Genomic DNA, 116,117 nt, shown 5'->3' with positions numbered 1-116,117 from the left:
TCCATACTCTCCTTGGTAGCATGCTTGTAATAAGATTTTCTTTTCTGTGATGTGGACATGTATCCAATGGGAATGGGAGTGATGTAATTAAGTTCATTTCACAGAGGCCACTGAAAAGCACAAGATGGCAGTGACCAAAGGCTCTTGTCTCAGAAGAGGAGGTGAGGTGAAGAAGTGACTATATGTGAATGGTGATTAATGGGAAAGGGCACAGAAATCTTTGCACAATAACTTTCGTAATCCCCCAAAAGCTTAATCTCTGATTCCTCTTTGCTTGTGTCTCAAGAGTATGGAGATGATTGCAGCAGCTTACTGCAGCCAGCTGTTCCAACTGTCAGGGTGAAGCAGCACACGCAGTGCTTAATTTGTGCAGGGGATGAGCCCCGACTCCTCTAGGTTTAGTAGTTCAGAGCCCCAGCACCTCTTGGCTTGCTGCATCAGTTATCAATGTAAAAAAAATTGCTTGAGCCCCAGCACCTAATTGCTTGATCCCTGACCTCTTTCGTTGCACTGAGCACATGAGACTGTTAATATTCATGCTATTAAGGGATTTTCCAAAGTCTGGAGAAATAAGGAAACAGCTAAGAAATGTTTTCATTGTGCTTAACACTATACAAAAGAGGTTAATTGTGAGTAAGCTAACATATTAATCACTGAAAGCAAAACAAAGCATAGCACTTCACTTTGCAAAGCTCATACTATCTCCAGGGAAGTCAGGAATATTATTTATAGCTGGATCCAGTTGTATAAATTGCTTGGAGCTAGACAGAAAAAATACAATCTTTAGCTGGAATCATAGTATAGGAGGGCTCTTAAGGTATCACGTCCCCCCTTTCAGTGATTAAAGAGAACCCAGATTCACAGGGCCAAATTCTGTCCTATTTATACCCTGGCCATAGGTCTAACTCTAATCTCATTTATGTAAATCAGGAGTGACTCCACTGAAGTCAATAGATATACACTGAGGTCAGAATCAGATCCATCAACTTTAGTTACAGGGCCAGTTCCTCAGCAGCTGTAAATCAGTTTAACTCCACTGACATACAGAGAACTGCGCTGATTTCCACCAGCTGAGGATCTGACCTTCCCAGGCTGGATTATACATTAGTTTCCTTTGTCTTCCCTCTCTCCAGGAAGATACAAACATTCCCCATCTTTGTTTGTCCCTTGGGCCAAATCCTGGGTCCAGCCATGGCCTGAGGAAATGGACTGTGTCCTACAGGACTCAGCAGGGCTCTGTGGATGGAATCTTCTCCACAGGCTACTAAGAGCCCTCTAGCTCCTGGGCTTTCACCTCCATGGAGGAGAATGGCTGGTGAAGCCCACTGCTGAGGTGCAGGGAGAGCCATGGAGCACATCACGCAGGGGCTACAGACCACTGGCCTCACTCCCTGTCCCTGGCAAAACAGAGCCACATTGATCCATGCTGGTCAGGGCCCTGCACTGCCAGGGCTGGAGGGCATGGGTAGGATTAGCCCCATTCCACTTCCAATATGGTTTACTTTACTGCCTTTACCTGTGCCGAAACCCAAATGCTGAGCAACCCAGAGGCCACACTGGCAGCTTGCCAGGAAGGACAGGCATGCATGTCATTTGCATGTAATAGAGCAGATTGAAACCATCTTCCTGTCTTAGCCTCAGCCCTGGGAGATGAAAGGTCTCATCAGCATGCAGCATTCCTGGCCTGGACATGCCGATCCAGATGGAGCACTGTATGCTGTGACCCTGTAGGGCTGGGTTTTCAAAAGCGTTCACTGTTGGCTTAACTCCACTCCCATTGGAGTCAGTGGTAAAACTCCCATTGACGTCAATGGAGCAGGGTTAGGTCAACACTACAGGAGCTGGGTTAGGCTGAGTGCCTTGGAAAATCCCACCTAAGAGTATGTCTACACTGCAATAATAGACCTATGGCACAGACGCAGCTGGCTTGGGTCAGCTGACTTGGGTTCGGGCTGCCGGGCTATAAAATCGCAGTGTAGAGGTTCAGGCTCAGGCTGGAGCCTGGGCTCTTACTCTGAGACCCTCCCACCACACGGGGTGTCAGAGCCTGTGCTCCAGCCCCAGTCTGAACATCTATACTGCACATTTTCGCACCCCAGCCTGAGCCCCGTGAGCACAAGCCAGCTGTCCCAGGCTCTGAGGCTTGGTGCCGCAGATCTTTTATTGCAATGTAGATGTACCCTTGATCTCCGTTGGCTGCAGCTCTACTTGAAGAAGGAATGTGGTGGTATTATGGAGCTCCATGAGCCACCCCAAAGTAAGCAAGGTTTCCTTGCCTATTCCTGCATCCACTGAAAGCAATGGGAACTTGGCCATTTACGTCAGCGGGTACATGACAGGGCCCTTTGTAGCAGCAGGCCAAGTCCTAATGTGTTGCTTCTTTGAAGTATCCACCATCCATGGCTGTCAGGGTTTGTAGGACCAAGGCCAGAAATTGGTTAATCCTGGGGCTGGCATTTTTCCCTGTATAAAGGAACTTTAGTGACCTGAGTACTAACACAGCCCTCTGTTATGTGTACATACTCTATGATGTGTGCACACTGGAAATGTGTGTGTATGATATAACTAGGGTGGAATGTAAGTCTCTGGGTTAGAACTGATAGAAAAAAGAACAGGAGGACTTGTGGCACCTTAGAGACTAACAAATTTATTTGAGCATAAGCTTTTGTGGGCTACAGCCCACTTCATCAGATGCATAGAATGGAACATATAGTAAGAAGATATATATACATACAGAGAACATGAAAAGGTGGAAGTTGCCATACCAACTCTAAGAGGCTAATTAATTAAGATGAGCTATTATCAGCAGGGGAGAAAAAAACTTTTGTAGTGATAATCAAGATGGCCCATTTCAGACAGTTGACAAGAAGGTGTGAGGATACTTAACCTGGGGAAATAGATTCAATTTGTGTAATGACCCAAAAAGAAAAGGAGTACTTGTGGCATCTTAGAGACTAACAAATTTATTTGAGCATAAGCTTTTGTGAGCTACAACTCACTTGCATCCGATGAAGTGAGCTGTAGCTCACGAAAGCTTATGCTCATATAAATTTGTTAGTCTCTAAGGTGCCACAAGTACTCCTTTTCTTTTTGCGAATACAGACTAACACGGCTGCTACTCTGAAACCTGTAATGACCCAGCCACTCCCAGTCTCTATTCAAACCCAAGTTAATGGTATCTAGTTTGCAAATTAATTCCAGTTCAGCAGTTACACAATTACACTTGTTAGTGAGGGGGAAGGGACCCCGTGTAAAACTATTTTCTTCCTCTTAACAAAAAAAGACAATGGAATTCAAGATGATGGTGCAACATCAAGGGTGAGCATTTAAACAGCTGGAAGACAGAGAATCCAAAATTATAGTTCCCACAGCAACTGTAACTCAGCTAAATTGCAGCTTGAGGCATATATTTAACAGCATTTGTGCTGAATATGCACAAGGTAAGGGGGTGATGAACTACGTTTGCTCTGGGGACTATAACTTTAATTTTCTGGCTTTGTGCATTTAATTGCATTAACACAGATGTGTGTGTGTGTGTGTGTATTGCCATATTAAATGTGGAGTGGAGAGCAAATGCAGCCACAAACACACCCATCTCACTAGCAACAGCACAGTGATCCTCAGATGACAGCAGTTTAACAGCTCTGTCACTGAATATGAAAAGCCATCCATCTGATAGTGATGGATTTACAGTGGTTGCTGGGGAAAAAACAGAAGCAGAAATCTGTGCTCTCCATCAGCCAGACATGCAGAAGTAGGAAGAAAAGGGTCCATGAAGGAGGCTGGATGAAATGTGATGCTGCTACTCCTGGCAGAGTAAAATAAAATTCATGTATTCCCAATTTTGTGAATGGTGTGGCCAGTGAGCAAGCCAACCCCATTTAGGGACCAGCTCGCAATATCACAACGAGAAGAAAAGTGTAGAGCCCTGCCCAGTGACCACCAGCAATTAGTGCATGTGTTCAAAATAAATGATTGGGAAGAAGACAGGCATTTACTGCTAAGATCAGGAAGGAAAACATCCTTACTCGGCCCAAAGGGCTCTTGTTTTGATTCACAGAGGCAACTGTGTGTGTGATAGTCCAGGATTTTGTACACGATCCCGGGCACAGGCTGCTCCCCTGCAAGTGTGATTGTTAAAGGGCATTTAAAGGTTATCAGTTCCTTCACTAATGCAAGGAATCAACGGCAGGGAGAGGAGAGGACAATGGGATAGGCTGGGTACAGATGGGATTTCTGGCAGACACAGGCTCCAGGTGCACCCAGGCCTTTTGTGGAGTTTTATTTTTAAATGACCCTGCAGCAGCCAAAGAAATGTGCATATTTATCATAATTGAGAGCTCATGTCTATTGGCTCTTTCCACGAAATGGGCAGGCGTGACAAACACTTACTTTTTTCTTCTAGTAAATAGGATCATAGAGTGAGGCAGACTGTGGGCTAGTGCACTCAGCAGGGGGCTGAGAGTCAGGAGTCCTAGGGTGTATTCTGCCACTGACTTGCTGTATGTCCTTAGGCAAGTTTCTCCATCTGTAAAATGGGGTTCATTTTGGCTACCCCGCTGGGTAAAGTGGATGCATCAGCTATTAAACCAGTCTTATGAAGTAAGGGTGGCAGTGCCGTACCAGGCCATCCTTGCTTCTGCACTGCTGCTGGTGGTGGCTCTGCCTTCAGAGCCGGGCTCCCGGCCAGCAGCCACCACACTCCAGCCACCCAGCTCTGAAGGCAGCACCACTACCAGCAGCAGCGCAGAAATAAGGGTAGCAGTACCACAACCCCTGCCTACAATAACCTTGCATCCTCCACCCCCCCCCCCAATTTCTTTTTGGGTCAGGACCCCCTACAATTACAACAGCATGAATTTTCAGATTTAAATAGCTGATATCATGATATTTATTATTTTAAAAATCCTATGATCGTGAAATTGACCAAAATGGACTGTGAATTTGGTAGGACCCTACCTATGATCATAGCCAAAAGAGCTATGATTTTTCTTAGATAGTGGGGTGTATTACTTGCCTGTCTGAGTATCTATATTTGTAGCAAACCCTTATTACACTGAAGAATTTTTGAAAGATTTTTCCCCTCCTCCATATCCCTCTGGTCTTATTGGATAGAATGATTTTGGTCCCAGAGAGCTTTGAAGGACTGTGGAATGGTGGGTGGGGAAGAAGAGACAGTCCATGGTGGTGTTTCTATAGTCAGTGCCAGAAGACCTGCCTAGGCACGTGGGTGTGTGTCATAAAAATAAAGGGAAGGGTAACCACCTTTCTGTATACAGTGCTATAAAATTCCACCTGGCCAGAGGCAAAACCCTTTCACCTGTAAAGGGTTAAGAAGCTAAAATAACCTCGCTGCACCTGACCAAAATGACCAATGAGGAGACAAGATACTTTAAAATTGGGAGGGGGGGAACAAAGGGTTTGTCTGTTTATGTGATGCTTTTGCCGGGAACAGATCAGGAATGCAGTCTCAGAATTTTGTTAGTTAGTAAGTAATCTAGCTAGAAATGCGTTAGATTTCCTTTTGTTTAATGGCTGGTAAAATAAGCTGTGCTGGATGGAATGTATATTCCTGTTTTTGTGTCTTTTTTGTAACTTAAGGTTTTGCCTAGAGGGATTCTCTGTGTTTTGAATCTGATTACCCTGTAAGGTATTTACCATCCTGATTTTACAGAGGTGATTCTTTTACCTTTTCTTTAATTAAAATTCTTCTTTTAAGAACCTGATTGATTTTTCATTGTTCTTAAGATCCAAGGGTTTGGGTCTGTGTTCACCTGTACAAATTGGTGAGGATTTTTATCAAGCCTTCCCCAGGAAAGGGGGTATAGGGCTTGGGGGGATATTTTGGAGGAAGACTTCTCCATGTGGGCTCTTTCCCTGTTCTTTGTTTAACACGCTTGGTTGTGGCAGCATACGGTTCAAGGACAAGGCAAAGTTTGTACCTTGGGGAAGTTTTTAGTCTCAGCTGGTAAAAATAAGCTTAGGGGGGTCTTTCATGTGGGTCCCCACATCAGTACCCTAGAGTTCAGAGTGGGGCAGGAACCTTGACAGGGTGGCAGAGAGAAGCCCACAGCTACCCCATGGACTTGCCCAACTATTCATCCTGTTCAATTTCCCTCACATAGAGGACAAATGATACTTATGCTGATCCTTGTGCTTGGCAAGGAAGAGGCTCTGGCTTAGAAAAGCCCATTGCTGAAATTAGATGAGGTGGACTGGGAGGGAATTCTTTGATACCATTACACAGTATATATTAAATAACAGGCAAGTTTGTATCAGAGTTAGAAGAAGAGCCTGTCCCTTGGGACTCAGAGAAGGGTGCATGAGTTAACTAAAAATAGGGTTACCATACATCCAGGTTTTCCCAGACACAGCTGTTTTTTGATCCTCTGCCCTCGGTCCGGACGGATTTTTCAGATACCAGGCAATGTCTGGAATTTTTGCAGAGCAGTCGTTGCAGCTCAGAAAAAGCTTCAACTGGTCCATTTCCGCATCCGCAGCTGATTGGTCCAGTCCCCTACAGCCACAGCTGCTGGATGCTGCCCACCCAGGCCCCGGCTCCCAGCCCTGAGGCGCGGGGTCTCGCATGGAGGCACTGACTGATGGCTGTTGTTGTGTACTGGGTTTGCACCAGTCGCCCTGCCACTGTGACAGTGAGAGACACTGCCCACCTCACCTTCAGGGAGTACCCCTGCTTCAGGTATCCCCTCCAGCATCCCTCATATATTCCTCCCAGTATGCACACTCCTCCAGCAGCCCCCAGGTACTCCCTGCAGCATCCCCAACTGTACCCCACTCCAGCTCCCCCCTCCAGCAGTGTCCTCTTTTTGGGAACCTAAAATATGGTAACCCTAAAAACAACAGAGTCAGAGGAATACATAAACTGCAGAAGCTCCATTGACATCAATGGAGTGAAGCCAGTTTACACCAGCGGAGGATCTGGCCCATATCCTGACTGTGGTGAGAGGAAGGCACAGTTGGCAATCTTGGATTCAACTCCCCACTCTTCTCAGCAAGCACATCCCGTAAATACTGTACATCCAGCAAGGTCACTTCCTCCTTCCTGTGCCCCATGCACAGCCTCTTGGAAAGCACATGACTCTAGAGTCATGGGTTGAGGTTAGAAAGGCAATTTTTCCTCTAGGGGAACCACATATTCCTCTGAGGATGGAGACTTCAGAATCTCAGATCATTGGTGATTGTCACTCAGGGAACCACACCTTAATTAGCCTAAGGCTTATATATCTCCTCTCGACCACTCTCCCACCTAGTTTTGGCCCTTTGACTCCCACGCCTCACGGGGAGTCTGTTCCTTTCCCTGCTGTCCCACCCTTGTCTTCCCCTGCCCTCTCATCATCGCCCTCGTCCTCTGGCTCTGACCTGGCCAGCTAGCCCCCTTCTTTGGGGAGCTTGGAGCTTGTATGAGGGAGGCGCTGTAAGCAGGGAGCGCGGGCCCAGCCTCTTGTTTGTGAGGGGGAAGGGACCCCATGTAAAACTATGAAGGGGGTTGCTGGTGCTGGGCTTTCCATTGACTCCCCTGCTGATGTTCATAGTTTGGAGTCAGCAGAGGTTGCTGCAGCCACGGCGGCAGATAGTACTGCCTCTCTCATGGAGTCCCTCCCTGAGGGGGTCTTGGGGAGTGTCCCTGCTGCCTCTTTGCCATCTGTGCCCCCTGTAGGCGCCAAAGTGGCTACTGCCCTGGCTGCTGTCAAGGGGGACCCTGTAGGAGTGAGTGGGGACTTTGCCTCTATTTTTGACCCTTACCACCGAGGGGGGCAGATGCCCCCTGTTAGAGGGCCTCTGTCAGGGCAATTGCAATCTGTCAGCCCCACCTCCCCCTTCTCCCCTGCCTCAGGTGGTTACCCCTGTTTTGGCCTTTGTAATGCCCTGGGACCTGACCATCTGCCCGGCCGCGACTGGTAATCTGGCTGACACTGCTGTGCCCAGTGTGGCAACAGCTGACACCAAGCGGCTGGGCTCTGAGCCCACAGGTGCCCTTCCATCTAAGATGGGGTGGCAGCCTGTGCCCCCCTCTTCTCCCACCAGTGCTGTAATCATGGGTGGTTCATTTAGCGAGGCAGCTGAGCCTAGCGCTGTGGGGGCATCCCAATTCCTTGCTGCCCTTTCAACCACCGTGCCATGTCGAGAGGCGTTGTGTCCTGGTGGCTTTCCCACTCGGGTCCTCGATTTTGTCCCTGTCCCCTGCCCTAACCCTGTTCCTGTCCTAGGTCTGTGAACTGTCCCTGTCCCTGACCCCATTCCAGCCCCTGCTACTGTCCTTAACCTTTTCTCCTTCCCTTCTCCTGTTGCTGCCGCCCCCGGGGTTGCCTCATTTTCCTTTTATGAGGGCCCCCGGGAGGCGGTTTTTGTTTTTTCCTCTCCTGGCCCATCGGGAGCTGCAGTTCTCCCTCCGCCACTGTCCCTAGTGCTGAGTTGGGTGGCGCGGCACCAGTGGGATGGCGCCGCAGCGGGGATCTGATCCCTGCTTGCCTGTCTCGATAGGCCACGGGGATGGTAGGGGGGCCCAATTAGGAGACACTCCGGGGTCCGTGATGCCAGTCCCCGCCATGCAGAGGAACAAGCTGCGCTGTTTCTTGGAGGACACTCATGGCTCCACGAACAGAGTGCATCTCGCTCTTCAGCTCTGGGGCGATCTCCATCTTGCTCTCCAGACTGTGAGGGCCATTTTGGAGGAGGGCAAAGGGACCAGGAAGCGGGACGCTGAGGCTTACCAACAGACCCGCTGCTTCTATGACACCTTGATGGCTTTTGGGGTTAGCACCCCTGCCCACGAGGATCATCCCCAGCCCTCCTTATGCTGCCGTCCATCTTTGCCACTTTGAACACCCAGGGCTGTAGGGTGGGTTTCCATGCACCTACAGCCCGAGGTGCTAGGGATCACCGAGGTCGTGCCGGGTCACCTGCTGCACCTCTGGGCTTGGGTGGAAGGGCCCAGAGCGTCTATGTCTATGCCCCGATATCCGGCCCGGAGCGAGTGCGTTTCTTCCAGCAGGCGTCAGCCTTCTTTGGTTCCTTGGATCCTCGCGAGTGCCTGGTCCTGGGCGGAGATTTCAACTGCACCCTGGAGGAGCGGGACCGCACGGGGATTGAGCTGAGCCTGGCCGCCACAGATGTCTTCAGGGAGATTGTAGCTCATCACTCCCTGGTGGATGTTGGCGCAACCACCACCTGGACGATGTCTCTACGTTTACTTTTGTCTGGGTGGAGAAACAACGATCGAGCCACTCCCAGTTGGATCGCATTTATTTTTCTCGCTGTCATCTTTCACAGGCCCACTCCTCCAGCGTTTGGCCAGCCCCGTTCTCAGACCACCATTTGGTCTGCTGTGGGAGGAAAAGGGGCAAAAAAGTACGTCCTCTGCCTCTTGGTGGAGGACGGCGCCCCCTCATGGATCCGGTGGAGATGCGTGAGAGGGCCTGGGCCTTCCACACTGGCCTTTTCTCCCCAGATCCAACTGACACCGATGCCTGCGGAGTGCTTTGGGACAAACTCCCGACGGTCAGCACAGGCGACCGGGACCAGCTGGAGCTGCCTCTCACTCTGGCCAAGTTCTTGAAAGCTCGCCATCTCATGCCCACCAATAAATCTCCGGGTATGGATGGGCTGACTGTGGAGTTCTACCACAGTGTGGAGTGTTTTGGGACTGTGGAGTGTTTTGGGACGTCCTTGGCCCGGACCTTGTCACTGTCTGGGCTGAGTCTCTGGAGGGCAGGGTCCTCCCTCTGTCGTGCAGGCGAGCCTCTGCGATCTCCGGAATTGGCATCCCTTCCCACTCCTCAGCATGGACTATAAGGCCATGATGAAGGCCATCTTGCTGCAGCTGCGGTTTGTGCTGGTGGATGTGGTCCATCCTGACCAGACCTACACTGTCCCGGCCCGTACCAACTTTGATAATCTTTATCTGGTCCGGGATCTCTTGGAGTTTGAGTGTAGGGATGGTCTGTCGTTCGCCCTTCTGTCATTGGATCAGGAGAAGGCATTCAACCGGATGGACCACGGGTATCTCCTGGGCACTCTGCAGGCATTCGGCTTCGGGCCCCGGTTTATGGGGTTTCTCCAGGTGGTGTACGCCTCCGCGGAGTGTTTGGTCAGGCTTAACTGGACCCTGACCGCACCTGTCAGCTTCGGGTGAGGAGTGCATCAAGGATGTCTTCTGTTGGATCAGCTGTATACTCTGGCCATTGAGCCCTTCCTCCTTCTCCTTCGTAAGAGGTTGACAGGGTTGGTGCTGTGTGAGCTGGAGGTGCGGCTGGTCCTGGCAGCGTATGCTGATGATGTGCTCCTCGTGGTCCAGGACCCAGATGACCTGGTGCGGGTGGAGGTTTGCCAAGCTGTTTATTCAGCGGCCTCCTCCGCCCGGGTCAACTGAGTCAAGAGCTCTGGCCTGGTGATCGGGGACAGGTGGTGGGCAAGCTCCCTCCCACCCACACTTCAGGCCATCCGGTGGAGCGCAGGTCCGTCGCTCTATCTTGGTGTTTACCTTTCTGCCACACATCCATCTCAGCCAGAGAACTGGCACGGTTTAAAGGGCAGGGTGACTGGGCGGTTGCAGGGCTGGACAGGACTGCTTTGGTGCCTCTCCCTCCAGGGGAGAGCGCTGGTGCTTAACCAACTGGTCCTGTCCATGCTCTGGCACCGGTTCAACACCCTGTGCCCGCCCCCGGTGTCCCGGGCCAATCTCCAGAGGTTGGTTCTGGAGGTTTTTTGGCCAGGACTGTACTGGGTCTCTGCGGGAGTTCTCGATCTTCCCCTGGAGGAGGGAGGACGAGGCCTGATGTGCATGCGCACACAGGTCCATGTCTTCCACCTCCAGGCCCTGCAGAGAATCCTTTATGGTGTAGGTGGCTCGGCGTGGAGTGTATTGGCGCACGCCTTCCATCGGCCCCCTGCCCCGTGAGCCTTCCTGGCCTCCCACTCCTTGTACCCCAAGCCTCTGCATGCTATGCAGCTGGTTCATTTCTGAACCGCACCAAGAGACCATCTATACGCGCTCTTTTGCACACGCTTCATTATTCCACCCTCGTGTCCTGCCCAGATACCAAGTGACGGGACCTTTTACCAGCAGTGGAGGGTGGGGAACCCTGGTGGGCCAGTTTATATTCCATCTTGGTCCCACGGCCCACCGGGGATATCAGCTGGCAGCTCCTTCGTGGAGCCATGAGCACGGGCGTGTACTTGGTGCAGTTCACCTCTGTCCCTGAAACTTGTCCCTTTTGTAGCGTGAGGGAGACCCTGGCACATGCGTACCTTCAGTGCGCCGGGCTGCAGCCCCTCTTTGAGCTCCTCCAGAACCTCTTATTGAGGTTCCAGCTGCACTTTTCCCCGCACTTATTTATTTATGCACACCCGATCCAAGGCACCACAAAGTCGCGGGTCCACCTCGTCGACCTCCTCCTAGCCATGGCCAGGGAGAGGAGGTGGGCAGAGTGGGGTCCCTGCGACTGTGGGGCTGTCTTTCATTCTTTTACCCATCTCTCTCTGTGAGTTGTCTCCAGGTGCTGTATGCTTCCGCGGGGTATTTGGTCAGGCTCAACTGGACCCTGACTGAACCTGTCAGTTTCGGGTGAGGAGTGTGTCAAGGCTGCCCGCTGTCAGGCCAGCTGTATACTGTGGCCATTGAGCCCTTCCTCCATCTCCTCCAAAAGAGGCCCCTCATCCCAGGCCCTCCGGATCTCTTCATTGGGCCCCTGCCCCGTCAGCCCTCAAGACCCCCGCCCCTTTGTACCCTGTGTCGGCTGCGCTATTTGCAGCCAGTTCATTTCTGAACCGTTCCATGGGACCATCTCTGCATGCTCATGCTCCACACTCTTCATTTCCCCACCCTCATGTCCCACCTTGATACCAAGTGGCGGGACCTTTTACCAGCTACAGAGGGTGAGGGACCGCGGTGGGCCAGCCTGTATTCCACCTTGGTTCCACTGCCCACCAGGTAATACACCAGAAGGTAGGGATAGGATACAGAGGGACCTAGACAAATTAGAGGATTGGGCCAAAAGAAATCTGATGAGGTTCAACAAGGAAAAGTGCAGAGTTCTGCACTAGGACAGAAGAATCCCATGCACCACTACAGAATAGGGACTGAGCAGCTAGGCAGCAGTTCTGCAGAAAAGGACCTAGGGTTACAGTGGACGAGAAGCTGGATATGATTCAACAGTGTGCCCTTGTTGCCAAGAAGGCCAATGTCATTTTGGGCTGTATAAGTAGGAGCATTGCCAGCTGATCAAGAGGCATGATCATTCCCCTCTATTTGGCACTGATGAGGCCTCACCTAGAGTACTGTGTCCAGTTTTGGACCACACACTACAAGAAGGATGTGGAAAAATTCAAAAGCATCCAGCGGGAGGGCAACAAAAGTGATTAGGGGGCTGGAGCACATGATTTGAGGGGAGGCTGAGGGAACTGGGATTGTTTAGTCTGCAGAAGAGAAGAATGAGGGGGGATTTGATAGCTGCTTTCAACTACCTGAAAGGGGGTTCCAAAGAGGATGGATCTAGACTGTTCTCAGTGGTAGCAGATGACAGAACAAGGAGTAATGGTCTCAAGTTGCAGTGGGGGAGGTTTAGGTTGGATACTAGGAAAAACATTTTCACTAGGAGGGTGATGAAGCACTGGAATGCGTTACATAGGGAGCTGATGGAATCTCCTTCCTTTGAGGTTTTTAAGATCAGGCTTGACAAAGCCCTGGCTGGGATGATTTAGTTGGGGATTGGTCCTGCTTTGAGCAGGGGGTTGGACTAGATGAGCTCCTGAGGTCCCTTCCAACCCTTATATTCTATGATTAGTTGGCGGCTCCTCCATGGAGCCATGAGCATGGGTGTGTACCTGGCTCTGTTCAACCCTCTTCCCGATGCCTGCCCTTTTTGCAGTGTGAGGGAGATCCTAGTGCAAGTCTGTTTGCAGTGTCCCAGGTTGCAGCCGCTCTTCTGGCTCCTCCGGAACCTCTTGTTGAGGTTCTGGCTGCACTTTTCCCCTCACCTTTTTATATATGCACACCCCATTCATGGCCCCACGAAGTTGTGGGACCACCTTGTCAACCTCCTCCTAGCCATGACCAAAATGGCCATTTATAACACCAGGGAGAGGAGGTTGGCTTGAGGGGGGGTCCTGTGACTGTGGGGCCTGTTTTCATTCTTTCGTCTGTTCATGCATCCAGGCAGAATTCCTCTGGGTGGCGTTCGCTGGCTCCTTGTATGCTTTTGTGGAGCAGTGGGCACTGTGCGGGGTTCTCTGCTCCGTGTCCCCTTCCAGTTCCCTAGTTTTGGCCCTTTGACCCCCACACCTGTCCTGTTTTTTCTTCTTCATTGTCCCACAATTCTAGTTGAGTTCTGGGCTCAGTAGCTCCTCCCCAGGCTGGCTTATGCCCACCCACTTCTCAGCACCCAATAGGACCACTCTCCCAGGCCTTGCTGTATTACAGTCCACACTGGTGCTTAACTTAAATAATCCTCTCACTCCCTTGTACTTATCCCTCTGATGTATTTATAGAGTGCAATCATATCTCCCATCAACTTTCTTTTGATTAGGCTAAACAAGCCAAGCTCTTTGAGTCTCCTTTCATAAGGTAGATTTTCCATTCCTCAGATCATCCTCGTAGCCCTTCTCTGCACCTGTTCTAATTTGAATTCATCTTTCTTAAACATAGGATACAAGAATTGCATGCAGTATTCCAGATGAGGTTGCACCAGTGCATTGTATAATAGTATTAACCCTTCCCTGTCTCTACTGGAAATACCTCTCCTGATACATCCTAGGAGCGCATTCACCTTTTTCACAGCCGCATCACATTGACGGTGTCACGGGGCGCAGACTCACCGGTGGCGCCTCCTGCTGGTTGTTCTTGGGAATTTGTGTTCCAGCCTCCAGAGCGCCCTCTTCAGGCCAGTGTCTCGCCTTGCTGCTGGCTCCCATGTCCCTCCCAGGACCCCAGTGCCCCTTTCACTGGGTGCTGCCTCCTGTCAGTACCCCACACTTCTGGGTCTCCCCCTCCCAGGGGAACCCCCTACCCACTATCCCTACCTCACCTCAGTCATAGGCTCCTGCCAGTCACCAGCTAGCCCCCGTGCCCTGGGGCAGACTGCAGTATGAGCCACTCATTACCAGCAAGGTTGGGTTTGGACCTGCTGCCTCTGCCTACCTGTGGCTGCCCCTGCAACCCGCCATACCTAATAGACCTTACCAGGCCCGCAGCCTAGGACTTTCCTAGGCCAGAGCTCCCCGGCTCCCTTGGCCTTTCCCCAGCCTTGCTCCAAACTAGGTCCTGCTCAGCACCTTGCAGCCAGGCCCTTCTCCCTCTAGAGGTGGAGGGAGACTCTCCCTGGGCTTTTGGCTCACAGCCTTTATAGAGCCAGCTGGACCCTGATTGGGGCATGGCCCCCAGCTGAGGCTGCTTCCCCAATCAGCCCCGCTGCCTTCCTTCTACAACAGCCCTCTCTCAGGGCTGTTTTAAATCCCTCTGGGCCCGAGTGGGTGTCCAACCCGCTACAGACGGCTTATAGTCATCCTGTGATCAACCAATACACCCAGGTCTTTCTCCTTCTCTGTCACTTCCAACTGATAAGTCCTAGCTTTTGCACTATTACATTTCATCCCATTTCTATTACTCCAGTTTACAAGGTCATCCAGATCTTCTCGCATGACATTCTGGTCCTCCTCCATATTGGCAATATGTCCCAACTTTGTGTCATCCGCAAATTTTACTAGCACACACTCACTTTTTGTGCCAACGTCAGTAATAAAAATGTTAAATAAGACTGGTCCCAAAACCTATCCCTGAGGAACTCCACTAGTAACCTCCCTCCAGCCTGACAGTTCAACTTTCAGTATGGCCCATTGTAGTTGTCCCTTTAACCAATTCCTTATCCACCTTTCAATTCTTATATTAATCCCCACCTTCTCCAATTTAACTAATAATTTCCCATGTAGAACTGTATCAAATGCCTTACTGAAGTCCAGGTAGATTAGAACTACTGCATTTCTTTTGTCTAAGAAATCAGTTATCTTCTTAAAAAAGGAGATCAGATTGGTCTCGCACAATCTACCTTTTGTAAAACCCTGTTGTAGTTTATTCCAATTACCATTCATCTCTATATCCTTAACTACTTTCTGTTTCAAAATTTGTTCCAAGACCTGGCATACAATTGAGGTCAAACTAACAGGCTTGTAGTTTCCTGGATCACCTTTTCCCCCTTTTCATAAAAATAGGAACTATCTTAGCAATTCTCCAGTAATAAGGTACAACCTACCAGTTTACAGATACATTAAAAATCCTTGCTATTGGGCTTGCAATTTCATGTGCTGGTTCCTTTAATATTCTAGGATGGAGATTATCCAGGCCCCCCGATTTAGTCCCATTAAACTGTTTGAGTTTGACTTCCATTTCATATGTGGTAATTTCTACTCCCATATCCTTGTTGCCATTAGCTGCCGTGCCACTACCCCTAAGATCTTCATTAGCTTCATTAAAAACTGAGGCAAAGTATTTGTTTAGGTGTTGGGCCATGCCTAATTATCTTTAATGTCCACCCCATCCTCAGTGCTTAGTGGTCCCACTTCTTCTTTCCTTGTTTTCTTCTTATTTATATGGCTGTAGAACCTTTTACTATTGGTTTTAATTCCCTTTGCAGGTCCAACTCTGCTTGGCTTTTGGCAGTTTTCACTTTATTCCTACACTTCCTGACCCCCAAAAGGTAGCTTTCCTTGCTGATCCTTCCCAACTTCCATTCCTTGTAGGCTTTCTGCTTTCTCTTAATCACTTCTCTGAGATGCTTGTTCATCCAGTTTGGTCTGCAACCCTTCTCTATGAATTTCCTCCCCTTGCTTGGGATGCAGGCTTCAGAGAACTTCTATAACTTTGACTTAAAGTTGATTCCAAGCCTCCTCCACATTCAGATCCCAGAATGGCCCATTTCCCCATAGTCTACGCACTGAGGACCCTCCCTGATATGTTTAGAGTAGGAGCCATGTTAGCCTGTGTCCGCAAAAAGAACAGGAGTACTTGTGGCACCTTAGAGACTAACAAATTTATTAGAGCATGAGCTTTCGTGGGCTACAACTCACTTCATCGGATGCATAGAATGGAACATATAGTAAGAAGATATATATATATACATACATACAGAGAAGGTGGAAGTTGCCATACAAACTGTAAGAGGCTAATTAATATGTTCATAAGGGAAAGGTTTGTAAAAGCAGAGGTGGCCTCAAATGTATGTGAAAGCAGAAATGAGACCAGAGTGCAAGTGATGACTTAGCTTTGGAGTTAAGTCCCCTGGCCTCAGTGTCCTCAGACCATTATATTCCATTAGAGACGGGATTGATCGTGGAATGTGCTCGTTGTGCTGACTTGTGGGAAGCAGTGTAAGGCTGCCTTAATGCAGGGATCTGGCCCCTGATGTTAAATTGGCAGTGTCCCCTTAATCAACATGTGGCCTCTCCAGTGGGACCTTCCTGACTCTGTTCAGCACAAAAGGGATAATTAGTTGTGGGGAAACTCCCACAGCTGGACTGGAGAGGGACCCAGTAACCCTTCCAGGACAGAAGTGCGTGGGGCACTGGATTTTTGCTCCAGTGAAGAATAGCTATGCTGTCACGACCCAGAGAGAGACACTTTTGAAGAGGCTAATCTTAGAAACAAGGGAATCCAAACTTCTCACCTACCCTCTGTTGGAAGTGGGCGGATGTGGCTTTTTAATGAATTCTAACTAACATTTAGATCTTTAAAGCACTAGATATAATCAGGGCTACGTATTGTTAGTATTTTAATGTTTTTTTAATAGATCTTGGCCTCCACTCTCCTGGCTGGCAGAGGAGAGCTCATTGCAAATCCAGAGGGTGGGGATGCCATGCTGTTTTTAAGCTCTAACTATTAGACCACACTCCCTTAACAGAACACTGGGAAGTAGTTTTAGCTCAAAATGTAGGCTTTGTATGAGGTGGATTTTACAGCCATTGGCAGGAACTGAAATATCTTCATGCTAAAAAACTCAGGGAAAGCAGATGGTATTTTTTAATCATCCCCCGCAGCGTTTGCAATCCAACAATTGCAGCCGTGTGCTAGTGCATCAAATTGGGAGAACTAAAATCTTGGTTTCCTTGTAGGACATGTCCTGTTTTCATGTCCTGTTTGTGTGCAGTCCTTGCTGTCCATTGATCATGCCAAAGAAAACTGCTGTCGTTCTGCTTCAGATTGTACCAGACTGATAGACTGTTCTGTAACACCTTTCTCCTGCCTGCTCTGTCTCACCTCTCTAGATCAAATTGCCAGGATATCAATTTGTAAATTAAATCCAACAGAGCCAGCTCTTCCCCTCCCACCAACAGTCATGAGATGTAGATATTTATTTTCTGCCATTATGATTTTCAATCTCTCCAGCTTTTGGACCATTACTGGAGAATTTTGTTACCCTCCTACGGATTAGCAATTTGTTCTCTCAGTCTCTTCATGGGTGTTGAAGCTCAGCTCAGATTCTTCTACTTTGTTGCTCCAGGCTACGTGAACACTGATGATAACAATATGAATTCCTAACTCTTATGAACCATAGGACTGGAGGTCATCTAGTCCAGTCCCCTGCACTCATGGCAGGACTAAGTATTACCTAGACCATCCCTGACAGGTGTTTGTTTAACCTGCTCTTAAAAATCTCCAATGATGGGGATTCTACAACCTCCCTGGGCAATTAATTCCAGTGCTTAACCACTCTGACAGTTAGGACGTTTCTGCGCAGTAAAGCAGTTTTCTGCGCTGTAACTCCTGAGGTGTACACACTGCCAAGCCACTTAGTGCGCAGAAACGGCACAGTTGTAGCGCTTTAAAAACCCACCCTGACGAGAGGCGTAGAGCTTTCTGTGCCGGGGCTACAGCGCTGCGGTGCCAGTGTAGACACCGTGGTGATTACAGCTCTGTGATTGGCCTCTGGGAGGTATCCCACAATGCCTGTTCTCAACTCTCTGGCCATCGGTTTGAACTCTACTGCCCTGCCCTCAGGTGACCAACCGTCAGCCCCACCCCGTACATTCCTTTGAAAATTTGAAAGTCCCCTTCCTGTTTGCTCGGTGATGCATGCAGTGGTCTCAGTGCATCTTTCCAGGTGGCCATGCCCGCTCCATGCATCAGGAGATTCCCCGCTTGGAGCAATGCCGAGCTGCTGGACCTCATCGGCTTTTGGGGAGAGAGGAGGCTTTGCACTCCAGCTGTCGGAATTATGATACCTACAGACAGATTTCTAGATGCATGATAGAAAGGGGCCATGACCAGGACACATGGCAGTGCAGGGTCAAAGTGAAGGAGCTGTGGAATGCCTACCACAAGGTGTGGGAGGCAAACCGCTGCTCTGGTGCTGTGCCCACGAGCTGCCGGTTCTACAAAGAGCTGGACGCGATAGTCGGTGGTGACCCCACCTCCACTGCGAAGACCACTGTGGCTATATCAGTGGCTCGCATGCCAGTCAAGAGTGGACCAAGCCAGGAGGAGGAAATCTTGGACAAGGATGTAGGGGGGGGGGACCCAGAGGCAGAGGATGACTCAGAGGCCAGAGATGCACGCAGCCAGGAGCTCTTTTCTTCCCTGGAGGAGGCTAGCCAGTCACAGCTGTCAGATGTTGGCAAAGTGCAAACAGGAGAGGAGGCCCCTGGTAAGTGGATCTGATTTTGGGAGTTGCAGAAGTGAGTTGTTGGGGGCAGGAGGGTTGCAGAAAGCAGGCTTGTCTCCCACCACATGCCTAGTCTGAGCAGTGGATCACGCTGTTGATTGACTCCCTCACTTCATGGGAATCTTCCTCAGAGATCTCCAGGAAACTCTCGTGGAGATACTGGGCAATCCACTGCTGCAGGTTCTTTGGCAGAGCTGCTTTGTTTCTTGCCCCATTAATGGTAACTTTCCCATGCCACTGTGCCGTCCCAGGGGGGTGGGGTGGGGGACACAACCATTGCTGCACACAGGTGAGCTGCATTCCTATGCCAGGGCAGAAGCTGCAGGCTTGGAGAAGACCCTCCTTTGATTCCCTGCTCATCCTCAGCAACGGGATATCTTCCATAATGATCACATCCTGTGGAAAGGGTGGGGACAGGAATGACTACCAGGCCTCCCCTACAGTGCCGGCTCTCCCCAAGAGCCACGTGCCCAGTGTACAGCAGGGTCCGGGAAGAGTGATTTACCCTGCCCTTTTGGCTGCTGACTATTTTGGGGGTCTTGTGGCTCATGTGTGCTTGCCTGGGGTCAGCCAGTTAGTGACAGGTGTGTGAGTACTGACTGTGTTTTAAATCACTGAAATAGCGTTGTCTGTGTTGCAGACAATACTGCTTCTGTAAAATGTTGTGTTTAGATTTCACAGAGACGACCTTAGGAGCCCAGCCTCCCTCTTTGTTATCGGCGGCTGAATGGCTGCGCAGAATTAGAAAGCGGCCAAGAAGAACTAAGGAGGACTTTTTGCGTGATGTTATGATGCACTCAGCTGCCGAGAAACAGGAATTGAAGGAGTGGCGGGACAGTGAGAAGAGGGACTGAAAGGAGAATGCGGCATGCCAGAATGAATCCACGGAATGGCTCTTAAAGATTATGTAGCACCAAGCAGACACACTCCAGGCGATACTAGCTCTTCAAACCAAGCAGCTCCACGCTCGCCCTTCCTTGCAGCCACTCTCGCAAAACTTTTTCCCATATGCCTCCCGGACACTGCCAACACACTCTGATCAACCTCCTGGCTCCAGTCTATATCTGCAGCATTCCACTCCTCCCCCTCACAGTCCAGCACTGTGGACTCCCACTACCCACTGCACTCAATACTCATCCCTCTGCAGTTTGGCCCTGCTGAAGTACAGCACCTGTTGCATTGTACTCCAAAGGAGAAGGTTGGATATGATCCCTGGACATACACAAATCTTTAGCCATCCCAGGACCCCTCCTCCGCCTGGGACCTTCCCTTCCTCCATCCCCCTCCCTGCTGTTGGGGTTTTTTTAGTTTGACTCTCTCCTCCGGTTGTTGTTTTTTAATAAAATAATTGTGTTTGTTTGAATGCAATCTTTATTCTACTAATTGAAAGCAAACAGAGCACCATAAAGCAACATACAATTATGTTAAACCCCCTTATTGCATCATGTGCACCAATCACCTCCTAGCATTACAAGCACTGCAATCCCGAGCATAGCAACAAATATTAGTGGATTTCAGTTTCAAATTGCTGCCTCAAGGCATCCCTGATCCTTATGGCCCTATGCTGTGCCCCTCTAATAGACCTGGTCTCTGGCTGTTCAAATGCAGCCTCCAGGTATTGAGCCTCTGCGGTCCAGCCCTGAGTGAAGCTTTCACCCTTCCCTTCACAAATATTATGGATCGTATAGCACATGGCTATAAGTATAGGAATAATGTCATTGTCCAGGTCCAGCTTCCCACAGAGGCAGCACCAGAGGGCCTTTAAATGGCCAAAAGCACACTCAACGGTCATTCTGCACTTGCTCAGCCTGTTGTTGAACCGCTCCTTGCTGCTGTCATGTTGCCCTATGTATGGCTTCATAAGCCACGGCATTAAGGGGTAGGCAGGGTCTCCCAGGATCACAATGGGCATTTCGACTTTCCCTACAGTGATCTTCTGGTCTGGGAAGAAAGTCCCTGCTTGCAGCTTCTTGAACAGGCCAGTGTTCTGAAAGATGAGTGTGTCATGCACCATTATAGACCAGCCTGAGTTAATGTCTGTGAAACGCCCACAGTGATCCACTAGCACCTGGAGAACCATTGAGAAATACCCCTTGCAATTAATGTACTTGGTGGCTAGGTGCATGCCATCTATCACCCCTCCGCAGTTAGGGAAGGTTCTGGGGGTCTGTGATGGTTGGTTCATGGACCATTGCTAGAGAACCTTGGATCAACATTGTCCATTTTCTCCTTCAACAAGGTCTACATTATCACAGCCTTTATGATCCCCCATGGTGTCTGTTGGCAAGAGCTAGGGGTCTGGTGACGACATACAGGATGGCAATGAGTGGGATTTTGAGGATGGAAAAAACAATCACATTTTCCATGTAAATAGCCAGGTTTGCCTGCACTTCAAGTGATTCCCCAAGCACAATGCCAGAAAATAAGCTTCATACCAACATTTTAGGGCCCTATTTGTTAATCAAACGGAATGGGCTCTCAGGAGAAACTCACATCTGCTTATCTAGGCTGTCTTTTGCTAAACAGCTTTTGCAGCCACATGCCAGCTTTTACCTGGGCTATTCCCTTCTGCCCATGCAGATCTCTCATTGATGCCACTGGGAGTTCTGCACATGCAGGGAGAGCAGGAAATCAGTGCTCATAGCCGCTGTGCAGATCTGAGAGGAGGATTTTTGCGTACAATGTTTCTCAGTGAAAGGAATTTTCAGCTTGACATTGGCATGGGACCAGTCATCACATTATATGAATGACTGTGAATTAGAATGATGGGGCTCTGAGTTTCATGGGATCATTCCAAACACACACAGCATGTTAAACATAAAATCTCAAAGAAAACTCAGCAAGTGGCTGTTCCCCAGCCAGGGCTGGGACTTTCTGTTCCCCTTTCACAGCAGAAAAAGAAATGATCATGAAAAGAAATATTGTGCAAAGTTTACTTCCTGGGATGGTGTTTCATGTTCCGACCTTTCACTGTCTCTCATTTATTCTTTCACATGCCCCGGGCTCATTAGATCGCATCTCTAAGCTTCCAAAGAGAAGCATTGATGTTTTCAGCCATGACTGGGCCCAGCCTCTGAAGATCCTATCATTAAACCTGCCTAGAAAAAAATAGAACACTGCTTTGTACGTCAGATCCACCCTCTGCTGCTTCTAGGTTCCTCCACACACCAGAGAAGGGCACTGTACCTGAAGGTGTGATTCCCACACAGGGCCCTCACTGCAGTGGGATCTGTGACCCTCCCTCCCCGAGAGCACCAGTGGAGAAGAGCAACTGGGATCTCTGCTGTCAGAGGCTGCCTCTCCCTTCATTTGCAGAGAGAGGAACTGGTGAAGAACGCCTTGTTTATTGCTAGGTTGCGGGTGAGGGGAAATAGAGATGAGTCAGATCCGGATTAGGTTTGGGGTCTTCTAAACTCTCGCAAACCGGCCTTGCAGCTGATAGAGCAAGACTGCTGCCATCGTGAGTGGTGGAGATCTTATGGGATTAGCTGGTCTTACAAAATCGTTGGGCCATATCTGATTTGGATCTGCAAAGAGGCCCTGTCGGTTTTAGGATACAACAAGGACCCAGTCACAGGGGTGGCGTCAGCTCTCAGTGTTGGTATTGGACACTCCCTATCTCTGCAATCCAATTCGGGGCAGAAGGGTGGAAACATTTGCAAGATTGTTTTTTTTTTCTTCAAATGATCAAGGAAAAAATATAGACAAGAACTGCCTGTGCAAGAGTTTCCTCTTCCCCACCCCCATCCTTACCCCTGCTGAGCACAACTAATCATATAACCAGTTTGGCTTTGCTGAAAGTGGCCATTAAGGCCATTCAAAGATTTTGGTTCTCAGATCTCACCACACTAGGGAATCTTACCTATTCACACAACAGACATGAAAAGGATGTTTCTGTGAACATGCTGAGATGGCTGAAGCCAAGCTAAGCATGAAACACGTCGGCAGGTCAGGGAGGGGAATGGCTGTTTGCTTGGTAATATTTTTGTTTCCATTTTCTTAAAAGTTATTCTTCATTATTTGCATTCCAGCAGCCCCTCCTGGCCTCAGCCAAGGTAAAGGCCCCATTGCGCTAGGTGCTGTACAAACTAATAGGAGGAGACAGTGCCTGCCCTGAAGAGCTTACTATCTAAATAGCCAATTGAGACAGCATAGGAGAAAGGAAAGATTATTATCCCCATTTTACAGATGGGGTCCCAAGGCATAGGGAGATCCCACCACCTGTCTACAGTCACAGAAGGAATGTGTGCCAGAACCAGGATTTGAACTCCCAACTCCCATTCCTGTGCCGTAACAAAAAGCCCGATGAATTTCATACTGGTGAAAGATGCAGCAATGGCAGACGATGCAGCAGTACACAAACCATTGAAAGAACTGCTGAAAGAGGCAGCAATGGCAGACTATATTTTAGACTCAGCAGGGGCAGGCTTTTGTAGGCCAGAAATGACGCCAGTGCTGCCCACAACCACATGTATCCACTATCTGCTGCTAATACAGGTTGGGTGTCTTTGGGAGGGAGCCCGTCTCTGATTTAGGGAGCAAGTTACAAGAGCAATACTGTCACAGCCTCCATCTGTTTTCCTGCCCTGTTATCTGCATTCTGTTCCTTCTCTTTCCTGAACCTCTGTCTTCAGTTATAGGAGTTTGATCCACTTATTGCAAGCAGGGTCTTGTGCAAATGCAATGCACCCAAAGTTTCCTACATTATTATCATAAATAAAGAGTACTGTTTCACTAAGGGTTTAGCACAGGTGTTGTATAGACGATAATATGCCAGGTCTTGCAGCCCATGATCCAGGCTCCAGCAAACTGCTGGATCTGGAGTCCTTTCGAACAGTAGTTCACAATAAAGAGGAAGGATGGTCTAGTGTTTAAGGCACTAACCCAGGACCTGGGTTCAAGTTCCTGTTCAGTTACAGACTTCTTGTGCATCCTCAGGCAAGTCACTTAGCCTCTCTGTGCCTCAGTTTTCTACTTGTACAATAAGTATAATAGCCCTCCTCTGCCAGGTGTGAAGATAAATATACTAAAGATTGTGAGGTGTTCAGATACCATGGTGATTGGGCCAGATAAGACAACCTCATTGTGGGTTGCAACCCACCAAACATCCTCCTGGGACTGTGTGCATCCCACAAACCTTGCAGGATGGAAGAGGGACTTTTTTCTCTTGCCTTTGATTCCCCCTGCCAGCTGAGTCTGGTAGTGCTTCCCTGCTGCTGCACCCCTCAACAGCTGTTGGGCAGTGTAGGGGAGGGCCACTGCACGTTGCACCCTGAGAATGGAATCCTGTTCCCTCTCCTTCCTTTTCTGCATCCCCTCAACATGGGGTATCAGCCCAGATATGACCCCCAAAGGGTCCCTGATGACCCCAGGGGGTATGATCCACAGTTTGGGAAGCCCTGCCCTACAAGAAGGACAGGTACCCATCTGCTGGTTTTGGCTGGCAGGCTCCTTCCTGATCTAAGGCCCCTTTAGGTGCAGGAGAACTCCAGCCATCCCTGATGTTGGCTGGCCAGGAATGTCTCGAGTTTATGGCTCCTTTACTCAGGGAGGAGATTGATCACCTTAAGAGAGAACCAGCAGAGAATGACAAGGCTCAGAAAAGAGGGCTGAAGACAGCCATGGGTTTGCTTATGACAAAGAATTATACAGGCTAGTATTCTTCAGCCTAGGAAGAAGAGTAGGAGGGGACTTGAAGGAGGTATATAAATGTATAGGGTGTAAGTGGAAACTTATCTGTTCCTCTTTTAAACATGCACCATAATACAAGAACAAGGAAGACATTGGGGCAGTAACTGTGCTGCAGACAAAAGGAAATGTGCTTTCTGCAATGACAGAGTCAGCCTGTGAAAGTCACTGGCTTGATTTCAAAAAGACCTGGATGAAGTTATGGCCATTTGTAACAGTTGCAGCTGTGGCAGCTCAGACAATGACATGGGGAAATGAAATGCTTTCAAGGTACAATGCTGCTGTGCACGGCAGCCTCCATCTCAAGATCTCCAAGTGCTTCACACACATTAATACATTCAGCCTCACAATCACCCCAGAGAGGAAGGGAAGGATCCTTATCCCTGCTTCACAGATGGGAAAACAAAGGCACAGAGAGGGTGAAGGGGTTTGTCCAGAACCAGGAATATAATCCAGGTCTCCTGACTTCTAGTTCTTTACTCTCACCTCTAGGGCCTGGACCAAGCTTCCTGTCATAAACTCACCTTCTATGCATACGCAAAAAGAAAAGGAGTACTTGTGGCACCTTGGAAACGAACAAATTTATTTGAGCATAAGCTTTCGTGAAATACAGCTCACTTCATCGGATGCTGTAGCTCACGAAAGCTTATGCTCAAATAAATTTGTTAGTCTCTAAGGTGCCACAAGTACTCCTTTTCTTTTTGCGAATACAGACTAACACAGCTGCTACTCTGAAACCTTCCATGGATAGAAACTGAAGGGACTTACAGACTTGAGAACAGTGAGTCTGTTTCAAGTTTATCAGCCACAACGGCACAAAGACCAGAACAGGGCTGGCCTTACAATGAGGCGAACTGAGGCGGCTGCCTCAGGTGCCAGACTGGGGCGGGGGGGGGGGGGGGGGCGCCACTAGGACCCAGAGTGTAGAAAATTGTGTCTGCTGCTGGTGCATACTCTCTGCTCTAGATGCACAGAGACAGTGGAGTGCTGTGCTGGAGAAAGGAGGGCACAAGAGACATAACAGACAGGCAGGAGAAAAGGTGAGAGGGAATAACAGAAAGCAGCAGGAGCTGCAGGGAGAGAGAGGAGGGGGAGCCTCTTATGTACCTTTCTACCATCCCCAGGAGCATGGACTGATTAACACCAGCTTCTCAGGGAGCTTCCTGTTTCCTGCTGCTTCCCTGAACCCACTTGAGGAGAACAGGCAGTCATGTGCGATATTGATGCAAGTGATTTAGGTGAGGAACCGAAAGCCCTTTCAAGATACATTTCAGCAGGATCAACTCCAAAGGCTGTTCTGGAATATATGTGCACAAATAAGATGACCACCCTCTTTCCAAATGCTTTTGTTGCTCTGCGTATACTTCTAACACTTCTTGTAACAGTTGCCAGTGGAGAACGCAGCTTCTCCAAGCTGAAGTTAATAAAAACACATCTACGCTCCACAATGACACAGGAGAGGCTGGTCGGCCTTGCAACCATCTCAATAGAGCATGAGCTGGCCCAGGCTATGGACCTTCAGGAAGCAGTTTAAATCTTTGCAACCAAGAAGGCGCGGAAAGCAGCACTTTGATTATTCAAACAGATAAAAACGTCAGTGTTTACTATGCAGACAAGAAAAGTTACATTTGCTGTTCAGACGTTTGAAAGTTAAGTGTTACTTAAAATTTTTGAACACGGCATTTTAAGATGTTCTCCTTTATTAGGGTAGGTAGCAGAGCAAGTACCATGAGAGGAGTAGAACAGGAAGAAGGCAGAATTGAGATCTTTCAAAGTTTTGGCCCAAGCGAGGGGGCATGGGGGCGTCATTTGAGCTCCCCGCCTCAGGTACCAAAATGTTGTGGGCCTGCCCTGGACCAGAAGCCACTGGAAATGTCTGCACTAGAGCTCTCACTGGTGGAAATTTTTGTGTGAACATCACGAGTGTATGGCCTCTGAGAGGAGCTCCCAGAGACTGTAGTGTAGGACTGATATGGGATCGTTGACTGCTTAAAAAACAGTTAGTAAAGATCTGTGCTATAGACCATCTACTAGCTTGGTTTTAAGCATCTCAGGTCAATTCAACTTTGGTTTTCCCCACTTCACATAGTTTGTGAGTCTAGGGGCTTGTCTACATGGCAAGTTACTACACTGCAAGCCAGGTGTGAATCTGTAGTGCATCAGGTAGGCTGCACTCTGCACTGTACCCAGTATCTGCATGGGACGCTATTGCTGAGCAAGTTGGTGTGGGGAAGATTCACACCCTGGCTTGCAGTGCAGTAACTTGCTGTGTAGACCTAAATAGTTTGGTCCCCTTTGCTCAGAGATGCATTCCTAGAGCCTCTCCCCCTATAGCACAGCTTGCTATAAGCAGAATGAACAGAGAACAGCTTGGGGGAAAAGATGCACATGTCCCATGGTCTATATTAAGAGTGTGTTGCTTCTTCCTGAAGGACAGTTTTTTCCAATCAGCTGACCCAGTCAGGATCACATGGGGGTAGCCTGATTGTCAGCAAATATCTCATCATTATTTAATAATGCCTTGGCTCTCTATATAAATAAAGGCAATGGGGTTCTACCCATTCCCATGTGACTGACTACAGACTCCCAGTTCACAGCCTTTCCTGAAGAGATCCTGATAACTCCCTGAAGTTGCCGAGGAATTTCCTGCTTGATCAGGGACAAGTTCTCCTCCCAGTTATGCTGGTGCTGTTCTACTGGAGCTGATGGTGTAACGGGGAAAGCACGCTGGCCCACTGTAGAAAGCAGGCTCTGGACATAATATTCTGTGCCACAGTGTAATGAGCCCAGGTTGAAATTATGGTACTATTATTAACAGCAATAGCACCCACTCCATCCTAGTCCTTTCCAGTCACTCAGGAAGGGTGGGTCTGCTCTGGGCAGTTTACAGTCTATCTCAATCTTGTATTTGTCCCCGGCTGGCAGAGAGCTAATGCATCCAGAATCCTCTGCTAGTGCAGATGGGCTACAGAGAGACACTCATCCTGGCCTCCCCAGCAAGGAATTGGGGCAGGACCCTCTGCATTATTTAATAAATGGGGGGCAGGCGTCTCTGGGGGAGAGTATGGCAGAAGTTCAATACTCTCTCTGGCACAGAGGGGATGGGGAGGAGGGGAGAGATAATTAAAGAGAATGGGAAAAGGGGCCAGGTGTATTAGGAAAATTTACACAAGGAGACCATTTCAATCAGTAGGGCTGTTACTGTAGAAGTTCAGCATGGGGCATGGATGGATTTGAGCAGGGAATGGAGGAAAATGCCAGCTGGAAGAAAGGCGTGTAGTAAACCAACAGAAGGGCAGGGGCTTAGCATTTGTCTCTGGGACAATGACACACAGGGGCATTATACAGGCAGTGGAGAGCAATGGAGGTTGGAATCAGGCATTGGCTCACATTTGCTTCAGCCGTCCTTGTTCTACAGCTGTTTGCTGAATACGTGGAGACATGTAGGAGCTGATTGTAGCGCCCATCCTAACTGTGGCCCCAAAGACACACACACATCATGACATTCACTCTGGTGCAGAGAGCCAGCACAAAGCGCTCCACCTCTGTCCCACTGAAGCCCTTATGCTGTGATTGTGCAATGAGCTCAGCTCTGGGGCTTCACTGAGCTGCCCCAAATCTCCCTTCACTCACTTGCAAAGAGAGGTGTCCTGTGTGATGGATGGGGAGCTCTGCAATAACAGCTGGACACTGGAATTTGACCTGGTTATTGGGATGTTTAGCGTATGACTGTATTGGGGTTCAGTGTGAAAAAACAAGCCGGAAGGGAAGAATAGCTCAAGATATGCCACTCCTCAGCAAACACTTGAGGCAAATAATGACAGAGCCATCGGCCTGAGGAGCTGACTTGTCCTCCGGCTCAGCCATCCAAAATGGTTTTAACAAACAGGGCCAAAATCCAGGAACAAAGGAACTGGCTGATTTAAAGGAGAGCTGGTCAGGACAACCAGACTGACACAAGAATCCTGGCGTGTCTGAAGATGTTGGGCCAGCCTGGAGTCCCACCAGGAGCTAGCAAAGAGTTAGTTAAGAGAGACATAGGTGTGACTGGTTTCAGAGTAGCAGCTGTGTTAGTCTGTATTCGCAAAAAGAAAAGGAGGACTTGTGGCACCTTAGAGACTAACCAATTTATTTGAGCATAAGCTTTCGTGAGCTACAGCTCACTTCATCGGATGCATACTGTGGAAAGTATAGAATATCTTTTTATACACACAAAGCATGAAAAAATGGGTGTTTACCACTACAAAAGGTTTTCTCTCCCCCCACCCCACTCTGCTGCTGGTAATAGCTTATCTAAAGTGATCACTCTCCTTACAATGTGTATGATAATCAAGTTGGGAGAGTGTAAGTGTAGAAGTGTAGGGTCCCACTGCCTGCCCAATGCCATAGCCCTTCCCCACAGCAATGAAATGCTCTAGCAGCAGGGACAGGCTCTGGCAGGGTAGGGTGCAAGGTGCATGTAGAGTCTTTCCCTGCTGCCTTTCACTGCTGCTTGTAGTTACATACTGGAGCGACAACTATGGATACAGCCTGCTTTCACGGTGGTGTGTAGTTACACGTGCAGTGCCTGTACTCTACATGCTGCCATGAGTATAGACAAGAGCTAAGAGGGAAAACTGTGGGACTCCACCCCAGGAGAGGTAAAGGCATGAGAATTGAGTGTGCACTCAGAGAGACCAGAATGGGACAGAGACACGCCCAGCCCTATGACCATGACAGTCTACATGACATTGGGATGCTTTGGGGTTCAACCCAGACAGATAAGGGGCTGTGTCACCATCTGCCATGTAACCCTGGCTGCCTCTTTCCTATGCAGCTTTGGTTCAGAGCCTGGATATCAAGAGCCTGCTTACAGCACCCTGACATCATCCTGGTTTCCACCAGCCAGCTTACTTCTTGCAGGGTCACAATAGACTTTCCAGGCCTGAATTTTCCCCAAACTGTCTTCCCTCGAGTGTTGAGTTCACTGATCCAAAAGAGATACCCTAACAGGCTGCTGTGTGCTATCTCGGGTTAACACACCCTTCCCTTCAACCATCGCTTGCTTACACTAAAAGTAAAACAAGTTTAGTAACAAACGGACACAAGCATAAGCGATACAAAGTGGAAGGAACAAGGACAGAAATGGTTACAAACAAACACAAGTGAAAATATGCTACTAAGACTGAAACTCAATTTAACAAACTGGATGGTTTTGTTCATAGAAGATGTCTCACCATAAAAAGAACAGGAGGACTTGTGGCACCTTAGAGACTAACCAATTTATTTGAGCATGAGCTTTCGTGAGCTACAGCTCACTTCATCGGATGCATACCGTGGCAGTTTCCACAGTATGCATCCGATGAAGTGAGCTGTAGCTCACGAAAGCTCATGCTCAAATAAATTGGTTAGTCTCTAAGGTGCCACAAGTACTCCTTTTCTTTTTGCGAATACAGACTAACACGGCTGTTACTCTGAAACCTGTCTCACCATAGTCATTCTTCCTGCACAACTGGCTAGTCCTTAGTCAGGATCCAAAACAGAGGTCAAAGCGCTTGGTTTTCCTGTCTCCCTGGGTGAAGGATAACTCAGGGGTTCTCTCCCACTTCTTTTTATAGTCCAGTAAACCGCTGAAATGTATTTGAAAAGTAAGCCCAAAGTTTCTCTCTTCTGCTGTAGTGCAGAGGCCATGCTATCTTCTCCCCATTGGTTAGCTTTGTTTACCTTACATGTAAATGTACCTTCATCATCTCTGCTGGATGACCAAACTGATCAGACAAGCAAATTCATATTCCTTTGTCTAAGGCAGACTGGGCTTATGCATTGCTTGCCAAACAGTTTAAGAACATAATTCTAGCATATTTATAATTCTGGACACACCCTGTACAGACACAATGATTTTTGGGACCAGCATGTTACCTTTTTGTATGATACCTACATGATGCTTTTTAGAGACAGATTATGACAACAGTGTGTTAGGTGTAGTGAGTATGTCAGGCCTCACAAGAGTTGCTGTCAGAGCAGTGAACCACCAATGGGCCTGTGTGTCATAATCACATGTGGGAAGGGTTGCCTTTATAAGACAATCTTTCTGTTAAGATGTGGTCCATGCTATGAAGCAGTCTGAGAACCTCTGTCAAACTTTGGTCCTTTCTTGGTTTCCTGTTGAAGGAAGGCTGTCAATGTGGCTTGGAGAGGGGACAGTTTGCCAAAAGACAGGTGCTTTATGGCAGATAAGCTAGGAAATTAAGATCTAGTTTTCTATTTCTTCTGTTTCTTCCTCATGCCCCTTGCACAAATCAGTGCTTCTCATCCTTGCCCTGAATGTTATTGCTCTTTGGTGTGGTATGCATCTTTTGCTGGGCTCAGAGTGCATTTACTTGTACTGTATCAGAGGGGTAGCCGCATAAGTCTGGATCTGTAAAAGTGGCAAAGAGTCCTGTGGCACCTTATAGACTAACAGACGTATTGGAGCATAAGCGTTCGTGGGTGAATACTCACTTCGTCGGATGCATCAGATGAAGTGGGTATTCACCCACGAACGCTTATGCTCCAATACGTCTGTTAGTCTATAAGGTGCCACAGGACTCTGCCACTTTTACTTTTACTGAGATTTCATGTCCCTTTGCTTTTTAAAAGCTCAGAGGCAATTGAGTGGGTCATCATTATTTCTGAATTGCATGAGCACTGACATCAAAAAGTGTTTCTGGGAGTCACCATTGCTGTCAACCTCCCACTCCCACTTCAGAAGTGCAGGTTCATCAGTTAGCAGGAAACTAATTAAATATCAAGCTCCACATACATCCTCTGCCTCGAAAACCAGTTTAAAGACAGGAGGGGAACTGGCTGGCATTGGGTGTTCCGTGTTTTTTATTCCTTCTGCTTTGTGTACAAGGAAAGCAGAGATCCAGACTCTGCCAGTAGGTTCTGGCTAGATTGATGAGGACAGGTCATGCTCCATCATTCAGGACAAAAAACTCCTTCTTGAAACTTGTGTAGTCTAATTGTTATCTGTCCAAGATCTTGCCTCTCCTTCCTTGCAGAGTTGCTGAGAAGGAACTCACCCAAATAGCTCAACACCACAGCTCAGGAATAGTGGACATTGACTGGAGGCTGCCCTGACTAGTGACCAGTGAGAGGGCTCAGATAAAATGTCCACTCTCATTGGCTAGCAGAGCAGTGCAACTCCCCTCACAGCTGCAAGAATGCTTCTGGTTGGAGGGGGTTCTACCTCAGCACAAAGCAGCACCAAAGGACCCAGAGGGTTTAAAAGACAGCCCAAAATACAGCTACTAGCCCTGCCTGAAAAAATAACCAGACCCTTGCTTGGGAAACTTGCACACCTGATTATGACCCACCCGACCTACGGGCTCTGTTAAACACATGCTAACCCAACTTCCCCTCCCAGTCAGTTATTCCCCCGTGGCTTCCACGTCTGCAATTCCAAAACTCTGTATACAGTTAGTGTCTCTCCTAGGGAGGGGATGATGTTCTAAAGGGCTGACTGTTGCTTGGACTAAGCTTTGCCTTGTGGCCCTAAAACTGCTCCTATCTCCCCAGAGACCCTTTACAGTGTTGGGGAAACAATCATAAGCCTCCACTTCTGTTTGTACAGTATGTTAGGGGGTGGGTTTGACTGAAAGTGAGGTTACGGTCTAGATGGAGGCTAGTACATTTCCTGTTCAATACTGCACACCTTGCCCCCAGTGAATTTAAAATGTCTTTGAGTTAAAGGGGCCATTAAATAAGGTATAAGCAAAGTTTCACTAACTAGTGAAGCATGACAAAGACACTCAACAGATAGCTGCATTGGAGTAGTGTGCATCAGCTCTGTCAGCCATACACCCTTTGCTAGCTTCCCCACAGACCAAGATAAAACAACTATACAAGCAAAAAGCTGCCCTTGTGAGTGAATCCCTGGGAAGGGACTATGGTTATTGGCAAGGGTATTTTTCTTACTAACAACCAATTAGCTGCCCTATCAGTCTAGGCACAATACAACATAGCACTAGACTGTGAGTCCAAGGTCAGGTACCACCTCTTGCACCTGTGCACACAGGTAAAGGGGATGGAGGGGGAGGCATGTTGCAGAGGAGTAAAAAGGGCATCTTGGTGTTTGGGGGAGAGGGAGAATCTTCCCAACTCTATCACCCTGCCCTCTAAATCATGCCAGTTCTCTGGTGGAGAGGGATGCGTGGCAGAAAGGTAAACACTGAGATAGAGCAGCGGACCCGTGCTCCACCAGATGGCCTGAAGTGCGGGTGGGAGGGAGCTTGCCCACCACCTGTCCCCGACCACCAGGCCAGAGCTCTTGACTCAGTTCTTCTTAGCAGCGGAGGCCGCCACCCAGGAGGCGATGGAGAAGGGCCTGGCAGTGGGGGGCACGTTCGTCCCCCTGGAACCGCTAGAGGACCTGGGCATCTGTCTGGTCCTGAGCTCTGTCCCTCCCTTTCTTCCCAATGCCGCCCTGTTACCCGCCCTCTCTACCCTGGGGAAACCCATCTCCGTTGTTAGCCCTCTCCCACTGGGCTGCAAAGACCCTGCCCTCTGTCACATCCTCTCGTTCTGCTGGCAGGTGCAGCTTCAACTGCCGCCGGCGGCACGTGATGGAGAGGCGCTCGAGGGGTCATTCCTGGTCCCCTACCAGGGGGCCCATTACTGGGTGCACTACTCCACGGGGGAGGCCCGGTGCTACCTTTGCCAGGCGATGGGGCACATCCGGAGGGACTGCCCCTTGGCCCAGCATGGAGGTGCATCCGGGACCCCCGAGCCCCAGCAGGGCACCGGCCCCATCATCGCCGGCGCCCCTGGCTGCCCGGTGCCTGAAGCCACCCCTCCTCCTTCCCAGTCCACCACTGTTCCCGCTCGGGCTCAAGGGGCACCTCCCCCACTATGCCCAGATGAGCGGGAGAGCCTCGCCCCCGCTGCTTGAGGTCTGGGGGGGCCTGTGGAGGAGGGTGCGGCAGGGATACCGCCGGGCATGGGAGAGGGCCTGCCCCAGGGGGAATCTTCCTTCCCTCGTGATGTCCCACCATTACCCCCCCGAGTCCCTGAGCCATCGCCTCTGCCCCCTGACACGACCCCTGCTAGCCAGCCCCCGGATGATGCCATGGAGGGCTGGGCCCTAGTACAGGGGAAGCGGGGCAAGCGGAAGGCTCGAGCTCCGCTCCTTCCATCTGATGCGGAGGCCCCCCCCGAAGACCAGGAAGGGGGGCACCGATGCCAAGCCTTCCGGTTTGCCCACGGGTGTGTTACATCCACCGGTGCTGGCTGGGGAAGATGTGGCAGCACCGCAAGGTAGTATCTCCCCTCCACAGGAGTCCCTCCCCTCCAAGGCCCCCGAGGGAGCCCCTCTTGCCCCGGTACCATATGAAGCCCCTGTGAGCCCCGAGGCGACCGTCGCTTTGGGTGCTGGTGGGGAGAACCCTGGGGTGGTGGAAAGCGATCTTCCGTCCATATATGAGGAGATCAAGGCCCTGGGTCTGACCCCGGTCACCCAGGGGGAGGATGACCCTTTGCCAGCTGGCCTCTATCTGGGTGACCTCACTCCCTTTTCCCATGCTCCCTCCCCCTGATCGTTGCTTCCGCTCCAACCTCTGAGGAGCCCCTGGACTCCTCCATCAACCCGGCCGCAGAAGGCACCCCGCTGATGGCTGCTGAGCCTGTTCAGGTGATGGCCAGTGCCATGCAACCGGGACCTGAGCCACCAGGGGCATCCCTCGTTGGTGTGGCGCCATCAACCTCCTTCCCGGGCGGGGGCTCTACAGAAGACAGTCCACCTCCTGATGCTGTGGCTGCCAATCCCACCATAGAGCCTGTGCCCGGCGTTGCTGACTGCCCTCTCCCCACCCCCCAAACCCTTGAGCCTGATGGGGAGGTGCCACCACCCAGTTGCTTGGCTTCTGAAGCCCAGACTTTCACCTCTGCCCCTGCCCTTGTCCTTGATCCCGGCCCTACCCTTGATGCTGACCCTCTCCCTATCCCCTCCACTTCCTGCAATGTTATTGCCGCCCCGGGGCTGTCTCCTTCCCTTTTTCAGCAAATGACCGCCAGGGAGTGGCCTTTGTGTTTCCCTGTCCCGACCCACTAGGTGCTGCTATCTTCCCTCTGCCACCCACTATTGCCCCAGGGTTCGAGACAGGCTGCGTGGCACCAGCCCATCAGGCGCCCCGTCGGGGGTCTGCACCTTGCCTGCCCATCGCGGTGGGCCACAGGGCTGTGCCAGGGGCCCTGTCACGGGATGACCAGGAGACAGTAACCCCACCCCTCCATGCGCTGGAAGAGGAGCTGTGGGAGTTTTTAGAAGACGTCCATGGCTCCCGCACAAGGTACAGCTTGCTCTGCAGCGATGGGGGGACTTTCATCAGATCCTCTGGGCCACAAGGGCCCTTATGGGGGAGGGTAAAAAGACCGGGAAGCAGGCCGCCGCAGACTACTAGCAGGTCCGCGGCTTCCATGACTCGTTACTCACCTACGGGGTAGGTCACGGTTTGCTGCATGGCCCAATGGGGGCCGCGAGCGTCCCTGCCGGCGAGGATCCCCCCCAGCCCTCCTCATGGCACCCATCATCATTGCAACATTGAACACCCGGGGCTGTAGGATGGGTCTCCGCAGGTCCCAGGTGCTCTCCTTTCTTTGGGGGGTGGTACTCTGTGGTTTTCCTGCAGGAGACCCATACGGACCCAGCAGCCGAAGACAGCTGGCAGCTAGACTGGGGGGACAGGGTCTACTTTAGCCATCTCACAGTTCGTACAGCTGGAGTGGGGACTCTGTTGGCCTATGGCCCGAGGTGCTGGGGGTCGCCAAGGCTGTGCTGGGCTGCCTGCTGCACCTCTGGGTCCGTATGGAGGGGCTCACGGTCAACCTCGTTAACGTCTCTGCCCTGACATCGGGCCCAGAGCGGCTGCGATTCTATCAGTAGGCGTTCGCCTTCCTCAGCACCTTGGATCCTCACGAGTGCCTGGTCCTGGGTGGGGACTTTAACACCACCCTTGAGGAGCTGGACCGCTTGGGGACTGAGTAGTGCCCGGCTGCCGCAGACGTCCTCCGGGAGATAGTCGAACATCACTCCCTGGTGGACGTCTGGTGCGACCACCACCAGGATGACATTTCAACGTTCAACGTGCCACTCCTGGTTGGACCGCATTTATTTATCACGCTTCCACCTTTCACGAGCCCACTCCTCCAGCATCCGGCCGGCCCCATTTTCTGACCATCATTTAGCCACTGTGACGGCCTCCCTCTGCACGGAGAGGCCGGGGCCGGTCTATTGGCATTTCAACAATGGCTTGTTAGAGGATGTGGGTTTCGTGACATCCTTCCGGGAGTTCTGGCTAGCCTGGCGAGGGCAGCGGCGTGCCTTTCCCTCAGCGCGGCAGTGGTGGGACCTGGGGAAGGTGCACGCCCGGCTCTTCTGCCGTAACTACACCCGGGGCACCAGTTGACGGAGGGATGCGGCGATAGAGCAGCTGGAACAGGAGGTCTTAGAGCTGGAGAGGCGTCTGGCCACCAGCCCCGAGGATCCGCCCCTCTGCAGAGTGTGCCGGGAGAAGCAGGAGGAGCTCTGGGCCCTCGAGGACCATCGGGCCAGGGGTGCCTTTGTTCGATCCCGCATCCACCTCCTTTGGGAGATGGATCGCGGCTCCCACTTCTTCTACGCCCTGGAGAAAAAGAGGGGGACTAAGAAACATGTCACCCGCCTTCTGGCAGAAGACGGCACCCCCCCTCACGAATCCGGTGGAGATGTGCGGGAGGGTGAAAAATCTTCTACGCAAGCCTTTTCTCCCCAGATCCAACCGATCCTAATGCTTGCAGAGTGCTCTGGGAGGAGCTCCCTACGGTCAGCACAGGTGACCGAGACTGGCGAGAGCTGCCTCTCACTCTGGCTGAGTTCTCGGAAGCCCTCCATCGCATGCCCACCAATAAATCTCCGGGCATGGATGGGCTGACCATGGAGTTCTACCGCGTGTTCTGGGATGTCCTCAGCCCAGACCTAGTCACCGTCTGGGCCGAGTCTTTGCAGAGTGGGGTCCTCCCTCTTTCGTGCAGGCAAGCCGTGCTTGCCTTATTGCCAAAGAAGGGGGACCTCCACGATTTATGAAATTGGTATCCCATCTCGCTCCTCAGCATGGTCTACAAAGTCGTAGTAAAAGCCATCTCGCTGTGGCTAGGGTCCGTGCTGGCGGACGTGGTCCACCCAGACCAGACCTACACCATCCCGGGCCGCAGCATCTTTGACAACCTACATCTGGTCCAGGACCATTTGAAACTTGGGTATAGGGATGGTCTGTCGTTCGCCCTCCTGTCCTTGGATCAGGAGAAGGTGTTCGACAGGGTGGATCACGGGTATCTCCTGAGCACTCTGTGAGCGTTTGGCTTCGGACCCCAGTTTGTGGATTTTCTCCGGGTGCTGTATGCCTCCGCAGAGTGTCTGGTCAGGCTCAACTGGACCCTGACCGAACCAGTCAGCTTCGGGCGAGGAGTATGGTGGGGTGCCCCCTCTTGGGCCAGCTGTATGCTCTGGCGATCAAGCCCTTTCTCTGTCTCCTCCGCAGGAGGTTGACGGGGTTGGTGTTGCGGGAGCCGGAGCTGCGGCTGGTCCTGTCGGAATACGCTGATGACGTGCTCCTCATGGTCCAGGACCTGGGGGACTTGGAGCGGGTGGAGGCTTGCCAGGCCATTTATTCGGCAGCCTCCTCCGCCCGGGTCAACTGGGTCAAGAGCTCTGGCCTGGTGGTCAGGGACGGCTGGCAGGTGAGCTCCCTCCCACCCGCGCTTCAAGCCATCCGGTGGAGCGCGGGTCCGCTGCTCTATCTCGGCATTTACCTTTCTGCCACGCATCCCTCTCCACCGGAGAACTGGCATGATTTAGAGGGCAGGGTGATAGAGTGGCTCCGGAAATGGACAGGACTACTCTGATGCCTCTCCCTTCGAGGGAGAGCACTGGTGGTTAATCAACTAGTCCTGCTCATGCTCTGGTACCAGCTCAACACCCTAGTTCCGGCCCCGGGTTTCCTGGCCAACCTCCGGACATTGATTCTGCAGTTCTTTTGGTCAGGACTGCACTGGGTCCCTGCAGGGGTTCTCCATCTACCCCTGGAGGAGGGAGGGCAGGGCCTGAAGTTTCTGCACACTCAGATCCACGTCTTCCGCCTCCAGGCCCTGCAGAGGCTCTTTTATGGTGCAGGTAGTCCGGCATGGAGCATACTGGCGCACTCCTTCCTGCACCGCTTCCGAGGGCTCCGACACGAGTGGCAGCTCCTTTATCTCCATCTGAGAGGTCTTCCATGAGACCTCTCTGGGCTGCCGGTCTTTTACCAGGACATCCTCCGGACCTGGAAACTGCTTTCCATGACGAGGTCCGTGGCGGCCACCGAAGGGGCAGATCTCCTCGCGGAGCCCCTGCTACACAACCCCCAGCTTTGTATGCAGGTGGTGGAGTCCCCCTTGGTGCACCAGAGGTTGGTCCTGGGAGAAATCACAAGAGTCGGAGACCTCCTGGACTACAACCGGGGAGACTGGCTGGATCCCCGGATGCTTGCTCAGAGCATGGGGCTCTCCAGACCTCGTACTCACTGGCGCGTACTTCAGGAGGTGAGGGCCACTTTACCGCCCGCTATTTGGGTTTACCTCGACTTTCCGCCCCGCCCACCCTCCACCCCAGGCCCGTCAGACCTTTTAATTGGGCCCCTGCTCTGTGGACCCAACCAACCCCCCCACCCCTTCACCGTGAACCGGCTTCATGAGCTGAAGCTGGTCTGCTTCCAGACTGCGCCAAGGAAACATCTATACACTCTTGTGCGCCACACCCTTCATGCCCTCATCCTCGTGTCCTGCCCTGATACAAAATGGCGGGACCTTCTGCCACCTTTGGAGGGCGAGGAGCCCCAGTGGGCCAGCCTATATTCCACATTGGTCCCAAGGCCCGCCGGAGATATCAGCTGGTGGCTCCTTCACCCCTACCCCAGACACCTGCCCCTTTTGAGGCGTAAGGGAAACCCTGGCACACATATTTGGAGTGTGCCAGGCTGCAGCCCCTATTCCGGCTCCTCACGAACATTTTATTATGTTTTTGGTTGTACTTTTCCCCTCACCGTCTTCTTTATGCACTCCCTATCCTTGGCCCCACAAAGTCATGGGATCTCCTGGTCAACCTCCTCCTGGCCCTAGCTAAAATGGCCATCTATAAAACCAGAGTGAGGAGGTTGGCCAATGGAGTCTCCTGTGATTGTGTGGCCTATTTCCAATCCTCCGTGCGTTCACGTATCTGGGCAGAGTTCCTCTGGGTGGCATCTACTGACTCCCTTGAGGAGCAGTGGGCACAGTCTGGGGTTCTCTGTTCAGTGTCTCCATCCGGTTCCCTTCGTTTGACCCTTTGACAACACTCCTGTCCCTGTTATTTCATTAGTTGTCCCCCGTATTTATTTAGTGTCAAGGTCCTGTGGATCCCCCTCTTAGGCGGGGGGTGGGGGGAACTTTAGCAGTGGATCCCCATAGGATCACTCTCCTGTAGCCATCTGGCCTGAACCTGTCACACCTGATATTCTATGATTCTATGAAAACAATGAGCTCAGCGATCATTCCTATTGCAGAGAAGCACTGTAAGCATTACACAGTCAGTAGAGCATCAGGGGTATTGAACGAGGGCCTGGTCTACACTACACAGCGTTGTTAGTAAAAGGCAGCTTTTTCAGCAAAACAGTGGAGGTGTACACACTGCAATGCCATTTTTGGTGACAAAACTTTTCAGTTTTGGCAACAAAATAAAACCATCTCGACGACAGACATACAGCTTTTTGTGCAAAAGTTTTGTCGACAAAGTGCCAGTGTAGCCACTGCGCTTGATTTTATCGCTTTAATTGGCCTCCGGAAGGTGTCCCACAATACCCATCCTGACCATTCTGGTCAGAAATTCTAACTCTGCTGCCCTGCAGCCAGGTAAACAACCTTCCGCCTCTCCCCTTTTAAAGCCCCAGGAATTTTTGAAATTCCACTTCCTGTTTGCTCGGTGTAGAGAACTCACTTTGCATCTTCCCAGCTGACCAAGGCGGCTCCATGCAGCAGATGCTCTCCAGCTTGGACCACTGCAGAGCTCTTGGATCTGCTCAGTATTTGGGGAGAGGAAGCTGTGCAGTCCCAGCTGCACTCCAGCCAGAGGAATTTCAATACCTACAGGCAGATTTCTCAAGGCTTGTGTGAAAAGGGCTATGATCAGGACACGGTGCAGTGCAGAGCAAAGGAGCTGCGGAAGGTCTACCAGAAGGCAAGGGAGGCCAACTATCGCTCCAGTCCTGTGCTGAAGACCTGCTGTTTCTATAAGGAATTGGATGCTATCCTCGGCAGTGACTCCACCTCCACTGCCAAAAGCCCTGTGGATACTTCAGCAGGGCTGAAGCTGGTGGAAAGTGAACGTAACTCAGAGACCGAAGTCCTTGACGAAGAGGTGGAGATAGAGGACGATGTGGAGGCCATGGCAGGGTCGCCTGGTGGTGTGTCCAGTCAAGAGCTCTTCTCCACTCCAGAGGTGTCTACCCAGTCTTGGCAGTCACACTCCGGCAAGCGAGAAGCAGGAGAGGATACCCCTGGTACACGGTTTTGCTTTGTGAAGTGCAGAGGTGGGTTGAAGGCATAGAAATGTACAAGGCTGGCTGTGTTTCTGTGTGTTGGACATTTCCCTGTGCGGGTAACCAGTACGAGATTTTACAGGAATCCTACAGAGAGATCTCTAGGAAACTTTCCTGGAGGTACTTGGCAATCCTCTACTGAAGGGTCGGGTGTCTGGCAGAGCTGCTTTGTTCCTTCCCTTATTGAAAGAAACTTTACCACACCATTCTGCAATCACTTGTGCAGGGACCAAAGCAGCACACAGTTGAGCAGCATAGGGACAGGGTTGGAAGTGAAAATGCATCCTTGCTTACTCTCAGGAGTGACGTAGCTGCTACAATGACCCCCACCTGTGGAAAAGGGTGGGAAAATTTAGAATATTGTCCCACTGCCCCGCAATCCTTTCATATTGCTTTTCTCCCCATGTAGAATGCCTCCCGCCTTGGGGTAAACTCACTATGCTTGGGGTGTTCGCTGACATGTGTGCTTGTCAAGGGTCAGTGAGAAAGTGAATGGTATGTTATTAGAGGTGTTTTTTACTGTACTGTTTCAATGCTGTGTATGTACTTAATAATACTTCTGTGTATTGTTCCTTGTGGTTCTGCAGATGTGGCCTTCAGAGACACCCTCTACACACTGTGGGAGCACCTCTTCCAGATAAGAAAATGCCTGAGTCAGAGCAAGGAGGACATGTTCTGGGAGCTGCTGCAATACTCAGATGCAGAAAAGAGGGAACACATGGAATGAAGGGAAATTGAAAGGTGGGACAGAAAAGAAAATGAGGCCTTTGTTAAGGATGCTACTGAGAGGATGATTAAAGTCATGGAGGAGCAAACTCAAATGCTGAAGTCCCTCATAACATTCCAGACTGAGCAGATCTGTGCCCGCTCTCCCCTTCAGCACATTCAGAACTCTTTCCCATGCGCCCCCCCCCCAAACTTGATGCATTCCTTTCTCCTTTCCGGGACTTCTCACTTTCCTGTTCACTCCACCCCCATGGACATCTTTTCAAATGATAGCTGGACTTACGCACAGCTCTGAAAGTGAGCCCTTTCCTGGTACCTCAAGCATATGCATGTGTGTGGTGATGCAATAAAAGCAGTTTTTGAATGATAAGTAATCTTTATTTGTTTCCTACAAATTGTGATAGCAGATGGCAGAAAGACATACACAAGCAGTTTAATCATTTGCTTACTGGAATCCTAGATCACAAAAATCATAAGTGCTTCCTAGCAAAATTTGATTTCATTAAGCACTGCAGTCCCGAGCATAGTAATATAAAATACTGGTTTTCATTTTCAAAGTGTTGCCTCAAAACCTCCTTGATTTGAATTGCCCCCTGTTGTGCCCCTCTAATAGCTCTGGTATCTGGCTGCTCAAAATCAGCAGCCAGGTGGTCTGTCTCAGCAATCCACCCTGAGCAAAGTTTTCACCCTTACCTTCATAAATATTGTGCAATATACAACATGCAGCTATGACCACAGAAATATTAGCCTAACTGAGGTCTAACCTGCCATAAAAGCATTGCCAGCATGCCTTTAATCTGCCAAACACACATCCCAGGGTCATCCTGAACCTATTCAGCCTATTGCTGAAGTGCTCCCTACTGCTATCCAGGTTTCCTATGCAAGCCATGGAATTAATGAGCCATGGAATTAAGGGGTATGTCAGGTCTCCCAGGATCACTATGGGCATTTCAACATCCCCGACTTTAATCTTCTGGTTTGGAAAGAAAGTCCCTGCTTCCAGCTTTCTATACAGGCCGGTGTTCCTGAAGATGCGTGCATCATGCATGTTCCTGGACCACCCCGCATTGACATCAGTGAAACGCCTGCAGTGATCCACAAGTGCCTGCAACACCATGGAGAATTTCCCCTTCCTATTGATGTACTCCGTTGCATGGTGGTCCGATGCCAAAATTGCAATGTGTGCCATCTACCATCCCTCCACAGTTCGGGAAGCCCATTTCTAAAAAGCCATCCACTATTTCATGCACATTTCCCAGAGTCACGGTCCTTCATAGCAGGATGTGATTATTGGTCCTGAACGCTTGCATTAATGCGGCCCCAACGGTTGCCTTCCCGACTTCAAACTGATTCGCAACCAACCAGTAGCAATCTGGAGTCACCAGCTTCCACACAGTGGTTGCCAAGTGCTTCTCCACCAAGAGGGCAGCTCTCATTTTGGTGTCCTTGTGCTGCAGTGCTCGGGCAAGCTCCACACAGTTTCAGGAAGGTGGCTTTCCTCATTTGAAAGTTCTGTAGCCACTGCTCATCATCCTATACCTGCATGATGATATGATCCCACCGCTCAGTGCTAGTTTCCCAAGCCCAAAAGTGACAGTCCACCATGTGCAGCTGTTCTATGAATCCAAAAAGTAATCTAATGTTGCTCTTATTCATGTCAGACAGCATATCAGGCAACTGTGAATACTGTTGAGTTAGGAATGTCATAATTAACTGCACTGCCATCTGTGATGTGTTAATGACAGAACACTGGAGAGCAGTGCAGGATCCATCCTTTCACGTAGAGAAGACAGGGCAAACAGAAAACAAGGACCGTTGAAAATGCAGGAAATTGAAGATGGAAAAACATGGAATGCTGGGATGGAAAGCAATGCATCATGGGACATTGAGCCCGGACCCATGATGTGCTGCAATCCACTCTGCCTTCCCACAAGACCTAGCCGCAGAAGGTGGTAAACTGAAGTGTGGGATAGCTTCTCACAGTGCACTGCTCTCACTGTCGATGCTAGTGCCCCAAGTGTGGACACGCTCTGCCGACAGAAGGAGCATAGTATGAACATGCAATACCGATTTGCTTATAGTGCTTTTTGATCGTTGACAAAACTTTTACTGACAAAACTCTGTAGTGTAGACAAGGCCTAGGATGCAGGGATGAGATACAATGCTAATGTTGGGAATGGCATTGGAGCTTGGGTGTTAGTGGGAACTCACAGCTCCCCCACTGCCTCTCTCAGTGGGCCAGTATCCACTCCCACCACTGTTAGTATCTATAATTGTCAGGGTAGCTGCAGCCTGGAAAGCTTTTGTGGTTCTGTGATATGGGGAATAAGTGATTAATAGACACCCTGTTGTCTGAATCATCTCAGAGCCAGCTGACTGCCATGATTTAAATTGACAGAGGCAATCTTTCTAGCGAAGGAACGAACCACACGCTCCTTTACTATGTTCAGTGTGCTGTAGCATTGCTCCTGATAAACACTCTGAAGTTACAGTGGCTCTGCTAAGGAACACAAGGGAGCACACATCAGCTCCAGCTCTTATCCAGCAGGCGGCAGTGTGAAGGTTGGTAAGTAGCACTGATTGTGCTACAGTCCACAATTACTCCAGGCTCCCCCCTAGGAGTAATTCTTGGGAATCAGGTAGGACAGCTGGGTCTGGGGCAATTCTGATGCTCAGTTGGCAAGAGCAAATGGGACAAATGCCCAGTTTTGGAAAAAAAAAAAAAAAGGACAGGGCTTAAAAAGGGGACTGTCCCAGCCAACACGGGACATATGGTCACCCTACTTTTTAAGACCTCTTCAGTTGGGTCAGATATCATTATTACCTGAATTACAAGCGTGAAGATCTCTTAAAAGAAGCAGGTGATCGAAGAGTCTGACTTTAAAGCGCACTATACTCTATCTTCAGGCAAAGTGTTTGCTACATGGAGTTAACACCCTGAAATGCACACACGCAGCAGTGATGAGGAAGTACAGAGTCCCCTGTTCCACTGTCTTCGAATGGCTCATCCTACTATACATTTTTAGTGTGGGGGAGAGGCTGTTTCTCTTTAAATCACATCTGAGGATGAAGCTGGTATAAGGAAGAGCTTTTGTGGGCTCCGTGATATGGGGAATAAGTGATTAATATACTCCCTGTTGTCTGAATCACCTCAGAGTCAGCAGACTGCCATGACTCAAATTGACAGAGGCAATCTTTCAATGAAGGAACAAACCACACTATCCTTTACTATGTGTTGGGTGTGCTGTAACATTGCTCCTGCCTAACACTCTGAAGTTACGGTGTCTCTGCTGAGGAGTCACACTCATCTGGAGTACTGTATCCAGTTTTGGACCCCACACTACAAGAAGGATGTGGAAAAATTGGGAAAAGTCCAGGAGAAGGCAACAAAAATGATTAGGGGGCTAGAGCATATGATTTATGAGCAGAGGCGGAGGGAACTCGGGGGGGAAGGGATAGCTCAGTGGTTTGAGCATTGGCCTGCTAAACCCAGGGTTGTGAGCTCAATCCTTGAGGGGCCCATTTAGGGATCTGGGGCAAAAATTGGGGATTGGTCCTGCTTTGAGCAGGGGGTTGGACTACATGACCTCCTGAGGTCCCTTCCAACCCTGATATTCTATGATTCTATAAACTGGGATTCTTTAGTCTGCAGAAGAGAAGAATGAGGGGGGATTTGATAGCTGCTTTCAACTACCTGAAAGGGGGTTCCAAAGAGGATGGATCTAGACTGTTCTCAGTGGTAGCAGATGATAGAACAAGGAGTAATGGTTTCAAGCTGCAGTGGGGGAGTGTGACGGTGCGAGACTCACCCTTGCGGCGCCTCCTGCTGGTCTCTCAGGGAATTAGCTCTTCCAGCCTCCAGAGCGCCCTCTCCTGGCCGGTGTCTCGCTGCTGCTGGCCCCCATGTCCCTCCCGGACCCCAGTGCCCCTTTCCCTGGGATGCTGCCCCCTGGCAGTGCCCCCACAGTCTCTGGGTCTCCCCCTCCCAGGGGAACTCCCAACCCCCTATTCCCACCTCACCTCAGTCTTTGGGCAACTGCCAGTCACCATCTAGCCCCCGTTCACTGGGGCAGACTGCAGTATGTAAGCCACTCATCACCAGCAAGGGGGGTTTGGACCTGCTGCCTCTGCCTACCCGTGGACTGCGCCCTGCAACCCCAATACCCCTTTTGGCCTTCCACTAGGCCTGCAGCCTGGGGGGTTTCCAGGCTGGAGCTCCCCAGCTCCTCTGGCCTTCCCCCAGCCCTGCTCTACCTTAGGTACCTAGGTACGCTCCCCAGCAGCCAGGCCTTTCTCCCTCTAAAGGCAGAGAGAGAGAGACTCTGCTTCTGGCCCACTGCCCTCTTATAAGGGCCAGCTGAGCACTGATTGGGGCATGGCCACAGCTGAGGTTGCTTCCCCTCATCAGCCTGGGAGCTGCTTGCCCCCAGCCACAGCCCTCTCCTGGGCTGTTTTAAGCCCCTCAGGGCAGGAGCAGGGTGACCACCCCGCTACAGGGAGGTTTAGGTTGGATATTAGGAAAAACTTTTTCACTAGGAGGGTGGTGAAGAACTGGAATGGGTTACCTAGGGAGGTGGTTGAATCTCCTTCGTCAGAGGTTTTTAAGATCAGGCTTGACAAAGCCCTGGCTGGGATGATTTAGTTGGGGATTGGTCCTGCTTTCAGCAGGGGGTTGGACTAGATGACCTCCTGAGGTCCCGTCCAACCCTAATATTCTATATTGTATAACTTCCCAACTGTGTACATTTCAGTGACCATGACAAGATCACCCAGGCAGGTGCTGAGTAAATGGCTCCGCCTACTCCTGCCAATGGATCTCAAAACCTGACCTGAGACATGGCAGCTATTTTTGTCCTGGGGTCTCCCTTGAGCAGAGTCTGACAAGCATGTCCATTTTGCAGTATGGCTGGGCCATGCTGAGGTTAAACTCATTCCACTTGTGATCTAAACAGGATTCCAATGCAGATGTTCAGCAAGTTCAGTTCATTACCACACTGCATAGCCAGACCTCAGGTGAATATAAGTAGAGATTTACAAGCCTGCATCTCACAGTGGTGGAATGAGACACGTTTGATGCATTTTGTATGCTGTAGCAACTAGTTCCAGGGAGAAGGGGTTAACACATGAGAGGACAAGGACAGGTCTTTGCTACAGAGGCCATTGTGCAGCAGCCGTGAGAGGCTGACCTACAGGAGAAGTGCACTGTACCTGAGCAGCAGCCAGCAGGGAAGCACTGCCGCCAGCTCCTTCTGCCAAGTTGATCAAAATGACACCGGTACTGGCTGGACGAGAGCAGACCCAGCTCTGAGGGTTTGGAGTTTGATTTGTTTATGGTGTGGAGGGTCCAAGTACACATAGGAAGGAAGAACACTGTGATCCCCAGCACGCTGGGCTGCTGTCTGGCTTCATGAAGTCAGCTTCACCACCCCACCCCACTCACGTGGGAGAGCAAGTCAGGGCCAGTTGGAATTACCCTCTTGTTCTCTAGCAGGGAGGAGAGGGAGGAGTGGCTGGTGCTGTTAAACTTGAGAGGATGATTCAGACAGAGAAAATGAGCAGGAAAAGCCAAGAAGAACAGAGCAGCAGTGCCATGAACTGCACCTATCACCACTAGTGTTTACACTCACAGGGACCAGGTCCGGGAATAATAAGGAAGCACCTGTGGCTAAGCCTTGTTTAGATTGTAACAGCACTACCGTTCCACCAGTAGTAGCCCGGGTGGGAGCGCTAGGACAGATCAGGTGCTAGCCTGCGTCACAGACCTGCTCTGGCCAAGTTCAGGTGACATGGCACACCTGGTGCCTTGTCTAGGCTAGGGCTCCCACACTGTGTTAGCCACGATGGGACTTATCCAGGAAAAGGACTAGTGTACAGACAGCATTGGAGCCTTGTCTACATTAGCAGAACTAACCCGAGCAATGGGCACTGAGCAGTTTGGTCCTGGGCTACATTTGCAATTAGTGTTCAGAGCTGGTTCAAATTTCTCCCACTGAGGACATCAGTTGTCAGCAACCAGTAATTCTGCACATGAAGCCAAGGTCCTAGAGTCCTGGTTGGCACCGCTGTGAGGAAGTGCAGACTAATGCACCCAGTTCAGCCCTCTGCATGGTTTGAAAACTTGCTAAGAGCCAGCTCAAAGCTGCAGGGGGAAGAAACAAGCAAAGAACTGTCAAGCAGCCACCCACCTGCTAGCTCACCTAGAAAAGATATGGAGAGGGAGTGAGCTCCGCAATGGGACTAAAACCCCGGCTGGGATGTGTACAAAGGCAAACAGCTTTTCTGCCGCCCTTTGGAGGAGTCTACCGTAACCCTTGATTTGCCAGTGGGAAGATTAGTTTTTATTAGCTGATATTATGAAATGGTGCCAGAATCAACGTCCTACCGCTGTGTGTGACAGAGCTCACAGCTTCCAAGGACAGTGGGTGTGGGGTGGACGAAGGTGGGCACAACTAGCATGAAATCTGCATGTGCCATTCTAAAAGCTATCCTGTTACTGCACATCCAACCTAACACAGAGGACCTCTTGTCTCTTCAGGAGAACTCGTTCATCTCCATTATACTCAGTTACATGTTAGCGTTCTTTGGAGACATCACACTTGCCTTCCACAGCACAGGGCTTCTTCCATGAACCCCTACAGGCTCAGGCAAGTACAGATCCATCATAGGAGAGCGAACTTCCAATTTCTGACACTACCAGTCAAGCATGCAACCTCCTCCCAGCTCCCAAACAGTACAGCTTCAACTCTTACAGCTACTTGCACATAAAGCTCTGTAGCACTCACAGTTGCTCCAAAGCCCAAGATTAGACTTTCTGGGCTAGTTGACCCCAGGTCACTGATCTGTAAAAGCCCCAGCCCTAAAGGACTTTAGGTTTGGGACATTTCCTGCTACCCAGCACTAGCTTCTTGTGATACCAGAATGACATGTTATCTCCTTAGCTAACCTCAGAGAAACACCTATTCCTACTGAGGCCTCATTAGCCACTGACACATTTACAGTAGCATTACTGTTTACTAAATTGGGCTTTTTGGCTAGTAGAAGCAGTTTTTCTTTTAGCTGGTATCTGTCACAGGTAACTTGCTCATCTAATTTGAGATCAGCTGAAGAGTAGCCTCTAGTGGCCAGACCCTACCTTTACACTAAACATTCTCCACAGCATTCTTACTCATCGCTGAACAGAGATAGGCAGGAGCAGGGCGCTACAGAGACGCTTGTTTCAGTGATCCCTTACAGTCAGACAGTCCCACTCCTGCTCTTCACAATACATTTAAAGTGCAGCTTTACTCTAAGAAATGACTGTGTAAAAATGGCACTCTAAGGCTCCATGCTGTCTCTAATCGCTACATAAAATGCACTGTCAGCACTGTTTTTTCTAACTGCCAGCTCCAGAGACTCACCCTTAGTTCAGAGTTTCAAGTGAGCTCTTTCTGTCTCATGCATCATCACCAGTGACTGAGGTTCTGCAAGCCAAATTATGTCATAAGTGACACCGGTGCAACAACACTGTCCAGTGATTCCAGTTGCACCTGTGCAAACAGACTGAAGACTAACAAAGCTCTAGATGGCACTGATTGAGAACAATCTGAAGACAATGGGGCTGCCCAGGTGTTAACGAGGGCACAATGTGTTGTGCAGAACATCACTTAGTGGTGATGACACGAGATATTCAGAGGGCAGCTGGACTCAAACCTCATCCAGGAAATGTAACTGAACTGGCAACTGGTGCTGAACACTGTTTAACCGCAAGTGCAGCCAAGGATAAACCACCTGGAAAGAGGGAGAGGAAGGATGGTCTTGTGATTAACATGCCTGACTGGGACTTGGGAGATCTGGGCTCAATTCTCTGCTCTGCTACAGACTCCCTATGTGACTTGGCCAAGTCACTTAATCTCTGTCCTTCAGTTTCCCATCTGTAAAATGGAGACACCAACTCTTCCTTGTAGCTTTTGAAGGTGGTTATGTCTCATGATGCAGAGCAAGTGCCTACTACAAAATCTGGCTTTAGAACGAGAAATCTGTACCAGACAGCTTTGCTGAAAGGGTAAAGCCAACAGCTTGTATGTTTAAATTTTATTTTAATACTTCAACCCAAATTCTGTGCAGTCACATAAACACTCAACACTGACATGAATGGAGGGCATAGTTACATGACCTGGAAAGTCACAATTAGACAGCACTGCAATCACCTGGAGAAAAATGTCACTCAGGATATATTTTGCATTCATATCACCTACAAACAGACTGGTACAAAATTCATCTCAAAACAAGAGTTGGCTCAGAAGACAGAGCTGTTATCACACAGTGATGAGACTGTATCTGAGCCCTCTATGCATTTTGTGCCTGGGCGGGATTCCAGATGTGGATTGCAGCAGCTAACTTTTCCCTCTGCCCCAGCTTCAGGTGAGGTCTTGGTCCCTGCCCATTTGTGATATCAGAGCGTAGCTCTGAGGACACAAAGGCAGTGTAAACTCCGATTCCCCAGGATTTAAAACTAAAACTAGAAAGAGGTGAATCAGTAGGTACTGTTTTCAAACATACCAATGCTGGGATTAGCAGCTGATTTGATATGCAAGAAAATTATTTTTGGGAGGCTAAAAGATACTTCTGCTGATATAAGTTTAACCCTTTCAGTAACATTCAGTCTATATTCTCCACAGAAGAGAATGTAACCCTCAAGGAGGCTCCTCGTCTGTCACCTCTCTGGTGAGGGACAGAAGATGGAAGGTGACTATCACAAAAAGTGCATGATTATCAGAGAGCAATTAGCTTTCCAGAGACACAGCCACCCTGGGTAGCGTAACTGTTGGTTTCTGTGCTGTAAGTAGGTCAGAGGCTATTTTCAGATGCCTAGGGGAGGTGGGTGGTGGTTCTAATCTTCTCCATCCCCAGAAAGCGTCTGTCTAATAGAAAGTTACAACTCAGAAATGCATTCCCAGGAAGCCAGAGATGCTCTTAAAGAGCAGCGACTGCATCTCAACAGCCAGAACCGTAGCTCCACACTAACAGCATAAATTGAAGGGCACTGATAACACACAATACCACCACCAAAGGGACATGTCTTCAAAGGCTGTTCAGAATTACAGTAAAGTAACTCATCATACTACACACTTCCCAGCTGGAGCCCTGATCTCTGAGAAGCCACCCACTCTAGCAGTCTTCTCAAAAACTGGTCTATGTACCCAAACCCAAGAGTTCTGCATGTAACATACACAACACCGCTCACTGATTTACATGAACCTGGATGGATTTCTCTTTAACATCAATTTTTAAATCACAGACAGAAGATGCATCTTTGCCACTGGAGAGGAAGGGACAGGTCCTCAGCTCATAGCACCACAGCTCTGAGCTGCCTTAGGCTCACAAAGAAATATTATACACAAACATTTACATATAAAAGGAGCATTAGTTTTTATGGAATAACTACAAGAGGAGAATACGAAAGACAGCTTTATATAATACAATTCCTCTTGCATGTTTGTTGTGGCTTCTTGGGCAGGTTGGGTTATCCCAGTGCCGGACCTGCGTACACTAAATTGGTCTTCTGGGATTTTATTTCTCAAGTACTCACCCTAATGAGATCTTTTAGCACCACATCCTGGTTAAAAAAACTGCTTCTGCAATACATTCCTCCTAAGAGTCCTATGAACACAGATGGCAGTCAGTAGAGGGGTCACTAGTTTCCCCACCCACCTGGGCAAGGGGAGAAGTTACTTCTAGCACAGCTTCAGTGACTCGTCACCCATTGCTTCCAGAAGCGGGGTTCAGGCAGTGGAACCCTTTTGCACACGGATCATCCTGTAACATCAATTCCCCCTCCCTGCCACTTCCCCTCCCCCAATTACCCTGGTGAGGTAGTGTTTGTTCCAAGTCATAAGAGTATCCTCCCCTTTTCTCAAATTGCAAGGCTTATGCCTAGACATGGACTGCCTCATGAGAAGCTACTCACCAGACTCCCATTACCCAATGTGGTGAGCTCCTTTAAGAAGGAAGTGAAGACTCTGCTATGGTCACCTGCAGAAACAGGATAACAGGCCATCTGCATAGGTTGTGTGAAGTGTGATCCCCAGCCCAGGCAGACATTTGCGCTTGCTCAGCTCCAGTGCCCGTGCTAAAAATAGCAGTGTGAACACTGTGGGAGAGGTGACGGCTCGGGGTAGCCACTCAAATCCAAGCCTGCCCGAGCCCGCAGGTCTGAACGTGGGGTAGACAGCCTGACCTGCAGCATGTGCCACGACATCCACACTGTTATTATCAGTGCACTAGATTGAGCTGAGCTACCCCACGTCTGTCTACTTGTGCTGGAAATCACCTCCCAGCTGCAGCGTAGAAATACCCTCGGGACGTCTTTGTGGGCCCTCCATGGTGGAAGGATTAGGGGCATCTGCTATTTGTACACAACACAATCCTGGCAAAGGTCAAAACTGAGCTTTTCATTGCTGCTAAGAGGCAGATGCCCAAATGCCAGTGACTTTCAGTAGGATTTGGGTGCCTACCTCCCCGAGGGTTCTCTGAAAAACCAGCCTAGTATTCTAAAGCTGAGTTTGCTGTTGTCTTCTATTCAAGCAGTTTTCTGGGGTTACATTTCCACCCTAGCAGTCTGGGGGGAGGATTCTGTAGATGCTATTTGAGGAGTGGGAGAGGTTGGGGAAGGCAAGAAAACCAGAATGTCTCTGGATGTGTTTTGCAGACAGACTTAAGAATTGCTTGAATGTGAAAGTCTCCCACTCTTGCCAACCCAGAGCTCAAGGGACAGGTGGTATCTTAATTACATGAAAATTACTGCTAAGAACAAACTGTACACAAGCTGGAAGAATGAGGCAGAGGGGAGAACATATTTGAGAACCCCCCCTCCCCCCAAGGTACTCAGTGCATTTTCTGAATGAATCCTTTGCCCAAGGAAGTTGATAAGATGCCATTAAGCACCAAAAGTGATATGACATTTGCTTTTCAATATCCTACAGATAGATGGACACCTGCCAGTGCTTACAGAAAGCAAGGTACAATCATGCAAGGTTCTTTTCAGCCAACAGCCATTGGTGCAGGTGGATGATATAATCTGTTACCAGCTCAATTAACAGACATATGGATAGGAATTACCACTAGTTTCTTTCAGTCTGGAAAGAACTTGCTTTGAGATACAGGCATGAGAGCTCTGTATGGAAAGTTAAAGGCACTGTAGAGATTTTACAGTGCCAGTTACTGGGAGATGATCCACCCATACCAAAGCAGTTAATGAAGTAACTGTCTACAGATCATGGACCTCCATGTTCTCCATGGCCTGTGCTCAGCAACATAGCCATGGGTGCATCAGCAGACTTAACTATCACTCTCAGCAATATGCAAATAGGGACAGCCAGGCCACACCTAATCCTCTCAGCTTGCTTAGTCTCCCTTTGCAGCCTAATTACTTTGGTAAAAATGTCAACATTCCATCCTGGCATAGGAAACCTTCCAAACCATCGAGGGCAGAGGTGGGCAAACTACGGCCCGCGGGCCACATCTGGCCTACTGGACCGTCCTGCCTGGCCCTTGAGCTCCCGGCCAGGGTGGCTAGCCCCCGGCCCCTCTCCCACAGCTTCAGCTCACCATGCAGCCAGCGCTCTGGGTGGCGGGGCTGCAAGCTCCTGCCGGGCAGTGCAGCTGCGAGAGCCGCCAGTGTAGTGTACTAAATTGCTCCCCGTAGGAATGTGCTACTTAGGGCTGCCAGTCCTGGTGCTCTGAGCGGCATTTTAAGGAGATGGGGAGTCCCCGGGGCAGTCAGGGGACAGGGACTGGTTGGATAGGCGTGGGAGTCCTGGGGGGCGTGTCAGGGGACAGGGAGTGGGGGTGGGATAGACGGTGGGGTCCCAAGGGGGTGGTTAGGGGCCGGGGGTCCCGGGAGGGGGTGGTCAGGGGACAAGGAGCAGGGGAGGTTGGATGGGTCAAGGGTTTTGAGGGGGGGCAGTTAGGGGACGGGAAGTGGGAGGGGGCACAGTCCAGGCTCTTTGGGGAGGCACAGCCTTTCACACCCGGCCCTCCACACAGTTTTGGAACCCTGATGTGGACTTCAGGCCAAAAATGTTGCCCACCGCTGATCTAGGGCCAGAACCCTGCCTGGAATGGGGAATTAGCTCCTCAGACCAGTTATGTTATAAGCCATCTGGGATGGAAACTCCTGCTGACTGATCTTAAGGGGGCACTGAAATGAACTATTTTTTACTAGCTGAGCCAGTTGCTAATACTGACATTTAAGAACCCGAATGGTGCAACTATGGGGGTGAACATGCACCCCAAGGCTAGTGCACACTATCACTTGGAAGATAAAAGGGTCTTAGTTCAGTCAATTCAAATCTGGAAACTGATCTTTTAAGCAGGGGCAAACTTCATTCACCTCCCATGTGCTTCTACCATGTGCTGAACACAATATTGCAAAGTCCACAGCATATCAGATGGTATGGGCTGTCAGTCAATGGCATCTATACTCACAGGCACAGGGAGGCCTTTTCAAGGTGAGCAGCAAAACAAGCTGGAACCAAAGCTGCTTAAGATTCTAACAGAATATTTGTTCAGATTTAACACTGACAAATGTATATTTTTCAGCCAGAATATGAGTCTGCTCCTGCAGCCATTACTCAGCAAGGTCAGGGCCCAAGATTCTGGGTTAGCCACATGACAGCTGCCCTCTCCAAACACATTCGACGCACTGCAAGGATGCACAGGGCAAGGACAATGCTTCCTTGTTCCATCATGAGTGCTTGTGGTGTTACTAGCTCTTGCAGGAGTAAGTGATGTTGCTGTGCACCAACAAGAGAAAGATTCCGATTACAAACAGACTGTTTGATGTTCATCTATCATTTTAAAAGGGTGCATCCACAATCCGTTACTGACCTGGGTTCTTATGGAAGGGCTTCCAACAATGGCATCACAAGAAGCTGTTCATCTTCCAGGCTAACCTTTGCCAGTGGGTTCTTGAGAGGCAGTGCCCTGCCAAAGTCACACAACTGTCTGCCAGTCCCTTTAGATGTGGCCCGGGCAAGTAAGACTTAGCCAGCCTCATCTGAGCCAGTGGATTCTGAGGAGATCTTGCCCAGCCTAGTTAAGAGTTGGGCCACTGATTTTTCACTGCATATTTTGATCTCCCTTTATAAAAGAAATGCACCTTAAAAAAAGGTAATATTCAAGATTCTCTATTTTAATGCAATTGCTATCACTATATACCTGGTGAGGAAACAGTGCTCTCTCTTCCCTCCATCTGGCTGCAGAACTCCCCCTCACTAGTGATCACTCTGCTGAAGTACTCAGAGGAATCTCTCTAACACGTGCTCACACTGATCCTCCATTGAGATGCATAGACTAAGCCAGGAAAGGACAAGTCTCAAAGCTGGACTGCTAACTTCATCTGCCAAGCAATGGGAAATCATTTCCAGTCACGAAGCGTGTCTGCGGAGAAATGCTGCCAGAACTGTCAGGCAAGAAGAAAGGACTGTTTCACCTGTCCAACTTATACCATGAGGCATTACTGGCAAAGCATGGCTGCATTTTACACTGAGAGAGCACTAGTCTCTCCAGTCAATAGGCAGATTCAAGTGCTATAGAAACAGCAACCCCTAGAGCCTGTCTGGGGAACTAATACATTCCCAGACACAAGACTGAATTGATAGATGAGATCATTTTCTATCTCTGTAGGTACTCTCCCCTCCGCCCACTCTTATCTGCTTCTCTTTGGAGAAGGCATTGTGTTTCTGCATCCAATTGCTAATTTTCTGCCTGGCCTGTTATCACTACTGGTGCAAAATCTCATGTCAGCTGCCAGGAACCATGAAGAAGGGGAAGAGTTTGTGCCCCGCATATAGCCTGCTGGCTTTTAGCTGCCTGAGCCGTGAGTCATAATATTACAACTGGAAGTCATGATTCTGATATGTCATAGGAATGTAAACAGAAAGTCAGCCTTTGAGGAAGTGCTTTCCCAGACTGGATGCTTCCTACAGAGGGGCAGACTTTGTAAGCAGATTAAGAACACTAGCTTTCAGATGTGGGGAAAGACAACTATTAGTCTTTGTTCCTTTCAGAAGCTTTGCTGACTTGCTCAGGAAAGGGTGCTGAAAATGGATACATGGATCTGCCTGATGGGTGGACCCATATGCAAAGTCTACTTATAGAAAGCCACTGATTTCATAAACCAATATTCTGTGTCAAATATTTTATAAACCAATATTCTTCCCCTGCAAGTGGCAAACTGATGTCATTGGCACAAGCCAGGCACTATACAAGCCACACACAGCTCTGCCAATATACCTGCATCCTGATGAGCAAAACGCTGCTGTTCCAGTCCTGGCCTCAGAGACTGATTGCATATGGATACACATCCACTCAGGACTAGAATGAGATACCCACATTTCCACTTGTTACTGAAATCAGGATTTGAACCCAGTTTGCCAGAGGTAAAAGGAATTAACCAGATGCACCACCTAGCCCTTTACATGTTACATATAAGGAGCAACAGTAAACAACTAAGCCCTGCATTTAGCATGCTCCTTAATAGCTAAGCTAGGAGCCTAGTGGAATTTTTGTGCTAGCTTGGCTTTTGCATTAGTATTTGTCTTGAGAATTTTGAGATGTCTGACAGGCTCATTGTTTTGATGATGGTTATAGCCTCAGGCATTCATGGTGTCCTTGAAGCCCCACACCTCCATGGCAGAGATCTGGAAGCTTTCAGAGCACAGTGGCTGATTATTGAAAGTATTGCAGTGGCTGGTTCTCCCATGGTTCAGGTCCGCATCAAGGTAGAGGGCCTGGCCATCACCACCTCCTACAGAGAAAGGAAGAACAAAAATGTTACATTGCTTTTGCGTTTCTGAGGATGTGAAACTTACAGCTACACAGAGAAGGGGTCTGATGGCCTTTACCTCCAGGGACAGCTGGAATATAGGAAGACCCACCACGATGTTCAGCTGCTGTCTTTTAGAACGAAGGACACTTGTTTCTATGCATGGATTCTAATGAAGCTAGCAGAACTGCAAGTGACCATTTTGGCAAATTCATGGAAGACAACCCAGGCAGAAAGAAAAGGAGTACTTGTGGCACCTACTCCTGTTCTTTTTGCAGATACAGACTAGCACGGCTGCTACTCTGAACCCAGGCAGACTGGCTCCACACCTGCTTGACTTCATTGATTTTTTTATTTTCATGTTTTTAAAAAAGAAGGCTCCAGTAAGTTACTAACTGGTTATCTGAACTTGAATTAAACAGAACAAGTGACAAATCAAGATAGAATCCCTCGGACAACTTAATGAGCAATATCAAACTGGGGAGCGGGACAAAGCAGGGTACTAAAAGGGACTGGTACAATCTTCTAGATCATTGTAAAAGATATCCCAAAGTTTACTGCATGTTGATCAGATCTGTGAGAGACCAGACTGACAGAATATTGCACAGATCTTAGAGGGACAAGAAATTCAGTTAAATTAATTTAGATCAATGAAAAACATACTTGTTGGGATGGAGATGACAAAGACTCCCAGTCAAAACAAAATGAAGGGTGTTGTCTGAAGAGCAGTTACACAAGAAAGGCAGTTAGATAAGGCATAACATACTTGAGGGGTCACTCCAGTGGAAATCCTGTTCTGTGTCAGAGACTGGACTAGACAATAATTCCCACATACAAATCTGATGCACTAAGATGGATGTAACTAGTACCGCCTCCCTTAATAACAGAGCTTTGTGATGAGCCACGATACACCATCACTGGTCTCCAGTTGTCATGTGCTCTCTAGATTTCAACTCAGCTCGTGTTGTATTGTGAGCTGGTTGAGTTTGGAGCAGCCCACCCCACAGTGGACTATAATGCACATTACTAAATAGGAATCAGTAGGAACTAGATATTACAGCTGAAGTCTTGATCTGGTAACCATCAGACTAGATGCTCTCAAAGCAGGTCTCTTTCAACCCTGTTTTCAGACTTTAGTAGATGCACTTTAAAACTGTGGCTGTCAGAAAAACTGTTCTGGGGAAAACTTCTCAGTACATAACTGTTGCCTGCATTTCCAATCATAACTGACTACTTTATTAGCCAATAGGCTTTTGCCACAGTAAGCAGCACTGTAGACCCACTCCAGTTGCAGCAGAGCAAGCTGCTGTATTCTAGTTCACCTCGTGCTTCAACACCAGTTCATTGCCAGCTAAGTCCATATTCCAGAATTATTCGCAATCACGTGTACAGCAGACCATAGGTGGAGCTGTGCCTGCAGCATCTAGTCCTTACAATGTTTTCTCTTTAGAAGTGCGCTATCCAAGTTTTGATACAAAATTTGGCAGAGCAGGATGTTTTCACAGTCACTTTTCTCACTCTAGCTACAGCAGGAATGACATAAATGCTAAAAACAGCTTGATTGATTTTTTGCTGTGATAGACAGGAAGACTGGCAGGATAATTGCATGGATCCTGCACAGACTTACCTATGATGATGCACTCATTGCTGCCAGCCATGAACATGGAAGCGGTTTTGGAAGGCAAGTTGAAGTGACGAGCAGCTAGGAAGGGGGAAAGACGATCCGAGGAGTCCGAGGGGATGCTGCTGGAGGACAGGACAGTGGAAACCTGTGTGGACTTAGCCCCTGGCTCAGAAGCAGTCACAGCCAGTTCGGGGTGCTTGATTATCACCCACTCATAGCGTTCCACTTCTGGCTGCAACTAGGTGAGAGGAGAAGAGAAGACAGCCAGGAATCAGTTGGTGAGCATCCATTCCACTGAGGGTTCTGAATATGAAGCAGCCCTGGAGCTGCTCAGACACTGCCAGTACCACTGGTGAGTGATTCAGACTAACCCTTTGGCATAATGGACAGGAATGGTGCCAGAAAGACCTCTGCCTTGTAGAGGATTGAGAATAAGGGTTGGTAATACGTGGTGGTTTCTGAATTACCTTACTACGTATGGCATGCATCCATGCCCAGGTCTTGTGAGAATCATTCTGTACTCAGGAGAAAGGCCCTCCCCATAAAATTGAATAGGAAATCTCCTACCACATCCTTTCATAAGGGATTCCATAGACTTTAAGGCCAGAAGGGCATGGACTGGATCACAAGCTTGTCAGCCCATATATTCCACTCTAAATGGAAAAGGGGTGTTACTGATTAGCTATTAAAATCCAGTCATCTCCATTCAATATTGAGGCAGAACTGCGATTACTACTTACCCTGAATACAAAGCACTCTCCTGTCCCAAAGAAACTCAATTTATTCCCTCCTCGCCTGCGCTCGCTCCAGTCAGTTGACAAATAAGCACCACAGACCTAGAGCAAAGGGCACGGTCAGGAGGCTTTTCACCAGTTACTACTAATAAGAAACAGGGTATTTTAAATTCACTGATACCAAAAGGTTTTGGAACCCACAACTCAAGGTCTAATGTAGTTTGATGTTGAAAGTCTCAAGATCAGTGGATTAAGAGGGCACAAGTAATTTAGACCTAAAGCTAGATCTAGATTCTGATCAGCTAGGGAATGGCCTACAGATTCTAAATTTTAAAAATTATTTTACACCCACCACTTCTGAGAGGAAGGATGGTCCAGTGGATAGGGTGCTAGCCTTGAACTCTGGAGAACAAGGGTCAATTCCCTGCTCTGCCACAGACTTCTTATGTGACCTTGGGTGAGTCACTTAGCCTCTCTGTGCCCCAGTTCCCAATCTGTACAATGGAGATAATAGCCCAGCCTAGCCCCACAGGGATGTTGTGAGCTGCTCAGATACTATGGCGATGGCGGGTGGGCATGTAAGTACCACAGGAAGAAGCATTACAGACAGATCTAGTAACAAGAAAATGAAATTGTGGTAGCCAAATAACCACTTCCTTGTTTTGGTACCAAAAGCATCAACACTCATATCAGACCACATGAGACTGTTGACTGTGCAGCAGCTGCGAACAGGCAATAATCCCAGAGAACTACAAGCATGTCTGCTGCCTTCAACAATCTCGTCCACACTAGCAAGATTTCCCACTGCCAACAATGGGCATCAGGGACAGGTGCAGATGAATTGGTGCTGAGCCCAGTTTAACCTCTAAGATAGCCCAGGACATACACCACTCTAGACTCTGTCAGAAAGCTTGGTTTCACACATTCAGCACAATTTGTGCTAGGTTAGGCATGCAGTTAAATCTCCTACAGTACCTAGTGGTGCTGGAACCCTTTTAATAGTGGGGGTGCTGAAAGCTGGCCCCCTTACCCCTGTCCACACACCCCTAGCTGGGGCTGGGAGCAGTACCATGTTTCTGGGAGGGGGGGACCCAGACAGGGGTAAGGGGGTAAAGACTGGGGGCAGGCACGGGGCCTGCAGCCGGGACCCCGCATGCGGGGCCAGCAGCAGAGCCCCAGCTGCGGGGCCAGTGGTCAGGACCATGGGAGCAGAGCCTGGGAGCTGGGGGGGTGAGGGGCTCCAGGCACGCGGTCAGCACCCCATGAGCAGAGGCCCAGATGCAGAGCCCTGGGAGCACGGCCAGTGGCCAGGACCCAAGCCCCAGCCGCAGGGCTAGGGAGCGGAGTCCAAGGCACGGGGCCCCAGGTGTGGGGCCCTGGTGCGGAGCCCCAGGCGCGGGGCCCTGGTGCGGAGCCCCAGGCGCAGAGCCCCAGGCACAGGGCCAGCACCTGGGACCCTGCAGCACCCCCCACATGCCTAGTTCCCGTGCCTGTGTCAGCACCAGCAGAACTTCTCCCACTGCTGACACCCATTAGCAATGAGTAGCTTTGCTAGCATAGAAAAGGCTAGGAGATAACAAAAAGGTGGCCCGATACTGGAATTTGCTCCACTAGAAGCAAGAAAAAAAAACAACACAATATCTGAAGGGAAGAGCAGAAATTAGTAAATTATTTTTTCAAGCTTCTAAGATGCAATTATAAACATGGAAAGTAAAAAACAGAAAATAGACAGTGTCCTTTTAGACTATTAACATTTCTCCCCTTCCTTCCTCTTCTTCCTTATTTTCTAAGGGATCATACAACAGATCACTATTTGCTCTCTTCATGAAGAGGCCAGCAGCAGCCGCACAGCTAGAGTTAATAGCACTCTATAGGCCAAGAGGCAAATAAAGTTTATGATGGCAGATGCACTCTTTCCCCTCCCTCTGGATATCATGGGCACATCAGCCACTTACCCAGCCACTGTGGCCAGAGGATTAGAAACAATGGGCCAAATTCTGCTTTAATTTACTTGCATACAAACCCAATGAAACTGACCCCTGCAGGCTGCAATGGCACTATATGTGAGCAACAAAACACAATGAGGCCTCCACTGCTGCAGGAGTTTGGTGAAGCCACCCAGCAAGGACATAACCAGAGAGAGAAACGCACAGGCTGCATGCAGCAGGAGCTGAATATTGCAATGGAATTTTAAAAGCCACACAGTATTTAGCAGCAGGCCCTCACTCTCTGTCACCAGAGGACCTCTATTCCTGTGCAGCGCTCATCTCAGAGCTCTAAGAAATTTCACTGCTATTGTGCATTTGGTTTTATCACAACCACAAGATCAGCACTCTAATTTTTTTTTTTGGTGTAATAGGAAATCCAGTACTGCTTTCCCTTTTGAGCACTGCTACTGTACCAGGTTATCCTTGACCAAAAGGAAAACGCCTTCTCTGGATCACAAATGTCCAGTTCAGCACAATCCCACAGGCTCTCACTTCAGTCCTCATCCTAGCAGGGCATGTACATAATAAAATGGATGTCAGGGGTCTCTGTGGAAGTTACTGCAATCTGGTACCATTGCCACCATTACATATGGACTACAACAAAGGGGATGCCAGACCTGGACCCCGCTTAAAGTATTTAATCTGGTATAAAGTTTACTGGAGGTCCCTCATGGCTAGTGAGCACCACACCGAGTACCTAAGTCAAAAGCATGTGGCCATAAGAAATGAATTTCTACACCATCTCCTTTTTCATTGTTTCATAAATTGTGTAGGACAGGATGGATTTTAGGCAATCAGGTGGTATGTGGCATCACCATTTCCTCAGTTACCTTTTACCCTACTTACCTCTTTGGCTGTTGTCTTGATCACAAGGAGAGTTGGTTCATGTCCTTCGCTGTGAGAATAGAACCTGGTATGTGAAGAGATGGCTCCTTAAGCAAACATCGCACTGCTTACATTAACTGTTGTATGTGACCTGCAGTGCCCGCACTACCTCTCCAGCCTAAGATTTGTTTGCTGGCATGAGGTACAATGATTGCTCGGGGCTGATTGCACCACTGCCAGGGTCTCCAACAATACGAGGCAGAGGATAGCAGCAACCTGAAAAAGACTACGGGCCTGATTCTCCATTGCCTTGCTCCTTGCAGAGACACCTGAGCAGAGAGGGGGAAGACACTACTGAATCGGAAGAGCATCATTTTACAACCACTTTGCACAGGGGTAAATGGCTATGCAAGGTACCAGACAGCAGAGAATCAGGTCGTGTGTGTTGGTGTCATGGTGCATGAAAACTTTGCTGCCTCCACAGGCAAATGCTGAGGCATTCCTCTCACTGATGTCTGTCACTCTCACAGGCACTCTGTGCTGGGGCAGAAGATGAAGGAACCCACTTATTTGTTTCTCTTGGTAATTCACTCTTGGTAGCTTCACCTCCCATCCCATTTATTTGTCATTTCTGTGAACAATACAGGATCAGATCAAGGATAATGCCTTTCATCTGATGACAAGTTATTGCTATAACAAATTCACTTGTCTTGGGAACAGAGCAAGATTGACATATTTTGACTGTTAATTTTTAGGCTGTACCATTTTAACACACTTCAGGGATAAAAGCAACTTCACAGAAGACAGCTGGGGAAAGTGGTTTTTGCTAGGCTATGTCTCATCCTGCATATTTTTAAGTGTCTCTTTCCTTTTGCAGCAACCTCTGCTTATTATCACGTGAAATGAGAAGCTTTCAGAGAGCCAGTGTGCATTGGTCTGAAGGGACTTTCGGGCTCATCTATCAAGGGATGCATTCCGATGAAGTGAGCTGTAGCTCACGAAAGCTTATGCTCAAATAAATTTGTTAGTTTCTAAGGTGCCACAAGTACTCCTTTTCTTTTTGCGAATACAGACTAACATGGCTGCTACTCTGAAACCTGTAAGAGCTTTGTGAGTGACTGGTCATCATCAAACCAGCCAGCCACAGCAGTTAAAATTTCACACTAACAGGCTTAGCATGATTTAAATATTTTCATTAGGGACATGGATAATGAGTAGAGAGTGGGGCTTACACAATTCGCAGATGATACCAAGCTGAGAGGGGTGGGAAACTCACAGATTAACTCATTATGCCCATGGAGCCTGTGCCCAGGGCCCACAGCCAATTTGGGGGCACTGCAGGAGCATCGTAACCTGTGTAGAACCTGTAACAGAACTATGGCCCTGCCCCTTGCTCCTCCTGTTCCCCCTTGAGGTGGCGTCTGAAATCATAGACCTGGAAGGGACCTCGAGAGATCATCTAGTCCAGTCCCCTGCACTCAAGGCAGGACTAAGTATTATCAACAAGATGAAATTCAATAAAGAGAAGTACAAAGTACTACACTTAGGAAGGAAAAAAAAAAAGCAAATGTACAACTACAAAATGGGGAATGATTGGCTAGGAGATAGTATTGCTGAAAAGGATCTGGGGGTTATAGTGGATCACAACTGAATACAAGTCAACAATGTGATACAGCTGGGAAAACAGCCAAAATTATTGTGGGTTGTATTAACATGAGTGTTGTATGTAAGATATGGGAGGTAATTGTCCCACTCTACTTGGCAGGGATGAGGCCTCAGCTGGAGTGCTGTCTCCAGTTCTGGGTACTACACTTTTGGAAAGATGGGGACAAATTGGAGAGAGTCGACAGGAGAGGAACAAAACTAATAAAAGGTTTAGAAAACCTGACCCATGAGGAAAGGTTAAAAACCTGGGCATGTTTAGTCTTAAGAAGAGAAGACTGAGGGGGACTGATAAGAGTCTTCACATATGTTAAGGGCTATTCTAAAGAGGACAGCGATCAATTGTTCTCCATTTCCACTGAAGCTAGAACAGGAAGTAAATTGGCTTAATCTGAAGCAAGGGAGATTTAAATTAAATATTAGGAAAAATATCTAACTACATATCTAACTACGAGGATAGTTAAGCTCTGGAACAGGCCTCCAAGGCAGTGTGTGGAATCCCCATCATTGGAGGTTTTTAAAAACAGGTTGGGCAAACACCTGTCAGCGTTGGTCTATCAAGGGAGACTATGCTAGGCTGGGGAAGACACTTAAGGAAATCGAGGCTCAGGTGATCTTTAGTGGGATTCTGCCTGTTCCTAGAGAAGGGCAACAAAGGTGTGACAAGATTATCACTATCAACAGATGGCTTAGGCAGTGGTGCTATAAGGAGGGCTTTGGGATGTATGGCCACTGGGAGGTGTTCATGGACAGAGAACAGTTCTCTCGGGATGGACTTCATCTGAGTAGGGAAGGAAATAGACTTCTAGGATGGAGGCTGGCACAACTGATTAAGAGAGCTTTAAACTAGGAATCTGGGGGAGATGTCCAGGTAATCTCCACGCCGGATTTTAGCATTGAGAGGGAAGAAAACAAAGTAAGAAAGGATACAGCCGTGGGTAGGAGAATGGACATAAGGAGGAAGGGCAGTGTGGATACCAGTCTAATAGGTTATACTGGCTGTAAAATGACCGTGCCTAATCGGGTACAGAATGTGAGCGAGGCCAAACAGCAAAAATTAAGATGTTTGTACACCAATGCAAGGAGCCTAGGTAACAAAATGGAGGAACTAGAGCTACTGGTGCAGGAAGTGAAACCAGATATTATAGGGACAACAGAAACATGGCGGAATAGTAGTCATGATTGGACTACAGATATTGAAGGGTATGTGCTGTTTAGGAAAGACAGAAACAAAGGTAAAAGTGGTGGAGTAGCATTGTATATCAATGATGAGGTAGAATGTAAAGAAATAAGAAGCAGTGGAATGGATAAGACAGAGTCCGTCTCGGCAAAAATCACATTGGGGAAGAAAACTACTAGAGCCTCCCCTGGGATAGTGCTTGGGGTGTGCTATAGACCGCCGGGATCTAACTTGGATATGGATAGAGCCCTCTTTAATGTTTTTAATGAAGTAAATACTAATGGAAACTGCGTGATCATGGGAGACTTTAACTTCCCAGATATAGACTGGAGGACGAGTGCTAGTAATAATAATAGGGCTCAGATTTTCCTGGATGCGATAGCTGATGGATTCTTTCATCAAGTAGTTGCTGAACCGATTAGAGAGGATGCCATTTTAGATTTGGTTTTGGTGAGTAGTGAGGACCTCATAGAAGAAATGGTTGTAGGGGACAATCTTGGTTCAAGTGATCATGAGCTAATTCAGTTCAAACTGAACGGAAGAATAAACAAAACTAAATCTGCGACTAGGGTTTTTGATTTCAAAAGGGCTGACTTTCAAAAATTAAGGAGATTAGTTAGGGAAGTGAATTGGACTGAAGAATTTATGGATCTAAAGGCAGAGGAGGCCTGGGATTACTTTAAATCAAAGCTGCAGAAGTTATCGGAAGCCCGCATCCCAAGAAAGGGGAAAAAATTCATAGGCAGGAGTTGTAGACCAAGTTGGATGAGCAAGCATCTCAGAGAGGTGATTAAGAAAAAGCAGAAAGCATACAGGGAGTGGAAGATGGGAGGGATCAGCAAGGAAAGCTACCTTATTGAGGTCAGAACATGTAAGGATAAAGTGAGACAGGCTAAAAGTCAAGTAGAGTTGGACCTTGCAAAGGGAATTAAAACCAATAGTAAAAGGTTCGATAGACATATAAAGAAGAAGAAAACAAAGAAAGAAGAAGTGGGACCGCTAAACACTGAGGATGGAGTGGAGGTTAAGGATAATCTAGGCATGGCCCAATATCTAAACAAATACTTTGCCTCAGTCTTTAATAAGGCTAAAGAGGATCTTAGGGATAATGGTAGCATGACAAATGGGAATGAGGATATGGAGGTAGATATTACCATATCTGAGGTAGAAGCGAAACTCAAACAGCTTAATGGGACTAAACTGGGGGGCCCAGATAATCTTCATCCAACAATATTAAAGGAATTGGCACATGAAGTTGCAAGCCCATTAGCAAGAATTTTTAATCACTCTGTAAACTCAGGGGTTGTACCGTAGGATTGGAGAATTGCTAACATAGTTCCTATTTTTAAGAAAGGAAAAAAAAAGTGATCCGGGTAACTACAGGCCTGTTAGTTTGACATCTGTAGTATGTAAGGTCTTGGAAAAAATTTTGAAGGAGAAAGTAGTTAAGGACATTGAGGTCAATGGTAAATGGGACAAAATACAACATGGTTTTATAAAAGGTAGATCGTGCCAAACCAACCTGATCTCCTTCTTTGAGAAAGTAACAGATTTTTTAGACAAAGGAAATGCAGTGGATCTAATTTACCTAGATTTCAGTAAGGCGTTTGATACCGTGCCACATGGGGAATTATTAGTTAAATTGGAAAAGATAGGGATCGATATGAAAATTGAAAGGTGGATAAGGAATTGGTTAACAGGGAGACTACAGCGGGTCATACTGAAAGGTGAACTGTCAGGCTGGAGGGAGGTTACCAGTGGAGTTCCTCAGGGATCAGTTTTGGGACCAATCTTATTTAATCTTTTTATTACTGACCTCGGCACAAAAAGTGGGAGTGTGCTAATAAAGTTTGCGGATGATACAAAGCTGGGAGGTATTGCCAATTTAGAGAGAGACCGGGATATCATACAGGAAGATTTGGATGACCTTGTAAACTGGAGTAATAGTAATAGGATGAAATTTAATAGTGAGAAGTGTCAGGTTATGCATTTAGGGATTAATAACAAGAATTTTAGTTATAAGCTAGGGATGCATCAATTAGAAGTAACAGAGGAAGAGAAGGACCTTGGAGTATTGGTTGATCATAGGATGACTATGAGCCTCCAACGTGATATGGCCGTGAAAAAACCTAATGCGGTCTTGGGATGCATCAGGCGAGGTATTTCCAGTCGAGATAAGGAGGTTTTAGTGCCGTTATACAAGGCACTGGTGAGACCTCACCTGGAATACTGTGTGCAGTTCTGGTCTCCAGTGTTTAAAAAGGATGAATTCAAACTGGAACAGGTACAGAGAAGGGCTACTAGGATGATCCGAGGAATGGAAAACTTGTCTTATGAAAGGAGACTCAAGGAGCTTGGCTTGTTTAGCCTAACCAAAAGAAGGTTGAGGGGAGATATGATTGCTTTCTATAAATATATCAGAGGAATAAATACCGGAGCGGAAGAGGAATTATTTAAACTCAGTACCAATGTGGACACAAGAACAAATGGATATAAACTGGTCATCGGGAAGTTTAGACTTGAAATTAGACAAATAACCATCAGAGGAGTGAAGTTTTGGAATAACCTTCCAAGGGAAGCAGCGGGGACAAAAGACCTATCTGGCTTTAAGATTAAACTCGATAAGTTTATGGAGGAGATGATATGATGGGATAACATGATTTTGGCAATTAATTGATCTTTAAATATTCAAGGTAAATAGGCACAATGGCCTGTGATGGGATGTTAGATGGGGTGGGGATCCAAGTTACTACAGAGAATTCTTTCCTGGATATCTGGCTTGTGAATCTTGCCCATATGCTTAGGGTTTAGGTGATCGCCATATTTGGGGTTGGGAAGGAATTTTCCTCCAGGGCAGATTGGAAGAGGCCCTGGAGATTTTTTGCCTTCCTCTGTAGCATGGGGCACGGGTCACTTGCTGGAGGAGTCTCTGCTCCTTGAAGTCTTTAAACCATGATTTGAGGACTTCAATAGCTCAGACATAGGTGAGAGGTTTATCGCAGGAGTGGGTGGGTGAGATTCTGTGGCCTGCATTGTGCAGGAGGTCAGACCAGATGATCGTACTGGTCCCTTCTGACCTTAATATCTATGAATCTAGGTTTACTTGGTCCTGCCTCTGTGCAGGGGGCTGGACTCTATGAGATCTCGAGGTCCCTTCCAGACCGACATTTCTATGATTCTAGGAATTAACTACAATTCCTATGGTTAGCACTCAAACAGGGGTAATTCAGGACTAGCACTCACACTGAGGGCTTGTCTTTACTACGAGGGTAAGCCGATCTAAGTTCAGCTACGTTATTCTCGTAGCTGGAGTAGCATGAGTCGACGTAGCTTAGGTTTGACTTACCATAGTGTCTTCATGGCGCTGAGGCGACAGGAGATGCTCTCCAGTCAACTTCCCTTACTCTTCTCAGACAGCTGGAGTACCGGGGTCGACCGAAGAGTGGTCTTAGTGGGTCTTCACTAGACCTGCTAAATTGATCCCTGCTGCATCGATTGCAGCAGCATTGATCTCCCTGGTAGTGGAGTCCAGCCCTAATTGGAGGCAGGACCATAGCCTCTAATTTTGAAAGCTATCCTTGTGGTAACTGTAACTGAGATGGGGGAGGAGAGATTCAGACTTCCCTGGCACTTGCAATCGGTCACTCCCATAATAGTCTTTGGATGCACATTTTGGTGAGCCATGCTTTGGATGAGGATTTCTGTACCCAGTTAGCATTGGTTGGCTGTTCTTTTCTACTTGTACAATAGGAAAGACTAGGTTACCTGTTCAGGCTGCAGCCATGCTCCAAGGTGGTGAAAAGCAGTAGGGGCTGGCAAAGTGCAAAGCGCTCTGGGATCCAGGACCAGATGTCTCTCATCTCTTTCACGCTGACGATTTCGGACTTGAAGTTCTCAGCATGCACTGCCAAGTGCACGTTCTGTCTGTGAAACATGGGAGACACCGTTGAGAGAGAGAAGATAATCTGACAACAACACACAAAGGGGACAGCTGAACATGAGAACATGCCTAGGTGGAAATGCCTCGGTGAGTACCCTGCTCTCTGAAGCTTCAGGCCACGAGGTGAGGACAGCGTGGGTTTGATGGAGGAAAGAAACACTGTTGCCGTTTGGTGGAATCCATAATGATTAGTGGCTTTACTGGAGAGAACTTTGCAGCTCTTACTCAGCCATGCTATCAATGGCTGGTGCAGAGGAGCTAAATGTTTGAATGAACAGGGGACTATCAGGACCTTAAAAAAAAACAAATTCAGTTAGATTTGCCACTCAAGGATAGCCCCACTAGTACCAGCACAAGAGAGATGCACCCCACAGGGGAGAAAATACAGTAGGTCCACACAAATATTCTGGCACTTCCTGGTCTCTCGAGTCCTGTTTGTATTTGTGGAATTTGAGAATTCCTGCAAATATCCCAGTCACACAAGAGTTGCATAGATATCAGAGTTGCCATCCCCGACAATTTTATCATGAGTCTCATGATATTTGGTGTTTTTGGAAAGCCCTGGCTTCTGGAGTCATTGGATTATTGAGAATCTCTGCTTTTGTTAAAAAAGAGTTTTGCATCCTCATGGTTGCAGAGATAAGCTTGAAAACATGATCCGAGTGCACCCTATACGCTCAGAAACCAAAAGATAAAGTAAAAGATCCCAAATGTATTATTTTTTAAAATCTTGTGATTTTAAAATCCAATCTCTTGAGTTGTGGGGGGCTGACTCATGATTTGTGAACCCTTGGGATTGGCAATACAAGGATCAATACATTTACCCACCCTTTATTACTCTGGGTTAAAGGAGGAATCAATCCACTCAAACCCATGATAACAGAAGATTTAAAAAGTGTTATTGCATCTGCATCTGATGGTGAAGCCAGTTATCAGTACAAGTGCCACAGCCAAGTACATCTGGTGGAAGAGACACAAGGGCTCAAACAAGGTGCTAAAGGATCAGATAACAATCAGCTGAACCAAGCTCTGGAGAATCAATTCTGCATTCCACGAGGGTGTACTGAGTGTGGGAAAGGGTCCCAAGTGTTTGATAGGTTTTACAGTATTTTTATTTCAGCCATTGTTGGTTTAGTTCTTTTCTTTCCCCCACAACTTCACAGAATGCAGAGAGGACCTCATAAATAATGCACTGAGTATGTTAGTGTAGCTAGGAGCTCCCTATAGTGTGAGAAATGCTATATCACTTTATGAAGATTTCTACTTGGGAGTCCTGAGTAGTCACTCATGCACTTGCAGCACTCCTTAGTAACTGCTTGCTAAAGAGAGAGATTGGGAGCTGCCCAACGTTACCAATCCTGTGTCATTTACTATAGCAAGTAGGGCATCTCTAAGCTGCCCCGCTGTCAGCATTCCTAATGGGGAGGCTGAACGTGTGTTGGTTTAGGCACAAGTCGTTTTATGAAGCTCACTAACCTTCCGATAGAAATGTTGAATGAGGCTCACCACTTGCACGGCAGCCCTGAATTCTCATCTAACCATCAGTGTACTTAGGGCATGGCTACACTTGCAGATGTAGAGCGTTGTGAGTCAAACCAGCCCTCGGAGACCGCTGCAGGGAAAGTGCTACAGTGTGTTCACACTGTCAGCTGCAAGTGCACTGGTGTGGCCACATTTGCAGCGGCATTGGGAGCGGTGCATTATTGGCAGCTATCCCACAGAGCACCTCTTCCCATTCTGGTGCTGTGGCTTGTGGGAAGTGGGGAGGGGGTGCAGGGCATTCTGGGTCCTGTCCCAATGCCCCATGATGCATCACTTCGCATCCCAGCAATCCCTGTGCTTCCGTCCACATTTGGCACCATCTTTCAACTTTTTTTGTACTGCGTGCTCTGTCTTCCCTTTCAGTCTATGGGAATGGATCCTGAAGTGCTGAGGAATATGCTGATGGGTCTCGCCAGCATGTCCCAAATGGCAGTTGAGTTACTCCTTAAGCTACAAGCTGACAATGAGGAGTCCAATGATGTTGACCTGTATAACGCACATGACACGAGATTGCTTGGGACATTCACGGACATGCTCACCGCAGTAGAACGCTGCTTTTGGGCTTGGGAAACAAGCATTGAGTGGTGGGATCACATAGTCATGCAAGTCTGGGATGACAAGCAGTGACTGCAGAACTTTCAGATGAGAAAAGCCACTTTCATGGGACTGTGTGCTGAGCTCGCCCCCACACCCTGCGGCACAAGGACACGAGATTGAGAGCTCCCCTGCCAGGGGAGAAGAGGGTGGCTATTGCAATCTGGAAACTGGCAACTCCAGACAGCTACCAATCAGTTGCTAACCAGTTTGGAGTGGGAAAGTCAACGACTGGAATTGTGTTGATGCAAGTTTGCAGGGCCATTAATTGCATCCTGCTCAGAAGAACCGTGACTCTGGGTAACGCGCATGACGTTGTGGTTGGTTTTGCACAAATGGGTTTCCCTAACTACAGAGGGGCGATAGATGGGACGCATATTCCAATTCTGGCACCCGCCCACCTAGCCTCCGAGTACGTTAATTGGAAGGGGTATTTCTCTATGGTTCTCCAGGCACTTGTGGATCACAGTGGGTGTTTCACTGACATTAACGCAGACTGGTTCGGAAAGGTGCATGTCACACGCATTTTTCGGAACACAGGCCTGTTCAGCAAGCTGCAAGTCGGGACTTTCTTCCCAGACCAGAAGATCACTGTAGGGGAAGTTGAAATGCCCCCTGTGATCCTTGGAGACCCCACTTACCCTTTAATGCCATGGCTCATGAAACCCTACACAGGGAGCCTTGACAGCAGCAAGGAGTGGTTCAACAACAGGCTGAGTTGGTGCAGAATGACTGTGGAGTGTGCTTTTGGACATTTAAAGGGCTGCTGGCGCTGTCTGTATGGGAAGCTGGATCTGGCCGATGAGAACATCCCCACGGTTACATCCGTGTGCTGTACCCTCCATAACATTTGTGAAGGGAAGGGTGAAAGATTCACTCAGGCATGGACCTCGGAGGTTTAACACTTGGAGGCTGAATTTGAACAGCCAGAGAGCAGGGCTATTAGAGGGGCTCAGCGCAGGGCTGCAAGGATTAGGAATGCCTTGAGGGAACAATTTGAGGCTGAAAGCTACCAGTAATGTTTGGTGCCCTGCATGGGAGTGAAGTCCAGTGGTTCCAATGTTAGTAGGAATCTGTGTTTGCTACACTGACTTGCAGTGCCTGTTTCTTTCCTGGGCTAAGGTATCTTTTACTTAATGCAATAATAAAGAATGTTTTCAAAGTCAAAAAATACATTTATTGAAAAGATACACAATTGCTTAGGAAACAGAAAGGGCAAAGGGATGGGGTGGGGAACGGTACAATCACAGATTTGCATATGTTCTGTTATCATACTCAGCCTTCCTGTCTGGAGTGCTGTGCAATGACTGCTGCACTTCAGGATGGCTATACTGCATGGTGAATGGGGGTTGAGTGCAGTGGGTAAGGGTCGTAGTTTGCAGGACTGGGTGGTAAAGCTATAGGTGTTGGAGGCAGCTGGTGGCGATAACAACCCGGATGTTGGGGAAAGTGGGTTGGAGGTGACATGGGGGCATAAGGGAAAGAGTTTTTGGACAAGGGCTGCAGGGCGGGGCAGGCACAGAAGTGCTCCCCCTGCATTGCTACAAGCGCCTGTAACGAGTCCGCTTGGAGCTCCATAATGCTTAGTAGCCGCTCCATGCTTTGGTGCTGGCGATTCACATTCTGCTGGCAGACCCTCCTTTCACTCTCCCGCCACTCCTGCGCTTTTTGATTTTCATTAAGGGACTGCTGCATTACTTCATGCAGCATGTCCTCTTTGCTTCTACGTGGCTGCTTCCTAATTCTTTGGAATCTTTTGGCCACTGATAACAAGGATGGCAGAGATCTCAAGGTTACATCTGTAAAGCCAAAATGCAACACTTAACAGAGGCAGCATTATTCACACCAGACAGAGCAATGATTCGACCGTACTTAAAGTAGACAAGCACAGTCTACACGATAGCAGAAACTGTCCGCCCCAAAGCGAGCGCACATAACCCACAGGAGCCCCAAAATGGTGAGTAAGCACAGGGGCAAGGGGGACTGATTGTTTCACGGCTGTACTGTCCTCTGGGGTTCTGTGCCTTGGGGAGAGCCAACAGCTGCAGGGGGCCCCTATATGGAACACTGTTCCCACATTTTCCACAGGATGAGTTTGTCCTGGGAGATATCTCGCTGCTGAGGGTGACCTGGGAAGCAAGGGAGGGTCTACTACAATGCAGCTTCCGCTCTGGCCCATATACAGCTTGCCTGTGTGTAGCAATGTTCCTCCCCCTTCCATGGCACAGTGGCATGGACATGGTTAGCCTTACTGGGACAAGGAGCACAGTAGCTCTGCCAAGGAACCTGCGCAAGCGGATTGCCCAGCTTCTGCATGAGACCTTTGAAGACATCACTGAGGCCGATTACCATGGATGTGAGGGAGCACATCAACCCCCTATTCCACTGCTAGGCATGCATGCAGCCCTAACTCTCCTTGCCCCAAGATCCCGCAATGAACTTCCTTCCCAAAATAAAAGCTGCTTACCAGACATCTCCTCTGGCATTTGTTCTTCCCCAAGCACCGGATGCTACGACTGGCTACCTTCCTCCTGACTGCATGCATCTAGGGATGTCGGGCTGTCCCCTCCTCCTCAGCACCCTCGCTCTCGCTTTCCTTCTCTTCCTGCCTCATTGAACTGGGCTCTGAAGTGTCCAGGGTGGTCGTCGGAGTGGAGGTGGGGTCTCCCTCAAGTATTGCGTCCAGCCCTTTGTAGAAATAGCAGGTTGCGGGCACAGCACCGGAGTGGCAGTTTGCCTCATGGGCTTTGTGGTAGGCATTCCGCAGCTCCTTCACTTTAACCCTGCACTGCAGTGCGTCCCGGTCATGGCCCCTTTCCATCATATCCCTTGATATTTGCCCAAAGGTATCGTAATTCCTACGGCTGGAGCACAGATGGGACTGGACAGCTTCCTCCCCCCAAACACTGATGAGGTCCAGCACCTCACCACTGCTCCATACTGGGGATCGCCTGGTGTGTGTGGAGGCACGGTCACCTGGAAAGATTCACTGAGAGCACGCCATGCCTTGCTGAGCAAACAGGAAGAGTATTTTCAAAATTCCCACAGAATTTAAAGGGCAGGTCTGACGGTTGGTCACCTGAAGGCAGGGCAGTAGAGTTCAAAGTCATGACCAGAGTGGCTAGAACAGGCATTGTGGGACACTTCTGGAGGCCGATCAGAGCGCATTAATAGACCAGGGTGTCCACACTGGCGCTGCGACACTCCAGCCAGGGCGCATCAAGCGTTCTGCTTCTCATCAAGGTGGATTACAAGGAGCGCTCCAGCCACGGAGTCCGGGCGCCCTGTGTGCCTTGCCAGTGTGGAAGTGTCATGAGTTAGAGCGCCCGGGGCTGTATTAATGTACTATAACTCGCCAGTGTAGCCATACCCTTAGATAGACCCCATTAGGGTGGATTTGATTTAAATCATTAGTCAGGAAGACTTGATTTAATCATGGATTTCTACATAAAAGTGCATTCTTGGTGGTGGTTATAACCTTCATACATATTCTTCACAACTCAGAGATAGATGTAGGTTTTCAATTTTAGAAGGTACACACTATATATCTTTTAAGTGATTTATTTTGAAAAAAATTTTCAGACTAGTTTTACAGCTATATCATAAAATGAATGAATGATTGGTTATTTCATTTATCAAAGATAATTGAAGCAAATATTTATGAAGTCATTGGGAGGTGAATTATCTCCAGTTCAACAGGTTAATCATTAATATTTGGAGGATTTTCTTGCCATGCTGTATTAGGAGGAGAACATCACCAGACAGACATTTAAATTGTTTTATTTAACTAAAACAACAATGTTATGTATTCTGGATTTTTTTTCCCCAACAGCAAACATATTTTAAACAAAACAAGCATATGAATTTCCGAATTTAGTTAAAAATTCACGTTTTTAAAAATATGGGTTGCTTTTGTTAAAATTATTTTTAACTAAAATAGTTAAATGAAATATTTTTTAAAAAAATCAACAAAAATTAAATTGACTAGGTCAGCCAGGTCAACATGAGAAACTTAAAATACTGGCTTCTTCAGCTAACTCAGTCGTCTTCACCTTCATTTTCCTGTTTGTTCATAATCTGGAAAAGAAAAACAAGCTTTCCTACTTTTTCAGGTCCCAAACGATTTCTTGATTTGGAATGAATTAGTCCAAAGGAAGAAAATATTCTTTCTACACCAGCTGAAGAAGCTACTGCTGTTAAAAGTGAGATCATCATTTCAAGAGTCTCTGAATCCAAGTGCCTTAGTGACTTCCACCAACTCACTGGTGTGACTTTCTTTAAAACATCATCAGCAATCATATATTTGTTGAATGTTTCACCCTTAGCTCTGAAGTTTATTATAGTTGGCATTATGGAGGGATGATTGCTGGATGCTGGATGATTGCCAGCAAGTTAAAAAAGTATGAATTGGATGAATGGACTATAAGGTGGATAGAAAACTGGCTAGATTGTCAGGCTCAACGGGTAGTGATCAACAGCTCGATGTCAAGCAGAGTGCCCCAAGGGTCAGTCCTGGGGCCGGTTTTGTTCAACATCTTCATTAACGATCTGGATGATGGGATTAATTGCACCCTCAGCAAGTTCACAGATGACACTAAACTGTGGGGAGAGGTAGACACGATGGAAGGTCCAGAGTGACCTAGACAAATTGGAGGATTGGGCCAAAAGAAATCTGATGAGGTTCAACAAGGACAAGGGCAGAGTCCTGCACTTAGGAAGAAAGAATCCCACGCACTGCTACAGGCTGGGGACCGACTGGCTAAGCAGCAGTTCAACAGAAAAGGACCTGGGGATTACAGTGGACAAGAAGCTGGATATGAATCCGCAGTGTGCCCTTGTTGCCAAGGCCAATGGCATATTGGTTTGTATTAGTGGGAGCACTGCTACCAAATCGAGGGAAGTGATTATTCCCCTCTGTTCGGCACTGGTGAGGCCACACCTGGAGTATTGCATCCAGTTTTGGTCCCCCCACTACAGAAGGGATGTGGACCAATTGGAGAGAGTCCAGCGGAGGTCAATGAAAATGATTGGGGCTGGGGAACATGACTTACGAGGAGAGGCTGAGGGAGCTGGGCTTATTTAGTCTGCAGAAGAAAAGAATGGGGGGGATTTGATAGCAGCCTTCAATTACCTGAAGGGGGGTTCCAAAGAGGATGGAGCTAGGCTGTTCTCAGTGGTGGCAGATGACAGAACAAGAAGCAATGGTCTCAAATTGCAGTGGGGGAGGTCTAGGTTGGCTATTAGGAAACATTAGTTCACTAGGAGGGTGGTGAAGCTCTGGAATGGGTTACCTAGGGAGCTGCTGGAATCTCCATCCTTTTAAGGCCCGGCTTGACAAAGCCTTGGCTGGGATGATTTAGTTGGTGTTGGTCCTGCTTTGAGCAGGATATTGGACTAGATAACCTCCTGAGGTCTCTTCCAACCCCAATATTCTAGGATTCTATGTCTATGTCACAGCCAATTCCTCTTCTTCAGCAGTTAAGGTTTGACCCTGGTACTGAGTATTGAGAATATTTGCGAGAAAATGAGCTGGAGATAGTGCTTTGCCATTCGTTTTTTTAATGCTTGTAATTTAACTCTGTCATTGCATATTTCTCTTTTTAAGATCTCACTCAGTTCCTTCCAAATTTCAACAGCGTCAGCAATAAAACAGCTGTTTCCCTGCATTTTGTTCAAGGCTACAGAAATAAAGTTTCATGATACTCAGCATGTGTTCAACATTTCTCTTAAGCCCAATGCTGAGAACTTTGGCTGTGACAGTGCCATCTATTTTTTTTTTCACAATTTTGTTCACAAACTGTCATCAGATTAGGCCAGTTCTTGATCTAGTGCTCAAAACAGTCCACTACTGAGTTCCATCGCACGTCCTGTGGGAGAGTTAGCTTGGTTCCTCCCACTTTTTTCAGAGCAGCTGCTGCAAAGTGGTTGTTACGGAAGTATTTTGCCATTTCGACAACATTAGCCTTTATTTCTGGAACACTGAAGTCTTTGGCTAGGAGGTGAATCAAATGAGCACTGCAACCATATGTTTTTAGCTTGGGACTCTCTTCTAAATAATTTCTTCTCATCTTGGATACATTTGCAGCATTGTCTGTGACCAAGCTGCGTACTAGACATTTGAATTTTTTTTCACAGTTTGTTATAGCTCTACTGCTACTTCTTGTAAGTATTCTGCTGTGTGTGCATTTCCTGATGTATCAATTGTTTCTGTAAGGAAAACATTCCCTTCTTCTGTTGTCAAGCACAAGCACATACAGCAGGATCATTGTGGGCATTGCTCCACCCATCAAGACTCAGGTTAACAATTTTACCCTGTAGACCTTTTGCACACTGCTGAATTTCTCTTTCATACACTTTATCCAGCAATTTGCCTGCGAAATCTGCTCTTTTGGGTGGACTGTATCCTGGTCTTAATGACTGAACCATGTTAATGAAGTGTGGGTTCTCAATCATATGGAAAGGAGCATAAAAAAAACCAGGCAATATTTTCATCAATTACCTCTTTTTGTAATCTGCTGGTTCTTATCACAAACATATCTATGGTTGTTTCTGGATGATGGAGATTTTTTTTCTTTTGCTACAGGTGATATACTATGGCTATGTGACGTACATGATGTGACTGAAACACTATCATTGGCAGATAACTCTGAAACTATAGAAAATGATGGTGATCTTAAAGGTGGAGAGTCTTCAGAATCCTGTATGTTGAGGATAGATTCTCCTAAACAAAATAAGTCAATGCAGTTATTTAATTACCATACTGCTCATTTAGTATTACTCACTGCATTCACTGACACTCAGTACTACTTTAAAGGTGAAATTGTAAAAGGAAGATTTGCCTATTTCAGCTATTTATTTTTTTTTTATCACAACTGCATCTGAAATGTTAGTACCATAGAGTAACAACTATATTTTTTGGTCAAACATGAGAATTCAAGAATTGTTCAGAAGGAAGACAGGCAGTCCTTAAGGAAGTAGTATGAAATAAAAAAAGTTTACCAACCTGAAGATCCTGCATGTTCAGACATGTTCCTTTCATCATCTTCAACACACCTTTCTTCTGAGAACGAACACTTCTCATGATGATGTTTCTTTTGCGCAACCAGGCTTTGCATTTCTTTGTTGCACTGTTTGCATTTTGCACGCATGCCTGTCTTACCCACAAGTAGAGGGGTATTTCGTTATTTAATTAAAATATTCCCAAACTGGGTCTCTTTTACAGCCTGCTGCCGTTATAGGTTTTCTCTTCTAGTGAGAGAATGGTATGGTAGATCTCAAATCAATGAAGACTACACTCAGAAAGACCTCAAGGCTTCTGGAATATGCTGCTCAAACAGTTTCACTTTTGTTTCTACTGCCTGTCCCTCCCTTCTCACATTTATCTCCAGACTTCTTCTCCTTGTCCAGATCTATTCCGCCCCCAACAATCTTCTATTCATTGAACTTTTTGAAACTTTGCACTTTTACAGAGAGGTAAGGGATTGACTCTGTGTACACAAATTTGCAGAGGGACAGTAGGGTTGAGGTCTGTTATTTCTCACCTCTCTATATTATTTTAAAACATTTTTGCTGTTAACAAGCATGTTATCTCTGGAGACACAAATCCACACTTTGAGAACTACAAAACTAAGCATCTCTGATGGTATTTTCTAGACTGAGCACTGAGTCCCATTGGGTAGATAGAAAGATTAACCTAAATAATCTATACAGAAGCCCCTGGAACCCCATAAGATTGGGTCCCTAATCCATGAACTCTTGGAACTCATTTACAAAACTTTTCTTAAACATTACATGAATATATTGTCTCATACTATAGAATTAGAATTTATAATCCCTATTCCATGATGAGATAGTTTTAATTAAGATACATTATAGCTCAAATAGATCTTTAGAGAAAATGCTTTTTGAGGAAAAAAACCTATCCAAAAAATCTGATTTAAATAAAAAATCCATTTTTTTTTATTTTTAAAAAATATAATTGATTTTTATCCACCCTGGACCCCATCACCACAGTACTTGCGTGGCTCACAATTATTAATGGATTTTCTCCTCCCAATACCCCTGTCAGGTAGGCAAAAAACCCACTTCTTCAGAAGTGCACCTGAAGAAGTGGGTTTTTTACCCATGAAAACCTATGCCCAAATAAATCTGTTAGTCTTTAAGGTGCCACCGGACGCCTCGTTGTTTTTGTGGATACAGACTAACACGGCTACCCCTCTGATACCTGTAAGGTAGGGAAGTATTATGTCCATTCTATAGATAGGAGACAGAGGCACAAGAAAGACTGACCTGTCAAAGGTCAAAAAGGAAATCTGTGTTTGCACCAGGAACTGAATCTAGATCTCTGAAACATCTGTCCACTGACACAGCCTTCTAACTTTACCTACCCTGCAATTAAAAAATGATGGCATCATGGAAAAGAATTGGATAAGTCCTCCATATCCTTCCACAGGTAGCAGAAATTCCTGCTTGCAATACATAAGCATTAGACAACTTTCGCCACACTCAGGGAAAACTCAAAAATCATTGAAGACTATTGATTGGTTTGTGACAGTACTCCTGGGGAAAAATCGTGGTAAAGAGGCTAAGAGTTAGTATGAAGTCCCACACTAAACACTGCTATTCTCACAATTATAGTTATCCATGTAGACCTAGGATTCCCTACCTACCACCAAAGGATTGTGAATGTTAAGAGGGTGCATTGGCGTCTTCTCTATTCCCTTTCCTGGTTATCCTCTACTGTTCTGGGAGAAGCCACCCATCTCCCCAGACTCCAGTCTGATCCTGTGTCCCGCTAGCATTCTTGTTTAACCCTCAATCTTAGCAGCCACTTTGCTTTCCTACAGCTTTTCTCTTAAAGCTTGCAGTGTTTGTATGTACTCCATATTCTCCCATCCACCTTATCTCTTGCAAAAGTCCCCAAATGGCCATCATCAGATTTGAAAAAGATTATGCAAAGCATGGAATCTTTGACTCTTGACAATCACCCTTCATCATTTTCCATTTATTGACAGGACACAAATACTAGACTGCAGCATTACTGAAGGATTTGGACAAAAGGAGGTGGATCAGAAACTTTAGACAACAACGACTAACCAGCACTGATGGAATGGAAGGCCAGAAGAGTTAAATTTGTATTTTAGTATAGCAAAAGTGATACTTTAAAATGCCTGCATGAGTGGGGCAGGTACCTTTAAAAGTAAAGGTAAATTAAAATGAACAGTTCAGATAGGCTGGGTAGGAGTGGGGGACTCTGGCACGTGCGTTGCTGAAAATAGAATCTATGAGTTAGTACACCACACTGTGACGGGTTCCCTCCAGGGTGCCACCTGGAACTGGGGTACCACTGAGCCGTCTGACATACCCAGCTGCAGTTACATGTAGGCTCTCTAACTACCAGCTTCCCAACCTGGGACCCCAGAGCAGTACTGTCTGCCCTGGTCAAATCTGGCCAGTATATGGGTTTAGTACCTGGTCCACCTCTCCCTCAATGTGAAGAGAACAATGCACACTTGTGGTAACCAAGCTGAGATTTTCCCCAACCACTCCAGTCAAAGCTCACTGGTTTAGAACAAAACAAAAACAAGTTTATTAATTACAAAAGAGAGATTTTAAGTGATGATAATTAGGGCTCCGTATCTGTCATGCAGCTCGTGGAAGTCACGGGTTACAAGACTTTCCGAGACCTCCATGACTTCTGCAGGGGCCTGGGTGGCTGATCCCAAAGTTGGCTAGAGCAGCTGCCGGGGCATGGCCCTAGACAGCCATCCCCGGCTGGCCTGAGCAGCCATGGGGCGAGACCCCAGGCAGCCATCCCTGGCCGGCTGGAGTAGCCGCCCGGGGCGTGGCCCCAGGCAGACGCCCCCTGGCTGACCGGAGCAGCTGCAGGGCACAGTCCTGGGCAGCGGTCCCTGGCCGGTCTCTCACCAGCAGCCCCCCCCCCCAAACACCCTTCCTCAGCAGCAGCCCCCCCCATGGCCCTCCAGCGCTGCCCCACCCACAAGATTTAATCACAGGTAATTTTAGTGTAAGTCATTGACAGGTCACAGGCCGTGAATTTTTGTTTATTGCCCGTGACCTGTCCACAACTTTTACTAAAAATACCCGTGACTAAATCATAGCCTTAATTATAAGGGATATCAAATGGATCAAAGCAGATTAGTAGGATTCCCATCCTGTCTTAAAGAGACAGTTTCCATAAATATATCAGGAACAGCATTTTGCAGAAGTGCGACCTGGATTGGCGTACCTTCTGTCACCCATCTATCTCTATTCCCAAGTGATTAGTTGTGACTGCTCCCCTCCGGGAGATCAGTTACACAGCTCCCTCTTAAAGCCTGACCCACAGATTGCGTGCCTGGGAGCACAGAATCTGGAACAGCTGTTCTATTCTGAACAAATCCCACCACGTAATTAGTGAGGAGACATTCCTGTACGCCTATCAATTCTCTCTGAGCTTCCTTCTCTGGGCCCCCTCTAAGACACACACCTCTGTGCTATCTAGAGTGGGATCTATCCCCTGTCCAACTGTGATGAGCTCACAGCAAATAGCTTGAACAGTTCTTTCACTGGCAGGCACTGCACACACCTCTCTCTGAGTGGAGTTTGCCCCCAGCTACACAGTCAATGGAAGCATCACCCACCTCAGTGGTCTCTAGGATTCTATCACCCTTCTCTGGGCTTTCCTCTAGGACACATCTTCCTATGCACCATAGAGTGAGGTTTGTCTCTCGCTTAGCTGCAACCTGCTGGCAGCCAGCAATCTGGACAGTTTTCTCACTTACAGGCAACACATTTCCCTCCCCACCTAGAGGAGATGCTGCCTTTAGCTACCAGGCAGCAGGAGCTGGTCTCAACTACACCCATCCCTGGCAGCATAGAGTTTTCCACTGCTGCAGAGGAATTAAAGAGACACTCTTTCATTCCTCCAGCAGTTCCTTTCCCTCTGGGGTTCCAGCATAAAATTTCTCCTTGACAGCTACATGGAAGAAATCATTCCCCAGCAACAAAAGCAATCGGGTTATCATTTACCACAGCCACAGACAATACAGCTTCCAAATCCTCAGTTTCTATATGCACTTTAGCCAAAGCCACAAGGATTTTGTAATCTCCCACTAATAAAAGCTCTGCCATCTGCCCTGACTGTAAGTCACTTTCCTTCACAATACTTCTAACCACAGAAATTTCTGCCCCTGTGTCTTCCCACCCCAAGTGTTCTCTGCCATTAATCCTGACAGCCTTTATGTGCTTCATGCCTGGCTGGGCAGTGGCTACTTTTACAAACCTTGTATGATAAGTGGTAATTGCTTGAGGTGCCTCTGTCCTCAGGGTAGCAGCATTTTCATGAGCTGCTTGCTGCCTGTTCCCAGGGCATTTATTCCTCAAGTGCTCAGTAGAATTACAGTGATAGCACCTTTTGGGCTCCTCTGTTTTTACAGGCGATTTGGGACAAGAACTAGAGGAATAGATTTGGGGAGGTGAGCGCCCAGCCTCCCATCCACCCTCCTTCCCAGGGGTAAAATGGGAACCCTGCTTCTCACAGGGTTTAAACCCCTCTGTCTGTAGTTTTTTTGCAATAGATGCTTGAATTTGCTCAAATTGATCAGCTAGAGTAGCCATCTCCTCCACAATTTTTACCTTTTTGTTCCATAAACACTGTTTCACATCATCTCTCCCTATACTCAGGAAATGTTCCTGAGCAACAAGATCACATATTCCTCCAAAGCTTATAACACCTTTTCCCTTTACCCACTTATCCATCAGATCTTTCATCTAGTTTACATATGTCACATTAAAGTTTTGAAGCCTTAAGAGGGCTGTTGGGATGAGTACTCTATATGTTTCAGTGTAATCTGAAACTGTTTTAAAACCATTTCCTTGAATTCACCATAATCTGAAGCCTCTAGAGATGCTGGCATCTTATTTAATATATCCAGAGCTCTCCCAGACAACTTTGCAACCAAAGTGGGTATCTTTTGGTCCTCAGGAATCTCATGAAGTACCTACAGCCTCTTGAAGGTGATGAAATATTCAACAATGTCCCCTGTCTTGCGGTATGCAGGACACAACTGTTCCCATTTGTGGATTTTTTGAGAGGTGGGTCTTGCTGGAGAAGCAGAACCAGAACCCCCACACACCAGGAAGTCCAGTTGATGCATTCCTTCTCCTCCATGGCTAATTTCTGGCTTCAATTTCTTTGTCAGTCTCTATCTTTTTCAGTTCTAAGGCTCTCTAGTGTGCAGCTTCTTGCCTGGCATTCTCTGCTTCTATGGCTCTTCGGTATGCAGCTTCTTGCACATCAATTTCCATCTGTTTTAATTCCATAAGTCTTTTGTGTTCTTTTCCCCTCTCTTCTGCCTGCAATCTACACAGCTCCAGCTTCTTATTAGTTTCACTTTCACTCATTTTCCTGCTTTCCTGACCCTACTTCCCTTTCCCGAAAAAAGCAAACAGAAAATAAACTGGTAACCTCTTTAACCGATCTCTGGTCACCACACTTAAAATCACCACCAGTGTATGAAGGGCAAATCTCACTCAGGACAACAAGCTATGCATTTAATTCTGTACAACTACACCACTGTGACAGGCTTGCCCCCGGGGTGCCACCTGGAATTGGGGTACCACTGAGCCCTCTGACCCACCAGCTTGGGCTCCCTCTTAATACTGTGCTGCTGTGACAAGCTGCAAAGCTCTCCAGCCTGCACTTTCACCAGCATTCATACAGGCAGGGAAACACCCAGGTGAAGTTACGCGTAGTCTCTCTAACCATCAGCTTCCCAGCCTAGGGCCCCAGAGCAGCACTGTCCTGCCCTGGTCAAATCTGGCCAGTATATGGGTTTAATACCCGGTCCGCCTCTCCCTCAACGTGAAGAGAACAAGCACTCTAGTCAAAACGCACTGGTGTAGATTAAAACAAAACAAGTGTCCTTACTACAAAAAATAGACTTGAAGTGATTATAAGGAATAGCAAACAGATCAAAGCAGATTACCTAGCAAATAAACAAAAAATGCAAACTAAACTTAATATACTAAATAGATTGGATATGAATTAGCAGATTCTCATCCTGAGAAATGATACAAGCAGGCTGGAGATTCTTAAAGGACAAGCTGCACTTGCTTTACAGTTTGGAATCCCCAGGTGTTTTATACACAGGCTAGAAATCCCGTGAGCCTGGGTCCAGCACTTCCCCCAGTTCAGTCTTTGTTTCTCAGGTGTTTCCAGGAGTCCTCTTGTTGTGGGGAGTGAAGAACCCCTGAGGATGTCACTCCCTGCCTTATATAGCTTTTGCATATGGTGGGAACCCTTTGTTCCAAAGCTTGGTTCCTGGACCAGTTTGTGGAAAAATACTGACATCCCAAAATGGAGTCCAGCATCATGTGGCCTGGTCACATGTCCTTCTAGAGTCATAGCAGCCATCACTCACAGGCTGTCTGTAGTGTTCTCAGGAAGGCTCACCAGCGGGGAAATAAGCTTCTCCTAAGGCCTACTGTTCTCCCTAATGGCTCATTGCCCTGAATAGTCCCTTCCCAACCAGCTATCTAGACTGAAAGCATCTTGTCTAGTGGGCATTACCCAGGTGTAACTACATCTGAAATACAGATACATAGTCAATATTCATAAATTCAGACACAAAAATGATACATACATAAAAATAGGATAATCATACTCAGCAAATCATAACTTTTCCAATGACATCTCACATGACCTGTCTTGCATAAAATGCATAATTATGTCATAATCATATCATAATATCAGTATGAAGAATATGGGATGCAGTGTCACACACACACACACCACTCAAAGAAGTATGCGTTCTGAGTTAGTACTGCACCATTAGAAGAAGTCTCTCATTGTTATCTAGGAAGAACCAGTAGTTTATTGAGAAAACCTACTGAAGATGAATTAGCCATGCAAATGTAATAGCCATTAGTTGGAGCTCACACTGCAAAGCTGTAGCCATTTACCAATTAAAGATTTCTATCCTTCATTAGTGTTCTTTTTATCCTTCACATTAGTTTGTTTACTGGAATCTGCATTGCAATTTTCTATTTAATGTGTTTAAAATACATCCCATGCACGGAAGGAAGGACTCTTACTTCTTAATTACCATACCAAAAGTGTAGCATACTCTAATATTTACAAATTTGTTCGCTTATTTACTGTTTTGGTGGGAATGTGGGTTCTCATACAGATTCATCACTAAAACTGAAGTGCTTCAAGGCCACCAAAGCTCAGCAAGATCAAGTTAGCTTTCATTTCCTGTATCAGCAACAGCCAGTGCAGACACTTTGAATCGTTATGTTCATTAATTGCTTGAAATATATACAAAGTGTAAGTAGCCACTGAATCACCTTTTCTATTTCTCAAGATCTTGAATTGGGTCTGAAATCTCCCAGGACCTGTGCAAGTTTTTAAATCCATGACTTTTTCAAAATCTTCCAGAACTTGGATGCGGATGAAAGTGCACTAAGTGACTCAGCACCTAGTGTAGGCATGGACAAGTCATGTTTTAAAATGTTTACCCTGCTAGGATTAACCATGACCACATAGCATGTTTTTAAACATAAATGTCTATGACCTTTCTAAGAGGAAAACCAGGTTTATTATGTAAATTATGACAGATTAGTTTAGTTTTATTACTTGTATTGCAGTAGCCCCAGTCAGGGCTAGGCACTGTACAATCACGTTCAGTTAACACGTTTTCTAACACGGTGCATTTTTTCCAGTGCAGACAAGGTCTAAGGAGTCCAATCACCAACACTAGAATTTCCATCCCAAGATGACGACCCACATTTATGAATGAAATCTAGGCCTCCTGTGTGGCTGTGCAGTGCAGAACAATAATGCTAGATCAGTGGGATGGTCTCATGAACTCTCATTTGAACACCTTTATAGGTTACTTTGAATTAGTTTCGCAAGAGCATATTCAGGAACTATTTACCTTGCTGTTTGTTGCTGCAATCAGCATTGCTGCTACTGCCACAGCATGGCAGGGATGACACACAGCCTTTAAAAACGCAGCGAAGCAAAGACAGAAGAAATGAGCAAAGCACAAACATTCAAAGTTTTTTAACCTACCTTTTAGGAGATGAAACACTGCAAACAGGAGGAGTGCAGCGGATATGGAATTGACAGAAGGAGAACGCACAAGGAGAAAGACATAAAAAAAAGACAGGAAAAGAGATCAGTGATTTCCTACATCCCCAGCAAAATGCATGGAAGGCGCCTAAGGAGAAACACAGAATCAGGTTTGAATCAAACAATGCCCAAAAAAGAAAAGAGGAGGACAGGTTAACAATATTCCTCATTTAGCATCAGTTCTCCTGTTCTCCCGTCAACCTTCAGTCCGTTTCCTTCCTGCTGTGTGGTCAAATCTATCAGGATGTTAGGGGAACAATTCATATCTGCTGCGTGGCTCACTCACTATCAAACAAGTTTGGATAAGGGAAATTGAGTTCTCTCAAAGACTGGAGAGAAAGCTTCCGTTGCACCTACTTTTGCCTACCTAATGTCCTGCGTCAAACCTACTCTACGGTCTCTCTTTGAGAGATCATCAGAGATTATGGTATGTTCCAGCAAATGGCACAGAAAGGGTGATAACTTTTCATTAGCCAGTGACTCTGCTTGTTGCTTTCACCTGGTGATGACAATACTGAACCTTGCTTGGAAGAAATCTAAGACTGCACCTTTGTTGCTCTGGGCTGGCCATTGATAAGTCATTTCTTAGTGTGTTAGGGAGTGAAGAAGCCAGGAGCTGCTACTCGGCTCTCTCTCTCTCTCTCTCTCTCTGAACATACACATTGACTGTCTTAACTCTTTTGCCCTTCCCCAACAGGGAGGAAACCAGTGATATACCAGACTGTCACATACTCAGTGCTTCCAATGCGGTGCATCAAAAACAGTGGTCTGGAGGCCCTGGTAACTACTAAAGCTTCCCTGTTCAAAGTTTCTAACCAACACTCCAGTAGATAGAAGCCTTGAAAGGTATGCGTGGATTGCCTGACAAGGGAAGGTGCTGACTCTTTAGAGGTTTGACCAACATGAAGAAGCCACACATCAAGGTCTGCAGGAGAAATACAGAAAGGATGTTAATAGGATGTAGGATACGGAGAACAAGCAGCTGGAGAGGAACATCTACCTTATGAAGAGATGAACAGCTGCATATAAGAGCACCATCAAGGCTTGTGTTATTTCATAGGCCAACATATGACATAAGAACATAACAATGGCCATACTGGGTGAGACCAAAGGGCCATCTAGCCCAATATCCTGTCTTCCGACAGTGGCCAATGCCAAGTGCCGCAGAGGGAATGAACGGAACAGGCAATCATCAAGTGACCCATCCCCTGTCGCCCATTCCCAGCTTCTGGCTAACAGAGGGTAGGGACACCATCCCTGGCTAATAGCCATTGATGGACCTATCCTCCATGAACTTATCTAGATCTTTTTTGAACTCTGTTATAGTCTTGGCCTTCACAACATCCTCTGGCAAAGAGTTCCACAGGTTGACTGTGCGTGGTGTGAAAAAATACTTCCTTATGTTTGTTTTAAACCTGCTGCCTATTAACTTTGCTGGGTGACCCCTAATTCTTGTGTTATGAGAAGGAGTACATAGCACTTCCTTATTTACTCTCTCTATACCAGTCATGATTTTATAGACCTCAGTCATATCCTCCCACCCTCAGTTGTCTCTTTTCCAAACTGAAAAGTCCCAGAATTATTAATCTCTCCTCATACGGAAGTCGCTCCATACCTGTAATCATTTTTGTTGCCCTTTTCTGAACCCTTTCCAATTCCAATATATCTTTTTTGAGATGGGGTGACCACATCTGCATGCAGTATTCAAGATGTGGGCATACCATGGATTTACAGAGAGGCAATATGATATTTTTTGTCTTATTATCTATCCCTTTCTTAAGGATTCCCAACATTCTGTTTGGTTTTTTGACTGATGCTGCACATTGAGTGGATGTTTTCAGAGAACTATCCACAATGACTCAAAGATTTCTTTCTTGAGTGGTAACAGCTAATTTAGACCCCATTGTTTTATATGTATAGTTGGGATTATGTTTTCCAATGTGCATTACTTTGCATTTATTAACATTACATTTCATCTGCCATTTGCTGCCCAGTCACCCAGTTTTGAGAGATCTTTTCGTAGCTCTTCGCAGTCTGCCTGCGATGTAACTATCTTGAGTAGTTTTGTATTATCTGCAAATTTTGACAGCTGTTTACCCCTTTTTCCATATCATTTATGAATATGTTTAATAGGAGGGGTCCCAGTACAGACCTCTGGCAGACACCACTATTTACCTCTCTCCATTCTGAAAACGGACCATTTATACCTACCTTTTGTTTCCTATCTTTTAACCAGTTACCAATCCATGAGAGGACCTTCCCTCTTATCCCACGACAGCTTACTTTGCTTAAGAGCCTTTGGTGAGGGACCCTGTCGAAGACTTTCTGAAAATCTAAGTACATTATATCCACTGGATCCCCCATGTCCGCAAGCTTGTTGTCCCCGCAAAGAATTCTAGAAGATTAGTGAGGCATGCCTTTACAAAAAACATGTTGACTTTTCCCCAACAAATTATGTTCATCTATATGTCTGACAATATTGTTCTTTCCTATAGTTTCAACCAGTTTGCCCAGTACTGAAGTCAGGCTTACTAGCCTGTAATTGCTGGGATTCATCTTTGGAGCCCTTTTTAAAAATTGGCATCACATTAGCTGGATAGCAGGATTCCAGGCATTTGGTACAGAAGCTGATTTAAATGATAGGTTACAGACTACAGTTAGTAGTTCTGCAATTTCACATTTGAGTTCCTTTAGAACTCTTGGGTGAATACCATCTGGTCCTGGTGACTTATTACTGTTTAATTTATCGATTTGTTCCAAAACCTCCTCTCATGACACCTCAATCTGGGACAGTTCCTCAGATTTGTCACCTAAAAAGAATGGCTCAGATTTGGGAATCTCCCTCACATCCTCTGCCGTGAAGACTGATGCAGAGAATTCGTTTAGTTTCTCCGCAATGGCCTTATCATCCTTCAGTTCTCCTTTAGCATACTGATCGTCCAGTGGTCCCACTGGCTGTTTAGCAGGCTTCCTGATTCTGATGTACTTAATTTTTTTGCTATTACTTTGAGTCTTTGGTGAGGTGTTCTTCAAATTCTTGTTTGTCCTTCCTAATTATATTTTTACACTTCATCTGACAGAATTTATGCTCCTTTCTATTTTCCAGTAATATGTTTCAGTAATCACAAATACAGGTCCTTCGAGGGTACTGATTCAAACTCACTGTTCTACATAAGTGGTTGTGAGAAGATACATTAGTTATGTGTACCTCCTGATCCCACAATTTAGAAGAAGAGCGTGGAAGAGCATCTCTCTGGATTACACCATTCCAGATACTATGCTCACAGGTTTCCATGGAGAGTTTTCCTTGTGAAGGATAGAAGGGCTAGTTAAGCTATTGCTGAACTCTCCAAACTTTAGATTTGGGAAAAACAGCATTTAGTAGAGATTTCCTCCAAACTGTTGGCCTTGGGAGGAAAATGTTACTGTGACTGTAGAATTTCAGGATCTGTTTAAAGTTTATCTAAATATGCTTTTATTTCATACACCACTTACCCAAGTCTTATCTTGTTGGGTTTAATATAAATATATAAAACATTGAGATAGCTGCCTAGAAAAGTGAGGCATGAAGCTGTACTCCCAGGAATTCTTTATTGCACCTGTTGTATATGCACGAGGCGCTTTGTCAGATAAGTAAGCTGGTACTGTTCTGTATTTCTTCACCATTCTGAAGCAGCGTATCATATAGTCTAGCCTGGTTAGATAGATATCTGATCAGTTTGCAAGTTTCCTGGTTGCCTCTTTCCCGTATCTGATGAGAAAGCATGTTCTATAGGTTCATCTTTTGTCCCAGCCTATAGCCATTCTGTCTGTGACTGGTTTATTTCAAATCACTCATTTGTAATCAGATGTGCACCTGTCTATCACTAAACAGATTAAGACTCTACCTGTGAGCCTTACAAAGTGTCCTTGGATTTGTATAAGAGGCTTTTTGACTGTAAAGCTCCTTTTCAAATATCACTTGTAAATAAAGGTCCATTACAGTTTAATTACTCTCAACTCTACTGAAAGAAAAACTAAATATGGCTCAGCTGCACTGTTAAGCAGAACATTCCCACTTTCAGATACTGTTTGCTTCTGTTATAATACATTGGTGTTCAATGCTGCAATTTCAAACATACATTGAAATCACAATTTACATAAAAATCACAGTAAAAAACCTAATTTTCACATTTGTTTAGGTGCTGTCCCTCCCAATATAACTTTGTTCTCAGACTGCTTTTTTTGGTTCACTGTGTTTTAACTTAAAAAAGCCAGAAAAACTTGCACGTCTTAATATTTGTAGTGAACATCTGACTATGTCAATAGTTAGAAGTTTGCTCCTGTAATAGCAAACTGTCAAAATTGCTTCATTTCAGTAATGGCATAACAGATAATAATAAGAAGACGTATAATCTATTTCAGCAACATTCAGACAATTTAGTAGACAGATGGAAGCCAGGTTTACATGACTACATTTGGGGCTGCAGCTATGTCCCCAGGAGAATGACTCCTCTGGGATAAAGATAACATGATGTGCTAGCAGAGCATTCAGCCTCCTAACCGACCTTGCAGAGCTGGCTGTCCCCTTCACTAGAGAGAAAGAGCCTGTTGGTCTTGTTGGGCAGGGCTAAGTAAATAGAGCATCTGGGGGCCTTACCTCTTCTGTTTGACTGTGATGCCTTTCTGCTGTAGGGCCTTCTCATTGGCCATATGCAGAAGCTGGATCTCCTTCCGGGAAAAAAGCCGTATGGCAAAGGCTTTCTCCAGCAGCTTCTCAGGAGACACTGACTTGGCAATGTCCCTAACAAAAGCTCGAATGTCTTGCTGCACATTGTCCGACTCCATGGGCTGCCCTGCTCTCACTTTGTGGAAGACTTTGAGAAGAGCTAGTGCAATCCGATAGAGCACCTTGTAACCCTCCACCAGGAACACATCGAAGACCCGAGCAACATACACCAAGGGCAGCTCTCCAAAGAGCCACCGCTGCCAGTCAGAGTACACCTCCAGCACGTCCTCAGACACTGCCACCATCAGCTTGTGTGCTGCCTGGCAGTACTTGTTAACCAGGTCACCAAAGGTCATACAGGAGGACTCGAATGCCAGGAATGTCTGATCAATGAGCCGCTTGGATGGATCATTGCAAGCAAGGATGCGACAAACCATCTCAAAGCACTCTGCCTCATCCCTGCTGTAGTGGAGGAGCAGAGCCACCACAGAAGGCAGCGCTGGGCAGAATGATATGTCAGGGAACTGATTTGCGATGCAACAGATTATCTTCCTGACTGCCCCAATGCCCTCAGCATTCAAACAGTAATTGGGAACCAGACTATTATCCACAAACTCTGGCAATGGGAGGGTGCCAGTGTTACGCTTGCCAACGATCTTCACAACAATATCCCGGTACACATTTGCATCTGGCGTCACTGTGCGGCATGGGATGTTGCCAATTAGCTTCAAGTATACTTTGGCTCTCAAAGAGTGGTTCTTGGCCCAAAAGCCCTGTCGGGCAAGCTGTTTGAACTCCTGGAAATCTGTGCAGATTAGCTCCTTTGAGTCCTGGGTCTGGATGGTGGCATCCATCTTGTCCCAATCCACAAAGCAACTATATTCATCCATGGCTGCGGAGTATGTTTTTGCAGAAAAACAGAAGAGTAAAGACCTTATCTGGCCATTAGGGGACTTGTACTTTTTCCTGGAAGAGAAAGAAAAGAATGTTTAGTGGTTTCTCATAACAGATCATTTCCCATCCTCTTCAGGACAAAGAAATTCAGGTTGCTCTGTGTTGCTGTGAAGGTGCTTCCCATTGCAAGCAAGTTCCCAGATGCAGATTTTTGTTTATAATATTTTATTCCATTTTCACACCACAGCATGTTGTTAATCCACATTTAACTAGTACATTCAAATTCAGCCCAAGTGTAGATTCTAAACACATTCCAATGTGCAGTTTCCCTAGTACAGCTGTTCTGGCTAGAGACTTCTCTGCACATTTGCACAAGCTCAAGTTATGGTTGCATTAACTGTGTAATGAAGAAGATGCTATCATCCTAATGATTCAAAGGCAGCCATTGTGATGTGTTGTCTAGTACCAGCCTCTCCCCCTTGATCTTAGTGCAAGGTGAAGATTACCTGGACTGCAAGCACCTAGTGTAACGCACTGGCCTGTGGGGTCGTGAGCTTTCATACATAGACTTGTATGATCAAGTCACCCTCTAGTGGCTGTCCCACAAAGAGACCACCTATTATCAGCACCAGAAGATCTCCTTTAAAAACACAGATCTTTGCCACATGAGCCAGAGCTGAGAGATCATGGGTCTGGGCCCCAACTCCTCAGGGAGGGCACACATGCATGTGTTATCTAGTAATTACAATTGTGGCCTAAGACAACTGGATTTGTTACATTTGCCAGGGACAGTCATTGTACCTCTCCATAGTAAAGCATAATGTACAGCTATGATGCTGCACAGCAATGTTAATAAATAAGAGTAAAGATTATCAGTGTTCCAGAAAACAAAAAACTCCCCGCTCCATAAATCAGAGTGTTTTAGGAAATTAACATTTACAGGCAAGTTCACCCTCAACAATAAGTTGCATTAAAAATATTTTGAAATGCCTAAGATAGATATCTTGCCCATGAAAGCTATTCTTTCCCCCATTAAAGTGAAGCAAAAACTTTTCCCTACTCAAGGCAAGCATGTTTACAAATATTCAACCAGTGCTAGCTAAAACAACAATAACTCTGATCCAAATAGCTCTAGATCGTACTTGAATATTCATCTGGATATCTTGGAACCATGTCAGCTTTTAAAAGAAAGGAGTTACTTTTGAAAGTAAAGCATGATAAAACAAGTAAAAGCCTCTCTAAAAGATTCTTAGTAAAGGTTTAGTTTAAAAATATATTTTCTCATTTTGAAATCTGCTTCTGCTTTTTGTATTAAAAATATCAATTTTGGGAGGAAAAAAAGACACTGCTTAAGAGTGTGGATTATGCCACCCTCTGTTCTCAGTCCCATCCTTCTGTTCTGATTCTGAGACCAATTTTCAGTGTGTGGTCGAATTGGGTGGGGCCATGTTCCCACCCCTATTCAAACAGACAGAATTTCTTTCAACATTTGGGAAGGATGAATAATAGAGGTTTGAGTTCTCCTATGAATTTCTAATTTGGGGTTTCCACCAGTTTATTCCTGGGGGATGACTATAGGATACTGGTCCATTGCAGTGTGAAGTTCATCAGTTACTAGGAGTTCCAGAACAAAGTAATAATACTTTGTACTTCTCTATCACCTTCCAACCAAGGACCCCAGAAAGATTTATGAACATTAATTATCAGGGTGGATTTGATTTAAATCACTAGTCAGGAAGACTCGATTTTATGTTTTCTACATAAAAGTGTATTCTTGTTGGTTGTTATAACCTTCATACATATGCTTCACAACTCAGAGATAGATAGATGTAGGTTTCATTTTTAGAAGGTACACACTATACATTTTTAAACAGTGATTTATTTTGAAAACTTTTCAGATTAGTTTTACAGCTATATCAGAAAATGAATGATTGTTTGGTTATTTCATTTACCAAAGGTAACTGAAGCAGATATTTATGAAGTCATTGGGAGGTGAACTATCTCCAATTCAACAGGTTAATCATTAATATTTGGAGGATTTTCTTGCCATGCTGTATTAGGAGGAGAACATCATGAGACAGATATTTAAAATGTTTTAGTAAACTAAAACAACAACATTAAGTATTCTGGATTTTTTTTCTTCAAGAGCAAACAAGCATATGTCCCTTGCATCTCACATTTATCTACAGATTTCTTCTCCTTGTCCAGATTTATTCTGCCCCCAACAATCTTCTATTCATTGAACTTTCTAAAAGTGCAAAGTTTCAAAGAGAGGTAAGGGATTGACTCTGTGTACACAAATTTGCAGAGGGACAAGAGGGTTGAGGTCGGTTATTTCTCACCTCTATATATTATTTATTTATTTTAAAACATTTTTGCTGTTAACAAGCATGTTATCTCTGGAGAGACATATCCATAGTTTGAGAACTGCAAAACTAAGCATCTCTGATGGTACACCTTTACCCCGATATAACGCGGGTTCGCATACAACGCGGTAAAGCTCCAACACGCTGCTCTGAGCAGCACGTTAAGGGTGCCAGGCCGGGCTGGGGCCGAGGGGTTGGATAAGGGGCAGAGGGTCTCGGTGGCGGTCAGGGGCTCCCCGTCCCCAAGGTCTGGGAGGCAGCAGCTGTGGGGGGGCATTTTTGGGGGCTCCACAGTCCCAGAGTGGCCCGGGGGATTAGCAGGCGCTGGGAGCAGCCCACTCCGCTTCCCTTGCCCCGGACCCAGCCGTGTCGCTCGGGGGAGGGGACTTGGGGGAAGGGATCCCCCCCCACTCACCAGCAGTGGCGGAAGCGGAGCAGCCTGGCCCCAGCCCGCTCCACTCCGCCAGCTCCCAGCCACGGCCTCCACTTCCCGCCGCAGGTGAGTATGGGGGGCATCCTTTCCCCAACCTCCCCAGCGGCGGGAAATGGAGCGCTGCGGCTGGGAGGTGGCGGAGTGGAGCGGGCTGGGGCCATGTTGCTCTGCTTCCCGCCGCTGCCGGTGAGTGCCTGTCAGGGGACGGGGGTGTGGATAGGGGTCGGAGCAGTCAGGGGACGGGGGGGTTGTGTAGGGGGTGGGGTCCTGGGGGTGAGTAGGGATGGGGGTCTCTGGAGGGGGTGGTCAGGGAACAAGGAATGGGGGGGGCAAAACAAGTTCGATATAACGCGGTCTCACCTATAATGCTGTGAGATTTTTTTGTCTCCCAAGGACCGCGTTATATCGGGGTAGAGGTAGCTCTTCTAGACTGAGCCCCGAGTCCCATTAGGTAGATAGAAAGGATTAACCTAAATAATCTATACAGAAGCCCCTGGAACCCCATAAGATTGGGTCCCTAATCCATGAACTCTTGGAACTCACAAAACTTTTCTTAAACATTACATGAATACATTGTCTCATACTATAGAATTAGAATTTATAATCCCTATTCCATGATGAGATATCTTTGAACTATAATGTATCTTAATTAAAACTATCTTTAGATCGATTTTTTCCCCAAAACTGTATTTTATCAAAAAAATCTGATTTAAATTAAAAAAATCTGATTCCCTGTTCCCAGCCAGTGGGAGCTGCAGGGGGTGATGCCTACAGGCGAGGGCAGCACACGGAGCCCTCTGCCCTCCCCCAGGGGCCACAGCGACGTGGTGCCGGCCACTTCCGGGAGCGGCGTAGGGCCTGCGGCGCCACTGGGGTGGCAATCCCAGGGGCCGGATGTAAAGTCTTGACAGGCCAGATCTGGCCTGTGGGCCGTAGTTTGCCCACCCCGATCTAGAGTCATAGACCTTTACCTGCTCCACCAGTTCTTCTCCCATCCTACAAATCCAGTGTGGTAACAATCCTAGCTTGGGAAACTCTGGGGCAGAGCCCTGATGGCAAAAGAGCCCCAATCAGATCATTGCTAAGGAGGCTTTTCCAGGAAGGATAACACATATCTGAACAAAACCATCAGTCTGTAGGTGATTAACATTAGCAAAGGGGCACTGTCAAGGCTGTCCAAAGCATGACCAGCTCATTGAAACAAAATTCTTCAATGCAGTGGTGCCCAGCCAAGTACCTGTGCTGGAACCGGTACCTGAAGCCTTTGTAAGTGACATTCTAGGTTTTTCCCCTGCATCTTAATGAGCCATGGTGCATTGCCACTGCATGTCCTACATTCAACAGGGCATATTTTATTCTGCCACGGAACTTGGGCTGTTCCAAATTCCAGTCTCATGAGGTCATAAGCAGGGTATGCATTAGCCCAGAGCTATGGCAGAACAGCTTTCATATAACCACACAGGAGGCACCTCCGTGTCAGAAACTCCGACTCTCAACAACTGCAGCTTTTCTGTACTACCCATCTCCTCCTACTGGTTCCATGTGAAAGGAAGGGGATGGGATCCAGCAGTTGCGAGCAATTCAAAGTAGACTTGGTGGAGAAGAAGGGTGGTGGGGGGCGGGGGGTTGATGTTCCACCAAGATATAGTGGGGACTGGCTTTAGAGTCCCAGACACACCTCCTGGCAGCCACAAATCTTCCCTCCTGCCACAGCAACCCTGGAGAACCTGACACTCCAACCTAGGAAACTAGCTGGAACTATAGTATAAGAAAATGTCCTGAACACCAAAGAACTGGAATGTTTGATACCAGTGAGGACAGGAAAATACGAAGGGTCACAATTTTTTTCTCCTGTCCATACCATAATGAGATTCAACCCAGAAAAGAGTGACACAGCCCAATGTGCAGACAGAAACACAAGCCACCTGAGTACTGAATGGAAGAGGAGTACCTGGAAAGCAGTAATGCCAAGAGACACCTATGGATGGTAGCAGACAGCAAACTAGCATTATGGCAAGTGACACCAAAAAAAGCTGTGATTCTGGGCAGAAACATGACATGGAGCCAATAATACTGATTCATAAAGATTTGACAAGATTGCACCTAGAATACTGTATTAAGTTCTGGGTATCTCAGCAACAGAAAGAGATGGGGTTTAGAAAATAATAAAACTGATAAAGGGGGTAAAGGGAGAAAAGATGAGAAAAGATTAAAAAACTATTCACAGTTTGTTTAAGGGGAGACAATTGTCTCAATTGTGTTTAGAGACTGTGTATGTCAAGAAGGGATAGAATTATTTAGCATGCATCAAGGGCATATAAGTAGGAGAACAGAATTAAATTAAGAAAAGGATTTTTTTTTTGCTGACTCTCAGAAGAGGTTCCTGAGCGAGATCTATTACACAATAAAATAGTCAAAGGGAAGTGATGGAAGCTCTGTCAACTACTCTGTCAGGATTATCTGCCCTTGCAATGGCATGGACTAGAGGCTTTTCTAGGGTTAGCTTCTACTATTAAACCGTATAAATAAGACCGAAGAAATCTTATATCCTAAAACCATGCACTGGATAGCCTCAAAATTGCTATGTTTTCCGACAATTGACTAGGGGAGAACTGGACAGATCTTTGTAATTAATTAGTTCGGCCACATTTCCTATTCCATGAACAGAATTATCTTTATCTGCTTCCTCTTGTGTGCTTGTCATTTGGGCTACTTTCCTTCCACTATCTTTCTTAAAAACTACATTGAAAGAGACTGTTCTCTCTGTACCAGCAGAAGAGGTTACTGCAGACAAAAAGAAGATTTTTCCACTGAAACTGTGCATCAAAAATTAAAAGGGTTGGGCCAGCAACTGAAGAGGCTCAGCCTTCTATGCTCTTTTGGCAGTAAGACGTCAACTGAAATACACAAGGATATTGATGAATGATTAGCAGATACCCATGGCATAGTAGCACTACCCTTTTCAGCAGAAGTTATTAAAAGAGAAGAGGAGATTTTAACCCAGGTATGCTGGCCAATTCTAATGTGGGTGATCATATTCTGCCTTCTTAGACCTCCCCTCAGATGTTCAACTATAGAAGTTATTCTTCTCTTTTCCTTTAAAAGGTGTTGTGTAATATTATTATAGCTTAATGACTGTCACATTCTACCCTGCAAATGGCTGCATTTCAATACGATTCCTGTAGCTTACAGTCTCTGTAAAACACTTTGGATCTTGGCCCCAATTCAGCAAATTGCCATTTATATGAATATAACATTAACCCATTTCATCAAATTGTAATATATGAAGAATCCGAATAAAATGTATAGTAATTAATCAAACACTCTCACCACTTGAATAGGACTCAAGAATTCTTTGACTGCTACCTGTGATAATTATTTTTTTCCCCTCCTAAAGAAAAGTGGCAAAATATTGATTTGAGTAATCTTGAGTTAAATCAATCTATCACTTTAAGGAGAATCTGCCAGGTTAAAAATATTTGTTGGTAATAAATAAAAGGTAAGAACATTTGTTAATATTTTAGATTATAAAATCTACAAATTTTAAGCACTAATTTTTTGCATCATCATCAATCCAGATAGTGAACATTGTCTAGTCAGGTGTAATTTTTGCTTATAGCTTATTTCAAGTCAGTTTTACTTTCTGACACTTTGGAACTGGCAACAATTGAAATATCTGAGTTACATCACTGTAGGAGAATGTTTAAAAATCAAGAACACACACCTGCGTTCAGTGAATTTTTTAAAAATCATTTTAAAAATTTATCTCCAGTGTTTTTATTGTTTAAAAACTAAATCATCCTATGTTGACCTGATACTGCCTCTTTTAATAAGCCTGACATGCTAAGAGTCACTTGGATAACTTTGTTCCTTATGTTTAAAGATCTTGTCAATTCCCTATTAACTGGTTGGTGTTAAAGTAGGGAAGTTTGTCAAAGCTGACACTTCACCTACATTTTGCATACTTGTGACATAACAATGAACCATGGTTCTGAAATCAACATTATTCATCTAAAGTAGCAGAAGTTTCACTGGCTTAACTTGGGAGGGATAGCTCAGTGGTTTGAGCATTGGCCTACTTAACCCAGGGTTGTGAGTTCAATCCTTGAGGGGGCCATTTAGGGATCGGGGCAAAAAGTAGGGATTGGTCCTGCTTTGAGCAGGGGGTTGGACTAGATGACCTCCTGAGGTCCCTTCCAACCCTGATATTCTATGACAATTACCTCCTTTCCCCAAACATCTTCAAGGATCTACAACCTATCCTGAAGGACGATCCCTCACTCTCACAGACCTTGGGAGACAGGCCAATCCTCACTTACAGACAGCCCCCGAACCTGAAGCAAATACTCACCAGCAACTACTCACCACACAACAAAACACTAATCCAGGAACCTATCCCTGCAACAAACCCCGTTGCCAACTCTGTTCGCGTATCTATTCAAGGGACACCATCATAGGACCTAACCACATCAGCCACACCGTCAGGGGTTCGTTCACCTGTACATCTACCAATGTGATATATGCCATCATAGAATATCAGGGTTGGAAGGGACCTCAGGAGCTCATCTAGTCCAATCCCCTGCTCAAAGCAAGACCTAATCCCCAACTAAATCATCCCAGCCAGGGCTTTGTCAAGCCTGACCTCAAAAACCTCTAAGGAAGGAGATGTGCCAGCAATGCCCCTCTGCCATGTACATTGGCCAAACCGGACAATCTCTACGCAAAAGAATAAATGGACACAAATCAGATGTCAAGAATTATAACATTCAAAAACCAGTAGGAGAACATTTCAATCTCCATGAACACTCAATAACAGACTTAAAAGTGGAAATTCTTCAACAAAAAACCTTCAAAAACAGACTCCAACAAGAAACTGCAGAACTGGAATTAATTTGCAAACTGGACACTATCAAATTAGGCCTGAATAAAGACTGGGAGTGGATGGGTCACTACAAAAACTACTTTCCCCCTACTGTTACTCACACTTTCTTGTCAACTGTTTGAAATGGGCCACCCTATTTACTTTGGCCCGATTACCACTACAAAAGTGATTTTTCCTCCCTTGGTATTCTACTATTGAGAATAGCCCTTTTCCACTTTACTGAATTGTCTTGTTAGCACTAACCCCCATTTGGTAAGGCAACTCCCATCTTTTCTTCATGTACTGTGTATATATACCTGCCTACTGTTTTTTTCTACTCCATGCATCTGATAAAGTGGAGTTTAGACCATGAAATAAATTTGTCAGTCTCTAAGGCGCCACAAGTACTCCTTGTTGATCTTGCATATAGCTACCCTAATTTGTACTCCAGAGGTATTTCTAGACAACTGTCATCAAACTAAATTGCAGCATATATTTTTATAACATGTTATACAACATATTAACAGAAAACAGATTGTCTATTTTCCCCTCCACATAAAGACCACTAGCTAACCTCCTGATGCTGCAATGCAGAGCCATTCCCACACTCTCGCTGGTTTCACATTTAGTTGTTTCCTTATCACTTGCTGCAGCATTACTAACCTCTGTCTCCTTTGCATCCCTGGTACACTCATATTTGAGTAGAGTTTACATGTACAGATTATCACATCTACTGCTTCAAAAGTGATTGGCTATTAATTCTCCCCACCCACACTTAAAAACAAAACAAAAAACCTCCCCACAACTTTGAGTAGACATAACTTCACATTCTCCAAGAGCACTGAGCCATAACTGAGATGTTGATGTTGTATACACCAAGGGGTCTGTGACTTAAAAGGGAATACAGTAATTTCCTGTTGGTACAAAAATACTGTAGAAGAAATGATGGTCAGCTAATACACACTTGTGCTCTTACTCCCTGTGTTCAATCTCTCCTCCAGCTTCTTCTCTACCCCCATGTGGCAGGGCGCTGCTAGGAAAGCCCCTAATCAGCTCCTGCTACCCCGGCCTCCAATCAGGGGGAATGGATTGGGGCTGGGTAAATAGTCAGTGCTTGCCTGGGAACTGCCTGCATCTGCCAGCCTCATTAGCAGGAGCTAAAAGGCTGGGAGGAAGCGGAAGGGAGGTGGAGACCAGGAGGGAAAGGGCAGGCTCAGAGGGAGGAAAGAGCCTACTAGTCTGTTGCTGGTCAGGCCTGTGAGAGGCCAAGCCATGTAAATGGCCTGTAAATAGTGGGAAACTGGCAGTGGGAACGGACACAAAATAGAGAGTACGGGTGTTGCACCAGCTTGGAGTGTCCTTGAGTCTTTAAGGAGTGGGGCCAAGGAGCTGAATCCAACGGGGCGAGGCGTGCACCCCATTATACCCCTACATTTGTAGCAGCTAACTTAATAAATACTCCTACTATATTAATTTGGAAACAAGACAGGGACAATAGAAATCAACATACCCTAATAGAAGAGGATTTTCTTTAGCGAACAAGAGATACCTACAACTTTAGCTAGCTTCCCTAAGTATGCAGATATTTGCACCACAGGGAAAACTGAACATACCATGCTAACACTGGAATCAATTTCTATGCACTAGGATGCAATTAGTCCAGTTAATCTAAGAGATTTATTAGAAATGCTTTCTTTCAAGAGCAGTGCACGGAGTTCAATGGATTGCCCTAATGAGGTTAAATGCAATTCGATCTCCCTATGAATTGCCCAAGGCTTTGTGTACAGCAGCACCAGCTCTCTCATGGCTTAACTTGGGCCTTTGAGCCAGCTTCATGAGCGTAGATCTGAGTAATACCCTAGTACTAATTTATCCAGAGCCACGGAAAACTGGGTGACTGCTTTCTGCTCTAGCTTCCCTTATACCTTGGGGACAAAGTTCTATAAGATCTGGAGGTCCACCATGAACTAAAATTGCTACACTCCATGTCTCACTTTTACAGCTGGAAAAGAGTGCTCAGTAGGATGAGCTGGTTCATGAGTCTTAACCAGGTCCCTTGGGACAGCATGCATGGCTGCACATAGAATCATAGACTATCAAGGCTGGAAGGGACCTCAGGAGGTCATCTATTCCAACCCCCTGCTCAAACCAGGGCCAATCCCCAATTTCTGCCCCAGATCCCTAAATGGCCCCCTCAAGGATTGAACTCACAACCTTGGGTTTAGCAGGCCAATGCTCAAACCACTGAGCTATCCCTCCCCTCATGAAGGACAGTGACAGAAAACAGGCATTAGGACCCTATGCTTCAATTATTAAGGCTGCATTAATGGCATCTTAATGTGATCCAATCTATAATGCATTTAATTACCATCAAATGCACACGAGCAGCAGGAGTTAAGTCACCAGTGGTCCAGAGAGATAACTGGTGCTAGAGATTTCTTAAAGGAAACTAGATTTCTTTCTTAGAAAGTGTAGGGTCATTTCCAGAATCTCTCAAACTGATGAAGCACAGATGAGCTAAATATACTGTCAAACTGTATATAGAACATGTTCCAAACACAAAGGATTCCAAATGTTCTTGATTCTTAAAACCAGAATCTGCACATAATTTCTGATGCAAGCAATTACATTTACAAGAAATGTAAAGTAATGCACAATGGCAGGGAAAATTAAAGCTATTCATATACCTTATGGGGTTCTAAATTAACTATATCAACTCAAGAAATGGACTTGGGAGTCACTGCAGATAGCTGAATAGCGACCTCCACTCAATGTGCAGTGGAAATCAAAAAAGCAAACAATGTTAGGTTGCATAAAGAATGGGACAGTAAACAATACTGAGAATATTATAATGCCATTATGTAAATCAGTGGTGCGGTCTCATCCGAATACTGTGTGCAGTACTGGTCACCCCATCTCAAACAGGATATTGTAGAACTAGAGGGAGTCCACAGAAAGGCAATAAGAATGACCAAGAGCCTGGAAAAACTCCTTTTCAGTCTTTCTGCACAAGGATTGGGATTGTTGTTACTTTAGAAAGAAGACAAAGAAAGGACATGAAAGAAGTATGTCAAATAATGAATTGTGTAGAAAAGGCGGATTAGGACCTTACTGTTCTGTTTGCTCTGTGTCTTAACACAAGAACAAGGGACAGTAAATGAAATTGAAAAAGGAAAAAATTTTTCCACTGAATGCATCCGATGAAGTGAGCTGTAGCTCACGAAAGCTTATGCTCAAATAAATTTGTTAGTCTCTAAGGTGCCACAAGTCCTCCTTTTCTTTTTTTGAAAAAGGAGTGAAATTCAAAACTAACGACAGTGTGTAATTAAATGGTGGAACTCTGCCACATGAAATGGTTGAGGCCAAGAATTTTAAAAGATTCAAAAAGGGACCAGGTGTTTATACAAGTAACAAGCATAATCAGAGTTATAATTAATAATGATAAAAATTTTGTGGAAGGGCTTCAGAGCTTAAGTCAACCTACAACTATTAGAGAGAGAGAGAGAGAGAGAGTGAGTGTGTAGGAGGTGGGTGGGAATTACCCCATATGTGCCTACTGCAGGATTCCCACACATTTCTCTGAAGAATTTGGTGCTAGCCACTCCTAGAGATGGGACACTGAGATAGATGGACCACGGGTCTAATCCAGTCTGGCAGATATGTTCCTACCCAGAGTTTTATTTTTGCATCTGAAAAACACCCCTACATTCACAGGCACAATAACTCAGTGAAAGTGCTCTGGACTGCTACACAGATGACTGCTACTGCAGTCCCAGATTTGCCCTCATTTCCTGGGAATGACAGCACAACAAAGGTAGCCTCAAATAAATGTTCTCTGTTGCTAACTACTGGAAAGGTTGCCAAACAAGTAGCACCACGGAAGAGCTTCTTGGTCAGGATAGCGACCATAATACAAGGACTTGAGGTTGAAGAGAAGAGGGATTTCAAGTGTCAAAAATATTTTCAAAATTGTTCTAAGTAGGTTACACTAAAAAAATAGTATGAATTTGATTGACACTTTGTTATAATTTAATACAGTGAACACAAAACAGTAGACAATTGTTTTATTCTTTTAGGTTACAGCGGCTGTGAGCTATGGAGCTATAACACACTGGCAGCAGTTGGAGCATCTCTTTCTAATGAGTAGGCCACACTGGATGACAGCCTACTATTGCTATCTGCCAATAGAGTTATGCCTTTAGCTCAGGTGGGGTCTGTACTGTGATATTAAGGGTTCCGGTTTCCAACTCTACTGAAAACCTGCATGTGTATAGGATTGTTCGAGCAGCTCAGTTATTTTGCACCCTGGGTCGCAGGTTTAGTCTTTGTCTAACAGCTTTTCAAGCATTGTTCTTCAGTACAAAGGATCACAAAGCACTTTCTAAACAATACACAGAGATCACTCACCAAACACTGAGATGCCGCCACCGCTCAGGTAGAATGAGGCAGCCATTTTGTACCAACAACCTTTTTTTTTTTTTTTTTTTTAAAGGAAGGAAAGAGCAAAAAATAACTTCTTAGGTCAGAGAGAAGAGGAGTCAAGCTGTAATTTTGCCAGAAAACAAGAGTTAATGGTTCTATTCTTGCCGGGAGTCCCATTACTAATGAGATAGATGGACGCTACTATAATATCAGCATCTACTAATCGCTGAGGATGGTAAGCACAGTTAATGAACTTCACAGCTGTAGCTAAACCATTCCAAATGTGTACGTTTGCCCAGCAACTTCCACGAGTTCAGTGGTTCAACTTTGGCATCAGTCACCTAGAGGCAACTTTGCTGAGGTGGCATTTCCAATTTTTGTCTGCAGATGTAGAGAATACTTTCTTCTATGTGACTAGTTCCAATTTCAGAAAGCCATTAGGAGTAGGAAAGCTAAACTTCCTGCTCCAAGAAATGAATACAAAAGCAGCAGATGAAAATATTCCATTCATAGAATCACTATCTACCAAACAGAAAAGGAGTACTTCTGGCACCTTAGAGACTAACCAATTTATTTGAGCATAAGTTTTCGTGAGCTACAGCTCACTTCATCGGATGCATAAAAGTGGAAAATGCAGTGAGGATGTTTTTATACACACAGACCATGAAAAAATGGGTGTTTATCACTTCAAAAGGTTTTCTCTCCCTCCACCCCACTCTCCTGCTGGTAATACTATTACCAGCAGGAGAGTGGGGACCAGCAGGAGAGTGGGGTGGGGGGAGAGAAAACCTTTTGAAGTGATAAACACCCATTTTTTCATGGTCTGTGTGTATAAAAACATCCTCACTGCATTTTCCACTTTTATGCATCCGATGAAGTGAGCTGTAGCTCACGAAAGCTTATGCTCAAATAAATTGGTTAGTCTCTAAGGTGCCAGAAGTACTCCTTTTCTTTTTGCGAATACAGACTAACACGGCTGCTACTCTGAAACCTATCTACCAAACCAAGAGGATTCAGTGAATTATAATAATCTTTTCAGTTCTCCCATTAAGTGAAAGCACTGAGATTTAGAGAATACCAGCATTCCCTTCAGTCAATGCTTTAAAACTTCTTTAGTAATATTTAATACTATTTAAGCATAGAATCAAAGGTGGAAAATACTCAAATCATCTAGTCCATCCCCCCTTTGACAAAGGAGAATCTCCAGGTTACTCTGTAATGTCCAGAGAAATGAGGCTTTCACAACTTTCCTTGAGAGGCTGCCAAAAGTAGAGATCAGAAAATTTTTTCTAATCTGTAGCCCAAATTTTCCCTTCCTTAATTTTGCACATTTACTCCCTTATGTCATGCTCAACTGCCCTTTCCCGCCTTGGTGTTCCCAGACAGGTACGTCTTCATCAGCTAAGCAATACCTATTCAGGCTTTAATGTTTCCTTACCACAGAGTCAGTGTCTTCAATCTTTAAAATAATTTTAGTTCTTTCCCAAACACCTCTAGTTTGTCTGCATCTTTCTGACATTCAAATGCCCAGAAAGGAATATTGTATTCTAGATGCAGTAGAGCTTAACTGTCTGCTCAAAGCTATATGATGCAATGGCATATTCATCCTGAAATAAAAATGAACCATTTTACAGCTGTATCGTATAGCAAGCTCATCTTCAATTTCCTCTCCACTATCATCCTTAGGTCTCCTTTTCCATTACTAATTTTAAAAACATTTCCTATTAAAATGTCTGCACTTTGGTTTAGTCTCCCATAAGATATATTGCTTGCATTTGTCTCTCTCTTTCTATTTTCTGTTCTCACTGATGTTCATGCCACCATGTTTTATTATTATCTGCAAATTTAGATTATGACCAACATAGAGACAACAGCAGCTTCATTATGACCAGCACAGAGACAACAAAAAGAAAAGGAGTACTTGTGGCACCTTAGAGACTAACCAATTTATTTGAGCATAAGCTTTCGTGAGCTACAGCTCACTTCATCGGATGCATTCAGTGGAAAATACAGTGAGGAGATTTATATACAAACAGAACATGAAAAAATGGGTGTTATCATACACACTGTAAGGAGAGTGATCACTTAAGATGAGCTATTACCAGCAGGAGAGCGGGGGTGTGGCGGGGGGAAACCTTTTGTAATGATAATCAAGGTGAGCCATTTCCAGCAGTTAACAAGAACGTCTGAGGAACAGTGGGGGGACAACAGTAGCTGATAGCATCAGTAGAAGCTTGTAGAGAATTTTTACAAAGTGGGGAAGATTAATAGATAATGGGCATACACTACTAAAACCCAGGAGAGAGCATAACACTAAACAATTAAGGTAAATCAGAGGCATCTGAAAAGAAATGATAAAGTGACTCAGTTCTGAGTGCCTGTAGACAATGTCTAGAGACACCACTGTGTGCATTAGCATTGTGCCCACATTAATAATAGTGTTGTATCAGTGCATACCTATCAGCTCTGTTCTTCCCACTAATTAATATATAGATGGAAGTGCAGTAATAGTAACAGTACACATAAGCCCTTTAGTGATAAATCTGTAGAAAAGACAGCACTGGTACAACCACTCACATACAGCTGACCTCTACGCAGTCCAAATCCCAAGGCATACAGCCCCACTATAAACATACTCAGTATGACACCAATATGATAAGTGAGTTCCACAAGTAACTGGAATCCCCTGCCTCTACACTCCACATCGACACCAACAGCTCCTGGAATCCATTGTGCAGGTTCGCAAAGGAGAAAATTAGAGCTGCTTTAAGGGATTTGGCCTGGCCCACACCTTTCAAGACGGTCTCACCCACTTTTTCTACAAGCTTCGCGCTAAGCCACAATAGACAGCCCTTTGATCTTCCAGTATCATAAGGGTAGGATCTTTTTTGATGCAATTTATACTTCAAGAGTATTAGTTAAATGTGCACCAGACTGGGATATCAGGCCCAAGAGCTCTGGGCTTCTGAGCTGCTCCAGTCACTCACTATTCAGACACAATGCAAGCCAAAAAAAAAAAAAAAAAGTTTATTAACCAAACAAACCTTTCATTTTCCTGCCTTGCCCCGTTACAAACACTGAAGAATACATGCCTGCATGATAAACTAAAAGGCAAACTCAGTGCTGTGGAAAGTGGCAAGTTAAGACTCTTACACACAAATTCCTTGAGAACTATTTATACCCCCTCACTAACAGGCAAAGGTGTCTAACTTGGTACAATTTACAAGCCAGAGAGACGGAAGAGGGTGTAAACTAGTGCGTCTCTTGCTGCGCTCCTCTTGCAGCCCCTTCAAAATATGAGCTACATCAGCTTAAACTAGCTTCCAGCCAGTGGGCCAAATTCAGAGAGTTACAAGCTGATCAAGTGGATGCAAGCCACAAATTAGGCCTTGTCTACATTAAAAATTACACAGATTTAACTAAAAGTGTGTTTTTAAATACATTTAATTAAACCAGTACAAAACATGCCTGTGTGGATGCTTAAATCAATTAAAACAGTTAATAAACTAGATCAGTGTAAGCCAGGTTTAAAAATCGATTTAAGAGTGAATCAACTGAGCCAAATCGATTTTAAAACAATGTGTGTATAGATAAGGCATTAATCTGACAGTCTAAAAAGGTAGATGGTATTTAAATTGGTGCAACATCCAGTCCCATCCACCTGTAAAAATATTCAAATTATGTCAACTTAGACTACCTAATTGTTCTCTTTATTTGGCCCTTAATTTCCACAAGATTTCTTGGTGAAAAGCAAAGATGATTTACACTATAGGAGAGCACACACTTAAAAAATTAAAGTTGTCATTATATAAACACTTTATAAACCCAAGTCTATTTTCTCCTCTCTCACCCTCTGTGATGTTATCGACATGAACTGTGACCGTATAGATCATTGTTGCAACCAAGATCCTGTAGTGGCACCAAATCTTGTACAAAGGAGGTCAAGTAAGGTGTCTATGAAAAGGTTTTGATTTTCTGGTTATGATTATGGTATTTGGATGAATGTATCATCTTTGTATTTAAAGTTATAAGTATTGGCTCTATACTGTCTGTATTTCAAACTTGTGCTATGCTTCTGGGTGACACCCCAGACAATTTGGCATCAGCACTGCCTAGCCTGCTTGATGGCCCATTAAGGACCATCAGCTATACAACTGACCCACTGAGAGAAGGCAGGTTTCAGAGTAACAGCCGCGTTAGTCTGTATTCGTAAAAAGAAAAAAGAAAAGGAGTACTTGTGGCACCTTAGAGACTAACCAGTTTATTTGAGCATGAGCTTTCGTGAGCTACAGCTCACTTCATCGGATGCATAGCATATCGTGGAAACTGCAGAAGACCAGATACCAGATGAGAGAAGGCAGATACACCTTATGACTCAGCAAGGCATGCAGGGACATGCCTATGGAGGGAACTCTAAGGCTTTCAAGCCATGTGCCGGGCAGCTTGCCTTTGAAACATAGGAAGCACAGGCCACATGGGAAGAGACTATAAAAGGCAGCTGTATCTTCTCCATTTTGTCTTCAATACTGTTTCTTACCTCTGGAGGAACTTTCCTACAAACTGAAGCTCTGAACAATGGACTGAATGACCCATCCAAGCTGTGGATGTACTCCAGAGACTTTACTTAAGCCAGCAGTTTATTCCATCATTGCTACAAGCCTGAACCAAGAACTTTGCCATTACTGTATATAATTAATTCCATTTAACCAATTTTGGCTAACCCATCTATATTTCTTTCTTTTTATGAATAAACCTTTAGATTTTAGATTCGAAAGGATTGGCAACAGCGTGATCTGTGGGTAAGATCTGACTTGAATATTGACCTGGGTCTGGGGCTTGGTCCTTTGGGATCGGGAGAACCTTTTTTCTTTTACTGGGGTATTGGTTTTCATAACCATTCATCCCCATAAAGAGTGGTGCTGGTGGTGATACAAGGGAACTGGAGTATCTGAGGGAATTGCTTGTACAACTTCTGGTTAGCCAGTGGAGTAAAACCAAAGTCCTCTCTGTTTGGCTGGGTTTGGTATGCCTTAATAGTAAAGGACCTCCAGCCTTGGGCTGTGACTGCCCTTCTCTAAGCAATTAGTCCTGAATTGATACTCTCAGTAGTGTCCCGCCAAAGGCCACTTCGTTACAGCCTCCCACCTCCGCAAAGTAACAAAACCTAACATGAGATTCTTTGCTAGGTTGCTCAGAAGGGCATCCTTATCGAGGACATCTATACCATAGAATTAATGGATAATCCCTTTCCTGAAAAAGCTAATTCCCAATAGCAAGTGTCACCAAAAAAATAATAAAGGATGATCTCTTCACTTTGGAGGACAGCCAGGCACTGGCAAACAGCCAATATGGCAAATATAGTTCCTCCTTTCATTGTAATTTCAAGCAGCTTGCCAACAATTGTACACAAACACCTTTCAGGCAATAAACTGCTACACTTCAGTGTTTTCTTCTCTAGTCTTTCCAAAGTTCTGCCCCACTGGTGAAGCTGGAGAGTAGGAACATTCAACAACAGTGTGAGCAAAAAGGTTGCAAAATGTTCAACACAGAAATCCTTCACCACAAATGGCACCTTTTTTGTCAGCCCCCTCAGAAAGGGGTACGTCTCAATACAAAAAAGTGCACTTTTTACATCAAGATAGCTACCTTGATGTAAAATCCTAGTGGAGACAAGGAACTATAGTTTTTGCCCTTGCCTGCTTATGTCAAGGTTAACTCCATGCAGGTTGGGGTTGACCTCAACTATTTACCGAGAAGTAAACTGTCTGTGCCTTGCCTCCAGTATGATCTTATATTCAGATAGCTATCGTGATTGAAAACGCAGTGTTTGCAGCACAAATTATTAGACTATGGGTTGAACCAAAATTGGACTGAATTACCTTCTTACCCCTAAAATTTGTCCCTGCACATAAGGGTTGAGGCACATTGGCTGAGTAGCATGGAGAAGTCTGCACTGATGTTGCCTCTAGTTTGAGGTACCAAGTGAGTGGATGGGGGACCTGGTTCAAAGACTGTAACTGGCACTGTTAAACACTAAATGTACAGTTTTAAAAGGTGTGATTTATTCCAAATACCTGCACCTCCTGGCTTCAATCACCTATAAAGAATAACTGCTATCCAGAATAATTGCACTTGAAGTATATGAAAGCATGAATGAGCAAATATGAAATTCCCATAAATACAGTATTGTAGTTAATTACTTGCTGTTCCTATCGCTTAGATTGAAATAAGTAGCTCATCTCGTTATTCATATGAGCACGTTCATCATACGTATCAAGGTGCAATACATACACGGTGCAATTTGTGGTATCTAAATAATGCAGCTTTAGCGGATGTCCTCTTATTATGGACTGTCCCTGGACTCTTCTCTCCTATTTTGGCCTTAATATTAACATAGCAACTTTGTAGAATCCATAACATTACATATAAAGCTTATAGGCAATGTGAGGACATCTTTCTTCCTTACTTGGGATTGCATAGAGAAGCATTTTTTTCATAGGTGACAGATACTCTAGAAAACTGGCTCTGACGTTTGTAATATTTCTCTTTTTAGATTTTGTGCTACCAGTTCCTGGAACCAGAAGAAACGTGTACTAGACTCTGCTACGTGGCTTCAGATCAGCAAATCTGTTGTAGCTTGATGTACCACTCCTGGCATCCTGTGCAGTGTATAGAAAGCTAGCACTCACAACAACCCTGCTGTACTCATATTCAGCTATGTCCAATCTAAAGTCTGATGGGTTGAAAAATAAAGAAACCCTTCTTCAGAAACACCACAAAGACCTGCTTTAGTGGGAACTGATGAGGCAAGACACTATCAGAGCAGATATTTACAGCCTATGAGTCGGAGAACACTTCAATCTCTTTGGTCACTCGATTACAGACCTAAAAGTTGCAATTCTTCAACTTCAAAAACAGACTCCAACGAGAGACTGCTGAATTGGAAGGTTTCAGAGTAACAGCCGTGTTAGTCTGTATTCGCAAAAAGAAAAGCAGTACTTGTGGCACCTTAGAGACTAACCCATTTATTTGAGCATACGCTTTCGTTAGCTACAGCTCACTTCATCGGATGCATACCGTGGAAAATACAGCAGATGTTTTTATACACATAGACCATGAATTGGAATTAAGTTGCAAACTGGATACAATTAACTTAGGCTTGAATAAAGACTGGGAGTGGATGGGTCATTATACAAAGTAAAATTATTTCCCCATGTTTATTCCCCCCCCACCCCCACCTCCGTTCCTCAGATGTTCTTGTCAACTGCTGGAAATGGCCCACCTTGATTATCACTGCAAAAGGTTCCCCCCCCCCCATTCTCCTGCTGGTAATAGCTCACCTTAAGTGATCACTCTCGTTACAGTGTGTATGGTAACACCCATTGTTTCATGTTCTCTATGTATATAAATCTCCCCACTGTATTTTCCACTGAATGCATCCGATGAAGTGAGCTGTAGCTCACAAAAGCTTATGCTCAAATAAATTTGTTAGTCTCTAAGGTGCCACAAGTACTCCTTTTCTTTTTGAGTTAAATCAGTGGTTCTCAAAGCGGCGCGGGGCCAAGGGACGTGCTGGCCGCCCTTCCCGCAGCCCCCATTGGCCTGGAGCGGCGAACCATGGCCAGTGGGAGCCGCGATCAGCCGAACCTGCAGACGCGGCAGGTAAACAAACCGGTCCGGCCCGCCAGGGGCTTTCCCTGAACAAGCGGCGGACTGGCTTTGAGAACCACTGAGTTAAATCGTTCTTCCGTTTGTATGTTTTCTGGGAAACCCACTAACAGGATGATCCACCACACTATTGTTTTAGTCTATGAAATCTCTTCTTCCTAGGACAGTGGTTTTGAATGGTGATGTGCATTTTCCAGCATGTTTCTAGAGCTCAGCTATTTTTCTAACTACCCTGAGAAAACTCAGCAATTATGCCTATTGGTTTAAGCAGCAGAGAGCCAGGACAACAACAGACATGGAATTGCAAAGTCCAAGAGCATGAAACCTGCAGTTAGCCCTCATGTGTCTGAGCAAGTAATTCAAAACATTAGTTGTCTCCATGGCTGGACATCACCAGCACATGCTTTGATTAATACATGTGATCCAAGCAAGTCAATCATTAATATAACACAATCAGCCACATCCATTTTTATATTAATGTGGCCATATGATCAGTTCAGGCAAATCCAAAAAAATTGCACGACTGTAGACTAGCAATTCCTTATTCAAACAGTAAATGTACCACCACCAAGAAGGTGGGAAACTGTTGGGCAAATGGATCAGGATATTATAAAGGAACTTACCAGTAAAGTAAGATCTCAGTGACTGAAAACCCTGCTAGGCCTGACTTTGGAAATTTAGGATTTCACCTGCCTAAAGGAATGAAAGGATCCCTGCCTTGCAGTCATTAAGTCTCAGTCTGCATATGGAGGGCTCCGTATGGAGGCTGCAGACAGGGCTGCATATGGAGAATAAACTGCTCTTCATCTTCCTTCAGTGCACTAATTTCTGCAAGTTATTTACTTTAAATGTTTGGTATTTGGGGAACTTTAACATTTCCTAAAGCTTGTTGTTTTTTTTTTTTTTAGTTTGTTAGTTTTCTGCCCTGGGTTATGAACCAGTGTGACACTCTGTACCTCAAACAGCACCCTGCAACCCCATGTTCACCACAGTGATATGATTAGGATATGCTTTGTGCAGGTACCATTTGAGAGGTCATGATCTGTTGAACATTACTATCCTATTGAATTATATGTGTGACCATTGTATTTGAAGTTATCAAGTTTTGCTATGTGTGTGTTATTGAAATATGCTGTGCATCTGGGAGATGCCCACAGCTGGCCTTTTGGTGGCAAAAAAGGAGCAACTAACATCCCCTTACACACAACTAGATATTGTGCAAAATGTTTATCAGTGAAACAGTCCTGAAATATCACTGCCAGTACTTAATTGGTAACTCATCATTTGAATCTGCCTCTATTAAATATAAACTCACATGGTGTTTTGAAGACACTCTGTTATAACCGAGGAGCTAGGAATCAAACCCATAAACTTCAAACCTACCATCTGAAGTTAGAGGCTTTCAGGTTAATTATTGGAGCCTGGGATTATTTTTAGTCCCACTTTGTGTGCACAGTTGCAGAATCAATATGGAGTTTTTACTGGATTTAAAACAAATATGTTAAAAAATTAACAAGCACACATCAATGTTGTTTACACAAGCAGTTCCCATAATCTACAGGATAATGGAAATTTTAATCCAACAGCAAACAGTCCGCTGCATTAAACCCCAGTCACATGAATAAAAAACAAACAGATAGGTATTTCAAATTTAAATCCATGCTTGTCACTTGTGTTTCCAAAACAACCACTCAGTAACCACTAACAATTCAGCTTGCTTATGGTGTCAACATCCATGCCAACTGATAGAGGCAGCAGCCAGCACTGCCTGAGCCTATGTCTTCCAGACACCACAGAGGCTCCCCAACCTTCCCTATCTTTCCCCAGCTACTCAAAGTTTCCCCACCCCTTGCCCAACTAAAACCTCCAGCCCCCTGTCCTACCATCTGAGACTAAAGGCCTTTCTTCAGTCCCCTTCCACTCTCCCCAATAGCTGAGTGCATCCCACTTTTCAGCATACCATCTTCCTGTGCCCCTGTATACCATGGCACTAGCCACACTGCCATCCCAAGCAGCACCTCTAAACCCACTGAACCCCACTGCTACACTCCAACCCCTGTGCACTTAGATGCACCCCCCCAGTCTGCTCACACACCCCAAGCTGTACCCCAACTCCCATAAAACATTTCACTACTCCCACAAGGTGCACCCCTGCCCCATACAGGACCCCAACCCCATAACACTCATGTCACATCCCTCCTACTCCTTAATACTACACCCCATCCCATCAACCCCAAGATGTATCCCACTGCTCCCCTATGCTCCAACTCCACCCCATCACAACCCCGTATGCTACACCACAGAAGCGATGCTGCACCCCACTACTCCCCCGCCCCATCACAGCCCTCCATGGTACCCTATAGCCCCCAATGCTGCACCCCAACCACATCACAGCCCACCATGGTACCCCATAGCCCCAAATGCTGGCTCCACTACTCCCCCACCCCATCACAGCCCTCCATGGTACCCCATAGCCCCAAATGCTGGCCCCATTGCTCTCCCACCCCCATCACAGCCCTCCATGGTACCCCATAGTTCCCAATGCTGCACCCCCGCAGCCTGGGCCCGGAGTAGCTGGCCGCCCCCCGGGCCCGCTCCTTAACCCTTCCTGGAGGCTGAGCCCCGCCACGCTCCCTTACCCGGCCCGACCCAACCCTGCGCCGCCTCCGCCGCCCGCTGGGGTATCAGCCGCTCCCCACGGCCTAACAGGCCGGCGCAGGCGCGAGCTCCCACTCAGAGCCAAGGCGCAGGAGCCAGACACGATTGCCTTCCACCCTCGAGACGATGGAGTAGGCGCATGCGCAAGAGAATGAAGTACTTTGCCTCCGCCTTGGGCGGGCCGCCACCAGGAGTATTTTGCCTATGCGCAGTAGTGGCAGGAGGAAGCAGGCAGTGTGAGCCTAGGGCTATACACAGACAGGGCTCCCGTGACCCCACCCACGCTGACCCCCATGCTCACCTAAGGCTCTGAGTCCCAGGGTCGGGCTGGTCCTGCCCTCCCAGCTCCAAGGGTCCTGGGGAGTGAGAAATGTCTCCCGTGGAGCTGGATAAAACGTGCTCCACTGCGGAGCGAGAGGTTGGCCTCAGGGCCAGGGAGCAGCACGGCAGCACAGACCCAGTGCGTTGTGGGGGTGCTCGGCTTCCTCTGAGGCATTGGGTTTTGCATGCTGCAAGAGGCGGAGTTCTGGGCGTGATGGGCCACTTGTCTCCGCTGCTAGGACGTTCCATGCCCCGAACCTTTAAGACGCAGAAGTGGCTGCATCTTGGAGTGGGGCTGTAAGGAGCTCACTGGGTACTGTGCAAAGTGGCCAGGGCAGCAGGCTGGAAATCAGAAACTCCTGGTTCTGTTCAGGGCTGTAAATACTAATGGAAACTGTGTGATCATGGGAGACTTTAACTTCCCAGATATAGACTGGAGGATGCATGCTAATAATAATAATAGGGCTCAGATTTTCCTAGATGTGATAGCTGATGGATTCCTTCATCAAGTAGTTGCTGAACCAACTAGAGGGGATGCCATTTTAGATTTGGTTTTGGTGAGTAGTGAGGATCTCATAGAAGACATGGTTGTAGGGAACAATCTTGGGTCAAGTGATCATGAGCTAATTCCGTTCAAACAGAAGGATTAACAAAAATAACTCTGCAACTAGGGTTTTTGATTTCAAAAGGGCTGACTTTCAAAAATTAAGGAAATTAGGGAAGTGGATTGGACTGAAGAACTTATGGATCTAAAGGCAGAGGAGGCCTCGGATTACTTTAAATCAAAGCTGCAGTAGCTATCGGACCATCCCAAGAAAGGGGAAAAAATTCATAGGCAGGAGTTGTAGACCAAGCTGGATGAGCAAGCATCTCAGAGAGGTGATTAAGAAAAAGCAGAAAGCATACAGGGAGTGGAAGATGGGAGGGACAAGCAAAGAAAGCTACCTCATTGAGGTCAGAACATGTAGGGATAAAGTGAGACAGGCTAAAAGTCAAGTAGAGTTGAACCTTGCAAAGGGAATTAAAACCAATAGTAAAAGGTTCTATAGCCATATAAATAAGAAGAAAACAAAGAAAGAAGAAGTGGGACCGCTAAACACTGAGGATGGAGTGGAGGTTAAGGATAATCTAGGCATGGCCCAATATCTAAACAAATACTTTGCCTCAGTCTTTAATAAGGCTAAAGAGGATCTTAGGGATAATGGTAGCATGACAAATGGGAATGAGGATATGGAGGTAGATATTACCATATCTGAGGTAGAAGCGAAACTCAAACAGCTTAATGGGACTAAACTGGGGGGCTAAGATAATCTTCATCCAAGAATATTGAAGTGGCACATGAAATTGCAAGCCATTAGCAAGAATTTTTAATGAATCTGTAAACCCAGGGGTTGTACCGTATGATTGGAGAATTGCTAACATAGTTCCTATTTTTAAGAAAGGGAAAAAAGTGATCTGGGTAACTACAGGCCTGTTAGTTTGACATCTGTAGTATGTAAGGTCTTGGAAAAAATTTTGAAGGAGAAAGTAGTTAAGGACATTGAGGTCAATGGTAAATGGGACAAAATACAACATGGTTTTACAAAAGGTAGATCGTGCCAAACCAACCTGATCGCCTTCTTTGAGAAAGTAACAGATTTTTTAGACAAAGGAAATGCAGTGGATCTAATTTACCTAGATTTCAGTAAGGCATTTGATACCGTGCCACATGGGGAATTATTAGTTAAATTGGAAAAGATGGGGATCGATATGAAAATTGAAAGGTGGATAAGGAATTGGTTAACAGGGAGACTACAGTGGGTCCTACTGAAAGGTGAACTGTCAGGCTGGAGGGAGGTTACCAGTGGAGTTCCTCAGGCATCAGTTTTGGGACCAATCTTATTTAATCTTTTTATTACTGACCTCGGCACAAAAAGTGGGAGTGTGCTAATAAAGTCTGTGGATGATACAAAGCTGGGAGGTATTGCCAATTTAGAGAAGTACCGGGAAATCATACAGGAAGATTTGGATGACCTTGTAAACTGGAGTAATAGTAATAGGATGAAATTTAATAGTGAGAAGTGTCAGGTTATGCATTTAGGGATTAATAGCAAGAATTTTAGTTATAAGATGGGGACGCATCAATTAGAAGTAATGGAGGAGGAGAAGGACCTTGGAGTATTGGTTGATCATAGGATGACTATGAGCCGCCAATGTGATGTGGCCGTGAAAAAAGCTAATGCGGTCTTGGGATGCATCAGGCGAGGTATTTCCAGTCGAGATAAGGAGGTTTTAGTGCCGTTATACAAGGCACTGGTGAGACCTCACCTGGAATACTGTGTGCAGTTCTGGTCTCCCATGTTTAAGAAGGATGAGTTCAAACTGGAACAAGTACAGAGGAGGGCTACTAGGATGATCCGAGGAATGAAAAACCTGTCTTATGAAAGGAGACTCAAGGAGCTTGGCTTGTTTAGCCTAACCAAAAGAAGGTTGAGGGGAGGTATGATTGCTCTCTATAAATATATCAGAGGGATAAATACTGGAGAGGGAGAGGAATTATTTAAGCTCAGTACCAATGTGGCCACAAGAACAAATGGATATAAACTGGTCATTGGGAAGTTTAGACTTGAAATTAGACAAAGGTTTCTAACCATCAGAGGAGTGAAGTTTTGGAATAGCCTTCCAAGGGAAGCAGGGGGGGCAAAAGACCTATCTGGCTTTAAGATTAAACTTGATAAATTTATGGAGGAGATGGTATGATGGGATAACATGATTTTGGTAATTAATTGATCTTTAACTATTCATGGTAAATAGGCCCAATGGCCTGTGATGGGATGTTAGATGGGGTGGGATCTGAGTTACTACAGAAAATTCTTTCCTGGATATCTGGCTGGTGAATCTTGCCCATATGCTCAGGGTTTAGGTGATCGCCATATTTGGGGTCGGGAAGGAATTTTCCTCCAGGGTAGATTGGAAGCGGCCCTGGAGGTTTTTCGCTTTCCTCTGTAGCATGGGGCACGGGTCACTTGCTGGAGGATTCTCTGCTTCTTGAAGTCTTTAAACCACGATTTGAGGACTTCAGTAGCTCA

The 116,117-nt window shown here is 46.5% G+C and overlaps 1 protein-coding gene across 2 annotated transcripts; it reads right to left on the bottom strand.

The window, feature by feature from the left end:
* Window positions 1–52,530: 52,530 nt before the first annotated feature.
* TBC1D24 (TBC1 domain family member 24) lies at window positions 52,531–112,861 on the bottom strand. 2 transcript variants are annotated; one of them, XM_074965751.1, is made up of 8 exons: window positions 112,710–112,861; window positions 89,358–90,392; window positions 84,659–84,676; window positions 67,269–67,427; window positions 60,683–60,746; window positions 57,855–57,950; window positions 57,118–57,352; window positions 52,531–55,472 (listed from the first exon to the last, which is right to left on the bottom strand). In XM_074965751.1, the coding sequence occupies exons 2-8, from the start codon at window positions 90,314–90,316 to the stop codon at window positions 55,318–55,320; spliced, it is 1,686 nt and encodes a 561-aa protein (XP_074821852.1). In that variant the 5' UTR covers window positions 90,317–90,392; window positions 112,710–112,861; the 3' UTR covers window positions 52,531–55,317. The 2 variants fall into 2 exon arrangements, with proteins under 2 accessions (XP_074821852.1, XP_074821853.1); XM_074965752.1 differs by lacking the exon at window positions 84,659–84,676 and having other exon boundaries at window positions 52,532–55,472.
* Window positions 112,862–116,117: the final 3,256 nt, after the last annotated feature.

This window comes from Natator depressus, chromosome 10, assembly GCF_965152275.1.
Source record: "Natator depressus isolate rNatDep1 chromosome 10, rNatDep2.hap1, whole genome shotgun sequence".
NCBI classification, from domain to species: domain Eukaryota; kingdom Metazoa; phylum Chordata; order Testudines; family Cheloniidae; genus Natator; species Natator depressus.
The sequence above is the reverse complement of the archived record's forward strand: the minus strand, read 5'-3'. Positions and strand labels throughout refer to the sequence as shown.

Coding starts and splice junctions, on each gene's coding strand:
- TBC1D24 (XM_074965751.1), bottom strand. CDS start 90,316: ATGGATGAATATAGTTGCTTTGTGGATTGGGACAAGATGGATGCCACC. Junction 57,951..60,682: donor TCAAGACAACAGCCAAAGAG/GTAAGTAGGGTA, acceptor CCTTTGCTCTAG/GTCTGTGGTGCTTATTTGTC. Junction 57,353..57,854: donor GAGAGTGCTTTGTATTCAGG/GTAAGTAGTAAT, acceptor CCTCTCACCTAG/TTGCAGCCAGAAGTGGAACG.